The 113,450-nt window shown below is 41.4% G+C and overlaps 3 protein-coding genes across 3 annotated transcripts; 2 read left to right on the top strand and 1 right to left on the bottom strand.

Moving 5' to 3' along the window:
* Positions 1-5,540: 5,540 nt before the first annotated feature.
* PSMD12 (proteasome 26S subunit, non-ATPase 12) lies at positions 5,541-14,682 on the bottom strand. Its single transcript, XM_064728235.1, has 11 exons — positions 14,514-14,682; positions 12,506-12,565; positions 12,156-12,284; positions 10,977-11,084; positions 9,936-10,040; positions 9,348-9,497; positions 9,036-9,170; positions 8,381-8,493; positions 7,850-8,024; positions 7,283-7,360; positions 5,541-5,989 (listed from the first exon to the last, which is right to left on the bottom strand). The coding sequence occupies exons 1-11, from the start codon at positions 14,619-14,621 to the stop codon at positions 5,780-5,782; spliced, it is 1,371 nt and encodes a 456-aa protein (XP_064584305.1). The 5' UTR covers positions 14,622-14,682; the 3' UTR covers positions 5,541-5,779.
* A 4,522-nt stretch (positions 14,683-19,204) lies between these two features.
* Positions 19,205-94,020, top strand: PITPNC1 (phosphatidylinositol transfer protein cytoplasmic 1). Its single transcript, XM_064728242.1, has 10 exons — positions 19,205-20,005; positions 55,797-55,945; positions 59,598-59,686; positions 60,129-60,136; positions 69,107-69,178; positions 78,159-78,254; positions 86,227-86,382; positions 87,376-87,439; positions 91,031-91,149; positions 93,883-94,020. The coding sequence occupies exons 1-10, from the start codon at positions 19,958-19,960 to the stop codon at positions 93,886-93,888; spliced, it is 807 nt and encodes a 268-aa protein (XP_064584312.1). The 5' UTR covers positions 19,205-19,957; the 3' UTR covers positions 93,889-94,020.
* A 5,299-nt stretch (positions 94,021-99,319) lies between these two features.
* On the top strand, positions 99,320-112,227 carry NOL11 (nucleolar protein 11). The gene is made up of 18 exons (XM_064728229.1): positions 99,320-99,830; positions 101,230-101,343; positions 102,569-102,625; positions 103,203-103,348; positions 103,595-103,652; positions 104,168-104,306; positions 104,715-104,924; positions 105,227-105,303; positions 106,014-106,137; positions 106,828-106,931; positions 107,173-107,241; positions 108,038-108,222; positions 108,456-108,581; positions 108,740-108,955; positions 109,808-109,886; positions 110,758-110,850; positions 111,518-111,625; positions 111,934-112,227. Exons 1-18 carry the CDS (start codon positions 99,675-99,677, stop codon positions 112,045-112,047), a joined length of 2,175 nt encoding a protein of 724 aa, XP_064584299.1. The 5' UTR covers positions 99,320-99,674; the 3' UTR covers positions 112,048-112,227.
* Positions 112,228-113,450: the final 1,223 nt, after the last annotated feature.

Below are 113,450 nucleotides of genomic sequence, written 5' to 3'. Positions count from 1 at the left end.
GCATTTGCCACCCAGTGTTAAATGAGCCTACTTTTTAATTCAGCTTCATAACTAGCTGGGAGTGCAGTTGTGCTGTCACAGAGAAGAGTGTGGGTGGTCCCAGCCTCAACCCAGGAGATGCCATTTCAGGATAAAATGAAAAATATTAACCCTCCTGTGGAATTGCCATGGGCCATCTCTGCTGTCCCTGCTGCCAGCCTGACACCTTTCCCAGGGCTGTGACTTGTGTTTTCCATGGGCACTGTGCAAGGAACAGGGATCAAGGAAAGCTGAAAGCATGTTTAGGATCCAACTAACTTTGTGTCATTCAGTCCAGGTTGCTGAAATGGAGTAATTCCTTTTCCTTTTGAGGCTGGTTGCCTTTGGTTCCTAGTGAGCTTTATCTTACTGGCTAATTTTTAATGTTAGAAAATGCAAAAGTTTTCTTCAAAATAAATTATAATTAGAAAAAGCAGTGGAAGAGAGAATTATCAATGTATGCATATTTTTAGATATAAACACAAATCCTCTGAAGTTCAATTTGGAGAAGACAGAAATTGAGTTGGGTTTATTTCTCACATAAGCTTTTTTTGAGTCCATTTGTTCTGACAGTATTTTTTTATAATGTGGGAAGAAAAAAATTGTGTGGCAGTGACAGACCCCATTGTTATCACTCTGTCTCTGCTGATTTCAGGTTCCACATTGGATGTACCAAGAGGCACAGGCTGCTGTGATTTCAGGTTCCACATTGGATGTACCAAGAGGCACAGGCTGCTGTGAAAAGGTGGCAACTCTGCCCTGTAGGAACAGCCCAGAAAGGAGTGGGAAGGACCATGGGAGCAGGGGAATCCCAATGGATAAAACCCAACATGGAGATGTGCCCTTGCACCCACTGCTTTAAATGATCTTGGTACTTTAACCCTTTTAGCCTCCATGTGAAGGAGGTTTTAGTCTGTTTTGTCCAGTGTTTGCATAAACCCTCAGTGGAGGTGCCAGGGCAGGGAGCCAGCAGCTCTGGCCTGGGGGTGCTGCCAACACTGCCCTGCTCAAGCAGAGCCTGCAAGCTTGGAACAACTCTCCTGTTTCCTTGTGCTGTCCCCTCCAAGCTCTTTCAAGGTCCTTGTTACCACATTGAAAGATGAAGATTTTTAAAATTTGGTCCAAAACAAATGAGGCTCCAAGGGCTCATTAACCTTGGAAATTCTGCTCAAGGTGAGAATCACAGCAAGTAGCTTAAGGGATGAGATCCCAAATCCAAACAGCCTAAAAAAACTAAACTGGACTTTAGAGCCACTTCTGTGGTAACATCCCAGGAGGCAGGGAATGGCCCAGGAACTGCTTACAGATTACCTGGGAAGAAAGAGACTTCTTGTAGCTTTCATGGTTCAATACAGTATTAAAAGGTAATTTAACAAAATAGTATTATTATATGTCTTATTATTGTAAGATTATTATATTCCTCCTACTGTGAGAGGAACTCAGTATCTATATGAGACATCTTTTTCTCTTTCCTTGATGTGCATCACCCCAGTGGAAGCTGCAATTTTGCCTTCCAATCTCTGCTCTCCACATCATTCACAGCCCCTCAGGATGAGCTGAAACCCAGGCTGGGACTGAGCCAGGGCAGGGCACAGAACCAGATGTGTTACATGCTGATTACTGCCCTGCATTTCCAGAACTGTCCAGACTTCCTAAATTCCTGGAATCCAGTGGGGCTTCCTGGCAAGAGGAGAGCTTGCAGTGCCAGACTGCCCAAAGAGAAAGGGAGCAGGGCCTGACATGGAATCTGGGGGGAGAAGAAAAGCAACAGTGGATGTTGGAAATGTAAGAAATACCAAAGCCATAATGGGGAAGCACGAGAGTAACAAAGACAAGGAATTCCCACTCAGCATCATGAGACTTGACAGGGTTCAGATCCTCAAAAGCCTAACAGTGATATTTCTAGGGACTCATAATAATGATACAATTTTCAAAAGCCCTCCAATGAATGCAGCAATATCAAACTCAATTCCACCTGTACATTTTTTTTAGGATTTTGAAACCTTTCCCATCTGAAAACAGCAATTTCTTACTGGATGTTTAGAAAGCCCACCCTGCCAGGACCATGTGTGCAAGGAATCCCTGACAAAGCCCTAACACATCGTGTCTCCCTGCTCTTCAGTCAGGATCCTGGAAATGCTGCTGGCTCCCAGGGCTTCCCCTGTTGTGTGAAGCAGGAGCCATGCCCTGCTCCCTGGGGAATCCAGGCTCCTTGCCAAAAGCAGGCTTTGAAAACCTGGGGCCACTCAGTGCTGCCAGGCTGCTGCCATGGGGCAGAGATGTGAGCAGGCCCTGAAAGGTGTGGCACAGGTTCTGGCACAGCTGGGAACTCTCAAACCCTCACTTGCTCCAGGCCTAATGCACACTGGGGAGCCAAACAGCCCTGGAGCTCTGACTCACCCATGGGCTGCACACTTGCAATCACAACTGCAGCTTGTGAAAACAAAACTATTCTCATGATTTGAAACTTACACTGCTACTTTTTTTCTTTCTCTTCTGCTTTCACAGGAAATTCAGAAAATCAATTTCCATTTTATGCCCAAGTTCACTCCCATTTCTGGGAACTGGTATTTCATGAATACAGAAATCTCCATTTTCAATCAGCTCCACTCACGATGTCTAACCAGAATGCAGGAAAAAACATTACAATTAACATGTAAGAGTAATAAGGACATAATAGAATACATTCAGCAGGGAATTGCCTCCCTGACCCTGCAGCCCAACATCCCAGCAGGCTTCTCAAGCAGTTCCTTCACCCCTGAGCAACAAAACAACAGGAGGCCTTTCTCAATGCAAGTGCCAGACAGATTGCAGCAACAGCAGCAATGTTTTTATTGTCTTAGCACACTGGACCTTCACAGATTTTTGAACTCCCTCAGAAGCAGCAATCATGGGAAAGTAACAGAAGTTAAGTGGTTTAGCCTCTGCCACAAACAAGGCAGTGGTAGACCTGGGATTAGATAGCAACAGTAGTTCTTATTCTTGGTAAACAATAAAGCAAATTCTTTCTAAGCAGCCATTAATGGCTGGTTATTAGGCTGAAGAGTAGCAAGTTTTGATTTTCCAGCATGAAAATTCCCCTGGAATTTCTCCAGAGTCCTCTAATGAACAGATGATCTCAACTTTAATCTTACTTTATAATTATCCATGGGTAAATTTCAACATGGACTCCTTAAGCACATGTAATTTCTAGAGCAAGTAATATTCAAACTAATTCATTTCTCCTTTGATCCACAAAATGAGAGCATTGAGAAGCAACCAGCAACAAGGGGATGTTGAGGGTACACTGAGGAGACAGAAACTATAAAGGTCAGAGTAATGTGATGGTTTGATCCCACACTGTCAAGATCAAAGATCTTCAGTCTCTGTTCATTTTTTCTTTTAAGAAGCTGGCATGTCTTTATGCTGACCTTTGAATTGCTCATGGAGGACTTAGATCTGACATATATCTGCATTCTTGAGATGAACTGGCACCAAAATTTAGAGGTTTTTTCCTTGCAACCTGAATGTGGCAACCTTTTCGTGACAGACTCAAGAGACACTTCCATTTTCATCAATAGTAGTCTGGAAGCAAAAAAAAAAAAAAAAAGAAAAAAACCCAGCAAACACAGGCTTAATAGATTATTTTCCACTCACTTGGAGTTACTCTATAGCCTAATAATTCTAGATTTTGTTTCCAAACTTCTGTTTTAACTTTGTGATGTTTGGGGAGGGAAACCCTGAGGGATTCTTGCTTCTGGCACCGAGAACTCAGAACAGAGCAGAAGTCTCACCCCGAGGAAGGGAGGGATTCTGCCTTGGGCACTATGTCCAAACCAAGACCAAGGTGTTCCAACTGCAAACAAAAATCTCTTTCAGATCCAAAGGCTGGATCACTGTGGATCTTTGGCACAAATACAGACCATGGAAGTGAACCTTTATAATCTTTCTGAACTGACTTTTAAGGAGATACCTGAGCTGCTGAAAGATAAAGAGTTTTTCCATGTTCTTTCTAATGCTGACAGCAAAAGATGGTTTGTGAGGGGAGAGAAAACAATTCCCCTCTCCAACAAACTCATGCTTTAAATGCAGCCAAAGGCAGCAGGGAGGGATAGAGCCTGGACAGAGAGGGAGGAGAATCTGCAAGAAATCCAGAAAGAAAAGCCAGGGAAGCACTGAAACATTCCACTCCAGGATAAAGAGGAAAGAGGGCTGGCTGGGAAAACAGGTCCAACATATCTGGTAGAAGCATCAGAGGTTTAAATACTTGGGGTTGAAGATTCCAGACCAGACTTCAACTGGAAGGAAAATGTTGATGATAAGAACAGGGAGAGGCAGGTTCCCACTTCCCCTGATGACCCATTGTTTCCCTCTCTGACAGCTCCTGCCTCAGTTTCCAGATGATAAATTGTTTTCTAAGCTATCTGTCCATTGTTCTGACAGCAGCCAGTTCTGCTCATGCTGCTGAATCCTCCCAATGGCCACAACATCCCATGCTCACAAACAGTCATGACAAAATTTTAAACAACTTGTACAGCTGGGATTATAATACAACTTAGGAAGTTGGATGGTAAACATTCTGTGCATTCTGCTCCTCTTCCTTCCCTTTTTGTAGTTCAAATGCACTGAGCTAGATTGGTAAGGCTTTGAAAGTTAAGAGCTTTCCAAATTACACTCCCAAACTTCCCATCAGCTATGTCCAAAGTCAGCATTTCAAATGCAAATCACTGTTTACAAGCTTCCATCCTTTCCTGTCCCCTCAGACTTCCCTCACTCCAAATCCCTGTCTGGAGCCTCCCAATTTCTGTGTATTCACATGGAAAGAGCATTAGTTTGAATGAAGCTCAGTGTGCTTGTAAGAAAATGGGATTTATGTATGTCTCAATATATCATTTACAATTGTAGTCTCTACTTAATTAATTATGAACTGAATGCTTATTGCTAGCATCAAAAATCATTCTAAACCAGAGCAAATTCAATAGAAGCTCCATTAATTCTTACTACGCTATTTGTTCTACTATTTTACTTCCTTATAAAAACATACCAGGGGGAAAAGTCCACAGCTTCCCTCCATTACAAGGAGGTTAAAGTAAATAATAGAGCATTATCTGCTCAGAATATAACACACATGATGAGAAGCAGCAGCTTCCAAGTGCCAGCTTAGCTGACTGATTAATTGCCATTGTAGCTCTTACAAACTGTACCAAAGCAGGCAGAATTAGTGACTTGCAGCAAGCAAAGGTTTAGGTACTTACTGATGTATTGATTGCTCTGGCAGTTCACAATTAATTAATAAATTCTAACTGTAGCACCAAATAAGAAAAAGCATTATTTTTAAGCATAAACATCATTTTGTTCAAAGAGTATCTTGACGTAACTTTACACTATCATCATTTCAAGTTACCTCTTTGTAAAACCCTAGGATTTTATTATTTACAGTATATCCTCTCAATCACAGCCTCAAAAATAGTCCTGTAATGAAATAACCACAGAATTATATGTTAGATAAGGGTTCACATTGAAAAAAAGAAATCACAAGACTATTATTATACAGGCAATACAGTTTTATTCTGTTCTTTCACCAATTGTAGCAAAAACATTTAACAACTGAATGAATAATCAAGGGAACTTAATTGTCAACAGGAATTTCAGAATTATGTTCTAAATTTTAGACCAGGAAGGCTTGACAGGGAGAAAACAAACCATATACACACTTGTAATAATAGTCTCTATTATGAAGATTTAATGCCTTCTTTAAAAGCACTGAGATTATTGAGGCACCTTACTGCAGGTTATGGATCATCTCTTCTTTGGCAATGAGATGTGTGGTTTTGTTAACTAGGGCCATGAGGGAGTTGAGTTTGTGAGACCAGTCATTGAGTATATTGTTTGGGTCCTTAGGCCTCTGGAAATTGATAATTCCTGCCAGCCTGTCTACTTTAGCAAAGATGGTTTTGTTAACTACTAGGTTAGACAAGAACTCCTCCGATTCCTGCAAAGACAAACAGCACTAAGTCAAGAAAACAGCATTTTTACAAACCACCAGAGTTCCTCCCAAACAGCATGAAAGATTTTCTTTATACACGAGTACAGCTGTAACAATATTGTACTTTAAAAAATGCAAGATACTTTAATATTACACAAGTTGGCAATGCAAGGTATTAGCACAAGCTATTAAAAAAATAACCAAAAACTTTTTGTTTTCTATGACCTATACCTGATTATTTTCCAAAAAATTAATGTTTAATATACAAATCCAACAGAACTTTATACTTTGGAATACTTGGCTTCACAGATATCAGAACAAGTCATGTGGCAAGCAAGGCTTGGGAAAAGCCCAGTGAATTACTGAAACTGCCAAAAAGGGTTTTTCTGAGTTTGTGGGAAAAGCAGATTCCATGAAAAGGGTAAAGCTTTTCATTTGCACTCAAAATACCAGGATGTGTCATTCTACTTGGAAAGCTCTTGAAAAAAACAAAGGGGGATGGCAGAAGACCCCTCCAGCCTTGTTCCCAAAGTGCCAGCACCCAGGACCAGGGACACTCACAGGTGAAGGACCCTCTCTTCAGCTGTGGTAAGGCTTTGAAAGTTAAGAGCTTTCCAAATTACACTCCCAAACTTCCCATCAGCTATGTCCAAAGTCAGCATTTCAAATGCAAATCACTGTTTACAAGCTTCCATCCTTTCCTGTCCCTTCAGACTTCCCTCACTCCAAATCCCTGTCTGGAGCCTCCCAATTTCTGTGTATTCACATGGAAAGAGCATTAGTTTGAATGAAGCTCAGTGTGCTTGTAAGAAAATGGGATTTATGTATGTCTCAACACATCATTTACAATTGTAGTCTCTACTTAATTAATTATGAACTGAATGGTTATGGCTAGCATCAAAAATCATTCTAAACCAGAGCAAATTCAATAGAAGCTCCATTAATTCTTACTACGCTATTTGTTCTACTATTTTACTTCCTTATAAAAACATACCAGGGGAAAAAGTCCACAGCCTCTTGGTCTCATCACTCACTAAAAAGAACCTTTTACCACTGAAACACCAAACAAGGAGCTGCAGCATTTACACAAAGCCTTGAACATAAATGAACTTCTAAGAGCAGCTTTTGCCTTATGGGCATGTGCATCATGAAACTGAGTTTAAGGTTTAATGAATAGTTTTCCAACTCCCATAAAGGCAGAAATCAAATCAAACAAGAACATTACTCTGCTGAATAATCACATCTCTGCCACAAACACACCCCCCATTATGAGAGAAGGATGAGCAAAGCAAGACTTACATCAACAGACAGATCCAGGAGCTGTGCCATTCTCTTCATTGTAATTCTGGTATAATACTTAGCCATTATTCTAATATTCTGGAATAAAAGTGTTCAGAGTAGAGGGTTATGTGCAAAAAATAATTGAAGCAGGCTGCAAAAATATAAAAGTCCATGTTAAAAGGAGATTAGGAAGTGTAGTGCTCTAATGGCAGTCCAGCATGGGGGACAGGAGGGGGTGTGAACAAACAGCTCTGTTGCTGGTGGAAGGTATAAAAGTCTCTACATGATAAATTATTAAGAAAAGAAATAAACCAATTATGAATTTAATACAAAGCAAGACTTTCAGATTTATGCTTTAGTGAAACATGAATGCTAAATCTAATTTGAGTGCAATATGCTCTTTTTGGTGGCAACTATGCCAAATATAAATATACAATAAAGATATGCAAGCAAATAAAACTTGAAATACAACACAAAAGCAAAGAGACCTCACCTGCTGCTTTATTAGCTACTTTTTTGTGTTCTTTGTGATTAAAATACAGCAAGCAGCAAGCATTTTTAGCTGAGGCACTGAGTGATACTTACATGTTCCACAACTCTGTTCTTTAAATCTTTCCATCTCTTTTCCCCTTCCTCTGTACAGCCAAAAACATCTGTGGCAGGACTGTCAAGGGATCCTTCTCTCAACTCCTTCCCATATTCTTCAACTAGGGCACTCCACCTCATCAGCTCCATGGTGGTAAATAGTTTTAGGAGGTCTCTAAATGGTTTAGTACAGTTGGATTATAATCCTGTATTAATAAACCTGGTTCATACTTCAAATAAATCAAAGGCATCATTTTAAATGTTTTATTCTTATTATCATAAATAAGGGGGGCAGCTAAAGTCAGACTTTTTCTAACAAAGATCTTTCTCTTACAAGAGAAAGAACATTTATTTTTACATGCATTTAGTTACGTTTATTTTCACATAGAACAACCATGACATTTTTGCAATATTCCTAATGCAGCATTAAATTCAGACTTGCTTACAGCAGACTCAGCATGAAGAGATTTACCTGCACTGTTAGGGAGAGACTTTTTCATCTAAGAATTGGTAATTAGAAAGGATACTTACTTATACTTGGGGATTTCTTCTAGCTTTTTGTCACTACTAATTCTGTGCACCAAATCAGACTGTTCATTGTCATAAGGTGAAAGAATAACATAAAGAACAACGCTCTTCAGTGCCTGTTCAAGAGGAAAGAGTGTGGGTTTTTTCCCCATAATAAAACAGAGGAATTACCAAAAGTGATACAAAGCTTAGAGTTTCATATGTAGAAGATTTAAGCTCAGTGTATTAAGAAATTAGGGTGAAACTGATGTTATCTTTCAGAAATGAACTGTGGTACATTTCAATTGACACAGGTTAACCAAAATTCTAGTATTTCAAATAAATACATGAAGAAAAAAAACTTTTCAAACATGAAAGACATCTGTGCTGCACACACAGCACCACTGGGACCACGCTTGCACAGCCGTTTGTAATCTCTACACTTGCATGACACAGTTCAGACATTGTCAGCTTCAAAGGTAATAAAATGAAGATGTTGATGAAAACATTCTTTTGAAATCAACTCCATCATCTGTTTTCAACTAACCAATTTGTTAATACAACCATTTAGATAAAAACAGACTGATGAGCTATTTCATCCATTGTACACATTGATGTGGTGAGAAATGGGGATTTGTCACATGGAAATACAGTGATTTTGAAGGGAATGGTTTTTTACCTGTTGCCACTTTTCACTTTCAGCCTGGATGCAGGGAGTGTCATAAATGGCTCTGTAGTGCTTACAGATGGAGAGGTAGGAGCCTTCATGCTGATCCAGCTGGATCATTAAGTTGTAGTATTTCAACTTTAGTTTCTGAAACAGTATCAAAAAGTCAAATTAACACAGCTCCATGACATGTCAATGGAATTCAGCTGAACCCCAGAAAACAGAGGGATTTAAAAAAATACACTTGGACCTGAAAAGAGGCAAGTCAGATTAAAATTTGGGTGGGGAGAGGGAGAAAGAGTGAGAAATCCTCCAATTACTTACTTCTGTGTTTTCTTCTTGAAAAAATTTTGTATTAATTTTTTTGCTGATAATCTGAGTCCGAATATAATCCTTTACAGCTAGGCAGAGTCTCATCTGCTCCAAGATAAATTCTACACGTTCTTTCTTTTCCATTGAACCGTAGGTTTCCACCTGAAATGAAATTATAACAAATTAATATTGTCAAAGCCAAATCAACTGAAGGCTTAACTGTGCCAGAAGAGTGGGAGGTTGTCTGGAGGGGGAACACACCAAAACAAAACAACAGAAGAAAAGCTATTACAGAGCAAGGGAAAATGGAATAAAGGTTATCCCATTTTAATTATTGTCCCCACTTACACCAAGGAATCCACCAACACTTAACTCAATGAACTAAGCAGAGAACTGAAATCTACTTTCCAAGTGGAAGATATTCTATGTAACCCAGCCATGAGATGAATAAAAGCAGTTAAAGCTGAACTGCACTTTCACTAATAACAGTTCATCCCATTCAGGCATTTCTGTAAGCACACCTGATTCAGTTTCTAACAGTCTGAGAACAGCCAGAATTAATTGCCATTGCTGCTGCAGTTCTGAGCTCTGAGGTGTTACCTGCAGCTCCTGCAGAATGGAGGCAGCCTCCTTCACCTCCCCGTTCTGCTCCTTTATTGTCGCAAGCGTCTTTGTCAGGCGAGCGCGTTCGATTTCCACGTAGATCTGAGGGCAGCAGGAAGAGTTTAAACACTGGAATTCTCTAAAGAGGAGTGCAAACTCTGAGACTGCAACCCCACTGGAAATACACCTGATGCTGTCATCACAGAACCACTTTATTTGCTGTATATCCATCCACTACACTGGCACTGTCCACAGTATACACTGATGAAATACAATGGATAATCAACACACAAATTTCTGGCCCAAATTAATCCAAAAATTAATGTCTACACTGATCTATGACTCTTTCAGCAAACACAAGGGATATGGACTGTGAATAAAGTATTGCATATTTTGTCTGCTAGAATATATCAAAAGATCTGGGAAGTTAGACTTCAATGGTTAATGTGTAGTAAGCACCACCCTTTGAATGATTTCATTTACTCCTAACCAGCCATTAATCAACAAGACTTGATCATTAACCATTTAGTCTAACAGACAGAACTCATGAAATTGCCACAAATTTGCCTAATTCAGAATTCCTTCTTTTCTTAAAGTAAAAGGAATGCAATATAAGTAACTCACTTGGTATCACCTTCTGGTTATCATAACTGCATGTAACACCTTGCTAAGTGCAGGAGAAATTAAATTAAACCTGCCCATTTCCCTGACAAATTCAAATACATAACATTTTAAAAAGCAAAAAGGAAATGGCATTTTAGAATTCTGAAATGTATTACTAACTATATTAATTAATAACACAACCAGATACCTACATCATAGGAACATGAGCAGTGTTTCAGCATGTGATTTAAATATGGAAAATATCTGCAGTCTTTTGGAAGGAAATAAACTACTTAGCCTGTCAGGGTAATTTAAAAATTAGTTTTAATCTTACTTGCACAAGATTAAAAAATAATACTAAGAAACTATATTTTTAAAGAAGGCAAATATTTTGATTCTACCTTTTAGACACAGAGTCTTAAAACAAAACCTTACTTTTCCTTCTGTGACCATCCGCAACGTGTCGATCAAGCGCAGTTTCACTGGCAAGTCTGTGATTTCTTCAACGTAAGTGCAGCACTGCTGCACCATTTTAGCAACTGCCTGATGTGAAAACAGAGGGGAAAAACACACTGTGGTTTCAGATTTGTCTAATGAAGCCAAGCTGTAACACTCAGAGTACGTAATAAAGAGTTTCACATCCCACTGAAGAGACTCATTTCAGCAAACAGCACACAAGACACAGCTCCTCTCTTGGATTCCTGAAGATGTGTACAATGATGCCACACACTGATGCTACAAGGCAAACATGATGCTGTTCTGTCATTTTTTCACCTCAGTTTTTCTAATATTGAAAATAATCCATGCCATGCACTTCTGTCCTAAAAAGTAACTCCTGCTCTGCCAAATCCACAGGACTCACATGCACTGGCAGAACTTCTCTGCTTGCCCTAAGACCTGCACGGCTGAAGAGATCTGTGCCTCCTCTTAACTGTGGGCTCTACCCTCTCTCCTTAAACAGCTGCAGATTCCTCAGGAAAGAATGGAAGAGGGAGGATTTCTTCCTTCATGGGAATGTGCACTTCCAGTAACAATGCTGGCAAAGCTGGTAAAACTATTATTAAAATACCTACTTTTAAAAAAACCCCAGAATTAAACTTCTAGAAATGTCCTCCTCAAGAAGTTCCTCAAAATTCAGCTGGAATGATCCATGCCTTCAGCTACAGTCTGTGCAAACTAAACTGTACTCCTACTTTTACACACACTAGTGAAGATCCTGCACATTAAATGACAGGTAACCTTTTCCTTCCTAAAGCAATGATGGCATTAAAATCACCTGCTGCTCAAACTGAACACACAGAGTGCAATAAACTTCACACTGCCTTCAATGCAAGTGCTTTATGCCAAAGAATACCAGTTTCAAAAGCAAGCATGCAAAGCACACATTTCATATGAGCACAATAAAATGCAGTAACTCTGTTTAATATACATCTGAACAATGAATATAGAATATCTGAACAATGAATAAAGAATATGTCAGCAATACACACTGAGGAGAGTGCAAAAATGAACCACCATCTTCACACAGAAAGTCCCTACACACATGGGGAAACCAGAGACATAATACAGCTCCAAAATACAGTTTCATTTTTTGTTTCAAACAATTCAATTCACCTGTTTTAACTGACTTCTTCTCTTTGATAGAAGAATAATATTTTCATTAAGAGCATCCCAGTCTTTAGCTTCGTAACACATTTTCACTATGGCAACCAAGATCCGGGATGTGGAGACCATGTCAGAAGCCTGGAACAGACCAAGAGTGTGTTAGAGACAGGATCAGCAACCTGCAGCCTTCAGCACAAAGGGGAAAAGTCACTGGGGCTGCTCTCACTGATTTGCTTTTTAAAGAAAAGAAGGACTGATACTCCAAGGATACTCCAAGGATACTCCAAGGATACTCCCAGTCCCTTGACTTGAACCCAGTGGAACGTGAGGTGTGTGCACATCCCAGCATCCCCACTCACCGTCCGGGTTTGTTTTTCCAGGGAGAGAAGGTTTTCAATGACTTCCTGCAATCTTCCTTCCTAATAAGACAGGCAAACAATTATCTCAACAAAATTCAGTTTAAACTGAGAGTAAATAAATAAAAATACAGACCAGCCTGTACACTATTTTTTTCCCTTAAAAAATGCATGCGTAGCACTTACTTTATTTAAATACACAGTTCTACACAGAGGTAAAACTGGAGAGGTACCAGTTTCATTTTCACACAACACATGCTCTAAGTTGTCTGCCTCAGGAGAGAAACCTGGCAAGTTTCAGACAGGTTTGGTGAGCTCACACTCACTGAGCTGCATGGAAAATTCATTTCTTCTCTGGCCAAAACAGAGTTTTCAGTGAGATCAGATATGCAATTAAATACCTTGGCCAAAAAAATTCTTCTCCTATTACTTTCACCCATATTCATATCTTAATTACAGTGTATTACACAAAGCATTAATTACAAGCTTTACAGGCTAAGCATGGAATTCTAATAGTTCTGGTTTAGGAGAAGTTTTCAGAACTGTATTTGCCTTTGTTTGGAGGAGTGTAAGATACTACAATGTACTTTTAGTCCTAAATCACAAATCCTAGCAAATACGTAGTTAAAAAAAAAGTTAATATGGGTGAGTTTGTAACAGCCCATGGCAAGGGTGGGGCTGGAAAAAAAATTAGAAACTAGAAACAAAAAATGGTCAGAAAATTAGTAACAAACCAAAGAAAATGAAGTTGTTTCTAAAACATCCCAGCTGAAATATTTTAAAATACATGCAATGGTTTGTCAAGGCTGTGCTCTTACTGCCACAGAGTTTATGTGTTTTGCACCATGAAACATGGCCATGGTGTCCATTCCTTTGCAGAGCTGTGCCTGTGGGATAAAATCCCTGTGCCTGCTCTCCATATAATAATCTTTAAATAATCTAAGATGCAATTTGTTTATCTTAAGACTACTGCCTTCAGAACTGTACAACATGTGAGTCTATGACAATGAGACACGTGGATCAATCAGAGCAGCATGTAAAGTTTCAGATGCCATTGTACCGGGCCAACAAATGACAGCAACAACAGGGACCCTGCGGCTGCCCCACCCCTGAAGTGTTCAAGGCCCATCTGAACTTGTGGAAGGTGTTCCTGCCCACAGCAGTGAGTGAAATGAGATGAGATTAAGGCCTCGTTGAACCCAAACCATTCTGGGATTCTATGGTTGTGTCTTTTCTGAGATCTGAGCTGTACAAGAATCTCCAGGCCACAGAACTTTTCTATGAAACACCCATGCTGCATCGCTATGAACCCCTGGAACACACCCCGCGGTCACCGGGGCGGGCTCACAGCGTTGTTTACGGAGCCCAAGGAGGCAGAGACAGCGCAGAGCCCGTCCTGGCCCTGTGCCTCCATTCCAGCTCCCCGGGGCTCGCAGGTAACCGAGCTTGGGGATGCCCAGCGCTGCCGGTCCAGCCTGACCCGGACCTGTGCACGCAGGCAGCTCTGGCGCACAGAGCCCGGGCTGAACAAGCAATTCCGGGGAAGAGCCGCGGCCCTTGCGGTGCAGCGGGGCCCTCCGGTCTCCTCACCCGCGAGCTGCGCCCCGAAACCTCGTCCTGTCTCAAAATCACAGAACAGGCTAAGTTGGACGGAACCCAAAGGATCATCGAGTCCATCTCTTGGCCTTGGTTCAGTCCCTAGGAATCCATTTATCTGACAGTGCTGTGCAAACATCCCATGAGCTCCGGCAGCGCTGGGGCCGTGACCGCTGCCTTGGAGAGCACTTTCAGTGTTCGGCCACCAAGCTCCCTCCTGCTCGCCCTTCCACACAGCCCTGGAACGGCGGAGCCGCTCACTCCTTCCCCTCCTCAGCACGGCAGGGAGAGGCGGCGACCGGAGCCGCACTGTGGGGCAGGATGCGGCCATGGCTCGCTCCGCGCCGCCTCCACGCGCGGCCTAGCGCGCCATGACTCAGCCCGTCCGCCCCGCCAGGCTCCTCTCCCGCCTCACCTGCGCCAGCCGCTCGCACTCGGGCAACCTCTGATCCACGGTCGCGCTGTAATCCACCTCCATTTTGACGATGCGGCCATCGGCCCGCTCCGCGCCGCCGTCCGCCATGTCCGCCCGTTCCGCCGCCTCAGCGCTCACCGGAACCGGCCGGGCCCGCGCGCAGGCGCGCCGGGGGCAGGCCCGCCGAAGGGCCCCACGCCGCGGCAAGCAGGCACTGCCGTGGGCACCCCTGGCCGCCTCAGGACCCGCAGGGGGGAGGTGCCAGCTGTGAGGGGACCCCACCGGCCACGGCCCCTCTAAGGGGAGCGGGACCGGGATCTGCGTTTCTGGGGGCATCTGCCCTTCAGCCCTCTCTTTTGAGGGGATCTGCCCTTCAACCGGGCCCATGAGGGCATCTGCCCCTCAACCCGCCCCTGTGAGGGCATCTGCCACTCAACCCGCCCTTCTGAGGGGATCTGCCCCTCAACCCTCTCCTCTGAGGGGATCTGCCCCTCAACCCCCTCCTCAGATGTACCACTGAACCCGCTTCTCTGAGGGAGCCCACCCCGCCCCCGGCCCTTCTGAGGTGACCGGGACCACGATCAAACCTGAGGGGATCTGCTCAGAAGGTGGATCCCGTTCCTGCTCCTCTGAGGGGTTCCCCCCTCAATCCGCTCCTCTCAGGGAACCTGGACCGCGATGTTCCCTTATTAATGGATCTGCCCCTCAATCCGCCCCTCTGAGCCCCAGCCTGGCGGGGAACTCCCCGGCACCCACAAAGGGGAGCTGTGAGTTGGTGCCAGATGTGGCGGTGACATCTCCCAGTGACATCCCCCAGTGACATCTCCCGGAGTGCAGTCACGGCCCACCGTGTGCCCCTCAGCACGGCCACGAGGGGACACAGCTCCCACGGGCACGGTGTTGCTCGGAGCTGGGGGTGTGAGGCAGGAGGATGGTGGGTTTGTGTTCCCCCACATTTGGGGACAGCCGGGCCATGTGGGCACACCTCAGGTGTGGAGGACTCTGGGTTCTGTAGCTGCTGATTTCACCTTGGGGATTTCACTTAAGTCTGTATCTCATTCCATACTTAAGTCTTTTAATATCTAGCCTTGCTGGAGAGGTGGAGGGAAAGTGACACACCGTGGGTTTTAAGGGCACAAGGATCCTGATCCTAGACAGTGTTGTACAACCAATGTGTTTGAAAAGTTGTGAGATGTTGGTGCAACGCCTTGCATGCAGGTGGCCATCATCTCTCAGCACAATTTCTTACACTACAGAAGTTTCATTCTCTGGGGAAATCCAGAAAAACTCCCTCATGTGTGCAAGCAAACACCTCAAATACTTGGGGAACACCCTGAATCAGAATCACAGAACGGTTTAGGTTGGAAGGGACTTTAGGATCACCTAGTTCCAACCACCTGCCATGGGAATCTTTGGGTAGTATTTAGGATTTCCAGAAAGAGGAACTTACCACGAAGTTACATTTTGTGCTGTGTTACTTTCAGATCATACTGTACACAGACCAACATGGTAACGTGGCAAAGGGGTATTTGAGATAACTGGTTTAAATCTTTTGTTGGCAGAATTAAGACTGAGTTCTTCCATCTGCTGCACTGGTGTAAATTCAGAGTAATTCAATTAAGAGAATACAGAGCTCCAATACTGTATATTTGCAACTGTGTGTGATACATGCCTTCCAATTAGCACAGCACAGATCATGAGCTTTGAATCACTTTCTGTTTGAACACAAACTTGATTTGAAAACTCTGCCAACAGAATTTATCCATTATCCTTAATCATTTTTACTTCATTTCAGTTGACTTAGGTACTGAAAATACATGCATGTATCACACAGAGTATATCAGTTTTTCTTCCCTAACTCTGGCCATTTACAAATTTTTACAGAGCTTTTACTTTTACAATCTCATTCTTTTAGCTCATGGTAATATTAGTATATTTTTACAGGTGATGGATTGGGAGTGATGGCTTCCAGGGAGGTTAAAAGTCACATGCTAATCTAATTGAACATAGTCCCATACACAGTAATTTGGGTCAGACAAGTGAGTGAAAGTGGAAGGAAATAAATGCCTTTTGCAATTGCTGGGTTTTTTACCTGCATGGTATGCTGGGAAAGGAGGAAGCAGCTGTTGCCTCCAATACAGAATCCCTGAGGGGCTAAAAAAGAAACTAAATGCTTATTCAAAAATCCTTAGTGAAACACCCGAACAGCTTGGCTCTGCCTCTTGCTCTGAAGTGACACTTTGCTGACACAAGTCCATCTGGAGTTCATACTCAGCACAATTTAACATATGGGCTTTTTCCCCCCGGGTCAGAAATGAACAATGAGTGAAAAATGTCTCATTTTCACAACAGAGCATCCAGAGCACGCTGCAGAGGTAAGACTAAAAATTTCTGCCAATTCATGGGAAACAAAACCCAAAACTGAAGCAGGAATGCTTGGCAGGCACTCCTGGCTTGTGGGAGCTGAAGTTTTGTGTCTCAGCACGATCCCTGGGAAGCATTTGGGGAGTGTGCTTTGGAGAGGGTCTGGGCACTCCCAGCAGGAGTAAGGGATATCCTTGGGGTCACTGCTTTCCCCCAGCAGGGAGTTGTGAGGGATATCCTTGGGGTCACTGCTTTCCCCAAGACTGAAGAATGTTTTGCTGCAGGTATGGGAATTGGCCTTGGTTTCCATTTTGAGCAGGTTCTGTATTTGACACGCTGCTTTCTGCAGATCTTGGTTAATGCACACAGAGCTGTAAGGTTTGCTTTATGCTGAAATCATGTGATAGGTGATAAACTAGTTTAAGTCTTTCTCCTGGTTTTATTGAAATCAGTGTCCTTGCCTATGGCTGGGTAGCATCAAGGCCCCATGCCAAGTTCAGGTTCTTTTACAATGTGTTTCAGCAGAAACCAGAAATATTGTTCCCAGTGGAAGAAACCACTAAAAAAGCACTTAAAACTGAAGAATGCTTTAGATCTGAATTAGGATTGCCTCTCATCTGTGTGTAATACCACAGAGTCACAGAACCACTATGGATGAAAAGACTTTTAAGATCATCAAGTCCAACTTGTCAGCCCAGCACCACCACTCTGTTCACCACTAAACCAAGTCCCCAGGTGCCACATCCAAACAACTTTTTTGGACACTTCTGGGGATGGTGACTCCACCACCTCCCTAGACAGCCTGTTCCAATGCTTCCCAACCCTGTGAAGAAATTTTTCCTATATCCAATCTAAACCCTGGCATTGCTTGAGGCCATTTCCTCTCCTCACTTATTCCCTGGGAGAAGAGCCCGACCCCCACCGCGGATTGGCCCCTCCTGCCAGGGGGTTGTGGAGAGCCAGAAGGTTCCCCCTGAGCCTCCATTTCTCAGGCTCCAGCTCCCTCAGCCATTCCTGGTGCTCCCCAGCTCCATTCCCGTGTCTGGACACGCTCCAGCATCTCCATGTCCTTCCTGCAGTGAGATATCACAAGGTATTGCCTTGGTTTTGCTGTTTTGCATGGAATTCCAGGAACACACAGTACCAATATTATGAATTACAGCCACAGTTTCCATATTTATAAATGGCTGTGTCAGATTTGAGACAGAAGTCTCATTAAACACATTGTTCATACCTCAGTTGAAAATCCAGACTGTTAATAGAGCTCTCAGATTTTTTATTTCTTTGTGTAGGTGTTTGCACTTCCCTGGGAAGGCAGGGATGTGAAATATTGTGCCATTATTGCAAGGGGCTGGCAAACAGGCGTTGCTGGCTCCAGGAGATGGCACTGTGTCCTCTGGGCTGAGAATTATACCCTCAGCTCTGAAATGTACATCCAGAACCAATGAAATTCTGAGGGGCTTTTGCTCTTTCTTGTTATGAAACACATTTCATTGTAGACCTAAATTCCTCTTTAACTGTCCCAAATACAGTATTTCATCACTTTTATTTTTTGCAAATAACTGCTATGTAAGTGCAGATGTATATTTTACATTATCTGTGCAGTGTCTTGGGCTTTGCTTACAGTGCTTCTCTGCAATCCAGTGAGTGACTTTGTAGCCACTGGGAGAACAGGAGAAACAGCAGGATGAGCATTTTAAACATGAAATGCTGAGGTTGTGTAACAGTTTGGGGTTCCCAGGTAGTTTCAGAATTGGGTTCCTGTGCATTTCAGGTTGTAACTTAATGATGGGTACATTTCTCTGAAAAACACAACCCCCAAGCATATTAAAAAACTATTTCACTGACAAATTCCTCACTGAAGGAGGGGGTGAGACCTCCTAAAACAGTTCTGGCTTTATAGTTCAGCTAGGAGGGAGGCGTTTTTTCATTGAACTTTCTGTGTGTCATTTTTAAGTAAAAAAACTATATGAAAAAGGGGTTTATTTGTGCTGCAAAATGTGCTGGCTGATAGCGGAGGGTTGACCAGAAGGGAAATGGGTGAGGCCTCCACATCCTGTGTATGTCCGCACCGAGCCCACGCTGTCCTTTCCTTTCCTTTTGTACCCGAGGCTCACGGGCTCGCCGCTCCTGCACGGGGGCGTAAATGCTCTGCAAGGTGCCTTGTCACGCGTAGGGCAATGAACTTCCAAACCCCGAGAAGTCTTCGCGGCAGAATGAACTGAAATCGCGAATTCTTGGGGCTCCGCGCTGCCGGTGTCCCCTTGCCGGGAGGCGCGGGCGGGCGCTGCCCGGAGCCCCGCGGGCCGGCCCCGCTGAACCCGCCCGAGCGGCGGCGGCCGCTGCCCCCCCGCCGGCCCCCTCCCTCCTTCCTGCCGCCCCGCTGATGTCAGCCGAGCCCCGCCGGGGCCGCCGCCGCTCCGCGCCCGCCCGTGAGCACCCCCGGCCGCGGCTGCGCCGGGGAACCCGCGGCCGCCCGCCCGCCTGAGCGCCGCGCTGCCCCCCCTGCCCTCCCCCGAGCCCAGCGGGAGCCGCGGCGGCCGCAGCCGCGTTGCGGCGGGGAGGTGGGAGCCGCGTTTGGCAGCCGGGGAAGGCAACGTTATAAAAAGCCTTTGTCTTGGGAATCGGCATCGCATCTCTCCTGCCGCCCGACGTGCTGCCGGCGGGGGCGAAAGCCACATTTTCGGCTCGTTTGTTCTTTTCGCCGCCCCAGGCATGTCTTGACACAGCCGCGAGAGAGCTCGGCGTTTCCATGCACTTCCGACGGATGTCTTCGGCTGGGGCGAGAGCGGTGGGGGTTTGAGACTTTGTAGCGTATCTCGGTGCGAGCGTCCGTGAGATTCCCATGATCGCAGTGTGAAGGAGGAAGAACTGGGAGAAAGAAGCGGTTGTGGTGGTTTCTCTTCTTGCTGGGTCAGCCTTCCTGGATGGTTGCATTACTGTCTTGTGGACACATTGTCAAGCGCGCACAGAGAAAAGAGGCTTAATTCTTTCCCCCCGTGTTTGGTTTCCGTCGTGATCTCTGTGCAGAAATCACCACTTTTCTCCCAGTTCGCCGGTCCGCACTGAGCAGCAGGAATATGCTCATGAAGGAGTACCGGATCTGTATGCCTCTGACAGTTGAAGAGGTAAGATCCGCGCTCGTACCGGAGAGGCTGTTCCTTAGCGAGCCTTTGCTCTTGCAAGGCGAATTGAGGTTATATTTGTTTTGCTGAATATTTTTTCTTCGTGTAATGAACTTAGTCGGAGATGACTGGTTAGAGAGGAATGTTTTTATTGGAAAATATAGGAATCCTGCAGGAACGAAGGTAACTTAAGTGTATCAAAAGCATTGTGTCATCAAAATATTGATTATAAAGATTTTCCAACCAGACTTTTAAGACGAATTTCATGCATATTTGCGAGGGAATGTTTTGTGCTGAAATTTCTATGTGATAAAGCGTTTGTCCAAAACCCAGATTCTAATCATATTTCACCTTTACTTAAAATACCCTCGCAGCTGAACATGGCCTGAAACTCCAGTACAGGTAGGGAAGAGAGGTGATCATTTATTAGTAAAACTTTTGTCATTTAAAGAAGTCATTGAAAGTCAAACAGCTCTTTGTCGGTGTTCTGAACTCTTTGTTAGGAACATTATGTTTTTATTTATCTGCAGGCATCCCACCTGCTCACTGTTTTAATTAAGACAGTAATACCCACACGGAGTACACGTGCTCCGGAGTTACTGGTGCTCATGGCGTGTTTGTGGGTGCAATTGGGTGCCCAAAGGCCTGATGGCGTTTGGAAAGGAGATGGTGCTTGATGGTTTCGTGTCCTGCAAGTACAAAAACACCTCGGTGTTGTCTTATTTGGCCATTTCTGCTGCGGATTGGGCATCGCGAAGGGGAGCGAGCTCTCTTTGAGCGCGCATTTTGAGCCGAACTGCGCGCAAAGTTCCGCTGGTCCTGCGGGCGGTGCTGGGGCCGCCAGGGGGCGCCCGGCTCCGGCCCCGCTCCGACCGTGCCACGGCCCCGCTCCGACCGTGCCACGGCCCCGCCACGGCCCCGCTCCGACCGTGCCACGGCCCCGCTCCCACCGTGCCACGGCCCCGCCACGGCCCCGCTCCCACCGTGCCACGGCCCCGCTCCAGCCCCGCCACGGCCCCGCTCCAGCCCCGCCACGGCCCCGCTCCGACCGTGCCACGGCCCCGCTCCCACCGTGCCACGGCCCCGCTCCGACCGTGCCACGGCCCCGCTCCAGCCCCGCCACGGCCCCGCTCCAGCCCCGCCACGGCCCCGCTCCAGCCCCGCCACGGCCCCGCTCCAGCCCCGCCACGGCCCCGCCGGAGGGTCCCAGCCAAGGGTCCCGGGCGGAGCGCCCCAATTCGCTCATTACCCCGCTAATTAATGCACACATTTGTTCTTTGGCTCCATCCAGGCGAGTGTTTTGCCGCACAGTTTTATTTTTTCCAATATGTGTGCAGAAGTCCTCGCGGGTGTGAACAGAGTAGTCGTCTCAATGGTTTTTTTGTCCGTATCTTCAGATTTGGCAAATTAACAGTTCTCTAAAAGTCAGAATTGGAACTGCCAAATATTTACTTCAGGCTGCTCAGGAAATTCCTTTTGCTGGGAGCAGGAGCTAAAACCACCATATGCATGAAGTTACATAGACATAGCTTTAACTCTAGCGTGTTACCATCCAAGTTATATCATATGCTGTGATATTGGATGGCATTTTTCTTTTAATACATAATTTTCTTTGTTTATTGCATTACTCTAATGTAGACAACATTTTATCCAAGCCAGTTCCTGATGTCCTTAGACTACCACACTTAGTTAATAACAGTTCATTACATCATCAGAAGGGAGCAGATCTAATTTATTTTGAAACATTATTGTTAAACAAGATTTCCAGATGCAGAAAAGTTCAAAAATCTTCCAAAACAGGAATGGTTGATTCATGATGAGGCAGAAGGCAATGGTGGATGTCATTTGTTCTCTAGAATGTTAACAGAATTAGTAAAGATACTCGATTTTGTAGTTTCTCTTATGTTGAATCATCCATTATTTAATCCAAGCACAGTAGCTGAGATGCCTGAATGAGGAACCTAGCACATGTCTAATGTTTAAGATCAATTTAATTATTATAAAATGAACCAAGACAAAACTTTAAAATTAGCAAATACCTTATTTTTCTTATGGTATTTGCACACTAAAGAAGTCCCACACTGTATTTCTCATGGTGGTTCATCTTTGTGACGTTTCTTGCAGTCTCAGGAAGGTGGTGTTATCTTATTTTTACCCTCAGTTGCACATTAACTACCAACACAGTGAGATTTTTTGCCATCTGTGTAGAACAAGGTGCTGCATTGTGCACTTGACAGGAGAACATCATGGGGCAATGCTCACCCTTCCAAAGGCAGGAGCATTTTGGTTCTGAGAGGCCCAAAGTGTCTTCTGCAGGGTGCCAAGCCACTCTGGAGTTCAGTGGGCTCAGGGGGAAAGGCAGATCCCACAGGAGCTGCCATGTCCTGCACACTCAGTGTGCAGTGCCACTTGGGGACCTGACCTGCAGGGACACCACTGGCACTTCAGCACCCAAGAATTTTTGAGGTCCTCCCTCAACAGGTGTGGGAAAAATGCAGTACAACAGCATGGCTTCCCTTTTTATGCTGTTTCTCTCACATAGACTTAATAAACTCTGTTTTTTCTGTTGTTTGGATGTTCTGCCTTTCAGCCTGTGCACTTTATGCATGCATCCAAAAACACTTCCTTGAGCAGCTTTCTTTTTTTAGCACTGCCTTGCCAGTTATCCATCCGTAGAAGTCTCACAACATGAATGAGAAAGAAGTTTGTCCTTAATCTGTGGCGTTGTCACCAACACCAGAGCGATCTCCATATCATTCCTGTGGAAATAATCTGGCACGGGCAAGAGGATGAAGTGTTAGCTCTGTCAGCCAAGCACCTGTATCCAATCTTCTGCAGTCAGATTCTGTGTGTAATGTGAAAAATGTGCAGTAAAGTGTTGTGTAATGTCCAGGCAAGTAACTGGGAGTCGTGAGCTCGCCTGTAAATACCTGTGCAGGCAGCAGTGGAGGAGCTCGTGCTGCTCTGGCTGAATGTCACCACCTAAATTTATCTCTAGAGAAGAGTTAAAAACTGAGAGATGTCAGTGGAACAGCAGCACTGGCTCCAGGTTTAAAGAGTTTCTGGCACTGTTGTGGGTAGGAAATTCCTTCATTAGCTACAGCAGATCCTGTTCCTGAGGCGTTCTTTCCTTGATGCCCTTATTAGATAAGATACCCAAATATTTATAGGAGGTTTGTTTATCTACCTGTCTGCTTGGAAGCCAAATGCTTTCTTGCAAAGAAAACATCTCATGGGAAATGCTGTTTGCTGCAGACTGAACTGTTGTGGTGTATTTTGAGCCAGGAGCTGGAGCTGAATATTTGTTCCTTGTCCATGAGCACCAGGAAAGATGGGTTATTCCAAGAGTTCTTGCTGAGGTGCAGTGGCACCACACCACAGTTCTTATTCAAAGCTGAGCCTTCCTCAGTAAATTGAATTTTTGACAGCTGTTCAGGTCTGTTACGTGTGCACAGTCACAAGCTGCCTGATCAGCTTTAAAATATTTTGAGAAAGGATGTGCCGTGTTGACTGCTAAGCAAAATCATAACATCTGCTGTAGGAACTTTGCAAATAAGGTCAGGATGGGACTGTTGGTTGACAAAACCAATATGGTTGCCAGTGAGAAGTCATTCTTTACCTCATTTGTGGTACTTTTGGCAAATTGAATCCATTTGTTAACACTGAGACCTTTTAAATAAGAAAAAGCCCCTTCCTTGCATTAGTACATAAAGTGAGTAAAATCTGTTCCAGCAATTCCACAGGATATGTTACCAGTCTTATTCCAGCTGCAATTAATAAATAAGCCTGCTGCTTGGTTATTTTTCCCCTTGCATTTTCATGTGTTAGTTCATTCTTACAAATAGCTTGTTACATCATATGAGAGAATATTATAATAGGCTGCATTGTGGGTTTTAAATATCATCAGTAAAAAAAACACATTCCTAAGGAAGTGAAAAGAGCACCAAGCAATTGAAAAGAGCAGAGATGCTAAAAAATTCTCAGGCTTGGAGCTCATTGCCATCAGAATTCCACCATTTTTCAAAGGAAGGCTTTGTGCTTTAGAGATACCTATATCTGAAAATGTAACCCAAATGTGATAGGTTAGTGTGGTACTGAACTCTTCTGCAAGAGGCAAAGTACAGTGAAATTCTTGATTTGTGAGCATCTGTGTAAACAGTAATTATTCTTAGGGAAATAGATGGAAAGACATTTTGCTGGAAATTTGTGTTGAAAATTGAGTTGTTACTGCTGTAAAATGCTATGAGTGATGTGAAGCTGGGTTGTGTAAATTTGAAAGCTGAACATCAAATAAAGTATTAACTACAGGACTCATAGGGTTTTTTCCTTGGAAACAGGGGTGACCATTAAGGTTTCTGTTCATTTTGAACTGAATGTGCATGGCCAGTCCCTAAAGTCCTGGCAGGTTTTTCTTTCTTTGTTCTTTATTTCAACCAAGATTATCTCTGCTGAGGCTGGTGGAATCACTCCCACTCTGTGTTTTAAATAAAAGTCAAGTTGAATCTGTGGGGAGCACTGCCTGCATGAGGTGTGGAGGAACAGCTGTATTGTCATGAATACAAACAAGCAGAGACCTGCAAAATGTCTGTAAATGCAGATCATGGTTTTTCAACAAAAAGTCCTTTCAGCATTAACAAATTCTGGTTTTAGAGGTGTTATCCTTGCTGCTTTATAAAAATCTCCATTGTTTAGTTCTTGTTTCAAACATTACAAATTCTCCCAGTGTGGATTATTTACATAAAATTATTTCAACAACATCTGTGTAAACAGCATTTGTATCCTCTGAATCTTGTGTACACTTCTGCTTTAGAAGATTTCATAGCTCCCATTTTGTGTGCAAGGGTACATGTTATAACATGTTTTATTCAGGCAGATTTAAAGCTCATTGAAAGAATATGAGAAAGGGTTGTTCTGCCCTGAGAGTCAGCAGGTGTTACAATATTTGGACATAACTATGTGTATGTAGTACAGCAAAGCCTTGAGTTGGGTATAAAGTGTAAAATAATTTTTTAAAGTACAGTGATCTGCTGCAGGACAAACTACATCTACTCATCCTGCAAACAGATAGATTAAATAATGGTCAACTTTGTCCATTTTCTTAATTTTCCAGCTATAGCCACAGAACATATTTTCAGGAATATATAAATGCATGGAACACTTGTAAAAGCAGTATGTTGGTCATAAGCAAGAGGACTATAAACAAACTAAAGATGAAGTCATCTTATCAAATTTCATTTATTTTAATTACTTGTAAATGAAATTGTACTTGGACCGTGTCATGTCCATGACCTCTGTAGAAAATGTTTATCTGGCATTTTTGAGCTGAGGTTGCCCAGCAGAAACAGAGGCTTATTGTGCTATTTTAATTTAAGCTATCAACAGCTCTAATGCATCTCACACCAATCCCTTTCCAATAATCTGAATTGCTGTGAAACATGAAGGACCTTTTGCTGTAGTTAATCATCCTGCAGGAGATGCCTTCTGAGAACATCAGCAGCCTCACCTGCCTTTTGCAGTTAATGCAGTGGAGGCCCTGACACCTTGGTCTGAGGAGGATTCACAGTTAATTATTGAGCTAGAAAACCTCTTTACACCATTCTGAGCATATTTTTACCCTTTAAAAGAATTCCTTGTGTATGTCTGTTATCAGCAAAGGGGTTGGATGTGGTTTTGGTGGGTGGTCATGTCTACTCTCCTCACACTGTGCTGCACTCAGTGTGACCTTAAATTCACCTTCAATCTTACGGCCTGGCAAGAGTCATTGGAACAGATAAAGGAGAGAAAGCACCAGAAGTTAACTCTTAGCACCAAGGAAGAATATCTATTCCATTTTATTTTGGTCCACAGTCTAGTTGCAAGAAGGAACAGATAAAAGGGAGAGCTGGTTTTTAGCATGGGAAAAAATAAACACCTTGCTTTGGTTTGGCCCTCTTACATTAGTTGTGGTCAGCTGTAAAAGTACAGCAATGCAGAGCAGATGTCAAACCTTCCCTGACTTCCACTGCAAACAGAAATCCAGAAATATGCAGTTTTCCCCTTACTCCTGTTTGCACATTTCAGTATAACTCTGTGAAAGAATCAAGACAAACTTTGTTCTGCAGACCTCAGTGTAAATCATTAAAAAAATCTTTCTGTGGAAAAGATTAGATATTACCCAAGGAACACCAGACTTTGACATCCATCTCTCTATCTCTCTTGTTCTGTCTTTCCTTGTCATGTTTTCTCCAAGATGTGTGAGTGTCTATATATATATAAATGAAAAATACCACATCTTTGATTTGAGGGCTTTGTTAGCAAAGTACAGGCCCAGTTTTGCATTTCCCACAAAAGAAAATGCAGCCTGTTGGTGCTTTAGGACGTTTTGTAGCTGAAGCCCTCTACAGAACCTTGAGCTATCAAGAACTCCATGAGCTGTGCTTGTTTTTGAAGCATAATGTAGGTTTGGAAACAAAAGAACAGGGGGAGGAAAACACAGAATGTCAATACTGTCTTTTAAAACTTAGAGTTTTCTGGGTATTTTTATTTTGGGGTGGACTTTATCTTGCTGAGAACATGAAGTTCTTGTAAGAGTTTATGTTAGTGTTGAATGATCAGCACTTTTGAAATTCTGACAACTTCTGTTTAGGTACCTAATAATGAATGTAGGTGTCAATATTACTGTCTTAAAGTTTGATAGCTGTTATATCAAATACATTTTCCAATAGTCCAGTCTGTTTGATTTCTTCATTCTTCATAATTTTAAAGTTAGAAATAATATAACCATATAACCATAATAATAACTAATATATATAGTATATATTAGTTATTATTATCGTTATATTATTTCTAACTTAATAACTAATATGATATAATATAATGTTATATATAATATATAGTGTATACTCTATAACTAATATAACCATATAGAAATAATATAACTATACAAATTTTCATGTTCTTGACTGCATATATTATAAAAAATTCAGGTGATTCATAGTTCTGAAAGTTTGTAAAGCCCTTTTTATTAGAGGAACACAAAGATTTTTGTACTAATTAGGAAAGGTTACAAATTATATTTTCCTTCATGAGTATTCATTTAAGTCTGATTTAAGGCATTTGCATTGTTAAAATCTGTCAGAGTTCATGTTCTTGGGTACAAAAGGCTGCCCAGTCAGATAATGGAAAATCCATAGTTTATAACAATGATTCATTCACTGAACTCTTGTGTGTGACTGGGAGCTGACAAATGTGATCCCCAGGCTGCTCTTATGGAAGCAAGTCAGTTGTGGATGCTCAAATCCACTCAGGCTGCCCAACCTAACAAACAACCATTATATACACTGAGCATGGCTAACACACACAGGCAAACTCAGTCATTGTGGGCAAGGAATAACCCTTTGTATCCTTTTAATGGAAAACTTGCTTGGAATTTATTTTTTCCACTGAGTTATAATTGTCCTTCTATTTATCTTTATCTTCATGGGTTGATAGAGCATCTATCAGGATCAGCACTAGATTTCGTGAGACTTTCTACCAAAATAAAGCAAATAATGACATTTCATGCAAATTTGCTGTGAGAGCCCTCCAGTGCAGCCTGAAGAACTCTCTGCAGGGATGTTGTGCATGTATTTAAGTGTAATTGCCAGTGTCTGCAGGCATCTCAAAAGCAAGGAGAAAGGTGCTCCCCAGGATTATTGACTGTGTTCAAAAAGGAGTGAAGAAAAGGTAATTTAGACTTCAAGTTGGACTAACAGATGGATTTACACTCTGTAGGTGGAAGAACCAGACTTGAACTTCACCTGTGTTTATATATAATGCTTTTAGTCTAGGCTTAGTCTTGTTTATTTCCTTCTAAATTCATCATTTCTTTCCAATTTTGGTTATAAGTGATCAGCCAATTTTGAATCCTTGGATATGTATCAAAAAGCTATTTTTAATTTTCTAAAGTACAATGCAGGGTGCTAAATTGTAGGAATGACATCTTAATGGCTCTTCTTGGGGAAAAAAAATATGCATCTTCCATCTTTTTCTTGTTTGTGGTTAGAAAATGCTGAAGCAGCCTTGGGTTCTATTGGTTTTGTACTTTTGCAGTTCCCAAGGTGGATTTGCTGTGCACCCTCCGAGCTCCAGCACATCCATAACTTGCACACACACTTAATTTAAAGCACCAGGAGTCATGTGAGTCACAGGACATGAATGTTTGTGCATTTAGTGAAAGACTTCTTCATATGCTCTCCAGAAAAATCAGCGTCTTTATTTAGGAGATTTTACGTGTCTGTTCTAAGATTAGTCCTACCCAAGTGATTTAGGAGTGCTGAGACTCTGTGGGAATTGTTTTCTGTGGGCATGCTGAGAATGCCCTATTTTCCATTTCATCACACTTAATGTCATCTTAGGTTTAATGTGTTGACCAATTAATGACTGTGTTCAGGTTTTTTCTGTAAAAATATTATTGCAATGCATGACAAAATAATTGTGTGATAATGACACTCCAGTGTGACACACACTGTTGCTTAAGTGCTTGATTAACAATCAGCCACTGATGACAAATACAACTAATTTTTGAATATATTTTAAGGTTTTGCTCTCATTTTATATGAAAGTTATTAAAATAACCTTTTGTGCTAGTGGCATCATCTTGCTTGAAAGGTTCCCAAAATAAAGAAATTTGCCATGAACTAAAAAATTGTCTTTATCAGGAAGGTAAAGGCAATGATAATTCCATTGAAGTTCTTACCCATGCCAAGCTTGCATCTCTCCTGGTCATACATAGATGTTTTTAAATAGTCTCACTTGAACACTGGTCTGAGTATGTATAATCTTATCTTCTGAAAGATGCTTGACAAATTTATCCAGCTACTTCTCTGATTTTGTCAGGTTTTCTTCAAAAGTGCAAATTAGCTGATCTCTAGGTAATATTTTCATTTAATAAATAATTGTACAATGACTTGCAATAAGCCAAATGAAGCACATTAAATACACACATGATTACAGTCTTAAATAACCTACCTGCTTCTTTTATCCCATAGACTTGATGTAAAATTGATTTAAATCTTCTTCAGTGGGTCAGTTTTTATTTTCCTTCACTCTGGGTGAGCAGAGAGACACTCAGTGGAAATTAGACCACAGTAACACCAATGAGTGCTGTCACTGATGACAGAGAGACCAAGATTTCACTAAATATTTGTGATAAAACACAGCATATTTTTAGAAAAGAAATGTTGAAAATTTAAATTCAATTTTATTTGTGTGGTGGGGCACTCGCTCGGGTTGAATCCCTGTGTTCCCTCAGTTACCATGGCCCTTTCTCCCACAATGAAGCTAAAGAGAGCACCAAGTTCCAAAATTTCTCCAGTGTCTCAGAGGGTTGCTAGGTTTATTTGCATTTCTACACTATTTGCTATTCAGTTAAGCCCTCTTTTTTGTTTCCTTTAACTTTTTTCTTTTTTTCTCCTCAGGGATGATTCAGTATAAAAACATGTTTGTCTATATTAAGGGAATTCTGTTATACATTTGGGATATGTTGGGATTTTTTCCCCCATTAACTTCAGTGGAAACAGAATAAAGCCTAAATAGGGATTTTGTTGTTTTTGTTGTTAATTTGCTCTCCACAGATCTGCTATAGCTTATTTTCTCCACTATCTCTGCTTTTTTTCATGTCTGAACTTGAACTTGCTTGGAGTCAAGTGATGCCAAACTTCTAAATCTGTTCTGAGGGAGTTTGAGATGAGGCAAACAGCATTTGAGTGGAAATGTTATGTCATAGTAACAAATGCCTATGGATTAGTTAGTTTATTTCCAGGACCTCATGGGCTATACATTGCTATTTATAATTTAACTTTCTCAAGCAGCCACCACTGTGTTTATGTTGCCATGGTGTTCCTTGCCATACTTGAGGGTGGATAGTAAATGCTATAATTGAAAATTGATACTCCCACTGAATTAAGGGTAACAGGTGGCTATGTTTTTATTTAATCACGCTGCAAGCATATTACAAGTTAAATGTAGATACCTCTACTCCTGCCTCTTTGCCAAGACATTTTCAGACATGCCAGTTTGTCTTCAGTGGCCAGGAGTGGAGTAAACAACATGAGTGATGTGTCTTGTGACGGGCCAAGGAATGTCAGGGGCCATCAAGGAGCATCCTCCACTTCAGAAGCAAAAGTTCTTGTGCAGGAGGGAAGGAGCTGCTCTGGGGCACGGGGCCAAGTCTGTCTCACCCACCCTGGCACTGAGCTCAGGTAAAGCTCTGCTCCTGCCCAGCCCCTGAGCAGCAGCCTGTGCTGTTTGCTCCTGATCTCCCCACACTGGCCCTTCACCTCATCCCAACTCCTCATTTCCTTCTCTTTTCCCCCAAAGTTTTCCACATTTTCCATGTGGGCAAGACACATCCTACTATCACAACTATTCCAAGCATCCCCCTCTCGTGACCATAAGAACAGCTTTTGATTAAATTTTGTCAACTCCAATAGAACCAGTTAAATGGTATATCTACAATACATTGATTAGACCAGTTAAATGGTATATCTACAATACATTGATTAAATTTTGTCAATTCCAATAGAACCAGTTAAATGGTATATCTACAATACATTGATTAGACCAGTTAAATGGTATATCTACAATACATTGATTAAATTTTGTCAACCCCAATAGAACCAGTTAAATGGTATATCTACAATACATTGATTAAATTTTGTCAACTCCAATAGAACCAGTTAAATGGTATATCTACAATACATAAAAAACTTAAACTAATATATTAAATATATTATATTAATAATGATACAGTTTAATATGTATATTACAATACATAACACATTAAATCTTAATTATACTATATATATATAATACATATAATATACATCATAAATAATAATTTTCAATGTAATAACTGTAACATAACATAACATAACATAACATAATACATATTATTATAATACATATTATTACATAATAATATATGTAATATATATTATAATATATAAATACATGTTTTCACATATGAATATGTACATATTTTTCCATTCTTCAGAGTAAAAAGACAGAAACACACAGATACTATCCTAAATTACTCTTTACATTTAGATGGAGGGGAAAAGGTGTCATAGATTTTTCTCCCTAAAATATTCTAAGATGTGAAAATTAAATAATTCAAAATAATTTCACGCTCTGTATTTACTGCAAAAAGCAATATGCCCAGGAGTATAAAGTAACCAGGTGCAAATACTTCAGTCAGGGTAGTGTGGTTATTATCAAAGGCATTTATAAAATAAGTGTTAATAGAGCCATCCCAAGGATGCCTAATTGGTGCAATTGTGTGAGCAGTGAAGTGCAGAGTGGAGCTGCTGCCTCAGTTCTGCACAGCAGTCTCCTGTTGAGGATTTTTGTGCCGTTTTTAGAAGCAGCTGTCAGACTTTGGTCTTTATTAAGTTTGGCTAATTGGATCCCCCAATTTTTCCTATAGCTATAGGATATAGAATGAATTTTCAGGAGCAGGAGATGTGTGCATACACAGAGTTTTCTCTTTAACTCAGTTCAGGGTTGTTTCTTGTTTCTCAATTTTCCTTTCACATTTTACCATTTTGTAAAGCAAATCCAAACAAAATAGCTTTCATGGATGGTATGTTTTGTCATATTTTGGGTTTTAAGCTGGTTTACATTGGCTGGAAATGTCCATGTTATTTAAGCCAGTGTCACTTGCTTTGTACACAAGACCAAGAGTCAGAGACTCTGAAAGCTTTGCAAGGGGGTCCTGAAGGCCTTTTACAAGCTCACAGCAATTGCATTCCTTTCCATGGGTTGTTATACTTAACATCTTTGTTTGCAGGCCTTTTCCACAATTTTGGAAGTTAGACTTGCAAATTAAGTGAGCTACTTCAGGCTCATGTTATAGGTAGCACTTGATTGAGTTTATTGTTACAGACATTCCCTAGGGCCACTCACAAACCTCCATGTAACAGTAAGTGTGCAGTAAAGCATTAGGCTTTGAAGTGTTCATGCATATTTAATGGTAAGGGAAGGAGAGAACTCAGCATTGTAGCCAATTCAAACCTCTGACAAGAACAGTGAGTCAAGGAAAAAAATTGGAGTTTGCAAGATGGTTTTGATCAAAGGGAAATAAAAAAAAGCATTGCTGAAGGTGATTAATGTAGATTAGAAGATCATGTGTTTTAAGGAGCATGTCTTGGATTCACAGATCTAATGGAAATTCAATCTCCAGACTGGGTTTTTCTTGCCCTTTCTGAGTCTCCCCAGCTCATCTGTCCCTTCACCTCCTTTTGGAGATGTAGGACCTGTCCTTTCTTCTGGTGCTGGTACCAAGTTTGAAAGTCCCAGAGTCCTTGTGTGAACCTGTGCCTTGGAGCTGCCTGAATCTCCTATAAATAGGCATTGACCTGAGAAATAACTCCCTCTCCTAACCAGTGTTACCTGTGTGGGCACAAGAGCAAGGCTGGAGTCAGGCTGCTGCTTCAGCAAGGTCTTCATCAGCCACAAACCAGAATTGAGTCTTGAAGGTTCTGAAAGCTTTACCACTGTGCTTTACCAGGCTTCATTTTGTTGAGTTTATATCAGGTTATTCCACACTTTTCCTAAGCAGTTACCTATGAATATTCATTCTTAACAGTCACGATTCTCCGTGTGAAATTGTAGCATGAATTTTTATCTTGGTGTTGATGGGTGGTTCCTGATACTCCCTGCTCCTGTGCTGTGTTCATTCCTCTGGTACCTTGCTTTTTAAACACAGGTTATACTGCAGTGAAAATGCTCCTGGTTTAAAACATTTTTTACCCATTTTGTCAGTTAAAAGAAAAGGGAAAAGGAAGGGGAAAAGGAAGGACACAGAATGCATTTTTCAGAGAAAGGAATTTAAATAAGGTTTAAAGCAATAGAATTCACTCGCTCCATCAGGTGACATTTAAAAGTATTTTCCATTTTTTGGAAACTGGAAATATAAGGAAACCATGTAGGAAAAGAAATAGAGTTGCTGATTAAATGTTTTATCATGCAATCACTGACATAAAAATAATGACAGAGCTGTTGAGGAACATTTTTGCCTGTCTTATCTTGCAAACCCTTCTTTTACTGTTGGACTTTTGACTCTTCCAGTCAAGAGTTTCAAAGCAAAAGGTCTTTTACCTCTATCAACATTTCATCACCCCACTGATTTATGTGTGCAAATTGTTTGCATATGTCAGATTTAAACAAAAACTGGTTTGGAGGCACAGCAAGCTTTGCAAGTTGACATATGAAGTTCACCTCAGGAAGTCAGCTGAAAATTTGGTTCCTTGTGTCCTTTCTGTAGCAAATGGGTGCACTGCATCTGCTTATGATATTCTAGAAAACAGGGGGAAAAGAAAATATATCATCAAAGTCTAAAAGGTGGAGAGCATCCATCGAATTTTTTTACTATTTCTCATGCTTGCATATTGATGCTAGTTCAAAACAGTTTCTGAGGCTTCAAAGATTGATTATTTCTTCATATGTTGCATTTATACTTATGGAATAACGAGTTGCTGGGTTTTTTTCCTGTTAAATCTTTAGCAATTTTTATAAACTCAAAAAATATGCAAAGTCTTCTGTGAAAGGTTTCTTGACAGAAGCCAGCATTTCAGTGTATCTGTCTAATGAAGCTGCTCAGGGAATGGCTGTCATGAAAATGCAAAGCCCTGTGGGTGGCATAAAGCCATTCTGACATCCTGAGTATGGGATCCTTTTCAGGCAGACTCTGTACAACTGCACAAATTAATCATTACCTTGAGATAGGATAGCGCTGGGATGTGCTCTGCATTTCCATCAGAAAGAGAAATGACTCCCCCAGGATGGAAGGCTCATGTCCTGTATCCCCTGTGTTCCTGCCCTGCCCGTAGGGGAGCTCTGGTTTCCCCTCAGTGACCTTGTGAGAGTTTCTCTGTAATTTCACACTGTCCGGCCCTGGGGCTCAGCTGCACCTCTCTGGTTCAGAAGCAGGAGCACCAGAGCTGTGACACCAGCAGGAAACTGGGAGCTCTTTGCTTCCTCTGTGTGTAGAAGACCACGGTGAATCCTAAGTTTTCATCCCTGAACTCTTCCATCTGCAGTGCTGAGGTGACCCCGTGGTGAATTTGGACTAAAGAATTTTAAGCTGGTGTCCCAGGTGTTCCTTCTCTCTAAGGTCATGGAGATAAAGTTACTGAGCTTTTCATCTAATCAGGAGTTGCTCTCTGAGCCTTGCAGGCTGCAAGTGATCACTGTAACTGTATCCTCTATGTTCTCTCCTTTTTTTCTCTTTGTACTCTCTGTAATATGCCTCCCACTCCCTCTTTTAAATCCTTTTTGTAGGAGGTTAATTTTGAAAATGTAGCTTTCCATCCTTGTTGAGTTCAAGTTATCTTAAGTTGCTACAACCAATGTTAATGATGAGTGGAACACTCAGACCCACCACAAATTCCTCTGGGACTTAACTGGTGCCCTCTCTCCAGTGTTAAAAATTCTTTGTCTATTTATTTCACTTTGTACTGCACCTTGTAAACAATGATTTGTCTATGCAAGGACCTTCCTTATGGGAAATTTGTTTCTTTTAGAGTGTGGGGGAATGTGCTCTCAGGGACATGGTGTGACTCTTGGGGATGTCCTGTGCAGGGCTGAGTTGGACTTGATGATCCTGGTGGGTCCCTTCCAACCCGGCATTTGCTGTGATTCTGGCAAAATGGGCTTTTGATATTAAAGTGCCCATTATCTGCTGGGTCTGCTCTGGCTGTGTACCTGCTGACCTCCTCAAACACAGATTAACACATGACTTCTCCTCACTAAAGCTGTCTTGAATTTCACTCTGTGTTATGCATTCAAGCTGTGCTAGTCACACATTTTTCTTCTTTTCCTTGAGTAATAGGAACCACTCTCATGTGCTCTTTCTCAATTTTCTGTTCAATACATTGAATAGATGATAGCAAATGAAAAGCATATGAAAAGCAAATTAATACAACTCCTGTCTTACCTGGTGGAAGTATAGAATTATAATTTAATCCCAACACAACATACTGAATTAATTGTAAATGCAAAGATGCAATCTTTAGAATACAACTGAGATTTTTTTTTACCTTGGCTATCTGCTTTACTACATATAAGCACTAAACTTCAATGGAGGGCTTTTGATTACTGTTTTTTAATTGTTATTCCTTTAAACCATCACTTATTTGGGGGCTGTTTCTTAAAGACAATCACAGAGGTAGCAGTAATGCTAATAGTTAGGATTTCAGGCAGTTTATTAATATTTTTTGCAAGCAATATCAGTGCACCAGTATTTGCATATTATATTAGAAGCTGTTTTGCCAAGTGCTGGTTGGCAGGATGTCATGTTCCCTGCTTTCCATTTGGAGCTTTTCTGATTGTTGCATCTCTGAAAGGAGCTAATGTTTGCTTTATTTTAGATCCTAGCTCTTGCAGGATGCGCAGCATCTAAACTACCAGGGTCCTGTGCTCCAGGAGTGATTCCCACTTTGTCACTGCCAGGAGCCAACACAGTCCCGCTGCTGTTCCACCACCACAGCCCTGCTTCGTGCCCAGCACACACAGAACTGTCCACCTGGAAAACAGAGATCCATCTCTATGTCCCTGTTTAACTTTGATTTGTAGTTCCATTTTCGCTCTAACCTCCTCCCTGACTGTAAATCAGTACATGAGAAGCACACCACGAACACCATCTGCAGCCAAACATTTGATATACTTGTCATTCATTGACAGCATTCCTGCACATGCTGGTCAGCAAGATCAATGCCCTGCTCAGGTCCAGTTCTACACAGTGAAACCAATGGGAGTTTCTCTTCTTTTGCACTAAGAATGCAAAAATATGAACCTAAGAGTGAATTCATTGAATGAGGAGCTGTGTGTGATGTGCAAGACAATTCTGTCCTGAACTGCACTCTGTAGAACTCTGCTGGCTTATGGAAAGTGCTTTGTCTTACTCTCCCACAAAGTACCATCAGTCATTTTTGCATATGACATTCACATTTTTGTGTTCTTTAAACTGTGCTACCAGAGAACCAAATTATGTTAGAAAATTTAAACTGTTTCCTTATGACTCCTAATAAAATTGTAAACCTGATTATTTGCTGAATTATATATAATATGGACAAAAAGGCACAAGATGAAGCAAGGTTTTTTCTGGTCAGTAGATATCCAGGAGGAATGAGCCTGGCTCAGTAAGACAGAACATTTTTCTGTTCTGGCACTTCTTGCTTTGCTGCCTCATCTTCTTCAGCAAGAGAGTTAATAATCAAAAATCCTCATGTGGCTCCTTGTTCTGGAACTACAAAATTGCATTGTCCTCTGTTGATATCTAAAATCCTGTCCCTCCTCAGGAGAAAACCTGTTTTCCTGATCAAAAAATTGAAACATTCCATGACTACAAGAGCAGGAATCCTGGCAGCCCCAGTTGTGCTCCACATTTTATGAGCAATGACATCAGCAGACTTTGGGACCTTTTTGTTTTGCTGCTCGTGCTCTCCTGTGGTGGCTGCAGTCCTGGAATTGATGGCCCGTGGAAGCTTTTGCTGCCAGGAATGGGGGAAATATGCAAATAGAATAATCTTCTGAATCATCTTGTAGAAGGCATTGCTGGAGTCTGAGGCAGAGTTTGAAACCATCAAAACATGCAAATCACGTTTGTGTGAGTGACACAGTGAGGGTGTCCCTGTGCTTAAGTAGGGCATTACTCAAAATAGTACAATTCCAGCTTTCCATGGGAAAGTACTTTCTGTTCAGTGAGATGTTTTCTTTCTCTACCTAGTCATCAAAAACACCATCAATCCCCTTTCCAGTGAGGTAAGCTTCTGTGGAATGTGACATTCCTTACTTCACTTACTTGATAAGAGCTGTAGACCTAGATTTGTACAGAATGCAACTCATACTCTTTAAAAAAAAAATATTTCTTTATGCTTGAAAAAGGGCTTGTTCAGAAGAACTTGGCATCAAAAATTTGATTTTCTGGCTAGATGTAAGAGAGGTCAATTCACTCTTTCTGTAGTTTTCATGCACCTTAATGCAGAGAAGGAAATAGGAGTGAGTTTGTTGAAGTCATGATACAGAGTATATGGTTGGAAATAATTCAAAGGTAACCTCCTGTTGCTGCTCTTTGTGTCTGCTGAAGAAAAGAACATTATTACAGCAGACAACAGTCAGATGATATTTCAGAATTTATATATTACAGAAATAGAATATACTGTGCACATTATAATGATGCTACCAATTTAGTGAATGTTTTTGCTGGAATGAACAACATAAATTAAAATCTATACAGGCTATATAAGCATATTATTCAGGCAGCTGCCTTCCTGGACCTTCAGGCTTGATCTTCTTTCCTTTGCATGCATGGAATTTGTGCAGGCATCAAGAGTTTCGTGCCAATAAATGAGGTGGCTGTCAAACAAGATCCAGTGAACAGAGGTGATCCCACTTTTCCCCCTCAGTATCCCATAGTGTAATTGCACACAAATATATCATGGATCTAAAGAGAAGCTTTAAATCCTCACAGAACACAGGAATGTGTGTGTCATTTTTCTGTTACTTTGCCTCACTTCAGTTTGTGTTCTGTAAAATAAAATGTTTGAGCCTTGCCACTACTTTTTTCAGTTTCTATGATCTTAACCATTTAGGATGATGCACCAATTCCATTTGAAGCACAAAATGGGGTGTATTCATGCAAGTATTAGTCCTGGTGTACGTGTCTTGATGAACATCAAATTAATAGCTTGGGTCACAGAGGTTAAAAGGAATTTCAAGTGCTGCTCTAATGAGGACAGACAGGAACATCTTTTGATACCTTGCACTGAATTGAAGCACTTGCCTATCTGATATACTTTATAGTGGTGCCCGCTCCGCTTCCATAATTATGGGCCTGTCAGCATTTCCATTACTAACCCCTATATTACAGCTGAAAATATCACTCCAGGATGAAGTTTTGTACAAAGCCTTTCAGCTGTGAACGAAGAAGCTTTCAAAATTAATTTTGCTGCTTCTCCAATTTAAAAAATGAAGTTTTGCTGTTGCTTGCTTTATCCTGTATTAATGCCTTGTTTTCAGAAAAAAAACCCCCACAGGGTGAAAATACTGATGTTTGTTTCCTGTAGCATGAATATAACACATTGAAAAGATAAGAGCTGAAAGCTGAGTGCTTTTATTTAACCACAAAAAAAAAGCACAAGCAGGAAAAAGCACATCTGCAAGCTGCCACTCCGAGCTCAGAGCCACCTCACTTCATTTTCACCTGTCTGCAAAGATTTCAGTAGCCTCTATCCTTCTGCAGAGATTCCAAAACAGCAGGGAAATTAAAATTTTGGTATCAACGCAGACTGATTAAAAAATTGTTATTTAAGAGTTCAAGGGCACTTAGAATTAGGAGGTGCCGAAATGAATGTTGCCCATAGAATTTTGGTTTCCTGCTTTTTGAATATATCTTCTGTAAAACTGGCTGCTGAAAAGGCTGGGTGTGGCTGGTGTGAACACCAGGGTTTCACCATGTAATTTTTTTGTCTTTTTTTCCACTAACTTATATCTCTGAAACTGTAACCAGTGTCTACTGTGGCTTTGAGTGATCCTTATCACTGAAGTGTCCGAATATTTACTAAATGTTAATCAATTTATTTTCATGTAGAACTTTGTAAAAGTTCTATAATGTTGCTGATGGCTGTATTGAGACAGTAGTTGATAATATTCACCTTTTTTTTGAGTATCTAAAGTATTTATGCTCTTTTTTGAGTATTTAACTCTTGGAGCTTGATTTTGCAGGGTGGAATTGGAATAAGAGTTCTCATAGCCTTTAGCAGCTGGCAATCTGGTAAATATTTATTATTTCTTTGAACCACATCTCTTGTGTCGAGTGGGGTACCCAGATGATGAGAAACAAGAGAAGAGCAATTGCTTGTGAGAAATCTGGGATGAAGTGGTTTGGTTTGTGTTACCTCCATTGCTCAAATGTCATCACTCCTCATCCTTCTGCATCACAGCCGGGCCTGGGGCTGGCCATGCCCAGAGGGCACAGCTCGTGTGGAGTCCTCGCTTCATGTGACCTTGAGCTGCCACTGTTTGCCCTTCCCAGAATGTTTTTTCAGCACTTCAGCAAATGGAGCAGAAGCCCTACGTAAAATCATCCACATTAGTATGCAACTGCCTCAGATAGGGAGAAAAAGTGGTACATGATTATTTAATTGTGCCAGTGTTTAGGTACCCAAGTGCATTTAGCTCCAATCAGACAGCCATCCCTTTCCCAGCTCCTGACTGCCTGGCTTTACAAGCTGAGCAAGATTTCCTTCAGCAGAGTTTTTGTTTGTAATTATCTTGGGGGATTTTGCAAACCTCTGAGAAAAAAAAAGAGCTTGACTATCACAGAATCACAGAATGGTTTGGGTTGGAAAGGACCTTTAAAGGTCATCTGGTCCCCACCCCTTGCCATGGGCAGGGCCAGCATGTGATGTGTGATCATCCTGCCTCATGTGAGCTGCTGGCTCTTATCACCAGTGCTGGAACCTTGGGATGCCCTGCACAGGCTGCTGCACTTGAGATAATGGAAGTAATGGATAAAATGAGCATTTCAAATGTACACAGTGCCATATGGGAGAAGAGAATAAGCAATAGAAATAAGTCTGTGATAAAGAACACAAGAAACATATATCCTAAATATAGTAGGATCCGTGAGAGTGTGCAGTAAGAACAGAGTATTTTGATAATTCTTCTGGAAAGCCCTAAAAAGCTTCTTTGAGTATATGGAGCTGTATTTGCAAAGACTTAAATTTAAAGGTTTCTATTTAGCCAAGGGATTTTCATGCATAAGTATTTATGCAAAGACTACATGTCTGTTGAATTTCAAATCCCTTTCCTAGCTCCCTGTAGGCATAAGAGCCTTCCAAAGTAAAAAAAAAATCTGACATTTATTTCCAATACAATGAATCATTTTTATTTAATAATTGCTATTATTTTTACCAGCAACTGAAACATTCTGGAGCCATTTCCATTGTGGCTCTCTGAGCCTGAAGTAGACACAGTAAAACATCATGCAATTAAAATTCAGTGGAGTTTTTAGCAGCAAGAGAAGAATCTCTTCTACTGGCAGTTGTTAGCCAGTTAATGACTGGTCAGCTGTTACTTTCTCTGCTCGTACTTTAGATACAAATCTCTTCAATGTAAGTGGCTCATTTTCATTTACACGAACCACTTACTGCTACTGGTAACATGAATTTTAAATACAATTCTGTTAACAGAAAAATACCACTACACATTTACACAATACACTGATTATGTCAGTGTTAAAAGAAATAGTTGATGATAACATAAACTTGTGTTTTACTTAACTGGCAATAACCTGCTGCAGTATCAACATCATTGTTAGCAATATAAACAGACAGCGAGTAAATACACAGCACATGCACTGAAGTGCCTTCATTGGAATTGCTGTCAGAGCAAGGCTGGATTAAGTCAAACTGCCAGCTGCTTTTGATATTTCAGGCCAGATTCAGCAAGACAGTGGCCGTTGTCAAGTCAAATATGGATCAGCAGGAGATAAGAATGGTTATTTGGCTTCAGTTGTAAAGTCCTTTATATTTTGTTTCAAAAAACTAGTAATAAAGCAGAAATTATAGCTAAGAAAAGCTGAGAGAGCTAAGAGGATAGGGGCAGTGCTGAGGGCAATATTGGGTTGGTTGTCTCCACCTGGATTACCTGCAAACGTTGGCCTGAGTGCTGGAAACAATCTCACTGTGGGAGCACAGAGCAGCTCAGCCAAACGAGCCAGCCCACACTGCACTCCATGTCTGTGTTATTCTTCATTTTTTTCATCTTGTTTCACAGGTTAATTATTTGATAGCTCTTAAAACTCATCTTCTTTCAGCAGCTTTTCCATATAACCTTCAAAACCACATCTAATCTTTCATGTCAAGAAAATTCAAGGCAGTTCCACTTCTTTGAGCTTCCCGCTTAATAACTACTCATACAAATCTTCAGGCTGATGGTGTTCTCTGAGACACTGTCTGACATGGATTTCTTCTATCTTTCACTGTATTTCTAAACCAGCATATTTTTGTTCATAGTTTTGAATTCTTGCAGGGGCAATTGCAAATTTAGGAATTTCAATGAAGTTGTTGTGATGTGTAAAAAATCATTTTGAGGATGATGCACAATGGTGAGAATTCATTTAATGTCACTTTTTCCTTCTGTTGTCTTTGGAAGAAGAAATGTCACTCAAATGGCCTTAAGGAAACATTTGGTCTATGGATGAGTGGAGAGGCAAACTGTCTCTGCAAGTTTCCCTTCAGGATTGCATTTCTAGACTTGAGAAAGTGCAAATTGTGCTTGATTGTTTTCCTAAACGTGTGTCCTCACAAAGCTGGGACAGTGACACCACAGTGACGTCTGCCAGTTACTCACGTGGCCAAGTACTAAATGCAGGAAAGCTTTCACATCATTCTGACTTCACAGGCTCCTCAGCTGCAAAGATAAAAGCATCCATTTTGTAAAGGTTGAGAGTTTTGTGATATAAATCTCACCAATGGATAGAAAAGGACAGGAAAGAAAGGGATCTAAAAATGGAATGGCAAGGAATAGTGTAATATTTCAGCCCTGCAGGACTGCCTTCAATAGTAAGTGGAAAACCAATGCTAGTTTGATCTTCCTGTTGTAATAAAATTACTGAATTATCCTTTCATGTCCACAGATTTAAAAAAAAAAAAAAAAAAAAAAAAAGAGAAACTTGATTGTTCATAGGTATTTATTGATATGAATGACCTTTAGCCATCCTGGCTGGCTGTGTCAGGGAATTCAGTGCTTGAATAGCTGGGGCTGTCAGGGCTTTGTGGCACAGTTGAGGACTGGAATAACTGTATAAATAGCAAGCCTCAAATTCAAACCTTCTGGCTGTAGAAGAGCATTTTGTGTCTCTGTAGCACACATCAGCTCTGAGAGGAAAAATGGAAGGTCTATTTTTAAGAAAAAGAGCCTTCCCAAGTTAAGGCAGCTACATGAGAGTTTGGGTCTCCAGTTTGTGAGTTCTGGCACCAAAAGTGAAGTGACTTTCAGGGAGCCACCTGCAGTCAGGGTGTTCTCTACCAGTCCAGTGCTTGGTGCTGCTCAAACAGTTTCCTAAATTTTGTTAGGAGGCCACCAAGAGCCAGGTCCATAATGATCCATAATGCTGCATAGTCATCCTTGTTCTATCCATCTTATTTTGCCCATTAAAAAAAAAAATAGAGGAGGGTAGAAGACTGCCATGAGAGCTGAAATTTTTACCTTTGGGGGGAACTGTGATGCAGATTTGCTCCATGTGGAATTTTCTGGCCTTCATGAAGGCAGCATCGACAGGTAATACAGGAAATATTGTATGAACCCAAGGCTGGAACTCACACTTCATTTTCTTTCTTCCACTCACTGCAATTCAGGTGCTAGGATGCAAATCTTTTATTTGTTCTCAGTAGCTCAGGAAGAACTGGGCAATGGGAATCCTCTGAGCTGTGAAAGAAGAGCCCTGACCCATCACTAAAACCAATTGAATTAAACACAGTTTGCCTTTTTGGAAGCCCTGTTTGGTTGTTGGATCTCAGCTTTTGTACTCTCTGTTGATGGTCATTATGTGTTTGTGTGTTAGAAATTATTGGAAGAATGAGAAAATAAAGTAATGATCAGTCAGGCTTGCCAGATTCTGTAGTTTTAATGTCACTAAGTGCCATGGGAAAATGACATGAATGCACTTGTCATCCAGCAGCCCTGAATACAACCTCCCATCTTTCCTTGCCCTAAACCAGCTTTTTTGCAATATTAACTTCTCTTCTGTGTTTAGGCCTCACTTTAAACACCTTAAATATTTTTCAGTAGTAATTATTGGTTTTGTAACTTAAATTTAAAGAAACAAGTTGGAATAAAAAATTTCTTTTGATTTTTTCATTTCTTTTTTTTGCATTAAATATTATTTTTAAGACCACTGCATTATCCATTCTATTTTATTGTATATCTTGAGTACATATTATTGTTTATCTGGAGTGCTTTTTCTTTTCTAAAGTAACTTCATTTCTGTGTGTTATTTGTTTATTTAGTGTGAGTTATTGATGATCCAGATTCTATCAGGTGGCTGTGGAGCTAACTCAGAATCACAAGAGAACGGGCACATGGCAGGTTTAGTAGGGTCAGCTGCAGTATGCAGAGTCTAAAGATTATAGTGGATAGGAGAATACACATAAACCTTGTGTGCATTGATGGATCCCACTGGGAATGCCAGAATTCTTCCCACACATTGCCCTGCTTGCCAGCATTTGTGCTCACAGCAAGGTGACCCCTTGGCTCCAGCAGAAGTGACACTGTGAGCTTCCCACAGAGCCAAACTGGTGGCTGCCCCTCGGTGACAACTGTGACCAGTTGAGGCAGCAAACTGCTCGTTATCATCCTTTCAATCAAAGAGTAGAATTAGATGCATTCATTTATTTGGGTTTAACTAATTGCCTGTGGCCTGGAGAGAAGCAAATATTAAAGAAGCATTGCTTAGATGGGTTGTCTGTGGTGGCTTTGCTAATCCAAGATTGGGGTGTGGGTGTATCAGATGCTGAGGATCAAGGAAGGTGCAGCTGAGGAATGTCCCTGCTCTGCTGTTTCACTGTGCAGCTTTAATTTGTGTGTCTGAGGTGCTGGAGACAGCTCAGCCGTGGCAGTGAGGAATTCAGAGTGCCCAGATGGTTATCTGCCTCTCAGGAGAATCCTGCAGTCCATACTGAGCACAAGGCAAAACAACCACCAGAAAAAAAAGAGAAAGAGAAATAGGGAATTTCACTTTTCAGGTTGGGTAATTAACCATTAACATTCCTTATTCTGTGAACGAATGTGAGAGACGGAGGAATGGAATATTCCTAAGATTAACAAGTGTCTGGATCCTGCAGGAACAGTTTGCCATGAGCTCCCACTAAAGCTGTTCCCTGAACTATTTTGCTAAAATCTTCCCAGTCAAGCTCCCAGGCCCAGCATGAAATACCACATGTTAGAGGTTTCACTGTTTTGGTAACACCTATCAGGCTGTGTGACATCCTCTCCCTCTCTTCCCACCCCAAAAGTTTTCAAATAAGGGAGAGAGATTTAAAACAAATCTGAGAAACTGTCCACAAGGGCACTTGATTTGTTAGTGAGGAAATTCTTCAACTGGCATTTACCCAGCCTTTGGGCTGCTGAAGAAATCCCTGAGTATTCCCATTAAAGCATGACATTATCTGGTTAACAAAGCTGAGTTCATAAAGTGTTTGGACTAAAAAATTTTGTCATAAAAATGTTTCACAATCACAAGCCTATAGAAATAGTAGAAATTATCTAAACCAAGATAAAAGCAATGTTTTAACTTAAAAGTAATGCAGACATGTACTGCTGTAGATGTTTGGCTGAACCACATGCATTTAAAAGTATGTTAGACTGAAATGAGATTACTGACCAACCTGTGAGACCTGTTTGGGCATGGACATTTTTACTGAGTTTCATTCATGTTTTAATATTTTCTTCCATCTTTTTTCTGTAGTTATACCTTTTTATGTTTCCCAAGGAATAATTTACAGGCACATGACATATGTCAAAGGACTCTCTAAGTTTGTCTGAATTCTTTATTTTTATAGAAAGTAATAGAGAAGGTCAAGCTGTGTTGCCATGCAACAAGTTTGTGGTCTTGCTGTCTGGTCTTTCTGCATGCTATAAAAAAATCAAAAACGTAGGAGATAAAGAGCTTTCATTGGGTTGCCATTGCTGCAGCAACCACTTCCTCTCTGAGTCTGAACCAATGGCAGGAGCATTTGGGGAGTAGAAGGCCCTGGGTGCAGGAAAGGAAGTGATGATCTCTTTGTAACTGTATTTTTAGACTCTGGTGAGGAGAGGCTTTTGTTCAGCTTGTGTGTGTGTGGTTTTTGTTTAGGGTTTTGTCAATTATTGAAGTCTACAGCAGAATGCTTTACATTAATTCTCTGACTTTTTCCAAACCCAGCTTCTTACAGGGTGTGTGCACTTCAAGTCCTTGAGCTACATGTTTTCCATTTCAAACATGTGTCCTAGCAGATTCCAGCCTGGAGAACTCACGTAAACACTGCTCCCATGCCTGTCTCAGAGCGCTGTGGTCTGAGGGGCTGCAGGAAGAAAACCAGGTTCCCTCTACAGAATTCTTATCTGTTTATACATTTTGTTGTTATGGCTTTCAGCTCCATTCCCTGGTGCTGCAGCACACCATGAACTCTTATACCCAAAGGATCCGTTCCAAGTGACGCAGCTGGCTCGAGCTAATGAGGAAGTGGTTAACTGGGCTAGGGAGAGCAGGAAGGCTGTTTGCTCACTTATGTACAAAGCTCTCTGCAGTCAACAGGAGAGGCTTTCCATTGCACTCAGCAGGATCTGTTCCAGCCCAAGTGGCCTTTGGAAACTTCTTTGTACTTGCAAGTTTCCAAAAGGCCATATCACAAAACAAAATTCTCGTGGTGGAAAGAAAGATATTCCCATTTAGAGGTACTGAGAAACTGCTTTATCTGTTACTGGTGGTGTACAAGCTACTTCAGAAGGATGCACAAACCAGGAGCTGCTCATTTCTCTGCATTTCCTGCTGATCATTACTTAAGATACCTGCCCTAGAAGAGTTTTTTTAGCTCTCTAGTGCATGGTCAAGGTTCCCTTAGCCCCACTGGATTCTCTCAGATGCTGATATCTGCACTGACAAATTGCCAGTTGTGTCTTACAGCCTCTGCATAATCAGACTCTGTGGAAGATAAAGATACATATTTGTTGTATAAGCTTGAGAAATTTTACCCAAGCATTATCACTCCCTCTAATCTTCCTAAGTGTGATGAACCCATGTAATTCTTCTGTGTTGGTTAAAATCTGCAGGTTTAATTTCCTGCACCTCCCTGTGCAGAGTTTCCAGGTTCTGTCCCAGAGGAGATGCTGTGTTTGTGTGATGTTCTAGACTTCCCTTACAGAGCACTAAAACCAGATAGGCTCTGGTGGAATGCCTAATGCTGTGGCCCCATCTGGCAAAAACATCTGGAGAACATACAGCCTCACATTCCTGCATTATGATAAAACTGAATTAAGCCTATAGAGTCCCTTGTCAGCAATTCTTTGCCTCCATCCTCCCTTTAGTCTACATGTGGTATGGAAAGAATGTCTGCTCTGGAAGCTTTTCAGTCAGGAATGTGGTCCTTCCTGGAAATTTTGCTTATCCTTACGTAAGAGCTTCTGTTCTGCGTGGTGCTGGAAGGCAGCAGCTCTGCTCAGCTCCACATCATCAGAGAACTTGCACCTTCAAGGTGGAGAAGTTCGAAATGAAAGCTTGTGTGCTGTAACTGCAGACAAACACATGAGCACCCTGACACCTCCAGAGTGTGCACCCTCAGGTGTCTCAGCTGCTTTTTGTTCTGCAGCAAAGTCCTGCCCAAGAGTTTATTTGGCTGCAATTTTGATTTTCCATAAACAGATTTCTCCCCTAAATGTCCTCCCAAGATTTATTACAGATTCATGCATGTAGCAGAGGCATAGGTACAAAAGTAATAAGTTCCTGTGGTAGTGATTCATTTCAGCATGGGGGGATTTTGTCACAGATATATAGAGTAGGTACTTAAATTACAAATGTTTGTGCTAATTAACTAAAATGGAAAAAATATATCTTCTTTCAGTATTAGTTTTTAGACTTCAGTGTATCTCAGAATCTTGGGAGGAAAGTATGTCTTAATTTCCTTCTTATGCAATTGCTCTCATGTGCTTCCTTCCATCAGATGACTTCAGATAACCTTAATATTTTCATCATCCTGATCCCTGTTGAGATGCAGAGATGCAGAAGTGACCTCAACTATTTACAGTCACTGGATTCTTTATAACATTATTTTTATCTACAGGATGCAGCAATAAAACAAATGCAGTTTAAAAATTAAATTGAAGTCAATTTTATTTTAGAAGATCAGAAAGTAGAATGGAGCATTTCTGATAATAAAATGAAATATTCTGGACTGTGAATATATTTTTATTTCATTGTAAGTAGCAAACAAAATTTCATTTTCTTCTGAATAAAATATCAGAAGGCAGATTGGATTTGTCTTGTTCAGCTTGTTACTACTAAGTACTAAATTCTGATGCTGTTTTATTCATTGTAGATTGTGCATACTAAGAAAGTTCTCATTTTTCCATATTTATAAGCAGAATTATATTGCCTAAAATGCATTGTAAGGAACTTGCTTGCCAAAAAATGTAATTGCAGAATTATTCCCTGCTGTGATTCTGACAAAGTTTATGGAATCCCTTGTAGTCTCTTTGGTGCTTCTAAACTCAAAGTTTACTCAATTTTTTTTTCTGAAAGCATTGAATTCTCTGCACTTGAAAGTTGATGGTGTTGGCGTGAGAGAGATTTTTCAAGTCATAAAAATGAGTAATTACTGAAGAAGAGTAATTAGAGAAAAGGAGCCTGAGGGGAAAGAAGTTCTACTTAAACATTAAGCAAATACCATTAGCCATGCAAAAAGAGAAAATAATTTCTAAAAGCGTGAATAGATGCACACGTGTTTGGTCCATTTATAGTTAAAGATAAACCTAACTCTCAAGTCTATTTCTGCACTTCATTGAATTTTGAAAGGGTCAAAGGACGTATGAAACTCTAAATACTCTCAGCTTAAACTGAACTGAATTAAAATAACCAAATTTCTTAAATCCTGCACTTCACAGAAGTCAACCTCCCTTTGACACGTTGTGTGGCGGGCTGGCCACAGCACATCCCAGCCCTGGGAGCTAAAATGTGTTTAACATGCAGGGCACAAGAGTCAGTTTCTTCTCTTCCCCCCAACAAATCCTGTTCATTTTAATGGAACAACAGGTAACAGCTTTTGCTGTCAGGTTTAATAGAGCAAGCTTCTCCATCAGCATCACTGGGCCATGGAGAATGTTCCACTGCACTGGGAGTGAAATAGAGTCCTGTGGCACCCCCTGTGCTGGGAAGAGATTGGTGACAGGGATCAAGAAAAATGCCCAAGCTTTTCCACTCTGTCTGTTCTTGGAATATCTGAAATGGAAATAGTGTTTTCCTGGAATATCCGGAAAAGAGTTTATGTCACTGAAAAACCCTTAGTAACCTCTACAAAAATTATGTTGCAGTTTTACTTCATTTTACTGCATTCTAAGTTAAAATTTTAAGATATTTACCGAACAGACTTCAAATTAACAACGACTTCATGAATGAATTGTGGCAAACAGATAAAATATGCTTTTGCCTTAGAAAAAGATTCAGTAATGTGTGATAGTTATCAAACTGATTGTGCACTGTAAAGCAGAGTGAGCTTGCATGAAAAGCAGGAAGCTGGAATCAAGGCAGGGCGTGTTTGCAGACAATCAGAGCAGGTACTCATGAACAGGGCTGAGAAGATGTGGAGGATGGTCAGTGTGCAGCACTGACAGACTGCTCAAGGCACTGAATCCCTTTTTGCTCTTTTTATGTGCACAGAGGAGTTTTGAGACAGCCTCCGGAAATGTATCTGCATTTCTTGCAGGAAATACACGGATAAATCTACATAATAGAACATCATCAGTATTTATGTACAAAGCACATAGTGTACATGCTGGAAAAATGTAACCAGCTGACTCACTGTAAAATATTGTTAATAAAAACTGATTCTTAAAAATTGTATGAGCTTGTACACTCCAGATAAACAGCTGGCTTTTCTCAATAGCACAGCTGGTGTAGAAGCATAAAATGACTACAATTTGAACAGGACATGAGCTATATTTGGCAAACCATTTGCATGAAAGCTGAACATTTGCAACTTAATTTTCATTGATTTTAATTTTCATTGTACACCTATTAAGCAGAGACCTAGATCTGCTCCTGTTGGTTTCAGCAGCACTTGTTTAGCTGTAAGCCACGATGTGCCAGGGTATTGTAAACTTAGAGTGGGCCACGTTGCTTCAGCTGAAAACACCAGAGGAGGATACTGGCTTCCAACATCCAGTGTGTCATTGCTGAACTGTCATTCACGGGAATTGAGGCAGATAAAGCATCTTAAGGATGTAATTTCTTCCTTGAAAAGGCAAAGCAAACATGAAAGCAGCAAGAATGGCACTTCACAGCATGCAAAAGTCAACTGTTCCTACTGCAACTGTTGGTTTGGGAGGCTACAAAAGCATGTTCCCATGAATTTGGGCAGCAGTAAAGAATACTGCTGATGCCAGTCAGCAGATGTGTCCTGCTTTGTGATTCACAGATGCATGCAGGAATTAGTTGAAAGAAAAATTTCAAGCTCAACTCTAAACTCTGACTGGTCATATTCTTTATAAATTACTGCAGGGAGTGACATTTATACCACCAAATAATTTGCATGATTTGCTGGGGCCTCAAATCACTACAGTGAATGATGCTAAGATTTAGACTTTAGGACCTAGATGTTTGGTGTTATTCCTTGATTGATCTTTTGTATAGATAAGAACAGATTTCCTTTTGAGGACAATCATTTAGAAGTCCACCTTTGCTCCTGGAGCCACTTTCTCATATTTGTGCCTTGGGGACAGCCATTTAAAATACCAGTTCATAAAAACTTCTTTGCACTTCAGATGTTTCTACATGACAGAGAATGCAGTGCAAAGGTGCCTGGTTTGCTCTAAACATCTTAGCTTAGGAACAAGAAGTCACACAATGCATGAGTGCAGACTCCACACTGCTGTTTGGCCAGGCTAAAGGAGATTTAGGGTCAGGCCAGCAGGCTGGGAATCTCTGCACAGCGCTGCCCTGGGCTGTAAGAACCACCCCCTCCTGCCTTCTCTGTTTACTATTCATGCTTTCCTTGCAGAATTTCCCAAGCAGTCAAACCCAGCAGTTCTCTTTTCACAGGACCCTAGCCCACAGTGTCATTATTTTACCAGGAAATCACTATTTTGGAAATGTAAACCACTACTTTCACACTGGTAAATTGTGCTACATAAGAGAGACTTCCAAGTTCAAATTTACATTGAATTTATTTTCTTCTTGCTTCCTTTTCTGCCTCTCTAGAAAAAAAGAATTATTTCAGTGGCAAGTTTTCTTACTCTGCAGTGGTTCCAAGTCTGACTGATTTCTCTCCATAGCAATGTCCTGCAGTAAAACCTGGAGCTGGTGGTTATCAAGAAATATCCACCTCCATTGCTTGCAAAGTGGTGGCTCTGTGCCCCAGCTGAAACCAAACCAAACCAGATTCCTAATTCCAAAAGCAGCCAAGGAGGAGCCAATACAAACCCACCCATACATGAAAAATCAAATAGCAGCACACTGCACATTCTTCTATTCTTGTTAAAACCAATCCTGGAATGTTAATAACAAGGCAAACAAATCACTTTGTCGGAAGCTGGAGCGTGTGTCATGGAAAAGAGCTCCTGAAATTCTTGTTAATGGCCTTGAATCATCACCTGCAGGAGTCTGGGGATCAGAGGGCACAACCTCAGAGCTCCATCAGCCAGGGCTGTAATTGTCCACGTGTGAGGGAACCAGGATTCACCCATTGCAGATGAAATGGTGTCTAATAATACCAACATGAAGGATTTACGGTTAGTGAGGGAGATTAGAGAAACCACTTCTCCTTAAGTAATTATCATTAAGAGTTAAGAAGAAATTACAGGTGTGTCTTGTGGTAACAGCACTGAGCTGGAATCGTGGAGGCTCAATTCCCTGCTCTACCACAGACATATTTTTTAAGGTTGATGTATTAATTTCTGTTTCAATTAATCAAATATGAAATAAGGTGAATACTTTCTTTGCCTGTGTTCAGTGTCTAACTGGAAGCTTTTCTTATCTATAGCAGTGTAGGGCTTAGGTCTTGATCAGGACCTGAAAACAATGCCCTCAACATCAAAACAAACACAAAGGAAACCTCAGTGTACCCTCCTAAACAAAGATATTTACTCAAGGAAGTACATTTCCAAACAGTTTATTCCAGAGGTAAAAGAGCTCTGTAAAACTGCTGGGAAGAGAGGCTGGGAGTGATGGGCTGTGCATGTTTGAAAAGTAACTTACCTGGGGATCGCCATGTTTGTGTCATGGTGATCCTTTGAGAAATAATCAGCAATAGTTTTAAATAATTCAAAATGTGGAAAAGTGATAAATAATATTCCTATTAGTACTTTTAGTAAAAAAAATTAAAACTGAGTCCTGGAACACATTCACAAGGAGCACACAGAGCACCTTGCAAAGACTAAGACTTGAATATAGATCAGAAATGTATCAATCAATTTTAGGATTGTTTTCTGTGAATGAGACAGCATTCTATAAATCAGAATTCCTTAATAAAATTGCTACTCTTTTGCCATAATCAATGCCCTTGGTTTCAGTGTAGCTGGACTGATATAACTGATAATGAAGCTGATTCATTGTATTTTCTTGCTAGAAATAAATCTTAACTAAATTGAGGCCAATGACAAAACAAGTACTGCCATCAGTGGAGGCAGGGTTGAACCTTCAGAGCTGCCTCTGTGCAGGAGGACAGATCTGTTTCATTTTAGTTGTTGCTGCTTTTTTTCTTTTTTTCCGTTTTACCTTTGCAATTTTCTGAGAACAGGACTAGAAGCCACTGGCGTGTTTTAGCATGAACTTGAGAAATACTTTCCACTGTCAAAATGCAGCTCAGCAAACAATCATTACCCTGAGCAGGCAAAAAAGACACTCAGTGTCTTCTGGACTGCAGCTCCTCTCTGCAGGAAGGGATCTCACCACAGGCTTAGAACAAAAAACCGAACAAATTGAAATGGCAGCACCATCCCTGATGGTTTAGTGTAGTTACAGAGAAGTAAATGTAGATGAAAGTGTTCAACCATTCTTTTGAATATGAGAATTATGTAAGATGAAGCCAGTGATAAATCTGTTACATTTTCTGTGAGCATTCAGATAAGAACTTCAAGGAGTCATATGAAAATTTCAGCTACAAGATCATTTTGGCATCATTTCTCCTTTGAGGGAGTTTTATTTTTTATATTCCACCTGAAGTTTGAAAGTTTGTACTCTGAGACTTGCATTAAATCAAAACCTGAGCAATAGGCAGTCAGGCTGAAAAAATTCAGACATGTTTGTGCAAAGATTTCTTGTGCAGCTCCTGCTGGAGATGGTGGGAGCTCTACAAATGAAAGATGGGTGGGGTGGACCCTTTCAAAAATTTTTTTCATTTTTTCTTTTTTTCTTTTCCCTCCTACCTAAAGGGATAAAAATGCTTCTGGTCTCACTCATAATTTTAAACAAAATCAGATTGACCATCCTTATGCTGTTGCTAGCGTGAACCTTGTTTCTTGTGTGACTAAATCCCTACAGCAAACACCATCTGCCTGTTGAAGGAGCAGGCAAGTCACCACCGAGACAAAGTCTCACTCATTAGGGCTTGGGAAACATCAGGCCTCCTTTTCCACATTCTGTGCATTTGTTTATTGAATTTCTTGCTCTGATATTGAATAAATTTCCCCTATTAAACTGAAGAATTTACAAAGAGTTTTGCTCCAGATCCAAATTCATATCAGGTGCCATTGTGTGAAATTTTACTGAATTCCTTGAAGCAGTAGATGGTCTTGGAAAATTATCTTACAGCTAAGAACACAGAAATTCAGGCTGTGATAGAGCAACATAAATAGTAGTGGCACATCAGTTTACCCTTGCAGCAATAATGTGTATCAATTACTGTTGTGAAACGATTCTTAAGTGCTATTTCTCCACAATATCCATAGGAACTAAGAAAAAGCTGTGACTTTTTATTCAGGCATTTAAATTCCAGCAAGTTCTAAAAGGCACATCTTTGCCTTGGATTTTATTCATGTAAATAGAAACATACACTGGAAAAAACCTATTTTATCTGAAATAATAGATGTGCACTCTCTGATTTAGTAAAGTACTATTATTTTGGAAGTTAACATTTTCCATTCTGCTCTAGAATGATTTTAGCATTTTGTACAGCAGGTAGAAACAAAATAACACACCAGAGTGCTAAGTTAGCTGCTTTAAAGTACATTACAAATATGTTTCCTTTGCTGAATGAAGCTGCTTTCCAGCAGGACTGCCCTGACACTTCAGTCCTCAGGAAAGGTCCCAGATGGGGCTGCCTTGGAAGGGACCTCAAAGCCCCTCTGGTTCCAGCCCCTGCTGTGGGCAGGGATGTCACTGCCTGCACCAGCCTGCTCAGGGCCCCGTCCAAGCTGCCTTTGAAGGTGGATATTTCCCCTGGACTGGTGGCGGATCCACAGCTCTGGAAAGTCACCGTGCAGAAGGCGAGGAGCAGCGGGGTTCCTGCAGCAGAGCTGTCCAGCAGTGGTGCCTTCTGTTCCCTTCAGCATCTTCCAAATGGGAGGCACCATGCTGGGCTGCCTGGATACCTTCTGTGAGATCGTGGGCATGATTGGAGCGTGTGGGATTTTGAGCTTCAGCAGAGGAAAACCTTGTGTAAAACCTTCCTTTAGGCACTGAGTGTGCAGCATCTGGAAAGCAGTTGCTGTGACAGCAGTGACCCTCATCTGCAGAGCGGGCACAAGGCTTAGCCCCTTCAACTTCTGCTCTGATTCATTTGCAGTCTTTGGGATTTGGTATCTTGCAAGCATTTTATGGTGGGGTGGGTCCCTGAAGGAATAACAACCACTGTTAACAGAATGTGGTGTTGTAGGGGTTTCTCTGGTCCATGCTGCTGGAGCAAATGAAGGCATCAGTACCACCCCACAGTTGGTTGTCAGTGGGAAAGTACATTCATCTTGATATTTCTGAGGCAACATTTCTAACAGAAACTGAGGTGTTTGTATTTGACCATTAAAAGTGAGAGCAAAATGGCAAAGGACTACATGGACATAGGAAATTGATAGGTGCAATTATGAAACACTTTCCAGAGGTGTCCATGGCAACTAAAATTCATAACTTTATGGGATAACACAAATCCCAATAGAGATCACGATCGAAATATTGACTTTATGTCAAACTGTAATTCCTCTCTCTACTCCTCATCTAACCTTTTCATATTCCACAGGATACAAATTACTGACCTCTTCCTTTCCATTAGAAGATAAGGACCTTATCACCTTCCCTCTTTTCTGCCATCCTTATCACTCTACAGGCAGGAAGTCTGTGCTCCCAGGTGGTCTAATTGATACATATCTAATTAAAGGCAAAGCATTTTTTCTCAGCTTGTATTCAGCTTTTAAGTGTGTTGCTTTGATTTCAGACCTGAAGAACAGCTTTGTGTGCCTGAAATGTACACTTTTTCAAACTGTACTAATTGGCCAAATCAAATGTACTACAAACTTTGCCTTCACTGTGCACCAATACATTCATTTTTGTTAGGGAAAAAGAGAAATTAGACAAATTGTCATGGATCTAGTTGAAAGCTATGTGTGAGGTCTGCAGATCTTCAGAGCCTTTGAGATTAGGACAAAATGTTCAAATATGATGAGATAAAGGATTCAGTAGAGACAAAGGTAGAGAAGTGGATTAGCAAGTAAAACAATGTTAGGATTTAGTCTCTTAAATCAAGATGGAAGTTCCAAATTTCTTAACTTCTTGTGGCCTGTTCCTGTAGGGGAAAATATTGGGATTATGTAAAATGGAGGAACTAATACAGGAATTGGGGGAAAATTTGGATTATGCAAAATTGAGGAACTAATAATCATCCTCCTATTCCTTATCATTTTGTTTAGTAAAACTGTCTTGTTGCCACTTGCTAATAAGGTTTGTTTTGGCTTGGGGTTTTTCTGAGCTAATTGCTCTTTTGATTTGGGCTCTTTAAAGTATGTGATAGGGTTGCTGTTATAATATGCAATAACCACAAGAATCTCATCGAGTTTTCTGAGGACAGACTGTCACAAGCCCTTTGTTTGCTTGTGCTGAGCTGGTACTTGGCAGCCTGTGTGGTAGCTCAGCCATTCTCTAAATTAACAGGTTGTTCTTTGTATTTGAGGGGGGATTGATGTGATTGAAGTGATTACCATGTCTATGCCTAAACAAATTGCTCTGGGGGAGAGAGAGGTCCAGTCAAGAAAACTGGATAGGCCCAAACACCTATCAGGGTTGGAAGAACCCTGGTATGTTCCAGAGTGTAAAAAGGACTTGAGAATAAAATTTCAGACTAGTATATGATTGGGAAAGTAGAATTTTACTGTAAAACCTTGGTTAATGAAAGTTCAACAATGTATTTTTGTTAGATTTCTTTGGAGGCAAAAGCCTTGATGCAGATACAAGACATAGTGAGAAAAACTCAAGTGCAACAATTTATTTTTCTATGATGGCAAAGTTGGGCCAATCCTCACAGTGTTTGGCTTCCTAAGTTACTTGAGAGTCTATAGAAAAATGACCATTAAAGTGCTTAAATGCATTTTAATAGTAATGCCAAGTGAGTCAAACTTCTTTTCTCAACAGACTTGGAGTCTACATGTTTTTTATTTTTCTTAAGAGCTGGTGCTCCTGTCTCTGTGAACCAGCCACAGTTACCCCAAATCTTATGGCAGGGCTCCATTGTGTTGGCAGGGCAGCAGAATCCTGTGTCCCACAGCATTTTAGAGTTCACCTGCTGGTTAAAGTCCCTTTACATTTCAGCATGTGGAAGCATTAGATTCACTGTTTACTTAGTCTTAACTAATATCTTGCAATTACAAGTCTAATAATAGAGGACTGGCCTAATTCTTTACATTTGTATGCAGACAGGTTTTGTTATTTTTTCCACAAGTGACACCATGGACTTCATAAGCTAATGGGAAGACCCCAAAAATACTGGTATTCACCTTCAAACTACCTTTTATTTACATATAGTAGTATATCATTGACTAAGATTGGCTTTTGAATACATGTGCAACATAAAACTAATCTATTTTTTCTTTTTTTGCCTTGCAGTACAGAATTGGACAGCTGTACATGATCAGCAAGCACAGCCATGAGCAGAGTGACCGAGGGGAGGGTGTGGAAGTGGTGCAGAATGAGCCCTATGAGGATCCCAACCATGGCAATGGGCAGCTGACAGAAAAACGAGTCTATCTCAACAGGCAAGTGCAGTAAAACTCCTTCTCCCAGCATGGACTGTAAGGAAAATCTGCAAGGAATGCAGGCAACAGATTTTCTGTTTCAATAGAAGATGTTCCCATGAATACCTGCTGCTTCCTGGTAGCCATGGGGAGCTGGGACAGATCAGTGGTTTGAAATAGAGGAATTGGCTGTTATCTCTTTTAGAGCATCTTCTCCATGAGAAGGAATTATAACTTGGAGTTCAGGATATACTGAAAGTCAGAACTTTTGGTTTCTTTTACACTTAATTGTTTGTCATTCTGTTTTCTTATATCATTGGGGAGGGGGAGCCAAAAAACTAAACAACAAAACCAGCAAAGACCCGCCCTCCAAGAAAAACAAAACTGAACCTTTAAAAAGCTTTAAGTTTCTCTCACTCATAATCATGTCACAAAGTCATTTTTGCTGACTGTATTCTGCCTCAGCAAAGTTAATTGACATTATGAACGACCATTGTACAATGCCAGCTTTCTGGATCATTAGGCTTAAAGACATGGTGGGAAATTTGGGGGTTTTCTCCCTGAAGTTCCATCATTTCTCAGAGTGAAGTGTTTGTCTTCCTGAAAAAAATGTCTTCCTGTGCTGAAATGATGCTGCTGAGGATCAATGTCTCCACACTCACAGGCTGGAGATGTTCAGATATATATATTTGTGCAATATGAGATATATTGCACAATCAGTTCCCATTTTTACTACTGCTGATTTAATTGAATACCACTGCTTTTCCTGAAGTTCTTCTTTTCCCCTGGGCCTGTTTCATTGTATTAAACTGATGCTCTGCAGCATTTTTGAAGTGGGCATACAAACACTGAGGCTATTGCTTCTACATTACAAGTTCCTCCTGCACTGCAAACCTGACATATTTAACCTTAATTCAGGCCAAATTGAATCACCAGTGATGCTGCACACACACACAAGAGTTCAATAATATATAACTTGCCAACATTTAATATTATTGTGATTGTAAGTGCTCTCTCACAGACTAGATACAGGACTTGGGAAAAATCAATATATATGTTCCCATAGTAGAGCTCCCACAAGTTGTGGGGTTTTTTTAAGTGTTTGTGGGTATTTCTTTCCTGCATGTTAAAAATAAGGCTTTAAGCATGGAAGAGCATATTCAGAATTGGCACTTCAGGGCAATTCAGAATGATCATAAGAACCTAGAAGCCATGTACAAAGCATACTTGGGAAGCACTGGATTTCTGGTAGTGCAGGCAATGGAACTCAGGATTTCTTAGCCAAAGATGGGTACAAACATTGACAAAGCAGATCTTTGTGCCTGCAAGAACTCAAGACAGTTACCTAAAGTTGTGGTGGATGTTTAAAGTCAGGTTCACTGAGTTTAATGATAATTCTGAATCCTCCATCACCAGATTTTTTATTTGAATCTGGCAGTGGTGTCACAATGCCACCAGATATTGCAGTACTGTTGTAGCTTTGTGGAAAGGATCAGGAAAAATTCAGGCTGCTGTGGATTTTGCTGGGAGGCCAGGATGTCCCTGGAGGATTTCACTCAAGGAGATGTGCTGGAAACTTCTCCTCTGCCTGAGGAACACAACTTCCACCAGCACAGTTCTGTCCCTCAGCTTTTCTTCTTCTGGCTCCACTGCCCTAACAAACTTTGCTTTGCTCTATTTTGATCTGAACTGATATCTCTCAAAGAAATTTGTGGCTGAACTTCATCTGGATGGAGGAGAAATAAGGAAAACAAAAAAAAAAAAGCTAATGTGATTCTCATACCTGTGCTGCTGAAATAGAGAAATTATCTTTTCTTGGAGTGGACCTTGGAAGAATTTATGTGTGTCTGTGACTGGGACTTGCTACCAATTCTGAGTATAATCTGTGTTTTGCTCATAAAGTTATTTTTTTCAGAATGTTCTGTACTGGTGAAGATAGGTAGACAGGCAAATATGCTAAAAACAACAATAACCAAAAAAAGTGCAAAATGAGCAGATGTATATTTTCAAGTGTCAGTATAACCTTAGTTATATTTAGAATTGTTTATTGCCTCTTCTCTCCTGCTGGAGCAATGTTTTCAGAAGCTGAAAGTCTGCATCCTCTGGTATTTATAATTTAGGCATCAGAGCAAAGTTTAGCAGGGGTAAGGGAAACATTCATGGAAACACTGACAGAGGCTGACAAAATAAACAGAAGATCTGATACAGGGAGGTCTATTATGCAGGATGTAAAATACTGCTTAAAAGCCTGTACACAAGAAAGGTTTATGTAAAGAAAATAATCCAGTTTTGAGCAATGTCATCAAAGAGCAAAAGTCAACGCACTTGGCTTTGAATCTGCAGATAATGTACTTAACATCTGCATTTTGCCTCTGGACAAATAAAATATTTATATGTAGCCAGATCATGGTTAAATAAGCCTTAATGATCCCAACTGTATTTTCTTCAGAATTTTGCTAATATGGAAAGTTAATTTACTTCCTGCACACAGTTATCTAAACAGAACTATTTCAAACATTTACACTTGGGAAACTGAGGTTTGGAAGCATCTCGTGCAGTTCGGCGCAGATTCAGTCTTGGCCTGGCTGCTCTGCTCAGTGTTTTGCCAGACCAGCACACTTGAAGTGAGTTCCCCAAGCACAGGGATGTTTGTGGTGTCCAGGGGCTGCTCTCCTTGGAATAACTCGTTCTGCATCTTCTGTTCCTGGCAGCCTCAGTGCTTATAACTGAAGTCATTAAGAGAGGGTTGAAAGATGAATTCGAGTGAACTTGCTTTCTTGAATATTTCTTTTTTCATCAGTTTTTGTTACTCTCTGTGACCAGAGTGCTGGAAATGAGAGATCCAAGAGCTGGGGTAAAAAAATGCTGCTCCCCTTCCATAGTAGTATTCAATTCCTCTTTAATGATCCCTTCCAGTGGTGTATCTGTGTCTTTGATTTCTGGTTCTGCTGCCTTTGCACCACTGCACCGGTGAGTTTTCTTGACAGAATGAGCTCTGAGCTCTAATGTCAGTTCCATTAATTCCCTTCACTTTTGTTATTTACTCTTCCCATCAGCAAAAGGGGACTAATGCTGCCTACCAGCCTCACGAGGTGTTTTGAGTGATCTGTTAATTTTAATATAAAAGCTTCCTACTCAGGAATTGCTGTTGGTGGTGTGGGAACAGCTGCGTGCCAGGTGAGCTGAGCACGAGGGTTTCGGTGCTGGCAGAGAACATAAAGGAAGAAAAAAGAATCTGTAAGAGGAAATAATGGATTCAGGATCGAAGTGGACTGAAATCCCACATTTCCCCCTGACCTCTTGTTGGAGAGTGCCTCCCTGTGGCTGAGCACACGGTGCCACCAGCACACCTTGCTTGGCCTCACCTGTTGAGGTGGCCAAAGGTGCCAGGCCGTGAATTCCCAAAATGAGCAGCCTGGTTCAGCCCACTCCAGGGTTGCTGTTCCTTCCCTGATCTGCTCCCTCTGAGAGGGGAGCACAGCTGAGGCAGAAAATGAAAATGCTCCTGAGAAGTCTGGGTGTTGCTGCTTCCCTCGAACACCTCACAAATGATGGGCATGTTTGGAAGGATCTTTATTTCTACAACACACATAGAAATAGTCATAGTATATTCTAATAACATAAGTCACAAGTCATAAGATATTCTAATTTTATGTTTTCTTTTTACTTTCAGCAAGCTGCCTAGCTGGGCTAGAGCAGTTGTTCCCAAAATATTTTACGTTACAGAGAAGGCCTGGAATTATTATCCTTACACAATCACAGGTAAGGAATGTGGCAGAATTGATTGCTGCTTTGTGGTTTGGGGATAGTTTAGTTTATCTTCAGAAGCTCCAAGTTATATATTGAGCAAGCACCAAGTCTCTTTAACATCTCCCCTTGAACTGGATATATTTTTCACCGTATATTTACTGGTATCAAGAAATGAATATTATAAATTAAGGATAGGTAAAAACTGGAGTGTTGTGTCTATGCAATTTCTTACTTGCAAAGAAAACATCAGGTGCTTGGATTCTGTCTGACTTGAGTCCTTTATTGTCCCTTAGACTTAAGTCAAATATAAATTTGCAGACTATCTGACACAATCATTTTTATTATTAATGTGTGTTTACTGTAAGGATCTTGCATCATTGTTTAATTTCATGTTTCTCTTTTTTTTCTTTTCCCTCTTCTTTCTTTTTTTTACAAACGGACAATTGGAAATCAGAATACACAGTAAGTTTTTCTTCCTCTTTTTATTCCAAAAATAGAAAATTGATGTAAAATATAATAGTAAAATCCAATCAGATCCCTTCTTAATATAACTTATTTATTATGCATTCAATAGTGAAACCTTATTTTAGTTATTTATAGCTTATAGTTTCTATTTATTACTTATAGTTTAAGCAATTTAAAGGGAAATTTGAAGTTATTCTAAGGGGATCCTATAAATTATTTTTCTTTATCACTTCAAAATAATTTGATATGTTTTTACTTACTGACTCTAAGAAAGAACCTTCTGTTAAAAAGGGTGAGGCTTTTAAGGTTCCAGTTGTTACATGGAGACATGAGAACAGATTTTATTTATTGGTTTATTAACTTATAAAATGCTCATCTCTGGTATAGTATCTGGGAAACTGTACAATCTGTAGACAAAATTAAAGATAATCTGGGCACAGTGCCCAGAAAAATCATCTATTCCCTCTCGCCCAGCTAAGTCAAAATATAGCACATAAATCATGAGAAAAATTGTTTAAATATGCTGGCCTGAATAATAGCAATAAGTTTCCAGCAGCCTTTGGAAGGTGAGGAGGTTCCAGGTGAAGGAACCTTTCAAAAACTCCTCCTTTGATTTAGCTTGCACTTCTGACTGCAGGTAAAACATAATGCAGATGTTTCTCTTAATTCTGCAGTGCTCAAAATGTTTGTGCAGATTTTTTAAAAGCCCATAAAGCACAAAGAGGAACAAAAAAAATTAGTGTGATAAAAAGAAAAAAAAAGAGAGGGATTTAAAGGCTCAGATCTGAAAAGTAGAGACCAAGAGTTGCAACTGTGATAGCCAGGTTTGAAAACCCAAAGCAACAAACTGTGCTTTCCAATATGTGCTACAGGTACTTAGAATTTTCATTTGATTTTAAATGTCCCAGAATGGACAGCAGTGATCAGGGACAGATCCTCAGCTGGTTTTGCCAGAAGAGACTTTTGGTAGGGTCTGTCAGAGTTCACATTAATTAAGGCTTACCTTTGATAGCACATTTAGTTTTAGACTGGGAAGTTGACATTTGCTGTGTTGAACTGATATCTCTCCATGGTAAATTTTTTCTTTAACTGAAAGTAAATTTGAATCTTTTAATGTGATTTTTTTTTTCTTTAACTGAGAGAGACAAGTGGGGATGATGCAAAGGGTGGTGGCAGACAGAAATATGTGTCTAAATTTGAAATGCAATACATTATTAAAGCCAAACAGCAGTGCTGTACTCAGAGAATCTGAATCAGGAGGTGATCTCTGTCTGAGCTGGTGAAACAACACCTGGTGCAGGCTGGAGGAAGGTACAGCTACAGAAATGTTCCAGAGCATCAGCACAAGTGTTGAAGAGACAAGTAAAGAAAAATTAAATCAGTCCAGAAATTTAGAAGGTAGGCAAAACAATCACTAAGTGACACTGTAACTGCCTAGGGGAGCTGGGGACTGATTGCCATGGGGCAAGGAAACAGAACTAGAAGTACTGGGAGGAGATAAGGGAAACTGTACTTCAGACAAAAATCAAAAATTTGTATTAATGGAGCTGATAGGGTATGAATTTATCTTCATGGAAAACAGACAGTGCCTTTGCCTCCAACTGTTGAATCTAGAACAAAAATGTTAAACATACCACTGGGAATAATTGCTATCCTTGTCTGGAATATTTCTCTAAATTTGATCTTCTGTATTCATTAGAGAATTCTGAAAGAAAGAATAAGCCCACAGACATTGCTCAAAATATGTAAGATAGCTTGGAAACTCTTTTCTTAAAGATCATAAATTATTTCTGAAGGGTCTGTGGGAAATGGTGAGAGTCAAATTGAGCCTCATTTCAAGGAAAACTCATTCTAAAGGCAGGCCAATAATTGGATAAATAAAGCATAATCTTATCGAGTCGAGTACGTACTGCTCTGTGGTATGTTCACACCTTATTAACCTTGTAAATTCCACTCTAAATAAAGAGAAGGACCTTAAAGGCTCAGCATGTTATTTCAGTGTGTGGTGGTGCTTTGGAAGAGGATGTGAACAGCAGACTGAACCTTACTGACAGTCTTAAGGTTTTTCAGTTGCAAAATATGTAAGCTGTTGAGAAATAGCATTCAAATCCATACTCTGGCATTTAGAAATGCAGTATGGAATAATTTCATCAATCTGATTCTCCTGTGAATATTATGGAATTCATAAATACAACTTTCTTAAAGACCTGAAATTAGGACACCTAAGAAAAAATGCCCATCAGGCATTGAAAAATAATTTTCAGAATATTGTTCTGTGCCGTGGTTGTATAAAAAGCCAAGAGCAATTGGATGCATGAAAACAGGAATGGAAATGACACTGTCATGATGTTGGTCCTCTGTAATCTGGATCCAGTTATGGTGGCATCTGCTTGGAGCAATGGTATTTGTTACACAGCAACCCCCTAAATCTGGCAGCAAACTCCGCATCTGCTCCTGGGTACTGACAACCACGTTAACAACATGTAAAACAAAAGCCACGCTTGAGATAATGAGTTTAACAGAACTATTGCACAAGCGATGCTTTTGTGAGGTGCAATTTGTGCTGTAGGGTCACATCAGGAGAGCATTTGCAAAAGCACCTGGCTCAAGCTGCCATACAAAAGATTTCCTCTCAGGAAGGTGACACAATGGGGACTGTCCCAGGAAATGCTGCATCAGAGCTGGAGCTAATCCTTGAAAGCTTCCTGCTGTCATGGAGAGGGAGGAGGAAGTCAAAAAATACTGTCAAAGCTGGAGCCAAAGGAAATCATCCAGATTTGGGGGTACTATTTAGGGAATGAGATATTCCTGTAAAGTTCAAAGTTTTAGTGGTTGGGGTGTTACTTCAGACCTGTATGTGAGAAAGTGTCTTCAGGATAGGCACTGCAGCTGCTTTGGTTTTGATCTTGTCATTAGAAACCTGATAAGATATCTTGCTAAAATACATGTTGCAGTTTTATCTACAAATCCATTTATTTTGTGATTGGGTTGATGTTAAGACAATAAACCTGTGGAATGCAGCCCTGTAGGGTAACTCCACTGGATTCCACTGCATAGACAATCCCAGGAGCTGGATGTGGTCGGGTTCCTCCTGCCCAGCTGCTCCAGCTCCTGGGCAATGGGTGCTGTTGGCTGCTGCCTTTGGAAGAATTCCTTTGCTACTCAGGGCCTGGGGCCTTTGGAGGATGGACACAAGATGCCTTGTAGCTCTCAACAACCCCTTGTGTGCCAGCTTATCACAGCCTTTGCAAATATGTATCTTTAGTGGAAAATATTTATGCTGTTCACAGCGGCAAGAACAACTGAACTTTCGGGAGGCTTTGTTATTTTTATTTCTGAGGTTGCCCAGCAAGATTAGAAATAATTAACTAGAAAGCAAACTTGTGTCTACTGCAAACCAAACGAAGAAGAATTGCATAGAACTGAGTTTCTTTACCTGCATTGGGATATTGTTAAAAAATAAACAGCCCAGAGCAAATATCCATTTGACCTGTCCAAATGACAGTGGAGATTCTGGACAAAAAAAGAGAGGAGCCTCAAGCAAACAAACAATCAGATCATGTTTGGTGACTAAACCATGGTACAAAATCTTCATGTGATCGAAGAGCACTGAAAATGAGCCAAAGTTTAGCTCTCAAGCTGGAGTAGAAAGTGGTTAGGAAAAATACAAAGAGAATTTAAGCAAACTCTTCTGGGTTTGAAGGTGCAGTTCAAGTGTTTACCAGGGATCAGTTCAAACAGATTTGCCTGCCCTGAGTGGCTTTGGGGTGTTAGCAATATTTCAGTTCTGGGGCTGAAATTTAAAAACAGCTGGATAATTTTTTATGCATAATTTATGGACAATTGTTAGTTTCACAATTATATAGACAAAACAAACATTAAAATGGCATTGTTTGCTTTGTACAAGGAGGAGGAGCATTCCTTCAACTTGCCAACGTCCCAAACATCCTGATGAATAGAATATAAACCCAGAATATTTATGAAAATCAGTTATGGAACAGAAAGCAGGAGACAACAATTCCTTTGATGATTTATCACAATGACATTTATTCTTCTACAGCAAATGACTGAGGAAAATAAAATTATGTCATCTGGTATGTGTCAAGGCCCCAGAGTGAGAGTTGCTAAATGGTCCATTACTGACCTGCTGGTTTCTGATTACTTTTGAGAACAGGCATGTTTTGTGCTTCACTTAGCTGCTGGTTTATCCATGAAGTAAATTATCTGGAAGGAATGTTTTTGTATTGTTATTTTTATAATGAGATGACTTGAGAAGGAAAGCAGTTGTTTCAGATAAAACATTGCTGTAGAGTTTTTTCCTGTGTTCTCCTTATCTGTTTACCAGCCCTTGAAATTTGGATCTAACCCCTCACTCTTCAGGGCTGAAACTTTGCTGCAGCCTGAGGATTTGAAGAGTCTGCATCAAAAATGCAGTACAAAGAATCCATACTGCAGGATTAGAGCTAATGCAAAGTTACTACCAGCATCCCCCAGCTCAGAAAACAGGCTCACTGCTGCCATTGTCCTGGGAAAACACAGATTTATTTCCCTTAGTAGAGGTTCCAGCAAAAGGAAGGACCTCTGTAGTATTTATAAGAAAAAAATAATACATTTTTTAGAGAGCTGCAAATCTGTATTCTCATTTAATAGCTTAGTCCCACTGAAACGAGTAACTCACAGTGCTTGGGAGAATTCCCCTTTTTCCAGCACTGCCTTATTCCAAAGCAATCCAGCCCCCTCTCTGATAGATGGGACTGTCATTTCCACTTGTGCACGCTGCTTTTCACTTCATTTCTTCTTCAATAAGCAGGTTACTGTTCCCATGTATCAAAGAAAAAGATCCTGAGGGAAGGCAAAGGCAGAGATAAGAATTTTATAGCAGTTGGAGGCAACTTGTTACTCATCGTTCCATCTCCAGGTTATTGTATACAATACAAACAGTGGTTTTCTTCCTTGCCTTGTTTATGAGAGTTTTGCTCCCTTGTTTATTTTTAAGCCCTGTTTTTGCATTGTTCTTTTCCTTTCCACTCAACAGCACTTCTGTTTGCTGTTTGCCACCTTCCTGTGCTTATCTTGCTTTCCAAATTCTCCTCCCTCTCACTGAGTCACATCTTCCAAATGCCATCACCCTGCCCAGCCCTTTCCGCCTGTTCTCTTCCAGCCTTGTCACCCTGATTGATGCTGGTGTGTGCCTGGGTGACCTGATCACACAGCAGCTCTGTCTGCAGCAATCTGAGGGGAGTCAATAACTCCCCATGGTCCATTTTCCAAAAAACATTGAATATTCCACCTTCCATCACCCCACAATTCCACATCCCCTTTGTCACTTGCAACAAAGTTGGGACTCCACTTCTCTTTCCCAGGTTCTTGATCTTCAATAAAGAAATGCTGTTGTTACCTCTCGAGAAGCAAAACAGTGCCCAAAACTTTGAATTTAAAGGATGTGGTATATTGGAGCTACCCTATGGAAAAGATTTCATTTGCTTAACACTCTCACCTCATTGTAGCAGCCACTTTGTTCTTTGTCTTTAGGCTCTGTGGAGATCACTCTCTAAAAATCCAGTTCCACTTGTGTTGTCAAAATAATGCATATGTGACCATATAAAAAAATCATCAGTCTGAGAAGTGGTGGAAGATGAGAGAGAACATTTGCATGAAATGTCTGCCTTGCTGGGCTTTTATGTTAAGATTTAGGGAAATATGCTTCTGCTGCTTAAAAAAAAAAAAAAAGTGGGATTAATTTTTACTGTGCAGAAATGACTGCCAAGGATTGTGGATTAATATTCACAAGGAACAGGAGAGGTGAAGAGCAAGGATGAGGTCTCCAGCAAGTCTTTGAACATTCTGCAGGCAGAATCCACATGGAAAATGAAACCAGCTGCAAGAGCAGTGACGAACTGGCATTGCTCACACAAAGCAGGTTCCAGAGGGTGAGGAAGCCTCTCCCAGACCAACATCTCTGCTGCCAACTGCAGTAATTCCCACAGCCACCTCAGGTGCAATTACTGCACCAGGTGAATCTGACAGCCCTCTGCATTCAAGGATTCTCACACCCTGCATGTGTTTGACTGTCTCTTTAAGACTTTGCCAAGTGTTTTGGCACACTTCGGTTCTGCCCTGTTCTTGTAAGTGTTGCTTATTGCTATGGCAACGCTAATCAATCATGGTGCTAAAAATAGGCCCTGCGTTTTTCAAGAGGTTATATGTAGGGAATTGCAAACACAACTGGGGGCTGTGCTTTCCATATGCTGCTTTCATTGCCTTCATTCTAACGTGGAAATGCCCCTGCTCACGCTGGTAATTACTGGTTCACTCTCCTGTTATTGCACTGGTGCTCCCTTGAGCCTTAAATCTCTCCTGGTTCTTCCAAAATTGAGGTGCCAAATATAGAAAGTTTAGGAGAACAAAAAAAAACCCTGAATATTCCCCTTATTTGTCTTTTGAGTGTCACAGCTGTGCTGGGGTATAAAAAATTTTAAAGGAGTTTATAAGACATCTAAAAAATCTGGAGGTGACAATACCTGGAGATGCCTCCTTTGAGAGCTTTTCACAAAGACACCTTATCATTGAAGCCACTGTGACTGAAGATTTTGAATTATTCTGCAGAACTTAGGTTTAATTTCAAGTTAAAGATTGAATTTGCCACTATTTCATTCCCAAGAGGACCCTTGCAGGCTGTAGAGGCAGTGAAATGGAGAGCTGGAAACCGTGCCCTGTGCCCTCCTGTGTGTGCTCACATCGATCGCCTCAGGTCAGGGCTGGAAGAACACGGGCCCCAGAGGAGGCAGAGCACAAAGGGAGTGGTGCTCAGAAGAAAATAAGAATCTCCTAAAAGGTTTATTACCTACTATTCACTCCCCAGTTTGTTTCTGACTGTTGCACAACAATTTTAATCCCCAGTTAAGTAAATACGCCGCCACTTGAGGGGAAAAACCCAACTTTTTGCACGATGAATAATAGTCTTTTGAATGATGCATAAACAGTTTTCTGGTTCTGCCAGAGCCCTCTGCCAATTAGTCAGAGTGCAGCTGATGAATCATGAGACACATTCTGTGAAATGTTCAAAAATTTGGACCCTGCTAAGTGTTCCTGTAAGGCAGCGAGACCCCCCACAGCTGCTGGAGCAGTGGTTGCCAGCCAGTGGAGTTCTCAGAGGGATTTTTGCGGTGGAGGACTTCTGGTGGATTTGAATTTTCATTTGGGGTAAACCCATGTTGCCATTTATAATCTCAAATGAGGTTGTTACAGTTCTCTCCTTCATGCTAAACACACAGGGAGGCTGCCTGTGGGTGGCTTTACAGAAAGTGGCTCTCTAATGAGGTGGCTTGAGGTAAATGGCACCATTCTCTGCTAGTCTAAGGAACCTTGGTCTTTTCTTAATGCTTCTTTTTGAAATACAAGGTTGGAGGATCTCTTGTTTTAATTAGAGTTTAGATTCTGGGTCAGAGGAATCAATCACCAGCCAGACCCAAGCAGGGCCTTGTTGAGCTCCTCCAGGGCAGCCTCACGTCCAGGACATGGAACGGTGACATTTCAGTGTCATGACCTGGCTCATCGCTGGCAACCTCCTGACAGTGATTGAAAACAGCAGGCATTTCTTTAATACCAAGGTCAGAGGGAAATCTGACATTTGGTTTTATTCATAATTCCCTCTGAAACTGCAGCTGTGCTTCAGATCAACAACGTGAAGGGGGTTTTGCCTTCCATGGCACCAGAGCCTTATTTTGAGGAATCTGCTCCCTTGTTTTTTCAGCAAGGATTGATTCTAGATGTGCTTATTGATAATGGATATCCTGTGATCAGAGGAAGAGTGAACAATGGCTTGTTGGGTGATACCCAGTGAAGGAGGGGTGAATTTGCTGCAGTGTCCAAGGAGCTGCCTCAGATTTCAGCTGTTGCCCTACACCTGGCTCCCAAACCCCCTCTCCCTTCCTCACCAGCCCCTCCCTGCAGGAACTGGGAATGTTTTCAAGCCTGGACTTGGACCAGCAGCCGTGTGAGCACTGAGGTGTCCAAACCCTCATTGTATAACCTGGATGCACAGCCCGTGGAGGAGCCGTTTGCCACAGGGGATTAGTGATGCATCACACAAGGAAATGGCAGGAAATGCAGGGAAAGCCTTGGTGACTAACAGGGAAGATGCTGAACTGGTGTCATTCAGAGCTGGTTACACAGCTGTTCTATCTGCCTGTCTGAAAACTTGCTTTGAAAGAACTGTGAAATGATAAATAAAATATATTTGAAATATTTATTATGATAGGATTATGTTGCCTAGTATTACAAATTCTAGTCTTCATAAGCCAGCTAAGCTAAGCAATCCTCAGAAAAATAAATTTATTCCCATGTAAATACAGAATATTAATCTTTAACAGGAAAACATTGGTGTGTTCTTCTTTTTTTTTAAAATAAATATTTATTTGGATTTAGGAAAAAGAAATTTTCACAGGAGTTCATAATCCATGAATTCCATATTAATTTCATTAATAGGAAATTATGCTAAAATTCATTTCTCACCAAAATTAAGAAAAAGCCCTCATATGAAAGCATTGCTGTCTGTTTGGTCAGGACCTGCATCTGGTGAAGTGTCCTTGGGTTTTTCTATATGGGGATGGACTGGTCTATAATGAGGGATATCCAGTTGCTCTCAAGATCTCAGTGAATTGAATTTCTAACAAGACATTCAGGACACTCATACTCTTGGGCATAGTGAGCATGAAAACCATTGCATCTAATTATTCCAGACTGCTTATACTGATTTATTTATATCTTCATTATAATTTTCAACTTTTAGAATCTCTGGATCCCTCCAGAATCATCAAACCTTTCTGGTTTACATTCTGGCAACATTTTTTCTTGAAGTAATCTGTAAAAAATAAGAAAGGTGATACCAAAAGAGATGTACTGAATGTGTCAGCTGATGAAGCAAGGCACATTTCTTGTGTTAAACATATTTTTCTTTTGTTGCAGTGTTCGTTTTTGCCTAAATTCTCCATTCATATAGAGACAAAATATGAGGACAACAAAGGAAGCAATGACAGTGTAAGTATGGCACCTTGTGCAAAAGTTGATTTAATCCTCTTGGTTAACCACAGTCTGTCGGGGCCTGGAGTCTCTCAGTTTGGGAAAAGGCCCCAAATTTGTGCCTTTGTCCCTGCCTGGGTGTCCTGCTGTGGAGCAGCTGCAGAGCAGTTACCTCTGAATACCAGGAGGTGAAAGATCTGTGTTCACACCTTCCTTTCTGCCTCTTCTATTCTATTTGTTCCTTCTCCAAACACAGCATCATTTCCATGTGTGAATTTAGTCCTGATGAGCATTTATGGAAAGTAAAGTTAAGATGACTAGGGGGTTTTGGTCTGCTTGTATTCCACTTTCTGTGTTTCACATTATTATCTCTGAATAAAGGGGGTTGAATTCCAAGGTGGTGTCAGGAAGAACAAACAGGAAACTCAACAATGGTCAGAGATGAGAGATCTCAGAAAGCAGCTTGGGGAACAATGGCTGTGCACTTAGGTGATGCTTTTGGCAGTCACTTACCCAAAGTTAAAAATTTTCAGAGTTAGAACTTAGAGAGATGAGAAGGACAATTAACTGTGTAAAATCCTCTGTAGAGGGAGGGTGGGAATGAGCAGCCAGCAGCTGCTGATCAGAGAGGCTCAGGAGCAGAAGGCAGGAGGTCAGTCAGACTTTGCTGTGCAGAGAGCAAAGCAGAGGCTGCTTTTTCCTTGCAAAAAAAAAAAAAAAAAAAGAATAACTTTCACTAAAGCCCAGCATGTGAAGATTGAACCCTTGTGTTCATACACAAATATGTTTCTTCCTGTTTCGTTTTGGCATACATTGGTTGCAGACTTATGAGAAGAAGTTTCTTGTAGGCATGAAAAGTTTAAATGTCTGGAAATTTGATCTGTAAAAGAGAGACCCAATGATGGGGTGTTTGAACTCATTCTGGAGAAGGAAAAAGGCAATCAAGCAGATTTTAAGAGGTCTGAGCAAAGCCTTGCAGTGTTTTGGGGTGTCCCTGCAGCAGCCCTGGGAAGAGGAAGGTGTTCTGTTCTCCAGGTGGGAGGAACATTTCCCTCAGCCCCCTGGGGCTGCCTGTTCATGAGGCTGACAGCTGTTGCACTGCTTATGGCAGAATAATTACATGTACAAGAACAAGGTGGGATTTGGAATAATGCTTTTGGCACGCAGACACTTTCCCACTGGGAGCATGACAGGGATCATCTATTAACCACCAGATACCAACCACTCACTGGGCTGCCTCTCTAAGCCAGATCAGTGTGGAGTTAAAACAAGTGTATTACATTACCAGCTAGATGAACATTGTGTAATTTATGCACTTTTTAATGTTCACTTCTGTTTTTTGGCAGCACTTTAATTCAGAGCAAGCCCACACCTATGGCTTTGGGAGGGTGCAGACTAATTTTCTGGTGCATTATAATGCCAGCAGTGAGCAGACATGATCTGGGCTGCTGTCTGACAGAGGAAGAACTGAAGCTATTTAAGCAGAGTGAATTCTTTCAGTGTGTCAGCTTGTGGCTAAAATACTGTGAATCAAGCCCTGAACAGTATCCAGCCAGGGAATTCAGATGAAAGTGGCACAGAGGTGGGATACTCCAGTGATGTAAATCAAAGAAACTCTATTCTGCTTGAATCCAGCTCTTCCAATGTCATTTTTACCAGACTGCCAGTGGGCTAATATCATATTACCTTTCTATTGCAGCACCTGAGTCACAGACTAAGGCAGTGTTTGCCTAGATTAAGAGATTTCACTGACCCCTGCTTGAACTGAGGAGGACAAAGAGCAGCTGAATTAGAGGGTTGCACTCCAGCCCTAATTTCCCTGATTTTGTAATTCTGAGAGCTGTGCTGTTCCCTGGTGGGAACACAGTAAACCAATGGAAGATTTACATTTTTGTGCTCCCATGACCTTTATCTGGGACCACAGACATGACTGGTACAGCCCTGAAATGCTGGAAGGTTCCTAAATATGGAGAGGCTTCTGTTAATCCAAACATCTTGGAGCCAGGAGCAGGAGTCAACCTCACTTCCATTGCTCAATGGGCAGGCTGAAACCTCCCTTAAGAACTTGCAAAGTGCATTTCTCCTTTGTGACAGACAAGTTTAGATTAAATGTCACTGTTTGTCTGGGTAGAAAACAACAGGAAGCATAGCAGCTATTCCTACAGATTTCCATAGATACCCTGTATTTTCCTTCATTGCAACTATCAGCCTTGTCTGATGAAGAAATAATGAATCCAAAAAAAACTTCTGTAAATTTTGCAGTTCTAATGCAAAATAGACTAAATGAATATTAATGTTACAGTAATGAGGGCAATAATACAAATCTGATTTTAACTCAGCTGTTTCTCACTGTATTTTTTTAGATCATGGAGATTTTTTTAAATCTTTGCACTCTGATCTATTCTTCATTTCCATACTGTCTGATAAAGTGGATATTGATTGTGAAAAGCAATACTTGGACATAAGGATACTAAAACTAATTCCACTGATCCATGGAAGAAAGCAATATAAATGGTCTTGGGTTCCTGTCATTTGGTAGGCTGGGATGTTATTAGAATTATTTCATTTAACATGTTGTGTTGTCTGGTATAATTCTACCTAATTATTGCAATATATCTTGATGCAAAGTTCCTACTGATTTTTCTTCCCATTTGGCATGACAGAAGATAGTAGCAATATTAGAGAAAGATGGTATCTGCTCTGGAATATGATTTTTCTATGTCTTAGAATTCATTTTAAGCTATTTTAAATGTGTTAAAGCATTCTTGTTCCAATCTGTTAAAGTTTGTGGTTGATTTGCACAAATATAAATACTGACAGAAGAACAATGGACAATAAATGTCTTTATTTAGGCAACCTTGTGTAGTAGTGCAGAACCATAAATCCACTGAGCTGTGATTTCAGTGCTCAGAGCAGCTGATTTTAATGTATCCCATGTAGTTGTTCCATGGCAACTCTATTCTTAGAAAAACAGAGCCAGTGTTGGATGAGCATGTGAGTACATCAAATATTGTCCCTGCTACCTTGTAGCTTTACAGCTTCATTAACACTGTCAGGAACTGGACCAGTGAGTCAGGCCAGTCACTATTTCCTCTTGCAGATCTTTTAAATTAAAAGTCAACTTCTTAAAGAGAAATTTTATTTTGATTTTACTTTTATTTTAAATTACAGAATGGAATTTTTTAAAAATTAGAATGGAGATGGAAATGGTATGGGAGGTGGAATCTGTATGAAAATATTGCTTCCCTTTGTACCCTGGGCAGGGGAAGTGCAGGGGCTACAGCCAAGAGCCTCAGTGGGCACAGAGCAGTGCAAAAGGGCACAGCACTCACACCCTTCTCCCAAAGCAAAATTTGCACTTTGGGTATTTGAATATAGATAGATAAAGTCTGTATTCTGAATATTTAAACCATAAGGGACATCCTTACAGAGAGAATTCTTACACGAATGAAATGGTAGAAATGCAGGCAGGAGGGTGGGAGTTACTGCTGGTGTGTCAATAAATTGGGTGTGTGCTTTCCATGAGAACACTTCCTCAAGCTCTTTTTTATTTGGACAGGTATTTTCTTTCATCAGCCCATTGGCTGCTCAGTATTTGTGTCACAAAGGGCTAATTTAGTGAGCTGTCATCTCCCTCTCTCTGTCTGAGTGTGCACCACAGGCACAGGTTTTGGTTTTTTCCTCATTGTGGGGAATGCACCGACTGTGCCTGGCAATCAGCTGTGCTGGTTCCAGGCCACACCATGTGGCTGCAGTCAGTGCCCAGCCATGTCACACATGGCAGAGCCACCCTGTCCCTGCTGTCACCTCTGCTGCTGGGAAATGTCTGCGAGGCACTGGAGGTGCAGCAAAGCCAGGCTGGGGACAGGCACTGCTCATTTATTGCATTTTCCTATTTGTTGCGCAAGCATCATTATGTTTGACTGATTTCTGATTTGTTTTGTTTTGTTTTTTAGGCACAGAATTAATTGCTGCTGATATTTGGGCAGTGATTTTTTTGCCATCTGATGGTGTCTGGGGAAAGCAAAAAAAAAAAAAAAAGTACAGCTTGTCAAATAATTCAAAGGTTGTCAATAATGAAAATTCACAGTATGTAAAATTTCCTGTGCCTTGCTCTTCGTAGCATAATATTTTCTCTGGAAAAGTCAGTGTCTAGATCTTGATTATGAAACTAAAGTAAAATAAATTTTAGATATGGCAGCTAAAAAGAAAATGCATTTCTAGTTTGGTTGAGTTTAGGGTGGCTTTTCCTCTATTTTTGTCTCCTATCTTAGTAATGTGGAACTAGGTTGTAACAAACTTGAATATAGCACATGGAAATTAAATGTAAATTCACTATTTAAGGCAACTGCCATGAAACACTGATTTCAGCTGCAAAGGATTCAGCTGTGCCCTGGTTTAACCTGCACCACAGGATCTCACTCTGGAAACTGCCAAAAGGATTGCTGGGCATCGCTCAAAATATGCAAAGTCAAAGCAAGGGACACTTTGAGGGTGATTTTTTTGCACCTGGACTTTTCCTGTATGATGGTACTGAGTATCCCATAATTTGCAATGATTTTATGATGCTTTTCCCCCTCTAAAAGGTCTGAAGAGATGAAGGCAAACAAGTGGAAAGGTTGGTCTGAAATTCCTCCTGAGGGAAGAGCTCTCTTTGTTGAAGTGCAGCTCCTGTGTCCCAAGCACATATGGCCATCACAGAACATATGACAGGGCCCACACTGACAGAGTGTGAACAAGTGAGGTGGTTGTGCCTCTACTTTCTCATTTTTCTAAATGAACCACTGAAGTCAGTAAATCTGGCACTTGAACTGGATGTGACTTAAAAAACTAATCCCAGTAAATATTATAGATAGTCTATTGAGGTCTTGGAAGCACAGCTACTTTGACATAATTACATAAAAATCCAGTTCTCTGTCCAGAAAGCACAAATCTTAATGAGATATTTCATAAGAGATGGAATAATAGGGGAGTCATGACATGAGATCAAAAGGAGCAGGGAGCAAGGCTGCAGATAAATATATAACTGCCTGCCCACTCTGTGGCACACAGGGATATTCCCAGCCAGTTCAGGGAGCCAAATTTTCTCTTCTCAAAGTCAGATTCAATCTTTTTCCATTGAAAAATTGCTCCCAATTATGTGTGTCCACATAAATATTTTTATCCCATGAACAGGTTTGAAATTGGTCAATTCCTGTAATCTCTGCCCAAATAAAGCTCAAAAGGAAATTTGGGAATTTGGAAGTAGCTGAGGTCGGAGCATGATTTATTGAAAAGTTACACACTGAATGAATTCCATGGGTCAAGTTCTGAGTTCTGAGGAGTTTTCCTTCAGAAAAGTGAGAGCTCCATGCTCAAGGTGTGCAGCAACACTCTGAGGAGCAGCCAGTGATTCTGGCCATGGCAATCTGCAGAGATGAGAATTTCAAGGTGGAAAGTATATTTTGTGCATTTTTCTAATGGAAGAAAAGAATTATTCTTGCAGTCCTCACCACAATTACAGCCCTGCCATCAATTAGCTGTCTCTTTACAGCCTTCTGACCACAAACTCCTTCTGTTTAGGCTGGAAAAAAAAAGCATTTTGTAGTAATGACAGAGCCAAACACCTTTCCAGCTGGTAATCCCTTGGATGGTTCCTTTGCTCTTGAAGATGGAAAACAAACATCACAAGAGAGAATCATGTATTATGAAACAAAGCCAAGCCAGAGGCACAGATGTGACTCTTGGAGTCCTGGTGGTGCAGATGAGTGAGGAGTTTGCCAGTGTGGATGGAATAAATGCATTCAGCAGAAATTGGCTTTATGCTGTTTATATCCAATCCAGGTCAGCTGTGGAGATTGGCCATAAATTTATATTTTAGATTAACTACATCTGAATAAAATCAAACCCAGCAACTTAGCCTAAACATACAAAATATTTAAACAAATAGGAAAAAATCCTTGTAGAAAAGAGGATATTAAATTTCCCATCATATCCTAACCTGACTTTCTGTTCTGACTGTGGCTACCAGGAGAAGGGAAGTTGGTAGCAAGGCATGGGCCCAGACATGTCATTGCAGGGCAGGAGAGAAACAAAGGAATGAAATTTAAGTTCACCAGTACTCACATTTCTGCAATATCCTGGATGAGCTGTTATTCTTGAGGTTCTGGAATCACCTGCCTGGAGGGATTGATTTTGTGTACTTTTCTTTTGGTTTCTGGTTGGTTGATTTGTTGGGTTTGAAGTTGGTTGGTTGGTTGAGGGTCTTTTGTCCTTTTTAAGTGGTTTAGAGTTTTTTTGGTTGTTTTTTTGTTCTGTTTTTTGGAGGTTTTTGGGGGGGGGTTCTTTTTGTTTGGTTGGGGTTTTTTGGGGTTTTTTTTGAATTTTCACCAGAAGAAACCATTGACAGTCGTAAAGGCCCAGTTGAAACCTTCCTCCCACTTTCTGTCATTCTGTGGGTGATGTAGTCTAAATCATGCTGAGTTTTCATTCCTCTTAGGAAAGGGAAGTATATAAATGTTTGGTGTAAAAAAGCTGTCACGTTACTTCCCCCAAAATCAAACCAAAACCCGTGGCAAAAAGGCCTCTTCAGTCTGAATGTTGCTCTTTGTTTTCCATTTGATTGTGTATTTTAATCTCAATTAATTACTTGGCTTCCAAATGTAAAGCCTGTCCAGTTCTTTCCAATGTAATATTTAATATTCTGTCTTCTGCACCATCTTCTTAAGAATACAGATTGTTCTCACCATTCAGTTTCTGCACATTTGCAAATACAGTTGCACAGATTGGGAGCCTTATGCTTCTTTTTGTGGCCTTTAATCTTTTCCTTTAAAACTTTTAAGTTTTTTTAGTGTCTTTGATCCCAGCCACAATAAACCCATCGTCCCTACAGGGTTTCAGGCAATCCAAGATTCTGTGGCCAAAAGAGGCAATAAGAGAATTAGAGCTAAGAAAGAAATCAGTCTTGTTCTCTAATGACTTCTTATTTTCAACTGCTGATAGAATGAGAAGATTAAATCTCTAGCTGCAAATCTTGTGAGGACAATCTGAGAAAGGGAGAAGCATAAATGATTAGACAACAAGTTCTGCTGGCAAAGGGAAGTAAGAATGTCATTCAGCAAACTTCTGGAATAAAGGAAATGGTCACAGACAGCCTCGGCAGCAAATAAGGCATCGTTGAAATGGTTGAAAAATTCCTCCTGGTTTTGACAGATTGGCAAAGGCATCTGTCATCCCCACTTCCATCACAGCATTTTAAAGAGAGAAAAGGAATTTAGAACTGTTTTCATATGAGGTGAAATATGTGGATCAAGTCTGGGACAGAGCAGGGCACATTTCTTTGGATAAGACACTGGGTAATAATCTCCATTTAGGCCGTTGCAAATGGGCAGAGATTTGCATGTGCTTGAATTTCTGGGGCTTGTTCCTAAACCATGCACAGATTCAAAGCCTCAGCTGATCTGCTAATGTCCACTTAAGTCCCATTTCCAGTATTTTAGAGAGATTATGGTGAAATGCATCTTATTCCAGAAATAGTTCAACTGAATTCATCAGGGGCTGCTCTGTATTTCTGAATTTGTTTAGGAAAAAAGCAAGCAAGGGAGCTTATAAAAGGTGACCTATATTATATATATAAACACAGAAGTGATTTACACCAATGTACCCAATTCAGAGAAGGAGCACTACAGGAGAAGGGCTTTCCTTCAAAGTTCCACATTGTTCAAATAATTAACATATTTCTTGCAAAACAACAATTGCAGAAGGATAATAATACAAATAAAACCAGGTTGGAGTTTCTCAGTTCTTCAGCAGTTTCAGATGTGTGAATATGTTACATCCAGCCCAGTGAGCATTCAGTGCTGCCTGTTTTATTCACTACCAAGATAAGTTAAAATTGTAGAGTCAAACTTCAGCTTTTCCTGTATTTGAAAGACAATTTCCTGAGCAATTTTCTTCCTACCAGCTGGTTCCTGTGTTCCCTGGAGTCCATTGCTCTTTTGAATGCTTTAAATGGGCAGCCCCTATGCTTTCAGAAATAATGAAGTAGCATTTCTGTTACTAAAGAGTTGCTGGCATTTTGTATTTTTAACTGTTCCTCTAGAATTTAATTAAATCAAGAGAGCATTCAGGGCATATATTTAAAAGAAAAAAGAAAACAAAAATATTTTTGCTTCCTGGAAATATCAGCTATAGAACATTGTGCCCTGAAGGAAAGAGCACATTGTGAGCTTATTACTGCTCCTGACAGTGGATGCACAACTTCCCTGAATTTCATGGCACTAATTCATGGTAGCTTTTTAGCTCAGCACTGTTTCCAAGTCTCAGAATCATGAGGAAAATGTATTGCAGACACAGTGTAAGTCACATGGGTCACTGAGATGCCTAAATAATTAAATTATGGACACAGGCACAGAAGGATACTGTGCTGCAGCTGCAAATGACCTGGATTTTCAAAATATCTCCATCGTTCACCTTGCATAGAACAGGAGGTTTGCTGTTCCAAACAAGGTCCTAAAGGATTGAAATGTGTGTGCATGGATGGGCTGGGGAAGCTTGCACATCCACTGGGGCAGTTGGGCCACAATTTTCATTTTCAGTGTAACAACAGCTCTGACTGTTCCCAGCAAACACCTGCACATTGCCGGAGTCCTTAGTGGGCAAAACCCCCTGAGCCCAGAGAGCTGGGTTTTTTACAGTGACAGACTCTAGTACAAAGACTGGAGAATGCAGTAAAAACAATCCAAATTGTTGACCTTGCTGTTTTTAAGCAAAGTCTCCATTCTAAAAAAATCCAAGGAAGAGCAGCAGTGGGAGCAGAAAGTGCTGAACACGATGTGAGCAGTAGGGTGGAGAATGTGTTCCTGCAAAAACTCGAGTATTTTACACAAAGCTGTTCAGGCACAAGCCTAAAATACATTCTGTTGCCCAAGTCATTGAAAACTGCTTGTAACAGTTATTCCAGGTGGATTTTGTGAGGGTGCTGTTCTGTAACAGCCTTGAATTTCTTTAACTCTTGCAGATTTTTGACAAAGAAGCAAAAGATCTGGAGCGAGAAGTTTGCTTTATCGATATTGCCAGCGACGAGATTCCCGAGCGCTATTACAAGGAATCAGAGGTAAGAGGCAAGTGGGCTGTGAACGCAGGAATCACAACCTTTTTATTTTTGTATAAAATCTTGTTGGTCAGTAATATCTCAAGAGCCTTTGGTCAGAGGGGAAGCAGCCAGCAGCCTCTCTGTCCAGATTGCCCAACACTTTCTTTTGCAGATGATTCTTTGAAATGTTTTCCCACCCTTATCAGAACACACCCTGAATCAGACCTTTGATATTCAGCTGAATTAGTCCAAACCAGAAAAGGCCTTTCCTTTGCACTGTGAGGCTCAGTGAAGAGTTTGCAGATCTGAGCACTTTGAAACACCCCTGCTGTCCTTACTGCATCCCACCCTGCTCAGTGAGCCCTGCAGAGCGCCCAAGCCCAGCAGAGCTCACATGTGCTGCAGGGACAAGGGGCTGATGCACAATCACTTGAAGGGAACAATGTCACAAGACCAAGAGGGACCGGAGCACGCTGCAGACTGCAGCAGATCTGCCAAAAAGCATCAATGGCAGCAGGCAGAGTCACTCAGAAAACTCCCTGGGAAATTGCTCCCATGTATATTTGATGGAGCACAGCTCTGAAGAGCGTGCTTCTTCTAGGTCAATGCAATTCACTGCTTGAAATCAGCAGCCACCATGCAAATGAAGATGAGGTCTCAATGTTTTAATCTCAGAGTTGATAAATGATGGTTCACAACAAGCAGCTAGAGAGGAATGATCAGATCTATGCTCGCATTTAATTTTGGAGATATGATTTGCCTCTGGAGCCAAGTCTATATTCATAGCTGGCACTGAGTATGGCAGCTGTTTAACTATCTAAAACGAGACTACATAATCATTTTTAGGATAGAAAGTGAGGACTTGCCAAGGAATATATTTCTATACTATAGGAGACATGATTTTCTGACTAAAAATATCAAGTACTTTTTATCTTCCATTTATATAGATCCTATTTTGAATGTTGTGTACGGGTCATAAAGCAAAACTGAGCCTACAGTGGAATGAAAAGTAATTTTATTACTTTCTTTAGATAATGAAACCTATCTGTTTAGTATCAAAAATTATGTAACACCTCATGAAACAGCTTATTGGTCCCATCATCTTATCTGAGCTCCACGGCTTCTGGTTCCATTTAGGAATGAGCTGCTAATGGAACAGGTCAATAATATGACTGTACTTTAAAGAAATCCTGTGAGATTTTTCATCTCATTCTCTGCACTTCAGAAACTGTAAACACAAAGGTGACAACCAGTTTTGCAACTTTCCTGCTCGTTTTTAATAGCCAACCATAAAAGCATAATTTCCCTGTGATTAATCTCCTGATACAGAAAAACAGGCTCATCTTAAAAGAGAAAAGCATTTCAGAGTCTTTGTGTTGCTATTTCAAAGTCAAATTTAAAAACCAGATTCCAAGCGAAATGGAATTTTATATGGGTTTAAACAACAAAAATAGCCCAGCATCTGTTGTTTTTTTCTGTACTGATGGATGATTTTTCTGTTGACTACCAAATTCTGTTTCAGAATTCATACAGAGCAGCAAGAACACCTTTAGTATTTAACTGTGTACATGCTGTAACTGATTGTGAATTAGTAATAACTGAAAGTAGTGCAACTTCCAAAGTTTACAAACTGGGGGGTTTTTATGTTACCATATGACAAACATGATGCCAAATTCCCATTTCTGATGAGGTCTCCTTCATAATTTAGAGACTATAAAAAGATTTTTTTATGTTTTTAAATGTAATTTCTGTCTGCTTTCAATCAGAACAGTAATTCTATGCAAATGAGAAAGGGTTTGTGTTTCCCAAACAGCAGCTTCAGATAAACCCAGCTTGTGTAAGCTTTTGAAAGGTATTTTAGTTGCACTAATAACAACAATTTGGCTGCTTTTAAATCATGTAATCTGAACTGATACGAAGTTTAAAGATTAAAAGTGAAGTGCAATCCTCAGGATTTAACAATTAGATCCCACAGGATAAATGTCCTGGCTCCCATCCAGAAAGACCAATGAGAACAATTTTAACTTCAGGCATGCCAGTAATCTCTTCATTTCAGTGGCTCTTCCACAGGCTTAAAATACAGCAAGTTCTTTTTCAGGGTCAGCAGGTTTGGCAGCTTCTAGAAATGAGCTTTAGTTTTCTTTACACCCTAACGAGAGCTCATTCCTCTTCAATTAAAAATATACTTGAGATTTAACAGCAAATATCATTATTTAGCTGTAATACTGCATCCTAGAGAGTGGCTTAAATAATTTAAAGCCTTCATACACGACTTTCTCTGCTTGCCCTGTGCTGGGACTTATGAGCCTGATAGAAGGTAGGAGGACAAAGCCACTGTGTCCTCCCACCTATGATCTAAAAAGTAGTTTTTCAGTTGTCCTGACATGAATCTTAAAAAGAGATTCCATTTTCATTTCCATAATAGTGATTCACACATAAAAAGACAAAATATATAAATAATCCTGGTATGTATAATATTCCATTTGAGTTGAACAGCTCATTCTCACCGGTGCTGGGAGAGGAAATGTGTTCCACAAAAATGTCCTGGCTGAAGGGAAAATGATTGAATTCAACTTTGTGCATATTTGCTTTTCTCTCCTTCTAAATATTAGCTAAAATTGAAAAGTGAAGAATCCAGATAGCTGGAGGCTTAAGGAGAGCTGCTGCTTCATTGCAGGGCACTTGAAGGGAGCCTCTCCCAGGAACACTGGGGGATCTCTGGAGCAGAATCCTCCAGGGGATTGGGATGCCCTTGAGGATGAGGGGCTGCAGAGGGCACAGGGGACTGAGATCTCCAGGTCAGGGCTGAATCAGGAGGCAGATTTGGGAGCTCTTACACACACTCACAGAGTGCAGCTCTGTCCTGGGGCTGAGCTGATTTCTGCCTTTGTGGAAGGCTGGAGGAGGTGAGACTGCAGCAATTCAGGTATCCTAAAGCAGGTGACCTCCCTTTACCTTCATCAGCATCTACAGACTCCATTGTGAAGCAGCCACATCTCAAATACAGAGCTTTCTTACAAGTGTGGGTCTAATCCTTCAAGTTTTAAGTTTAAATGTGAGGTTCCAAATGGAGAAAGGTTAATTCTAGACCCCAGCTAACAAATTTACCTGTTTGTCTGTGAGGAGCCTTGTGTTTTCCAAACCTGCATGTACATATTGCACCAGGTACAGAATTTTGTTTTTCTGTACAGAGAATGTACCAGGCAGGTAAGAGTAGTTGTACATTTTGTGAAGTCATTTCCTTGTGACTTTAGCATCAATGAATATGTATCAGCAGCTATATAGACAGATATATTTGTCTGAAATATAGAAAAGAACAAAGCTGAGCTGTGCTGAGGAGTGAGGGCCCCCAGTGAATCATTCATGAAATGAAACATTTACCGTGGCTGTGAGCTACTGAGCAAAATGTTCAGTGCAAACATATTCAAGTTCTCAGAATTAACAATGTTTCATTTCCTGTTTATAACAAAGCAATGGAGAGCTGGACAAATGGAATAAACTTTCCAGGCTGCTTCTAAACAGATTCCATGCAGCTGCTGCAGTTTCCTTCTTCCATTGCTGGCTTTTCCCCTTCAGCACAGCTGCTCTGGGACAGGTCCACCTTAGGGTGTCCCAGTGCTCTCAGAGCAGCAAAGCCTCTGTCCCATCACCAAATGATGGCAGCTGAAACAACCCAGCTGCCTCAGCCCCCAGTGAGTGTGGGCACTGTGGCAGCACAGGAGTTCAGGGAAGGATATGAAAAAGTCTGAACATTTCCTTTTCCTTACCCACCATGGTGTGTGAGTTCACAGAAAGGCTGGCTGGATTATCATATTTTAACACCTCAGAACTGTCCCAATATTTACAGTGCTTAAGTATTTAGCTGGATCTTCCAAAAAATACCATTTAATGGAAATTTTTTTAGAAGTCCTTAAAAAATGACTCTACATAAATGTCTGTGGTAGCATCTCTACATCAATAAATCTTTCCTGAGCACTGCCTAAAAAAGCTGAAATCTAAAACCTAGCAACTACAGCTGATGCTGAAATGCCAGATGACAGGTATTAAACCCATGATTGGTTCTGAAATTCAAGATAAAACAAAATGGTCTTCAGCATAAAGAGGGAAAAAAATGATTGCACTTCAAAAGCACCATGATACTGCCATAGGAGTCTGAAAAATTTAATCTGAAAAAATTCATCCAGGCATTAAAGAGAAGGAAGGATCTGAGAGGGCAGGATGCATGGCACAAGCAGGGGGCACTCTCACCTCTGGCAGCTCCCAGTCAGGCCTGGTACCTGCAGAGCTGAGGGCAAGGGTGCCAGGCAGATTTGCAGGTTTTCTGTAAACAACAAATGCATTTCATTATTTAACTCTGAGTACAAAGGAACAGGTCAGAATTAATTGTGAAAAGGCATTGCAAGAACCCAGGGCTGGGTTTGCTTCCTGGAAAAGGCCTTTTTACTCCACGTCTGATGCACGTGACATCCGTGAGGAAAGTTAAATAAATAAATGCTAAATGATAAATAATAGACTCCGTAAATAAACACATTGACTCGAGCTCTAAGTAATAAAACCTGGGAGAGTGCTAGGTTGGAATCCATATCCCACATCCAGAGGCTTTTATTTCATTGTAATTTTACATTTCATTCTCAACTAAGCCCAGCTCACGGGTTGTGATGTTTCTGCTCTGTTGGCAGAAGTGCTATTTTTAAATCACTCTGCACCTGGCAATAATGTATTGCAAATACAGAGTAGGTTTTGCTCCTCTAGCAAAAGGATTTGCCAGATGGGCTTTCCTAATAAATTGTGTCTGATAAAAGGACAAGAAGGTTATTTAAACAAAAAGATTTTAGCTATGCCATTACATTTAAAACAGATTGAGGATTTTGCCAGTAGATAAATCAAGGGGAAAATAATGAATAGACTCAGTATTCTTTGGATGATGCCTTCTCTGGGAAGGAAGGCATGGGTGTCTAAAAGCAAAAATAAGAAACACACAAAATTAATTATCTAAATAATAACATAAAAGTGGGGTCAGAGCAAAGTTCAGCTTGCGCAGCTTCTAGGTACAGGAGAAAAGCTTCAAGTACATGTGCCACGAGTGCTGCTGAGAGAGGCAGTGCTGGGTACCAATATAATTTCTGTTTGCTTTTAATGGAAAATTATCAGCCCTGCCTCATTTTTTGTTACAGAAGGACCTTGTGTGCCTAATTGCAGAAACAATTCCAGGTTGTGAGTCTAAATTTAGCAATTTGAACCCACGAGTCAGGAACATGAAATCATTCTTGTCCAAGTTCTCATTAATTTCAGTAGGCTTTGGATCAGGCATTGAAGAGCCAGAGATGAGCAGTGCTGGTTCCACCAAAGTCCCTCTGGCATGGCCTGCTGCCCACGGCTGTGCTCAATAGCAGAGGCCTAGGAAAGGTGTAAAAATATAGAGGTGAATGTAGAGAATCTTCCCCTAAAGGCTTCCTTGTATGATCCACAGCACAGAGACAGAATTTGTGTGTTTCTAAAACAGCCAAGGTGTTGTTAAACATGTAATTTTGTAGCAGCTGGGTTAAAGCCAGGGATATTAGTTTTCCTTACAAGAGCTCACCGCTGTCAAACGTTTGTGCCATGGAATTCTCAGGTTGACCTTGCCCATGTCAGTGTGCCTTGCCTCCCCTGCTTGGCTCTCGTGCAGCCTCTGAGCCTCAGCTCCCTGAGCAAGCACTCAGCAAAGTCTTTAACACCTTGAACTTTCACACAGCAGCCTGGGAATCTGTTCCTCTGAGCTCTGGCTTCCATTCATCAGGCTGCAGTTTTATAGTAGCAATATGTTCGTGTTTCCAGAGAGGCAGGAATTTCCCTGAGAGCTCTTTGATGGGAGCTGCTGAACTGGCTCTTCCCATGGAGCTCTGCAGCCAGCTTGTGACTGATCCTCATGTCCTTCAAGAAAAAGGGACAGAGTTAAGGCATGCAGAGGTGCCATCTCTGGGTGCTGTTAAGGGAATTTGCACCTGAGGGTGATGGCATGGATCAGTTGCATTGCAGTTGGTGGGTGATTTGTGGGCCACCAAGTTCAGAGTGATCCCCACTGTGTGTCCCCTTCTCTGCTGGGTTAAACTCACCAAACCAGACCCAACCCATAAAACTTGAAAATGAGCAGTGATGCAGGGCAGTTATTCATTATTTCATTTTTAGTTAGAATTTCTTGATATTTGATACCGACTCAAATTGATTACATTAAATCCCTTTGGACTGCACTGAAGTTTCTCCATTACAGCTCTGGTTATCTCTGAAGGATTGTGAAGTACAACACTCAGAATTATTAAAGTGTGTATCTGAAATGCTGAATCAAGGCAATGGCTCCATCACACCAGCACTGTGTGTGTGTGTAAGAAATAGCAGACCCTGACTTATAGGAAACTATTTTCCTTTTTAGAGATCCTTATTTCACAGTGGAATATTTTGCAACCATATTTGAAATCGTATTTTCTGTAATGATTTCTTTTTTTAAGGAACCTCCAACTAGAATGTTGTGTCTTTTTGAATATTATGTTTTCTTCCCTGTTTTCTTTTTATTGGTGTTATTATTATATTGATTGCTTCAGGCAATGATCAATTATTAAACAGCTCTTTCAAACAGCAAATGTGTGGATCCATCTGTGGTTGAGCTCTGTTGGGTGACAAGATTGGCAGCAGCCTGTGACCATGGGCTGTGCTGTGCAGGGGGTGTTGCTCTGATAAATGATGATGCTGAACTGTTTTATGGTGATTTAACATTGAAACCTTATTATACTGTGAGCTCAAAGTCTCCCCTTTGCAAAGGCTGTGTCAGCAATAAAAGCAGTGACTTTCACAGGCAGGAAAGACTCTCACCTCATTAGAGCTTTGGAGAGAAGCTTTGGTGGCAGAGCTTCAGTTTAGGATAAAACCAGAAGTCAAGAGATAACTAAACAGCAGGAACATGAATGCTGGTGATACATAAACTCACACTGAATGAAGCAAAATGAAGATCGGAGTAGTTATCAGTTTTTTGTGGTTTTTCTCCTGATTGTCATCCATTTAATGCATAATTTAAGCACTATTTAAGTACATGATTAACTACTTTTATAACAAAGCACCTTCCCAGACCTCAGCACTGGGGAAAGAACACAGCTGAGCACTGCTGGTTACTCTTCAGGACAGATTTTAGAAGCTCCACTATGAATTTTCTGAAATGACATAATTTTCAAGTTCTGACAACCAGTGCTTAACCATAAATTATTTCTATTTACAAGATATAATTAGCAGGATTGGACATAAAGGGAAATAAAATTATACCAATATAGAAAATAACACTTTCATAGATAAAACTGTATCTTGTACAGATGAATGTAAACTTTAAAAAGATGAACCAATGCCTTTAATGGTTTTATGAAATTACGTTGTAATTTCAATGTTGTAGTTCCTTTGATTTCCCAGTCCCTGAAAGAGAAACAGAGTTGGGATTATTCAGTGTCTGCTCATGACACAGTTGTAACCAGAGATGGACAAACTGCAGGAGTTTCCCACTTACCTTGGGATGACCAAGGGCACTTCAAACTGAAGGTGGCAGTGGCAGGGTCAGTGTGGAAGTGTCAAAGCCCCAACTGGACACAATTGCAGGAGACAGGCACAGGTGGAAAGTACAAGCAGTTCACACCAAGGGACAGTGGAAAAGCAGCCTCTGAAGACGCCACTATTTTTATTTTTTTTTCCCAAGGCCATAAATAACCCTTGGAGTGCACTGCACTGTAATGACTTGCAGTAACAGATTTTCCTACAGCAGAAAACCTCCTGGATGATATGATTGTCAATGCTGCCATTGCTTCACTGCCAGGCTTGGATTTTAGGATAGCCTAGTGCATTTTAAAAGTCAATTTCCCATTACTTTTTCACAGTGTTTGTTAGCATGTTTTGTGTCTTCTCACAACTTTTATTTTAGCAAACTGACAAACACAACTTCCCCTCCTGCATTTCCCTGTATGTTTTCTTTGTTCTGCAGGATCCCAAATACTTCAAGTCACAGAAAACTGGGAGAGGCCAATTGAAAGAAGGCTGGAGAGAGACCCATCAGCCAATTATGTGTTCCTACAAACTTGTGACTGTGAAATTCGAAGTCTGGGGACTTCAAACCAGAGTAGAGCAATTTGTACACAAGGTCAGTGAAACAGGAGCTGTTTCTTATCCTCCACGTGAGCAGAACTCGAGCACTCACAGGAATGTGGCAATGGCTGGAGAAGCCTGGGAGCTCAGCCCAGGCTCAGACCTCTCACAAGGTCTCAAAGAGCTGGAGCAGAGCCCAGGACGTCACTCTGGGTACAAACCTGACAAAGCCCAGAGCTGCTCAGGCCTAAGGTTGAAAAAAATTATCAATAACATTTTCAGTGCTGTGACCAATTTATGAGCTGAGGTATTTTTGAGTACACAGGGGTCCCATACACACAGCACTGAGGTGAAGAATCCCTTAGAAGCAGACAGGGGGAAATCAGTCTACTAAAAATTCAATTCATGAATAGCACAACTATGAGGTGATCACATTTTTCATAGTATTGACCTGCTACATGTTTGAAAAAACTGAGAAGGGAAAAAAAGAGATCCAGAATGTCTAACTGGCCAAAGATTATTGGTGTTGTCATTATATTGCAATAGTCCTATTGTCATTACATTGCAAGGGTTCCCTATTGCTGGAGTTTTGATGTTTCTCATAGGCAGCTGCTCTGGGCACTGACTCTTCCTTCTTCTCACAGCAGCCAACAGACTCCAGTTCCCTTTCACCAACCAAGCCACTCCTTTATAACACTCTTATTCTTCTTGGCTATAGCTGTGGCCTGTTAAAGTCAGGCCTGCTCCTAATCTTTAATAATTAACCTAGCTGCAACTGTTCAGGGGGTAAGATTACTTTCTATACTATCTTTATTTACTTATATTCTACCCCCGTACATGTTGGTGTTTCTACACATTCCCAAATGGATTCCTTGCTAGTCAAAGCCAGGATTCAGTGCTGGCAACAGATCCAGTTCCAGTGGGAAGCTGGACTAGGAGCCCTTCAGGGCCAGAATGACTTTTTAGACACAGAACTGCCAGAGGGTTTCTCACTTCAATCCTGTTGAAAGACACAGATGAGAAGTTTTAACCCTTTCCTTGTTTGCAGGTGGTCAGAGACATCCTGCTGATCGGTCACCGGCAGGCGTTTGCCTGGGTGGATGAGTGGTATGGTGAGTGTCCTCCTGAGCCAATTAACCTGCAAATTAACCCTTCCAGGGGGCTGGGACAAGCCTGGGACAATTAACAGCAGGTTCCCATCTGCTTTCATGGATCATCAGGTCCTAGTGTGAATTGTTCATGGAGGAGGTGGAACCATGTCAAAGATCATCTCCTTCCACCCCATTCCATGGGCAGGGACACCTTCCAGTAGACCAGGCTGCTCCAAGCCCCATCCAGGCTGGCCTTGCACCTTTCCAGGGATGCTGGATTTGGGCAGCAGCCAGGGATGCCTTTCCATCCCACATGTCAGTGGGCCTGCCCCAGTGCCTCACCTGCCCTGCAGGCAGGAGTTGTCTCTGTGGAGAACCTTGTGCAGTTTTGAATAAAGCTCCTTCTTAAAGCTGCCTTAACTTGCAGCCATTTCCATTATCGCAGTGACCTTAGACGGTCACTGTGGTGAGAGAAGGATGAGAATCTTGTTTCTTGATCAGAAGGCTTGATTTATTGATATATAATATATGATACATTATAACTATACTAAAAAGAATAAAGAGAGAGCTTGCAGAGACTGCTATGCTAAGAATAGAATAGAAGGAATGAATAACAAAGTTCTGTGTTGAAGGAATCTCTCCTGAGCTGCTCTTGTGATTGGCCCTTAGTTGGAAAATGCAAAATGAGCTAATTACAGGATCACCTGCCACATCTCACAACAGCTAATAACAATTTGTTTACATTCTTCTTCTGGGGCCTTTTGCTTCCCAGAAGATGGACAAATCCCAAAGAAAGGATTTCTATGAAGAAATGTCTGCGACATTCCATCCTACAGATTCCTAAGGCTTCTGACCCAACACATTTCCAGCTTTTTAGGAAAGTCTGAAACTATTGATATGGATTGCAACAAAGAAAAGATGGAGCTTTTCTGAGAAAAGATGTAGATAAGCATAAATCCTATGGAGTCTGATTCAGCAGCAGCTGCCTGCAAAAAGTGCTGGAATCCATGAGGCAGCTGTGGGAATGTGGGCACTTCCAGCAGGACAGGGCAATCTGAATATCAAACCAGCAATCACAGAGTCTAAAGAGAGCTCACTGGTTTGTACCTTTTACATGCATTTTCTGTAAGACATATCCATCACCACAGCTGCTCTTAAAACAGGCTCTGAGACAGGCCATGGAAATGCCATAGGAATTTGGCAATATATTTAGAATGTTTATTTAGGCCCTCCTCAAGCTTCAGGAAACACCAATTTGGGCATTTCATGGGTGAGGGACAGCTCTCAGCAGAGCTCAGAGCATTGTGCATTGCTCAGGGAGTCACTGCTGCAAACCCATCTCAGAGGTGTCACAGCCCTGCACTGGAATTCAGCCTCCAACTCAGTGGGCTCATTGTTTGGAAATAGAGAAAAAATTGCTTTTGAAATCACAGTGTTCTTATAAATTCAATACTGCAAGAAAATCTTGTGCCGTAATGGTCATAAAAATACTGAAACTGCTAAAAATATCTTTTTCTATTGGGATAGCTGTAAACTAGTGAGAGAATTTTATATCCAATGAGAGAGTTCTTCAGAGCAATTTTTTTTTTAATTTTAGATTTGTTTCTTTTTTTACCTGAAATAGAACAATCCTTTCTTTTCCCTGCAGCAAGTCAGGAAAACAGGTAACTTTAAATAAAACAGCCTGACTTCATGTAAAAATTGAGCCCATAAATTTGCTCCCAGTCTACCCAAAATATCTATCCAGCGAGAGATGGAGAATTTATTGAGGAGCAAAGTGTCAGCTGCACTTTAGCAGAGTTACTGATAATGATGACAAATGAACAGCCATGAAGTCAAACATACCAAACAGGTTTAGCTCAAAAACATTTCACTATAGATTTTCCCCTCCTAAGTCTAAAATCTCCCTGCCAAAAATACTCTTTCTACAGATGAAATACTGTGTTCACAATTATCTTGTGGATTTTTCCTTGTCAGAGTGAGCCTTTTTACTAACTAATATAGTGTATTTTTAAATGTTTAATTGTCAGCATAAGTACAAAACCTAAAAAATCTGGGCTTAATAAAATAGATATAATAACCTAGCATCCAAAATATAATTTTAAGTGTCTATTAACACCTTTTGAAATGAAAGTTTGAGAATGACCTGGAGATGATGGTAATCATATAAAATGAATCAAATGATCAGTGTAATAAACAATGTGTTATGTTCATGACTGGTTGCTGTTACTGACCTTGTAAGTATGAATGTGTTTTGTCGTTTAATTTACTGAACTCTATTTAGTTTTATTATTAAGCAATTCTATTTTCTCAGTGTTACTTACTAATACAGAGCATGTTCTGTGCTTGGCAAAGTGCATCCCAGCATGTTACTGACACAGCTTCTGAGCTTGTTTCTCATTCCAGACAACAGTAAAGACTGATAGAGTATCAGTTAGGGGTATTCCATCTTTCCTTTCAAAATTCCTTGATCAAAATTTCAGACTGTATTTGTTTTTACTGATGAATTATGACATCAAGCTGAAGTTGTATCTTGCCTTAAAAGCTGCCTCATAAAATGCAGCAGGAGCCTCAGAGCACAGAGCAGGGAGTGGTGTGATCCAGGAACTCCCAAATCCCAGTGGCACATCATAAACTTGAGGAATATGGGAGCCTCAAGAGCAGATCACAGTGCATGACCAAAGGGGCACCCAGTTGTAAGCAGACTGTGCCAATAAAATGCTCTTGAAGTGTTTGGAGTCAAAAGTTGATGGTTGTTTTTACGAGGCTCAGAAGTTACCAAAGCATCGTAAAGAGCAGCCCAAACCCTGCCACTGCTCCTGCTCTGACTCCTCACTCCCCAGGGCATTTATGGAAAGCCTGGGGATACTCAGAAGAGTCACAGGCAGTTATTGGATTCTTTATGTTTTTCTGGAGCTGTGGTTGGTGACAAATGCTGCTCAAGGTGTTACCATTGCCTGGTGTTCCACAGCACCTGGCAGGCTGAGCTGGGCAGTGCTCAGTGACCCTGCTGCTGGGATCAGCCTCATTTCAGGGATATTTCTAATTTTCATCATTCATTCAATTGCTTGAGGCTACACAACCATTAACATACTCACTATTAATTCACTTACCAGTTTAAGTGTTAGTTTCTGGAATCTAAAGTGGTGTGGGCTCTAACACTGTGATTTTTGCTGGTTATGAGATGTACAATGCAAAGTTAACTAAAACTCTTTTTGCAAGTGCTGGAAAGGTAAGTAAGTATTTATAATTTTTCTGTATCTGTCCTTTATTCCAAAGGATCTTCTAAAATCTCTTTAGAAGATCTGGGCCTTTGCCAAGGCCTGCACTTCAGTACTACCTGCCTACCTTACATTACACAGATACTCCTGAACAATTTCCACTCCTTCCTGTTCTCTGACTCCCTTGACTTAACCTTGCACCTTCCTTGGCTGACACAACTACCTTTATGAGGTAATTTTCATAAAGCTAGTTGCTCCTTGCTTTTTAAAAAATCTTTTGTTGGCTTCTGCTGAAAGACTTTGTGTTCCTAGAACCTTCTCCTTAGGAAAAAAAAAAATTAAGTTTGCACTGAATCAATGGAAAATGCCAACAATTTTGAACTTTTTACAGATATGACTATGGATGATGTTCGAGAATACGAGAAAAATATGCATGAAAAAACCAACATTAAAGTTTGCAACCAACATTCATCTGCTGTGGATGAAATAGAGAGCCATGCCAAAGCAAGAGTATGTCAATTTTTGAAACATATTGCCCATCCTCAGCCAATGCACCTGCACAGACCAGAAAAGAGCAACCAATTGCTGATCAGCCAGTGGAATTTTGGGGAGGTTTTGCTTCAATAAGAACAGAATCTTTCTCCATGAAGTGCAATCCTGCCTTTGGATTGCACTGTGACCCTGCCAGTTATGTAAGGGAGGGTGGGGTTGGGCTCATATACAGCTCCCTGGCTTCCAGGAAAACACAATGCTCAAATTTCACTTGGATACATAAAGAGGAGGTTAAAGAGGATTTTTACTTTCTATTCTTTCAAGAGTTAAAAAATGCAGGAGTTCACAGTGGTCTAGTCAAAAAGCCAAGAACATGGGGAGTGGAAAACTTCTATGGGATTCACAAAATTCTTTCTTTCACCAGGAAAAAAAATCTAATGAGTTATTCACGCTTTTCAAGGTAACTTTAATGTTACTGTCATTGATTAGCTACCAACAAGGTGGGAAGTATTTTCAGAAGTATGCAGCAGTGGTTTGTGGAAAGGGCAGCTTTCTGTGTATGTTCTCTGGTCTGGAGATTTTATAAAGTACTTAATTATCTAATTTGGGCCCCACAAGTAGAGGCCTAAATTTAGAGGTTGAAACTCTCTGCAAATAGAGAAGATGCAGCAGCCCTTGCCCCTGCAATGTCATTATTCCTTTATTTCTGCTACTGGTGCTGTGGAACTCAGTGCTGGGTTTAGCCATGAAATCAGAGTGGGGCAAGGCTTGAAGGGCTCCAAGTCTTTCCTTGGCTCTTGCTCAGTGCCAGCTGGCCCCAGCCTGAGGAGATGTTGTCTGCACAGTCCCTGGGCAGGTAATTCTTGTGCTCGTGACACAGCAGCTTCACTGACATCAAGGTTACTCCTTAGCAGACAATCAGTTCAGATTTTGGCTCTACACTTCAGGGTTTGGTTCTGAATGAAGTCTGCCACCTGTAGTTTCCATGTGGAAAAATTGTCATTGAGGTCAGAACAGAAGTTGTTATTAATGAAAAAAAGAAAGTGAACCTGAGTCTTTCTAGCTCAGTGTAAGAACTGTTTTACTTGAGTGTATATCACAGCAGAAGGAAATTAAAGCAAATATAAGCTGAAAAGTAAAAGTCAATTGAAGTGTTTATGTCTGAATTGAAAATGAATTCTTGGAGGCTCCATTCAGTAAGACTTCCCTTCAAAGGACAGTGCACTGACAAACCTTCCTGTCCCCTTCATTTGTCCAAGACAGCTTTTGGTTCACAGCATACAGAATTCCTCAATCAAAATCCCTGTGACTTCAGCGGGATTTGGGACACTTTGAGAGCAGAAATTCTCACCCACTGTTACAGGGTGTGAAACGAAATGTAAACCAGCAAAACAGGTTCAAACCTCTCTCCAACATGAGTAGGTACAGTTCCCCTGGGACCATCTGTTTATTGCCAGCACTTCTGTCAGATCTGCAGCAGGCAGATTCTCACTGCTAATGGTGCCAGTGTGGGCTGGAGAGGTCCCTGCAGTGTGGTGCAGGGGGAGCCAAGGCACCGTGCAAGCTTTTATTTCATGTAATATTGGATCACAACAGAAAGCTGCTTCAACAGCCAAGGCTGCACATGTCTGCACCTGGGTAGGGGCAAAACAATCAGTGCCCTGAAAGAACAGGATTTTATCACAAATTTGGTCATCCCCACTGCCAGCCCTGTGCTTCAGACACTCGAATATGTGAGACTTCTTAATTGATTAAAAGACTCCTGGTTTTATTTCTATATTTTTGATCTTTCGTGTCCCAAAGAATCTATAAATGATCTAATGAAATACTTCAAATTTATGAATTTAACTTGACATTCAGCAAAAATCTTAACATTGCCTTCAGTTGGCTCGGTGGGCGTCTTGCAGGCACTGCAGACATGGAGCAGCAGGTTCCAGAAGATCTTTGCTGATTTTCTGCTCAGCTTCCCGGGTGGTAGCAGATGTCACTGCCGGGGTTTATCGCAGGTTCCGCACGGCTCCGCGCTGGGATCGCGCTGCCCTCTTGCGGGGCTGGGCAGCACCGGGACAGCTCCGGGACAGCTCCGCGCCCTGCCCGCCTTTCCTTCCCCAGGGCTTTAATCCTCATCTCCTCTGCCTGCTGCCGCGGGAATTGAGCATTTGAATCTTGCGGCTTTGTCAAGGGAGAGAGAATTCTTCAAGGCTTTATTGGCGGAAAAGCAAAACAGGCTCGGTCCTTGCATGAAGCTGCAGCTCAAGTCAATGGAAGGAGAGAGAATTTTTCATCCCTTGATAATTACAGCAGATGAACAAACCATGACAACCCTTTGCCCACTTGGCCTTATAATCGAAATGAAAAATTTAAAACCCTTTTCAAGTTTGAAAGTTTGAAGTTCTGAAAAATGCTACCGGCTGACTGTATCCAAATGTACTCTTTAGTTGCCTGTGGAATAGCTGGGTTTTGCCAGCAATTCCAGAGGCAGCAATCTTTATTCAGCTCAGACCCAGGTAGAGGAATCATTAGGACGTGATTAATGTACTTAAAACTTTGTTTCCTTACATTGTGCTCATTGTGCTCCGGTCAGCACCTTACAATGGGGAGGCATTCATGCGGAGAAGCGCTTAATGAGATGCGTGATAAGCAATCGTTCCCTGCTTTAGGATTTGGATGGAAGTAGTTTAACTGAGTTAATGAAATGATTATTTGAAATTATTCTAACATGCCTTTGTCTTTCATTCCTTCTCGTTGAAGACATGACAATGGATGAAGTCCGAGAGTTTGAACGAGCCACTCAGGAAGCTACCAACAAGAAGATTGGGATTTTCCCACCGGCAATATCTATCTCTAGCATTTCCATGCCTTCCTCAACCCGCAGCGCTCCATCTAGTGCTCCATCAACCCCTCTCTCCACAGATGCTCCTGATTTCCTAACAGTCCCCAAAGATCGGCCTCGGAAAAAGTCTGCTCCAGAAACTCTCACTCTTCCAGATCCATCGAAAAAAACCTTTTAAATTAGCCCTGCATGTTTCCTCCTGATAAGCCATGTCTGCCACAGCAAGAGTGACATAACTCCATTGCTCCAAAGGTCGTGGTGGTTTGTTGGTTGGTTTTTATGTTTGTTTCAGATAAATCTTTCCGGTGTGGAAAGATGACTCCTTTCCTCAGACTTGATCCTTAAAACCTTCTGAAAAGTGCATGCAAGAGAAAGTAGTTGATATATTCCTAAAGTAGTGTTTCAAGCCATATGGTGCATCTTACTGCCACCAATGGAACAGGCTGAGGGGATGCTATAAACGAAAACCAATCTTTCTGTAGCAGTACTCTGCCTGCAAACCCTCATCTAGGTCACAGCATTTATAATTAGGAGTAGGTATTAAGTAAATCTGCCAAGGACTTCTGAGGCAAATTAGTGCCAACTAGAAGGCAGGGTTAACAGAAAAAACCCTCCCATTTTTTTCTTTTATAACCAATTTTAAAATCTTTCCCACTCTCAGGCTTCTCCTGTGTGTTCATAAACCTTTGACCTGTAACTCATTGTACTTGAACACCAACAGATCCACATTTTGCTTAATATGACTCAGGATTTGGGGCCTAAAACACAAACCACAAATCTTTTCAAACCTAAAATATCACTGTATCAAAGCCCCAGTTGTAATTAATTATACTGACTTTGAGGCCATTGAACTATTTCTACCTTGCACAGAATTTGTAACAGGAACCACCTATTTCTTGTAGATAATGTATTTTACTATCCCTGTCCTTTTGTGAGCTCAGAGTGTTGGTGTTCATCAGTGGTGTTCTGTGACATTGGAAAAAGCAGCTGAATTGTGCCAGTTGAGAAGCAAAAGCAATGAATTCTGTCTTTTCCTCGCTGGAAGAAGAGCAGAAGTCAGGCTGGGAGACCTTGAATGCAGAGGGAAGAAAACAGGAGGCTCCTTTTTCTTTCCTGCCTTGAATCTCTGCTAAACAGAACAATCTGACAGAGCTGGGTGCAGGCACTGCCTCATTGGGGAAAGGGACAAAATCAGTCACTTCAAAAAGCAAACCAGTGGTGGGTGATGTTGAGGAACCAGAAGTGATCTTCCTGGTGTGTGTGTGTGTGTGAAATCACTCCTCAATCTCAGGAATTCAATTGTTGACAAGGATGTTCCCCAGAGGGAAGTGTAGATGGTGGAAGAAGGAGAAAAATAAATGGCAGGAGTGGCTCTTCCTTCCTTCTCTTCAAAGCATGAACTGGGTGAGACCCTTTCCTGCTGCCCCCTCTGTGGGACACTTTGCTCTCCCCCACAGCAGCTGCTGCTCCATGGCTGCTGCAGCTCCTTCCCTTGCTGACATCAGGGAATGACAGCTCCTCCCTGAACCATGATCCCAGTGGGTGACACTTTGTGCCACCACTGACAGTTCATGGATAGAGGGAAAAAGAGACTTCTCGGAGCTGAGCTGTCCCTGAATATTGAACACTCAGTTTGGGGGTGCCCAAACCTGGGGCACAGTGGCTGAAATGCACTGAGCTCCTCTCTGGCTGCAGCTGCAGCACAGGTTTTGTGAAATGAGAGGTATTTAGGGAGAGGTTTTAGGAGCAGCAGCAATTTCACTGCCAACCTGCACTGAAACAAGTGTTCATTTGTCTGATAGTGAAAATCCTGCAGCCAGCAATGTCCAGGAGCTCTCTGCAGGTTTGCTGTGGTCCTGCATTCTCCCACGTCCTGTCCATGCTTGGCTTTGCTTTTCCCTCCAGAGCTGGGAATTCTGACTCATTGCTGACCTGATGGGTGATGCTGCTTTGTTTAAAAAGAAGCTGCTGTGATACTGCAAACACAACTTTCCTACACTGGTTTATGATTTCATCTTAACCAGGGTGCACATTATGGAATCATAGGATCATGTGTAATTTTTTATTGTAATTATTGATTTAGTGTCAAGATTGGAACGTTGCCAGCAAAGGGAAACCTTTAAAAACATAAAACATTGTTTAGTTCTTTTCTCATTGCCTGACTTTGGCCCATACAGAAATAGTTCAGGTCTGCTCCACCTGAAAGTCTGTTTCAATGGATTTTTAATTTGTCCAAGACAAATTTGCTCAGCTCTATTCAGTGTCCTGGTGCTCATGTGACTGTTTCTATTCACATTTGGGAATCTGGGTTTGACACAGATTGTTAGACCACAGCAGTTCCGTCTGTTCTGATTTTAACTGATTGATTTCCAATACATTGATCAGGATATTAAGTAGGTTTGGGGACAAGTCATTTGTGAAAATCATTGAACAGGACAGATGTGAATATCTGCTGGTGGAGATGTAAGAGAGAGGCAGACCCTGGAGTGTCAGAGTGCCAGAACCCTCCCTGCTGTGCCCAGCTTCAGTGTCCCCACCCTGGATCCAGCCCTGGCAGGGGCAGGAGCAGCCACTCTGCCTCTGCTGCTGCCCAATCAAGGCCAATTAAAAGCTCTGTAATGTGCCCCTGCTTTGGATAAGAGTACTCGTGTTTTCACTGATCATGCTGAGTTCTGCCTTGCTGTCCCCAGCACTCATCACCCATCTGGTCAATGACAGGATCTTTAAATGCCTTTTTCTGTTTGGTTGGCTGCTATTTAGGGTAAGAGAGCTTTTTCTAGAATATTCCCAGCAGGCACACACGAAATGAAATGAAATGGGAAGGAAGGTCTGAGTATTTCAGTGCAACACCTTGAGGAGAGGGGGTTGTTTTCAGTGCTGATTTTTCCCTTTCTGTTGTGTTTTCAGACATGTTTATTAGGATTAAAACAGAGAGTTTTGCAGGTGTTCCTCACTTTGTTTGCAAAGATAAATGCTGTGATGATTTCCTGGGTGCAGCCTCAGAGCTTGGTGAGCACAGCCTGTGTTCCTCTCCTCTGCCACAGTGACAAGAATCCCGTGATGCAGCCCTGCTAGGACTTGGCAAGGAATTTTTTATCAAGGAGAATAGAGTTCAGAGCAAAAACTGTGATGAGTTTGTTCAGGTTTTTATGAAAACCTCCAGGCTTTGCTTGTACTTTTGTGTATTTTGGATAGAACAATCATTACAAAACAACTGGCAATTCAGTGCAGCTTCAGAAGGGTCCATCTCCTAAAAAATCAAAAAGGGAGGGACCCACAAAAGTTGTTCCTGAAACATGTACTTAATGGGATTTCTTATGAATGTAATGGTTAATTTTGTAAAGGACTGGATAAATACTATGGAAAGAAACTCTTTGACCTTGTTCTTTGGCTTTTTTGATTATTCTGGAAGGTGATTTTGTGACATCTAGTAGCCAATTTGCATTAATTGCTGCTGTAGAGACTTTGAAACTGAAATATTTGTTCCTTGAATTTCAGTTTGTAACAAGACCGCTAGACTTTGCTAAAACTGCTTTGAAGCTTGCTGCACTATAACTTCAAAACAATGTGTTATCCTTTGAAATAAGCCAAATGTATATGCTTTTTATGAATTAGTGAGTGCAGTAAGAGAGAATTCAAAATCTTGTCAATAGGAGATTTTCTGTTGCCATTGTTTGGACTTGGTTTTCTATGTGTAAGTTAAAATTGCTAAATAAGTCTAACAATGTTTTGCTTTAAATGAACAGCATGGTCATTGAATTATGATCTCCTGTAGTTTTGTGGTGTCACTAAAGCAGGTTTTATTGGTTTCTTTCATTTCTGTGATAATTCCACGTGATTCTGTTATGTCCAGTAATTAATTTCTCTTATTTAGAGCACTGATGGCAACATCAGGCAATGCATCACCACCGTCAGAGAAGGACCAAGTCTTGATTTGCTCTGCACGTTCAGTAGTGCAAGGCTCAGCAGGAGAATTTGACTGTCATTTTTCTCATATCACTTAGTTTCTGTTTTTTTCCAAGTTATTTATTATTTTTAATATTGTATTTTTCGTTGCATTTTGTTGTAAATAAACTACCAACAACTATTCTTTACAACAGTGGCTGTTTGCTTTACTGGGTCTCCTGTAGGCAGAAACCTCCTCACTAACATGTAGCATTGACATTTCTACCCCAGCTCTGCAAGTCACTTCCTCAAAATTAAACAGCACAAAGAATTAACTTTGTGAGGAAAATTTAAGCACTTACAGCCTGTCCTGGGTTCTGTTGTGCCCCAGGTCTGTAAAGGTTTTACCGGGGCTGGTGCCCCATCGGCCTGGCATTAGCCCATTCACTTGTAAATGACCACTTGGTTGACAAGGAAGTTTTTCATTGGGGAATCTAATTCTTTATGCAGGGTTTGGCAGCTCAGTGCTGTACCAAATAACTGGAAAAGACTGGAAAAGAGACCACTCGAATGCTCTCAGGCTTGTCTCCAAGTCAGTTAGTTTTACTCACCAGAAGTTTCCCTCGCACAACGGTTCTTTATAAGCTTTTACACAGAGACTTCGCTTCCTCCATGGAAACGGAGCTTTCCCTGCTCCAGAGGAACGGCAGCGCTCATTCAGGAGGGAAAAGCTTCCGGGCAGCGTGGGACAGGGCAGGGGAACAAAGAGGGGACTGGAAATGGGACGGCTCAAAGGGGACAGAGCCCGAGCAGCCCCGGGACACCTCGGCAGCCGCTGGGTCACCGTGCCCGGCCGTGCCACCGGAGCCGGGAGTGCCCGAGCGGGTGGGGACAGTGACCCCAGGGACCCGCACTGACCTTCCACAGCCTGGGCTCCTGGTCTCGGGCAGGGCTGAGATCTGCACACGTTCAACATCCCACACAGGGAAACACAACGCGGTGAAATCCCGAACGGGACCCTCCGGCTGCGCTGCCCTGGGGACAATCAAACCCTCGAGTGACACTGCCCTGGGGACAATCCCCCCTGTGCTGCGGAGGGGACAATCCCGCCCCCAGTGACACTGCCCTGGGGACAATCCCCACCCCCAGTGACACTGCCCAAGGGACAATCCCCACCCGTGCCGCTGCCCGGGGGACAATCCCCCCTCAGTACCTCACAGGGCACGGGCACGGGCGGGGCCGCTGCCCGGGACAGCCCCAGCCCAGCGGGGCCCTCAGCGCCCGGCCCCGGGCACATTAGCGCGCACGTGACCGCCTCATTAGCATACAGGTGACCTCCATTCCCAGAGACGTGACCCCGCTCGTCGGCGTGCACGTGACCCATTCATTAGCGTCAATCTGCGCCCTCATTAGCATACAGCCGGCCTTGCCGTGGGAACGCCGCGGGAGCGATGGGGACAGCCATCGGACAGCGGCGGGGACAGCCGAGTGAGGGCAGTGCCCGCGGCCCCCGGAGCGTCCCGCTGTGGGGCGCTGTCCCCAGGACAGCTGCCATCGTTCTCCGCAGCTCTCACAGTACTTAGAGCACCGAACACCTTGGGAGCGCAGGGGCCCGCAGCCCTCAGCCGGGGCCCGCAGCCCTCAGTCGGAGCTGCCCTCAGCGGCTCGGGGCAGGCGAGGCCCAGCCGGGCAGCGCCTCACGAGAGCCGCGCGCGCTCCCTGTCGCGACAGCGCCGGGCCCGTCCCGACCTCGGCCGGCCCCGCCCCGGGTCACGCGGGGGCGCGCGCGCCGCGCCAATTCTCGCGAGAGCAGGGTCTGGCCAAGATGGCGGAGCTGTGCGAGAGCTTCACGCTGCGCGGGCCGGGCCCCGGCGGCGGCGGCTCCGGCTCCGGACTCGACCCCGGGCTGTGCCTGGAGCCGGGCCCGGGCAGCGACCTCGTGCTGCTCACCGAGCGCGGCCGGGCCGCCACGCTCTTCAAGGTACCACGCGCGCGTGCTCGGGGGCAGCCCCGGCATGGGGGTGTCCCGGGCAGGGCCGGGGCCGCGCCGTTTCCCGTATTCCCACTCTCCCGGCTGTCCGGGCCAGGCCCCGCTGTCCCCGCCGCCATCCCCGTTGTTTATTCCCACTGCTGGACTGGCTCCAGCCCGGGAGCGGTGCCTGCCCGGCCCGGCCATGCTCTGCCCCCTGCGCTCCCTTTGCTCGGGAACGCGGGGCGGCTCGGGCGCTTGTTGGCGTATTTCTCCTTTTGCTGATATTCTCTGTCCCTTCTCCGTCCCAAAAACCTTCCCGAAGCCACAGGTGCGTGTCCCTGCAGTGCCAGGTCCTGCGCTGTCAGCTCGGTGTCAGCTGCCGTCCTGCGGGCAGCAGGAGGGCTTTAGTTCGCAGCGCCTGAAAATGAAAATGTGTTCTGGTCTCTGTTATTCAGTAGAGCATAATAAGAAACTTTAAAGCGAGTATTTGAGTTTCTGTGTTTAGTTGGCTATCACATACACAGGGTTGGGGATTGCAGTGATAGGACAAGCAGGAATGGGTTTAAACTGACAGAGACTAGGTTTAGTTTAGATATTGGGAAGAAATCGTTCCCTGTGAGGGTGGGCAGGCACAGGGTGCCCAGAGCAGCTGGGGCTGCCCCTGGATCCCTGGCAGTGCCCATGGCCCGGTTGGACGGGGCTTGGAGCAGCCTGGGACAGTGGAAGTGTCCCTGCCATGGCAGGGGGTGGGACTTGGTGATCTAAAGTCCCTTCCAACCCAAACGATTCCATACTCTAAGTGGGTTGATGATACAACCTCCTTTGGGTTGTTTATTCCCACTGCCAAGACCATCTGTGACCACACAACTTGTTGTAAATACACCCAGTGCTGTAAATACACCCAGTGTACTCTGCAGGGAGGAGAGGGGCTCAGTGCCCTGGCTGTGAATCACACAGAGCAGGAGTTCAGACTGCAAAATCCACTGCTCTTGGTCTCAATAACTCACTTTGAAATAGAAGAGAAAAAGCACAAGTCTGTGTGTGATTGTATTAGTCAGTAAATACAAATGACACTAGTGATAAAATGAATATTTGCCCTTTGAAGAAGCCATGCCTTGTACCTGTGCTTCATGGCATAAACCCTTCAGACTGTGACAGGTCAAAGTTATTTCTTACATGAAAAGAAATCTCATTATTGTAGACTTCTTCCCTGTTATTCTGAAATTGTTGGTGGTAGAGGTGGAAACAGGTATGTTCAAGAGGAATTTCTGAATAAAGCAGTTTCCATATTTTAATATTCTAATTCAGGTCAGATGTGGCTGCCTCTCATTTCCTTTCTGTCATGGAGAAGTGCCCACAGTGTTTCACATGTTCCATTTGACTTGCATTGTCCTTGCTCTCACTCCAGATTTCGGATCAGAAGCCCCTGGGCTGTTGGTCAGTCAAACATGGGCAGATCCTCACCTGTCCTGTCGTGTGCAACTTTGAAACCCACGAGTACATTGCAGTTCATGATGACAAGGTGAGAGCCTTCATCTTCTCTAGAGGGAAAAGGGAGTTGGGGGATCCTCCTGAGGGATGTAGATAGGAACAAATCAGCAGTGGGACATTTCTGGTTGGCAGTGTGGGGAGCCCCTGGCACGCTGGTGACGTGTGGGGGTACCAGTTGTGGGTTTGTCTGGGTCTGGACTGAAGGCACTCGAGACAGTAATTCATATTTGAACTCAAATGTTTATTGTTTCTTATCACTAAAACAGTCTCACCACTGTGACTTTGGCAGCTTTTCATTAGAAGGCACAAAATGGCCAACAATCTCTTGTTCCAAGGTCTTTTAAGACTAAACTGTCCAATTAAGAGCTGACACCTGGATTATTTTCCCTTTTAACCCAGTAACTGATCCCAGAGAGCCCCCAGTTCAGACTTTTCCACCCAATTACAAAATGCCACCCAAATCCATGGAGAAGAAACCCAGGATGACACCCTGTGCCCTCCATCTTGCTTCCATCCACAACATACTAAAAACCCCAAACCATCAATTTCTCACCAAGTGATTCACCTACACTGCTCTCTATAATCTATTTCACACTTTTGTGGATGCTTTCTCCATGAATGAGGGTCAAAGTCAGTGCTGCCCTGGGGGTGAGGGCACCCCAGAGCAGACAGAGGAATATTCCCTGGTGCCCTGGGTTTGCACAGTGCCATGAGCAGGTTCTGGCTGAGCACCATGGGCTGGTGGCCTTGGACACAGGAGATGCTCTGTGCCTGCTGCTGCACTCCCTGAGGATGAGTTACTTCTCCTCTTGCAGCCTGGCTGACATTTACAGCTTTGTGGTACTGGAATGGTTCCAATAGCTCACACCCCCATCCTTGTTTTCCTGCTCTTGTTTCACAGTTCAAAGTTTCTCTTGTGTTTATGGAGCATTTGCTTGGATCATGCTGAGCCTTTGGCTTTTCATTGTTGAGAACTATCACTCCTGGCCTTGCATTGCTTGTGAAAATCTGTATCTCACCTGTCTCCATCACTCTGATCTACTTTAATTCAGAGTTCTGCTGTGTCTTTTTCTTTATTCTCTCCTGTCCTTTCTTTCCAACTCAGGATTTCTGTGCTTGGTTTCTCCCTGGGGCAGTTCCCCCTCAGGTTGCCCTGAATGCTCCCTGTTGTTTCCTCCTGTTGCAGTTTCTGGTGTTTTGAGTGCTGAGAAGTTTGTGTGTTACTGTTTAACCTGAAAGTGATGCTTCTCTTAAAGGTTTTAAGAATATGGAAGAATGAAGACCTTAACTTGGACAAAGCCTTTAAAGCAACAGTAAGTGTCCTTCAGGTGTTCTCTTTTGTGTTTTGGATCCTGGTGGAGGGAAAAACTGTTCCAATTTTCATAGTATTGGCCATGTTACATTTTAGCTGAACTTGTGCTTCATGATGTTGTGGAGTATTGCAAGGAATCCACTTGCACTGACTTTAGCATCAGAATATTTCTCCTGAAGTGATTTTTATACCAAGGCCAGCATTTCTGAGGACTTTCTGAAGATGCTGAATTGTGTTCAGTTGCAGATCTCCATGTTCTGCTGGTTGATGTGTTAAACATCACTTTGTGTGTTGCTGTAGAGCAGTTGTGTCACCTCCTGACCCTGTCCTGTATTTTGTGATGTGATTCAGGGATGTGATGCTGGTCAGGACATTTTCCTGGCTTTTTTTTGGGTAGTGATTTACATTATTTGTGGCATTTCAGCAAATCAACAACATTCAGATCTACATTATGAAGATAGTTATGATAGTTATCATAATTTTTCTGTTAAAAGTTTATTGGCAAAAATGAGAATAATGCACTAATCACTCAGTTTTCAGGGCTGTGCAGCAGAGAACTGAGATTTTTGTTGTTGCAGCTCTCAGCAGATGTGTACAGGATCCACTCCCTGCCCCAGGGGGGGACCCTGGTGCTGTTCAGGGGAGGGGGGGTCCGGACCCTGGATGTGCTCCTGGAGGCTCCTCAGCAGGAGATCGAGAACCTCATCTCAGCTGAGACCATCAGGTCAGTGGGGCCTCTCTGGGGGGTCCTGCTCAATTCTTGGAATTGACTGGGACTGGGAAAATTGGGGAAAATCAAAGACTGAGATCATGGAGTTGGGTGTTTTCTTCCAACACTTGGGTTTTAAACTCTTGGGGTTATTTATTCACTAGACGAATTCTAAAATTAGAAGGTGCCTGGTATATAGTGCTATGACTTTCTGTATAAACCTGGAATTTGGAGGATGTTCATCCAGCTTTCTGGTTCTAGGTGGAGTGGAGCTTTTATGGAAGGCCAAGAACCTGTCTTAATTTTCATTACTCAGAAAGTGAGTTAAATATTTTTTATTTTAAAAACTCTCCTAGCAGGAGAGCTGAGTGCTTTTATCAAAATCCATCACTGGTTTCATTTGATTTTTAAAGCTTTTAGTAGAATCATTGTCCTGATTTAAATGGAAGTTGTGTTGCATTCAGGGCTGAGAGCTGGGCTCTCAGAACTGCACAGAACAATTAATAAAATGAAGTACAGTAGACATTGAGTGACTCTTCATTGCTCATTGTGAAGATCTATTGAATAGGATGGATGTTTTTTAAAAAAGAATTATACCTGAATCTGTCTTTATGCAAATGCTTCTTCCTGTAAATCCATTTGTTACATCAAATAAGAATTTTCTTTACTTGTTAGTCTGCACACTACTCCAAATAATTCTGTATGTCCTATAGAAAACACAATTTCCTAATTTTGCACAACATCCAAAGTTAAGCAGTACTGATATCTGAATTTCTGTTATATCTTCTTTGTGTAAATTAAGGAAAAACTTTCTTTTCTTTTTTTTTGTTTTAGGATAAGGATTTTTTTGTCTATGTACAGAAGCCTAAGCTGAACAGTCTACACAAATACAAGCTTGAACAACAGAAATTAGCCAGGCCACTGTGTTTCACAGCACACATTACAAACCAAACTGTCACACTTCTGTGTTTGTGTAAGTTGTATTTGTTCATGGGTTGTGATAATGAAGCAAAGAATTGTATGAAAGGACATTAAATGGTCATATTTATGAAATGCTGTTTAATATTTTTAGGTTTTTAAGCTTTCTAAAATAGCTACAAGTAGTAATGAAAGATTGCTGGTACTTTAATGGTTGCAAAGACCAAGTGTTCCTGCCTGTGATCACTTGTACCCTGCAGATCTCACTGCACCTTCATTGCTGTATTTTTATTTTGCTGCTTTGGATTATAAAAAGTCCTTTAAATATCCTGCATTAATTCTTCTTTCAGCATTCACTGGATATTGTTTTTTTTTTTTAATGTTCTTTTGCCAAATGATATCAAACAGGTTTTTTCCACAAAAAAACTTCGTAAAAGAGTGATTATTATTTTTCTTTTGACAGATACCAATCATTGTGTGTATCAGGTTCTGATACCTCTACAGCAAGATACTGTAGAAGAAGAGGAAAAAGAAGAAGAAATTTTGTCCAAGTCACTACTACTAAAACTTTCAGTATCTGGAGCTGCTCTGAAAGGAACATCTTTAGTTGTCCTGGACAAAGACCACATTGCAGTGTTGGGCAATATCCCTGATCCTGGGAGAAAGCCCAAAGGTAACTTGAAAAATCATATTAAGCTATTGTAAGGTCTAAAATTTCCTTGGGAAAGCACTGGGTGTGAAAGCTGTGCTGTCTCTCTTGTCCCAGCCTCTGCTTTAAAGCTCTTACTGGAAACCCAACATTTCTCTGAATTGAGATTTAACCTGAGTGATGTAATTAATTCCTAATGCTAAATCTGCCTGAGCTCTTTTGAAACAGTTATTTCTGTTTCCTCCAGAGTTTGTGACTGAAAGTAGCAAAGGCAAATGTGGTGCTTGTGTTGCTTTTTGGTCTCATCCATCTGTTGCTTCCCTCAGAGTTCCTGACCATCTGGAATACAAAATTCCAGACGTTGCAGACCTGCAAGGATCTGCCCCGGGGGACCAGTGGCCAGGTGAGGCTCAGCCCTGGCTTTGGCTCCTTTGTGCTTTTGGCAGGGCAGGGAGTGCTGGGCTGCAGAGCTCTGCTGCTGCTGGGGGAGCAGGAATTGCAACTTGTGCAGCAAAATTCATGCTGAGCAGTTACTGAGCACTTTCTGTCAGAATATTCATTGGGAGAGTGGTGCCTGTAGGAATTTCTGTGATCATTTAGTGCTTTATCACTACTCATGATCATTTGGTGTGAATGAAATCACTGAGCACAAACCCCAGCAGTGTCTGTTCTGTTCAGGCAATTTGCAGTTGAAGGCCCAAATGATTCTGTGAACACCTGAGCAGCACTTCCAGCTATTCCAGAGTCAGATAGGTGAAATGGCACCTAAGGAATAAATGCACTAGTGAACCAGAGCAGCTGACTGCTGTTGTCTTAAAATTGCACAAGGGGAAACTTAAAATGTTAAATTTTCAGAGGACTTCATGCTTTGGAGCAGCATTATTGCCCTCTATATTTTAGGACATCCCTGGAAAAATACTCAGCATTTGTAATGTCTGTATTTAAAATCAGCAATTAATGAAGGTTTGCTAGCAAATGTTAAACCTACCACAAATAATTTAAAATAATCAGATCACTGACTTCCAGTTGAAGCTTACAGTAAGGAGTTACACATCAGGGCAGGAACTCACTTTGCTGCTTATCTCATTTATGATACATTTTAATATTTTGCAGTTGTGGTGTTACGAGGAAAAATTTTTTCTAATTCATGGGAAAGTGCTGACTGTAATTATGTACAAACGTGAAACATCATCCTTGGCAGCTGCTGTGGGAAAGCTCAAGGACAGTCAAAGCCTTGGTAAGATTATTTTTTTTTTTTTAACAATCACAGTGAAAAGACCTTGCAAAAGGAAGATGTCTGAAATTATATAAAAATTATTTTAACATAGTCCTATAAAATTAATGCATTGAATCTAAACAGCTTGAAGCAACTTCACACTGTCCTGTGTTCCTGGCTGTTAAATTTCCTGCTGCTGGGAACACCAAAGCACACAAATGTCTGAGTTTATTGTGGCTTCTCTTAGCCTGGGTTGTCGTTCAGATCCTGGAGTCACTGAGAACACTGGAATGCTGGTGATGAACACTGAGAACAAAGTGAAGTGCTGTTCCCTAAGAAGTATTTTCAAAGAGTTTGTGGTTGGATAGGGCAATGTCAAACCTTAGTTTGTGAAGTTCAGTTTAAAATTGTCCTGTCACAGTGGTTTTAAACCCTGCAGTGGTAAAACATTGCAAGCAATGCTCAGGATAAATTATAAATTGTGTAATAACTTTCTTCTCTTGCTCCCAGAGGCAAAATGGAGGAACAGTATAAAAAAAAACTCATAAAATTACCCACTGCTGAAATAAAACTGGCAACTTTCTTGGCATAAAATCCCTGGCATTATGGTTTAGAAAGTATCTATCAGCATAAGAAGTTGATGCAATATTCATACTTGAATAAATGTGCTGCAAGTGTTACCTTCATGCAGTTTCATTTGTGTGTTCCCAGATATGTCCCCGTTTGTGAACTGGAATGCCCTGGAAGAGGAAGAGCTGGTGGCTCCCCTGGAGTCCCAGGAGTCTGTAGCTCTGAAAGCAGAGTCCAGAATGAATGTGAGTCAGCATTGGGCTTGTTGTTTGTCTTGTCTCTTCCCCATGCTGCTGCTCTTAGGTGTTGCAGCAGAAAGAAATTTCACTTCATCTGTTACTGATTGTTTCTAATGCTGTTTCTGGAATTAGAGTTAGTAATTATAATCTGGACAATAAATTGACACATGAAGTCTCCTTTTATTTTGCTTGAAATCCTTAAATACTTTGGAACTGAATAATAACTCTGTGTTTTTCTTCACCACAGTTAAGATCAAACAGGAGCACTGGACAATCAGGGCCCTTATCAGTTGAGCAGCTCTTAATGAGACTCAAAGTAAGTAACCCAAATATCCTCAAGTAGTGCTTAGACACTCTCAGAATATTCTAGGTGTCTCTTTCCACATATCAGGGTGACCAAGCTGCCTTGAGCAGGTGAGATGAAGGATATTGTTATTATCATTTTTGTGCATTTGGAAATGATGAAATTGAGTTTTGTCACAGGAGTGTATTTGATAATCATTTTACATTGTGCATTTAGAAATGATGATAATTGCTGTTGAAATTGTCACAGGAGTGTATTTTGATAACTGTACATGGCTTATAACAGCTGAGTTCTGGAAACTTGCACAAATTTGTTCATTATTAATGACAGTCTGTTACAGTAAATAAGTGAGGATATTTCATCTGAACTTTGCTTGTTTAGGTTCTTATTTATGGCCTTAATTTTGTTGAAGGCATTTTGGCCATAGGAAGATGGAGGAATTGTCAGGAATTCCACTGTAAATTCAGCAAAAAGCTCTTTAGTTCCTTTCTAGAACTTGCTGCAAGTGCTGTGATAGCTCACACAGGAAGGAAAACCTATCTACAGCTCACCTGGTATTGTCACTGATGGAACAGGTGATTCATGAGCTTGCCTGAGTTCAGAGTGAGGAATCTCCTCATTTAGCTCCTTCATGCTTGAGAGAATCTATCCTATCAAACACAGAGTGCTGAGGGATTTCTGTAAATTTTTGTAACTTGAATTCCAAAATAGATCTGCTTCTACTTAATGCCACCTTCTAATTAATGCCAGGGTAGTTGTCAAACATGTGCCATGTACTTCTGAGTTGCACAGTATTTGTCTTTTCCAGGATACTCCTAATTATGTGGTGGAAATTGAAGTGAAAAAACTAATAGCAAGAGCACCGACCGTAGATGTGCAAGCTGCCATTGGCTGTGTGGTCACTACCCTTATAGACAGGTGTAAAAAAAATCCAAAGTTCTACCCTCAAAGTTTGCTGCAGGAGATTGTTGAAACCCGGGACTTGTCCTACAGGTAATGACTCTGCATTTTTTAAAGTGTAAGGAATCATTTTTAAAATTAAAAAAAAAAGTAGAAATAAAATTTTTATAAGCTGCTCTTGAATTATCAGAATTTAGTACCAAAGATGTTTATTTTCTTGTTGGTGTTTTACATAAAATTCCATCTGGGGAGGAAGATTACTACTACTACCTAAAGTGTAGTTCTAAGTGTGGACTGTGCAACTTATTAATTTCATATTCTTATAGTTTATGTCCAGATTTAATGGCTGTTGCTTTGGAGCAAAAAGACCTGCAGCTCTTACAGGTCTGCCTAGAACGGTTTCCAGATATTCCTGAAGAAATCACTTATGCTTGCCTGAAAGCATTTTTAAGGTAACTCCAAATCAGTCTTTCCTTTTTTTCTTCACTAAATTTGAGTCTGGTTTTGTTTTCATAATAAGCTTCATAGAATTCATTATATGTGTTGATAACATTGCTGATTTTAAAGCTAATAATTAAAAGTGTTAAATGTCTTTATTTTTTTTCTACAGCACAAGTGAAGACCATCTCAAAAGTGTAGAGGTAAACCTGGATTCTGCCATCTGTTACATTGATGTTGAATGCAATGACATGGAAGTTAAGACTGAAATTGTAGAAAATGGTTTCAGTGAAGAGATGGACCAGGACATGTGTGATACCAAAATGCCAGAGGAAGGGCAGAGTGATGGTGAATCCTGCCCTGTTGGGCTTCAGAAGGCAGCGCTGCTGTATCCTCTGTGGGGATGTGTGATGGTGTTCACAGGGGTCTGGGGATGTGACTCCATGTTTCAGAAGGCTGATTTATTATTTTATGGTATATATTATATTAAAAATATACTAAAAGAGTAGAAGAAAGGATTTCAGCAGAAGGCTGGCTAAGAATAGAAAAAAAAGGAATGATAACAAAGGTTTGTGTCTCAGAGAGTCTGAGCCAGCTGACTGTGATTGGCCATTAATTAGAAACAACCACATGGACCAATCCCAGATGCACCTGTTACATCCCACAGCAGCAGATAATCATTGTTTACATTTTGTTCCTGAGGCCTCTCAGCTTCTCAGGAGGCAAGATCCTAAGGAAAGGATTTTCCATAAAAGCTGTGTGTGACAGGGAGGGGCAGGCAGAGCTCTGCACGTGCTGTGGGTGTTTGTGTTTGCCATTGCCAAAGGCACAACCTCAGTTCCTGCTCAGAGTTTGAGTTCTCCTAAGAGCTGTTCCTACTCAGTAGAAAAACTGATAAAAGCTAAATATTTCTATTTATATTTAAGAATGTATCTACACCAATTCAAACTTAGTTTTATTACATTTTGCAATGATTTTTCTCTACTTAAGAGCAAAGGTATCAGTGCTTTGGATATTTGCCTGTTAAAGCACATCAGGCAGTTACACTCTTGTGGTGGACAGAACTGTGCAAGTTAAATCTATTGTAATGGTTCAGTTGCTGTAGATATTTCATGATAAAAATAAGATTCAAATAGAACTTCCCTCAAAAACCTGGAGAAATATTTTCTTTAGAATTCACTCTGGTTTGAAGAAACTGCTATTTTTCCTGCAGTGTTATTCCCTTAATAGCACTACACAGAAATGCTGTTCTCCATTCAGCTTACACTGAAACATTTCTTTTGCCTCACCTGAAAAACCTTCCAGCTCAACAAGCTATTGTAAGTATTTTAACCTTAAAATGTATAAAAACACTTATTTTGTGGTGAAGGAAAGGGAAAAGATTTTTCTCTATTGTATATGAGAAATTCACCATTCTTTCAGGAGTCTGAATAACAAACTAATGCATGAAAACGAAATTAGGATGCCTAATAAGATTTAATATTAAGGAATATCACATTTTTTCATATACTTACGTAATTTTCTTGATATTTCTAGTCCTGGCTTATTTTAGAAGATGTAAGTAAGAAACTCTCTTTATGACCCAGCATACCTGGAAAAAGTTCATATTCTGTTAGCAAGTAATACAAGTAATAATACCTTCCCTTGATTTAGATGGTTTTTTAAGAAAGGAGAAAGACACAGTAATTTAGTCAGTCCTATTAGAAACAGAAGATTAGAAAATATGAGGGGAAAAAACTCTGTATAATCCCAAATGTAATACAAATCTAGATCACCTCAGTTTAGGAAAAAACCCCACCAAACTCCCCTGTTTCTCAGAATCTGAAATATAACTTCAAGAACTGTGTGTACCTGAGCATATGTGTGATTTTCCAGTGATTTTAGAAAAACCCCACACATCAAAACAAAGCTGATCTCATCTGTGTCACATTTCCTGGAACAGTGATTACCCCTGAATGTAATTTACACTGAATATTGCTGGGAATTTTCAAACATCCAGCTATGGGTGGTGTAAGAGAACCATAAAACTTGTTTTTAATGTGTAGTATACAGGCATCTATGTTGCATTCAAAATCAAAAAATAAAATTTAAAAAATCCTTATGAATATTACCATGTCCAAATGGTAATACAAACCTCTTGGTCTATTAAATGTTTGTCCTTTACAAATGTTCTGACTTTTCTACTTTCAGCTATTTCTCAGGTATTTATATTACCTGTATGTGAAATGCAGTGAAAAAGTGAACACCACACTTCCTGGAATACGCTCTCCCACAATAAACCAGGTGAGCAGCTCATTCTATCCCATAATAAACCAGGTGAGCAGCTCAATCTATCCCATAATAAACCAGGTGAGCAGCTCATTCTATCCCATAATAAATCAGGTGAGCAGCTCATCCTATCCCACAATAAACCAGGTGAGCAGCTCATTCTATCCCATAATAAACCAGGTGAGCAGCTCATTCTAACCATGATAAACCAGGTGAGCAGCTCATTCTATCCCATAATAAACCAGGTGAGCAGCTCATTCTATCCCATAATAAACCAGGTGAGCAGCTCAATCTATCCCATAATAAACCAGGTGAGCAGCTCATCCTATCCCATAATAAACCAGGTGAGCAGCTCATTCTATCCCATAATAAACCAGGTGAGCAGCTCATTGTAAGAGTGGTGCTTCCTTCTCTTTCTGGGGTGTGTAACTGTGAAAAGTTGGGAATATCTAAAATCAGCTGACACCTGCATTCATTCTACCAAGAGCTGTCCATCAATGTAACCTCTATGAAGTCAGATGTAACACTTTAACAATAAAATGCAAATATTCCTTAAAATATGCCTGAACATGTGAGCCCATGCATTTTGCAGTAGAAGTGAATGTCTCAGAGTTCAGCTTTTAAAGCCAAATGTGTTATTTCCAGACTGGGAAGTGTCAGTGGACTTTTTGTTTCTCCTCAGATCATGGATTGGATGTGCCTGTTGCTTGATGCTCAGTTCACTGTCATGGTGATGCTTCCAGAAGCAAAGGGCTTGCTTTCAAGCCTGCATAAGTTTGTGAGAGCCCAAGTAAGTTGCATCTTCTGGGATAATTCTTTGATTTTCTGTTGGATTCAGAATATGGATGTTGAGAACAGGGAGAGACAGACAGCAACAAATTATACAGTGAATCAAATAATGTCTGTCCTCCTGTGTGCTCCTTCCTGAGCTTGAATTGCAGTTGCCTCTGTGTCATTTGGATTTCAAATAAACCAAATATTTATTTGGTTAAATATCTTAAGCTGTGCAGAACGAGAGATAATTCCACAGTATGATGATGTACAAAAAGAAAGGGAGATTATATTTTACTATAAATGTCTCTGTTTTCTTCCTTTCAGGTACGGTTCTACTCAGAACTCAACAAGATTGAGGGAAGTTTGCGGGAATTACAAAGACTGAACCACCTGAGAGAATCTCAGACCTATTCTATTGAAGTGCTGGAAATCATTTGAATTTGAAGCTCATGAACACATTTATTTTGTATTGATTCCTTTTATGACAAGGATGTATTAGCACTCCATATTGGGGCTGTCAAAAGTTGTTTTCTACATAGGAGGAGCCTGGTTACTCTGTAGCTACATGGGAGTTGTAAGTTTGAACCTTGTGTATTAAAATCTCTCTTTTTGACTGGATGAGAAGCTGGATGTTTGCTTATATTTTCATGTAGAATTTTGAGATCATGAGAACTTCCTAGAATACCACACAATTCTTGGCTAAACACAAGATGGCTGTGATAACTTGCTCTCTTGGGCTGTGTAACTTGGGAAGAGCTGCACACACAGATAAAGGCTCAAGTCACTTTGGAAGGTGACCTGTTTGGTTGTATTTATACACTGTCAGTACCAAATGTATGTACAAGTCTGAAAAAAAACCCTGCAGTAGCAGCTGAAGATGTATAGAGGGGACTTCTTGGCACTGGTAGTAAGTTGCTTTCAATATTTTGGACAGGAAAACTTATCTTGAATTTAAAATAAGAACATTCTTACCTATATCAGTTTGTTTTCTGCAAGTACTTTTTCAACTACTGAACACCTCAGCTTAGTTAATGTCACCTGTGCTGCTTGAATTGTAGCATTTCAAAGTACATCTTAGATTGATTTTGACTCTTTTTGAAATACAAAGAACTAAAGTTTTATGCAGACAACATTTGTTGAAGATTTTACAGGTATCTGTTGACTTATTCTGATGAGGCATTCACTTAAAGCTGACCTGTTACAAGATACTTGTGGGACTATTCATCTGGAATAGGGAAAATGGGACAGAAGCACAATGCTGAATTTCCTGGAGTCGAGTATGAGGTGGATTGTTGGGGACAAGATGATCAGTACATTTTCAGAACAGCAAATATGTTATTTTTACTAATTATGTGATGGAATATTAGTAGAATTCAGCATATCAGTATATTGATACACTTTGGTTTTCATCATCTAAATAAAATGTCAATTGGAGCTATATTGAATTACCTCAGCAAAAGTCATGTAAGCCCTTCCTTCCTTGCTACACCTGCCTTCCAGTCTGCTGCTGAGCTCTGGTGTGACATTGCTCTTAGAAAAATGTCTGTGGAACTGATTTGAGAGCTGAACACCTGAAGACAATTCCTAACACAAGTTATGAAATAGTTTGGAGTGAAGGACTGGACAAAAGCATCTGAATAATTTAAGCAAGAGCTTGTGCTCACTTGCTCTGAATGCCATCCAGCTGTAGGTTCAGCTCTTTCCCTTATCCTTGGAGAAAGGAGCCCACCCAGAACACAGCTTGGCACAACTGGGCTGTTCATCTTCTCCAGAGTGCCTTGTCAAAGGAAGCTTTTCCTCCATCTGTCCTAAGGATGGAAGCAGGGTAGAGTTTCCACCCA

This window comes from Zonotrichia leucophrys, chromosome 18 (genome assembly GCF_028769735.1).
Source record: "Zonotrichia leucophrys gambelii isolate GWCS_2022_RI chromosome 18, RI_Zleu_2.0, whole genome shotgun sequence".
NCBI lineage: Eukaryota > Metazoa > Chordata > Aves > Passeriformes > Passerellidae > Zonotrichia > Zonotrichia leucophrys.
This window is presented reverse-complemented; position numbering and strand designations above follow the sequence as displayed.

What these genes read in the sequence shown, in the direction of transcription:
- PSMD12 (XM_064728235.1), bottom strand. Translation starts at nt 14,621, where the DNA reads ATGGCGGACGGCGGCGCGGAGCGGGCCGATGGCCGCATCGTCAAAATG. An exon ending in AAAGTGAAAAGTGGCAACAG is followed by an intron (nt 8,494 to 9,035) that starts GTAAAAAACCAT and finishes CCTCTTGAACAG; the next exon opens with GCACTGAAGAGCGTTGTTCT. An exon ending in AGAACAGAGTTGTGGAACAT is followed by an intron (nt 7,361 to 7,849) that starts GTAAGTATCACT and finishes CTTTTATTCCAG; the next exon opens with AATATTAGAATAATGGCTAA.
- NOL11 (XM_064728229.1), top strand. Translation starts at nt 99,675, where the DNA reads ATGGCGGAGCTGTGCGAGAGCTTCACGCTGCGCGGGCCGGGCCCCGGC. An exon ending in ATCTCAGCTGAGACCATCAG is followed by an intron (nt 103,349 to 103,594) that starts GTCAGTGGGGCC and finishes TTCTGGTTCTAG; the next exon opens with GTGGAGTGGAGCTTTTATGG. An exon ending in CCCGGGGGACCAGTGGCCAG is followed by an intron (nt 105,304 to 106,013) that starts GTGAGGCTCAGC and finishes AATATTTTGCAG; the next exon opens with TTGTGGTGTTACGAGGAAAA.
- PITPNC1 (XM_064728242.1), top strand. Translation starts at nt 19,958, where the DNA reads ATGCTCATGAAGGAGTACCGGATCTGTATGCCTCTGACAGTTGAAGAG. An exon ending in GCTATTACAAGGAATCAGAG is followed by an intron (nt 78,255 to 86,226) that starts GTAAGAGGCAAG and finishes TTTGTTCTGCAG; the next exon opens with GATCCCAAATACTTCAAGTC. An exon ending in TAGAGCAATTTGTACACAAG is followed by an intron (nt 86,383 to 87,375) that starts GTCAGTGAAACA and finishes CCTTGTTTGCAG; the next exon opens with GTGGTCAGAGACATCCTGCT.